The 144,179-nt window shown below is 33.6% G+C and overlaps 3 protein-coding genes and 1 long non-coding RNA gene across 4 annotated transcripts; 2 read left to right on the plus strand and 2 right to left on the minus strand.

Annotated features, from left to right (window-relative positions):
* The first annotated feature begins 4,376 nt into the window (after positions 1-4,376).
* On the plus strand, positions 4,377-17,968 carry LOC129910138 (inositol polyphosphate-4-phosphatase type I A). The gene is made up of 16 exons (XM_055987408.1): positions 4,377-4,580; positions 7,048-7,186; positions 8,314-8,472; positions 8,531-8,749; positions 12,293-12,609; positions 12,682-12,817; positions 12,881-12,975; positions 13,035-13,135; positions 13,187-13,356; positions 13,414-13,597; positions 15,277-15,574; positions 15,637-16,522; positions 16,584-16,777; positions 16,837-17,051; positions 17,115-17,672; positions 17,738-17,968. Exons 2-16 carry the CDS (start codon positions 7,072-7,074, stop codon positions 17,868-17,870), a joined length of 3,780 nt encoding a protein of 1,259 aa, XP_055843383.1. The 5' UTR covers positions 4,377-4,580; positions 7,048-7,071; the 3' UTR covers positions 17,871-17,968.
* Positions 17,969-19,048: 1,080 nt separating this feature from the next.
* On the minus strand, positions 19,049-42,916 carry LOC129910498 (dynein axonemal heavy chain 6). Its single transcript, XM_055987901.1, has 40 exons — positions 42,612-42,916; positions 42,399-42,550; positions 41,989-42,335; positions 39,772-39,879; positions 39,572-39,716; positions 39,317-39,500; positions 39,174-39,235; positions 39,008-39,112; positions 38,707-38,933; positions 38,469-38,643; positions 38,179-38,411; positions 37,929-38,095; positions 33,901-34,011; positions 33,538-33,837; positions 33,093-33,480; positions 32,764-33,040; positions 32,361-32,704; positions 31,960-32,233; positions 30,033-31,907; positions 29,819-29,968; positions 29,455-29,766; positions 27,126-27,248; positions 26,979-27,062; positions 26,192-26,906; positions 25,963-26,139; positions 25,637-25,906; positions 25,394-25,579; positions 24,988-25,337; positions 24,785-24,926; positions 24,381-24,722; positions 24,021-24,323; positions 23,599-23,957; positions 23,353-23,533; positions 22,938-23,288; positions 21,734-21,940; positions 21,479-21,669; positions 20,150-21,221; positions 19,621-20,091; positions 19,361-19,552; positions 19,049-19,298 (listed from the first exon to the last, which is right to left on the minus strand). The coding sequence occupies exons 1-40, from the start codon at positions 42,798-42,800 to the stop codon at positions 19,137-19,139; spliced, it is 12,003 nt and encodes a 4,000-aa protein (XP_055843876.1). The 5' UTR covers positions 42,801-42,916; the 3' UTR covers positions 19,049-19,136.
* Positions 42,917-48,378: 5,462 nt separating this feature from the next.
* Positions 48,379-65,477, plus strand: LOC129911903 (uncharacterized). Its single transcript, XR_008771711.1, has 3 exons — positions 48,379-48,624; positions 65,103-65,214; positions 65,359-65,477. It is a non-coding gene; the product is annotated as an uncharacterized LOC129911903 (long non-coding RNA).
* A 24,022-nt stretch (positions 65,478-89,499) lies between these two features.
* LOC129909524 (achaete-scute complex protein T8) lies at positions 89,500-91,048 on the minus strand. Its single transcript, XM_055986599.1, has one exon. The coding sequence runs from the start codon at positions 91,039-91,041 to the stop codon at positions 89,500-89,502; it is 1,542 nt and encodes a 513-aa protein (XP_055842574.1). The 5' UTR covers positions 91,042-91,048.
* Between the last annotated feature and the right edge of the window lie 53,131 nt (positions 91,049-144,179).

Genomic DNA, 144,179 nt, shown 5'->3' on the forward strand with positions numbered 1-144,179 from the left:
GTTTTGATCCGAAAATATCAACATTAGAAGAAAAAAAAAATATTTCGATAGCAAATATTTCAGCAACCAGACCTCGAAGAAACTTTTGATTTGCAGTTATGAATAGAGCTTAATGAGATCTTATTTTACATTAAAAGATACGCCTGTTCATTGTAAACTCGTATCTGTCAACAAAAATTTGTTTCGAGGTTTTGATCCGAAAATATCAACTTTAGAAGAAAAAAAATATTTCGATTGCTAATATTTCAGCAACCAGATCTCGAAGAAACTTTTGGTTTGCGTTATGAATAGAGCTTAAAGAGACCTTTCTTTTGATGTCTCAATCGATGGATTTGGAAGAAATTTTTGAAAATATATTTTTTTTAGGCAAGGGGTTAACCTTGATTTTTTCGCGAAAATTCGAAAAAAATAAATTCGTAATTTTTTAACGTACAAAGATAGACCTGGGGTCGTATCACCGCACACAATTACGATCATAAGTTAACGTTTTGACTATTTCTCTCTCTATTTAATCAAAACAAAAAGATAGAGACACATAGCAACCATACGATAACGAACGTATGCCGTAGTTCGACCCCTGTTCATTGTGAACTCGTATCTATCAACCAAAATTTGTTTCGAGGTTTTGATCCGAAAATATGAACTTTAGAAGAAAAAAAATATTTCGATTGCTAATATGTATTTCAGCAACCAGACCTCGAAGTAACTTTTGGTTTGCAGTTATGAATAGAACTTAAAGAGACCTTTCCTTTGATGTCTCAATCGATGGATTTGGAGGAAATTTTTGAAAATATATTTTTTTTAGGCAAGGGGTTAACCTTGATTTTTTCGCGAAAATTCGAAAAAAAATAAATTCGTAATTTTTTAACATACAAAGATATGCCTGTTCATTATGCACTCGTATCTGTCAACAAAAATTTGTTTCGAGGTTTTGATCCGAAAATATCAGCTTTAGAAGAAAAAAAAAATATTTCGATCGTAAATATGTATTTCAGCAACCAAACGTCCAAGAAACTTTTGGTGTTCAATACCGAATAGAGCTCAATAAAACTTCTTTTGATGACTCACTCAATGGATTTTGGGAAGCAGTTTTTGAAAATGTATATTTATTTTTTTAGTCCGAAAAAAATAGTTTTAAACTTTTGTGCCTAAATGCATATTCCTGTTCATTGTGAAATTACCTGCAAAGAAAACCTAGTTTAAAGACTTTGGTTTCAAGTTATCTGCCTTCGAAACAAAGGAAAATATATATTTTGATTCAAATAACGCAGCAACCATACCTCCAAGAAACCTCTTTGAAACTTTAAATAGAGCTTAAAAAGACATTTCTTTTGATGTCTCAAGCTTAGTACGCAGATCACGCTTAATTTAAGGCAACATTTTTTTTCTCTAGGGATATTCATGCAACGGTGTAAGCTCTTGGTAAACAAAGATTGATATTGCATTGGTATATATAAAAAAACGCGTTTTTACCTTTGAGGCCGTGTGTGAATTGCTTTAAAATGTGTGTTAAAATTTGTAGGTACTTTGCCTTAAATTTGACACTAGCGTGGAGAATAGAATGGGGTAAAATTTATCGAGCTGTGGAGCAGGTAAAAATGGATTTAAATTTGACGTTTCTCATAAATGAAAGAATTGAAATAAGAGATGAACACTCGAGAAAAAAAAAACGGAGACTCGCATGAAAACCATACAATTAATGTACGTTTGAGGTGAATAAAATAATTGTTTTTTTTTTTTTTATGATAACAGATATCAGTAGGGGTATTCACGATCCGATGCAACTGGTCTTGTATCATTGCAAAAGTGCAAAAGTGTAAAATCTTACAACACTACAACAGTGGCGTAGATAGCTTTTTGCTAAGGGGGGGGATAGATCTAGTTCGCAAATTTTTTTTTTTTAAGTTTTAATAATGCTTATTTGTATTGTTTTTATTCTCTTTAAATTGGAGAAAGTTCTTTCGGTAGTTGACGTAGAAACCAGCAGTGTAGCTAATATCTTTAATAAAATATAAATACCAGGACAACTTTTTTCGGTGCAGCTTTCGAGCGCTTTCAATGAGTTCATAGAGGAAGTATTTTTCCTTCTGATCAAATATCTTTTCTGAGTTTTTAATTCTTCACACAGAGAAAAATATGACCAGGACCACCTAAATACCAACAGATTTCCTTATTGAAATGTTTTATGAAGAAACCTTATTAATTGTTTATATTAATAGAGAGAGATTTCTTATTATTTTCATGTACAAAATCTTTCAAAATTTTTTGTAAAAATTTCATATTTTTTTCAACTTGGCTCTAGAGCAAAAATTGTGACCAATATTTCTATAGTAAGTTGGAATAGGTGATCCCGTACATGATCGTATTTTTTTTTTATTAAAAAAACAAAACCGACTTCCATGGATCAAAACTGGGTTTTATGGTTTTTCTAATGGTACTGAACAGGCAACAGCTTTTCAATACTTACAAAAAGAATTATCAAAATTGGTTCACTCGGCCCAAAGTTATGAGGTGACAAACACAAAAAAAAAAAGTACAGAAGAATTGAATAACTCCTCCTTTTTGGAAGTCGGTAAAACAATTAGGAAATCCCGATTGTTTAAATAATATTTCCTTCTTGGATGAAAACTATAAGGAAATCTTATTGTTTTTGTTCTATTTTATGTGGTCTAGTTTTTGGTAAAACTCAACAGTTTCATTAAATTTTTTAGCTGCTTTTACTATTTCAGACGAAGAATCCTTAGAAAGAACCGGAAACCCTTCTAGTGTGTTTTCATGGTTTGCACATTTTTCTCCAAGGCCCATTACATAGAAATCGAGAAAAAGATTGAAAATAGTAACACGAAAATATTCTTTACTGTACTTTGAACCGAAGGGTTCGAAAGATTCTTTTGTCGCTTCACTATTCTCTTATGTTTAACGCCTATATCAAGGATTTCAGCTAATTTTTCCCATATACAAAAAACTTTCGAAAATGAGTCGTCTTCTGCCCGTTGAATTTTTAGTTGATCCCTTAAATCTTTAGCGAGCTCAATTGCTTGGACCAAGTCTAAATTCACTCTTTGAAACACCGACTTAATGGCAACGAAAGTTGGTAAACCATATTTATAACCTTTAAGCTAATCAAGAACTCGAAATCCATAGCGTTTTTTTCAAAGTGCGCTTATTCAACTTATTTATTCATCACTGTTTATACTGCACAATTATCGATCCCAATGGGGGGGGATATATCCCCCTGATCCCCCCCCTATCTACGCCACTGCACTACAACAACAAAATATACGGATTAAAATTTTACAACAGTCTTGCACTTTTGCTATACCCTAGACCTATTGCAAAATAAAAATACAATAGAGTAAAATTATTTTTGACAGATGGCAGCTCACCGTCGCGTCGCCCATGATAAACAGTTTGTCTTTTTTATTCTGTTTATTATGGTTTTCGGTTTGTCGGTACTCATGTCCCGTAATTTAGTTCCTTTTGATGTAAAATAATTTGTGAAAATTAATTAACCCGAACAAAACAAAGAATTAAATTATAAAAAATGGAAAAAAAAGAAGAAGCAACAGTGGAGGAACAACCCTGTTAAAAAAAAACATCATGGATTTCATTCATGCTTCAATATTTACTATAGATAAGAAAAGGGGTGTTCACGATCTATTGTAAAAAAATAAAATTTTACATTTTTACTAGGCCTGTTGCACCAGATCGTGAATACCCCTAGTGTTAAGCCTTAACCAAATTGGCAATTTTTACAAAAGTAAAAATATATTCTTTCCCGCTACCGCTCTTATTTTTTTAGACCGAAAAAATAAGCTTTCTGCATAGTTGGCTTTAATTTTCCAGCCCAAAAAACTGTACAAATATGCGTTTGAAAATTTTCACTTTAAATCATTTTCACTTTTTGAGCCAATGTAGTTGGTTAAAAAATGTTTTAATGCAATTCAAATGCTTAAATGTGATGCCTTTTCAAACCAAACATAGAATTTGAATCGTGGAAGAAATTGTAACCTAAATATTAATGCAATTCACACACAAGAGTATTTCAAAACGTGACGTTCCAGTAAAATTTTTGATACGGACTCAGCACATAAAAATCCTTTAAAAAAGTATGGTTTGGTTTTAGCTCTAACTTTTGTTATTGCAAAGTAACAAACAAAATTAATAAGAATTATCGAAAAGTAGCAGTAACCCCATTCCTAATTTACTTCTTCCAAATAAATAAAAGCGAATCAAAGACAATTCATCTAGTCAAATGCAATGTAGGTACACCTTAAACATGGTTTCCACACTGCAGTTGATTTTTTTTTCACATCCCTGCATTCCTGCTCGAAAAAGTAAACAAAAAAAATCATCTGTCAAACAACTGTCACTACTGTCATCCAGTGTAAAAAACGATTTTCTGTCAACTTTTAAAAATTGGGAAGAAAAAATTTTGTAGTCGTTGTCATGTTTTTCCGCAGTTCGTTTTTGCTTTAAATTGCAATAAAAAATAAAGTTAATTATATTCAAAATTGTTTTATCTTCTTATCTTGTGTAAATAATTCAAAAATAAACAATTGAAAGCTAATGTAGAACCAGTAAGTTATGAATTTTAGATTGTGAAAAAAAACTGATTATGATCTTGATTATGATAGAATTTTATTACGATGCAGTAAAATTTAATGAAAAGAATAAAAATAGCATCTAAATAAGTTAACCAGACTTAAAGATGAACATCGGGTAAACCAGGAAAACAAAAAGTGTTCAATTGCGTGGCCAACCCTACTCGCCAACATTTCAAACAACACCCACCTTCAATCAATGTGGGAAAATTCTTCACCCACATTTACTCTTGTCTCTATCTTTTCCCTATGTTGATTTTATTGTAATTCTCTACTCTGGGCGGATGTGTGTTGCGTACACATTTCTTTTTCGTTGTATGATTTATTATTAAATCCAAATTGGGTGCATAACCATGTACCTACAAAAACAGAGGTTTATTGTTTTAACACCATATTTGCGGAAGAATAATGTTCCTACATACACCTATGTATTTTTTCATTTTTATTTCTCCAAGTTCACTCGAAAAAAATGCGTCAATTGAACGTAATAATGATTTTGATAATTCGTATAATTTTATAATTGTCGAGAACTTTTTTCTTTCAGTAAAGAATGTCTTATTATCGAAATGGCATCTTTACACAATCGTGTGTTTAAGAAGAATAATGCTTGAGTCGGAAGTTCTCATAATATTTTTATATTAGTTTAGCTGTTTAAGAACTTAAGAGCATATGGCAGTAGAAGAGTTTCTTCTATCAAGTTTTGGCTATATATTTTTGCGGAATCCAATTTTTCCTTCATTTAAAATATCCCACGAACTTTTTATCTTAAAAAATCCGTTTGTTACTGGCTTGTGTATGAAACAAGTTTTAGATCAGAATTCATAGTCGTTACTTGAATTAAGATTTTTCTCAACTCCAGTAAGTTGAGAAATATGTATTTCAAGAAATCGCTCAAGGGAATTGAAAATAGGGCTGTCACTTGAGACTTGAGTAATGAAAAATCTTTTCTTGAGGAAATTTTTTTCTCAAACTCGAACTCACTCACATAATAGCTGAGTTTTATTTTCCTCGTGATTCAGATCAGATCATTGTTTTTATTAGCTTTACAACAAAAGTAGGATTTTGTTTTGTTATTGTTTCGCAAATAAATTCGGAGTCCCGCTTTTTAGAATCCCGAAAAAAAAAGTTTTAAAATCCCGTCTTCTAAAATATCGATTTTTAAAATCCCGCTTGTTCAAAACCTCGACAAATTATAATCCCGGTTTTTAAAAACCCATCAAATCCCGACAATCCCAATATATTTAATATTTAAAATTACTTTGTAATGCTGTATATTCAAGTACTAAAGCCTGAGGTCGATCTTTCAAGATTGGTCCTGGTTAAGAGGTGGTTTTAGTGGTTAAGAATCCCACACTACTTGGTGTCGAATACTGCCAAGTGTCTTTTGAAGATTTCCTCCTGTCAAAAAAAAAAACTTTGTTTGCAACAATTTTGAATGATATTAAAGCTATCTCAATTCGGCTGCTTCTAGTGCTAATAAATATGTTCTGTCTTTACTACCAATAGTACTCGTAATTCCAAGTCTACGGGAAAAGTCCATCTTTTCTCAATTAGATCCGTTATGCAATATAACAGCTATTCTAAGTTAAGAGCCATTTTTTTTTGTATACAAAATACTCTTGAAAATCTTTTCAAGAGTTCTTCTTTGATACAGAAAGAAAGTGAAAAAAGAACTTTGTTATTATTTTAGAAATCAATTAAGCCATGCTAGTCAAATGCAATCTAGATAAATACAATTTCTGTTTATTAATAATAGTCTAAGAGCTGGGAGCAATTTTAATGGTACAATGGTACAATAAGTCTCAGTCATGGTCTGCCAGCACACATCGGCGCCTTTGCTGAGAAAAAGTGCATCAAAAGTAGAATTTTTCTGAAAATGTATTTAGTGAAGGTAACCACTTAAAATTTGTTGGATCCTGACGCCCTTATCTTCCTGATGACAAAAACACCCATGACAGGTGCTTTAACCGCGCCCAAACAATCGAAGACGAGCCCGAAAACGCGATCTTTTTCAAGAAAGAAAGGGCTTGGGGTTATTACTTGAAATTAGTCTCATCATGTTGTCCTTGACTCCCCGATTGCAAAAATACCAATAACACACATTTTACCTGCGCCCAAACTCAGGTCTAGAAAAAAAGAACACTATTCTTATAGAAACTGTTCCGATTTATGTTCAGACAAGTAGTCAAAAATAGGTTTTTTTTTAGTTGGCTAACGGTAATATTTCAAAAACGGAAGCAAATTAATTTTCTGACTTCGGATTCGATGTCAGCACACCGAAAACCTTCAGAAAAGTATATTTTTGTTTCGGCAACAAAAACAAAGTTTAATTTTGTTAACCAGTGTAATAAATCAGCTAGATTATTATAATATCAATTTTCAACTTAAATGCTTATTTTATTACTTTAATAACAAAATGTATTTTCTATGTTTTTTTTAATAGCTGTGGAAAAATACGGACAGAAATATGCGCTTTAATAAACAAGAACTAATTGAATTTGCCAGCAATCCAGATACACAATTTGAAAAGGAAGGTCTTTTATTTATTACCGAACAAGAGGGTTATTTATTTCGTACAAATGGTAAGGTTATTAAAATTCTTTATCAATATTAGCCGTGTTTTATTTATGTGTGTTACAATAACAAAACGAAATCCTGCTTTTGTTGTTAAGCTAATAAAAACAATCACCTGGGGTCGAACTACGGCATACGTGCGTTAACGTTTTGACTGTTGCTCTCTCTATTTAATCAGAAGAAAATGATAGAGACATAAAGCATACGTACGTATGCCGTAGTTCGACCGCTGATCTGGATCACCAAGAAAATAAAACAGCTATTGTTACATTAAAAAATATGAAAAACTTTTGGAAACAAGAATAAAAAGAATTCATATTTATTATATTTGCCGAACAGTACTCTTTAAATTTTTTTTATTTAATGAATACTGTATGGCTTTATTCTTGATTCCAAAAGTTTCTAATATTTTTTACGAAATTTACAACCATTTTAAAAATGCATACATTTTAACTGTACCTGTTTTTAAACTACTTAAATATGGAGTAGTACTAATAAAAAAGTGCACAATTGACTATTTACAAGTAATGTAATTTTTAATGCTTAAAAAAAAAGTCAAGGTAGATTGGATTTGAATCTAGTATCTAGGAGCGACAGTCCATCGATTTTTTTTTAAGTAAAACTCATTTATTTTTGTTTGAGTTTTTAATTCTACTTCCAAATTTTAATCTCGTTCTAATACAAATTGAGTGACGAAAACAATAAGCATACCAAAATTTTCGTCACAAAGTGTGGGTTTTGATTTTATTTATTTTAAAAATGTAGAGGTACATATTCTCAAGCCTCTATTTATCATGAAAACTATGTAGTTATGTACTCATTAGCGAAGAAATTAAAACACTTTTTTCATTGCTCTTGCATACAGCGGTTATCAATGAATGTCACCCTTTCCATAATTAGTTTAAATTTGCCGCTACACGTGAGCAAATGCAACACAGTAGGGAAGAACATATAAATACTGCTACATTGAACACTTAATAAAAAAACAGAATCCTACTCATAATTGAACAATAAAAGAACACATGCCAAGATTCATTGATGGGGCACTATAGGTGTCTGCTTAAAAAAAAATAAATTTAATCTGAAATTTATTTGTTTGTATTTTAACTTGAATCAATTTTTTATGTATTCACAGTAAATTATCTTCGATGGTGCAAATTCCGAGGAAATCTTCTTTTTTATTTGAAAGACGAAAATAGTTCATCTAAACCAGTTGGATTGATTGTTGTAGAAAACTGCAAACCTGTGATAAAACCAAATGAAGAAGAACCAGATGGTTATCCCATCTATTTAGGTAAGTTGCTTCCAGCACTAAAATCTTTTAAATACTAACATTTAAGTTTTAATTATAGAATTCGAAGGCAGCGAACCTCAGCGAATTGTAGCCAGAACCTACCAAGATCGCCTAGATTGGTATACATTACTACAAAACGCTGGTTGTGCCCAACTGAATCTCCGTATTGAAATTTTAACCAGTCAAATTGCGTATGCTAGTATGGGTAACCGCATCGAAAGGGGAACACCTGTGGTGGCAAAACCCCAAGAAGAAACTGCAACAAAAAAAGAAGAAGGTGATCTTATACAATTTTAATAATTTCCAATCCTCACATATGGTAGTTGACTGAAATTTAAGTAGATGGATAAATAGCTCATTAAGAATGTGATGTTTTGGTGCAAAGACATATAATAATGCCATGTGAATATTGGATTTGTTTTTGTTGTTTTTTTTGTTGTTGTTGTTAATTTACTGAAAATAAAACACTCGAAACATTTTTTTCAAACATTAACCCTTCAATCTAACATGTTTTATTTTTAATGTGGCTGTGGCAATAAAATTCATTCTATACTTCCTCATAACATTCATAATGAGTTACTAAAGTTCATAATTAATTTGTTTTCATAAGTTTTCCTTCAGCATATTTTTAATAAAAATAAAAAGTAGAAAGAAAAACCAAAAGGCTTTTTTGCTCCCAACGATATGCATGATTATTTTGCTCCTCTAGTTAAAAATATTTTTTAAATTAAAATAAACCTCAATTAAAATTATATTTTAAATATATTTGTAGCTATCCCCTTAAAATTGGTTTCAGTTTATCTAAACCTTTAGAAAAATCTCAGTCCAATATTTTTTTTACATAAAAGCATGAAAACAAACAAATCAAGTTTCTTAAATTGGATCAGCTAAACATTATCCAACTTGATATACAAATATTTTAATAGTATAGTTAATATTATAAGTTTTTTTCCGAAAGAGTAATATTGTCTTGTAATTCAGTATGTACATACTTAAAAATTTTAATACATCAAAAGTTTGTTTTGTGAAAAAATTGAACGTCTATAATGGTTATATCCAACTTTAACTGGAAGTCTTAGAACTAAATCTGCCTTTTGGGACTTTATTAAATTTATTATCTTGTATAGAATTCTCATGTTAAACTGATCGTTTTCATTATATTATTCTCATATAAATTACTAACTTTCAAGATTCAATCTTCATTTATTTTGCAAAAGATGTAAATTGATACTTACCAACAGCACCTTTAGCCTCATTCTTAGGCTGGATAAAACAAGGATTTATATTAATATTGTATTAAAAAAAAAGATATTTAGCCCTGATTTTTCAATCGTCAGTTAGACTATCAGCAAAATAAATGTCAATAAAAAAAAAAAATATTCCTAGGAATAAGCCCTAACTGAGGTTTATCTGACTATTGAAAAATTGGCCCTTAGGGTCTATCTAAATCAAATATGTACGTCCTTTTTTTATTTTGTACAGCACAATACGAAAAATTGGGTTTTGTTTACTGGATTTGAATGCAGGTACATGTCGTGACAGACCCTCACACTTAACATTGTTCTCTGTTTCGCGTCTTCATTGACTCAAATATTTTGCTTTTACATAATAATGCGGGATTACTTCTTTGTTGTATGCCCTTACAGAATCCCTTTCTCCATTCAAAAAGTAACAAATACAAATTACACGATACATAAGAAAAATAACAGAGTTCAAGGCTCTAACGAATGACCACTTGCATATGGAGCGATCCTCTTACCATTTAGCCACCACTTTGAAATAGGTACAATCTGCATAGCAAAAAGATTCATTCAGATTCATAGGTAAATGTTTAACAGAACACTACAATAGAGGAAATTGTGAAGGGGAAACTTTACAATTTTTTAAAGAAGCTTCACTTCAAAAAGCAAACAATGATATCAAGTGAGTTATCAAAAGTAAGTATGTATTACTATCGCAAGGGTAATTCAACAGTTGTGTACAGTGAATTCTCCCATAACCAGACACGTTACAAGGAATAAAGAAAAAATAAGTATATCTTTATAAGAAGAAACACAACACATATTTTGTATTAAATTGTATTTTACATGGAATTCATTTTATCAATGTAATAACCATACATTTTAATTAAAAAACCATAAAAATATCATGTAATGAATACAGAGATAAAAAATATATAATTGAATATCGGCCCTATTCTGCTATTCGATTCACGTGAAAGTCTAAAATAAGGGGCGTTAAAATGGGGGTTAAAATTAAACTTAAACAAATTGTTTTTCTTTAGAATTTTTAAAACGGACTGAAACAACAATTTGCTTTCGAATTTTATCGGTTTTTCAAAAACATGTTGACGTGGTAAAGAAAGGAAATCTTTCGATTCACGTGAATCGAAGAGCAGAATAGGTCTGTATATATTTGCTGTGTTTTATTTTCCTCGTGATCCAGATCAGATCATTGTATTTATTTGCGAAACAATAACAAAACAAAATCCTGCTTTTGTTGTAAAATAAAAACAATGATCTGATCTGGATCACGAGGAAAATAAAACACAGCTATTATTGTTTCTTTTTTGAGCCTGTTCATTTGATAACCGGACAAATTTCTCCGTGTGGTTTTATTCCCGTTTTTTGAAATCCATATTAGATTTGTCCGTAATGAGGAAGTACACTGTATATTTGTTTGGGGAGAGCATATTTTCTTATTTGCATCACTTTTGGGAATTTCCTTTTGTCAAGCAGGACTAAACTTCACACTTTCCTTGTTGTGGCTGAGTTGTATATTCTTTTAGTTTTGTAATGGGTGGTGCACATTCCTGCCCTATTTTTAAAATCTTCCATTGTCTCTAGAAAAAATTTCACTGTGTCATTGTGTTAAGAAATGAAACAGTCTGGTTCATAGTAGAAAATTTTTTTTATATAAATGGAGTGTGAATAAATTGGGCCTTAGGCGTTCCAAGTTAATTTTTGCTTAATTACAGCAGTTAAATGCTCAGTAATTTTCAATTAAAAGTGAAAAATAAATCCAGAGCAAATAATACTTTTCATTTAAGAAATGATTCCTTAATTTTTAACTGACCCCTAAAGTAAAAATTCACCAAATCATTTATCTTGGACAAATTTTATCATTTATCGCTCCTGTTGCTATAATATCCTTATCTTTATTTCTGGATTGAAAAATATGAATATTATAAAAGTTAAATGCAAAAAACATGACAGTGTTGAATGATTTGAAATAAATCAACAACACGACCCATAGTCACGCTGAGTATAAGCTGAGCAGTGTGATACCTAGGTGCTTGGGAATTACACAAAAAGTCTACTAGCTACGATTGATATTCTCTTAACATTTATTTTAATAATAACACTAATGGGGACTTTTCACGAGTCGATTATTGCCGTGCCGCTAAGCTTTTCGACTCGTGTGAACGTAAGTCGCAGGCGACTTAAGTGACAATCCCCATAGAAAAATCCTAGTCGACCGACATATCGTGCGTAAGCTTTACTATCCGCTCTATTATTCAGGTTTTCTTCCTTCGAAAAGATAAATTTTCAGATTTGTTACTTGCGAACAAGCGATAAAGGCAGGTACTGTAGGGCAAGTTTAGGATTTAAATAAATCGAACTCTACATAACTAATTAGATATGACATTATGATGATAGAGAATTTTTACATAAAAAGCTTTAATATTATAAGCAACTTTTGTCGTTAGACTAAGTACATACATACATGGGACTAGTCGTAGATTTTCTTTTTTGTCAAATTTAAAACAATGCATTAATTTTACCTAACAGTTATATATTTTTGTTTACCTTTATCTTAGATCTCATTGAAATTCCAATTTGCGAGTCAGCACTTTCTTGTGATACTTTACCTTCGGACGAAAACGGCCGTTATCCAAACGCTCTAATAACAGTTCAAATACGCAATGGCATCGATTGCTGTTGGCGACAGTATGCACGTACCGAAGTTGTTGAGAACACTTCAAATCCTCAGTTCCTGTGTACAGTATGCTTCCGATCTAGTGATTATTTGAATGCAGAATCTCTAATTCGGTTCACTTTGTATAATGTTATCGAAAAAGTTTCACAAACTTCAATTCCGCTTGGATTTGCTGAAATCAGTCTCGGAGTTATACAGGTTTGCATTTATATAATTTGTGTTCTCATTTGGAATTCTATTCAGACTTTCTTGTTTGTTTTTTTTTTCTAGGATGCAACAAGATTTCGAATACCTTTCAAATCTTCTAGTGGAGATGTGGGTTTTATTACAATTGCATCATGGGCTCCAGATCCTGAGGTACGCCCACCTCGATCACCAGCGAAAGTAACAGATCAGCATTTCAAAGGTTAATTATTAAAATCTTTAATAATAAGAATTTTGAGTGATATTTTCATTTTTTTAATTAAAGGTCATAGAAGATCACAGTCACTTCCATCAAAATTGGGTGTTAAGCTCTTCATTCCAAATCAAGAGAAAATATTTGAGGTTTTCACCAACCCAAGGGTGAGTAAATTTAAAATAAAACAGCGAAATAACTTAAACTGAATTCTATATTTTTACAGATTCATACATACCGATTACATTCGGGGCTGGGTGGTGATATAAGTGTTCAAGAAGTTTTGATGGAGAGTCGTTATTGCTTTTTAATTCCACAGCAATTATTGTAGATAGAGCTATTTTGTTACGAAAATATATACTAATAGACCCTTTGTAGATCAATATGGATCATGAGAGAAAAAGAACTTCTACAAGAAATATCAGGAATGGGTGAACTTGGGGGTGAATGGCGACGTCGACAAATTGAGTTGCTTGACAAGCATTTAAAACTATTGAAAGATTACTCACAAGCCAAGCAGGTATTGCAGCAAACTATGAAGGAAGACGGTAAGGGTAAATCGAAAATTCTGAAAGTACTTTAATTTATTTTGAATTTCAATTCAGGTCCTTACTTTAAGCAATCTTCAGCAAAAACAGACGATTCATTAGAATTTATCCCAGTTAACTTACATTTACAACGAATGTGGGCACATAATGATTCGCTTAATCGTAAAGGCGTTCTAGATGTGGTCACTGTTGGTGCTTTTACTCGGCATGCTGGCAAACAACGAACTGGGGGCTTGATTAAGTAAGTAATATCATTTGAAGGATGCAGGGGAAAAACGGCACATGGCCACATTTTGTCAAAAATAAACTAATGATGAGGTCTTGTAGTATTTACTGAGCACTATCTGATGGCATCCTTACTTTTATAAAACAAATTTAAGCCTTGCTGAAAAAATAAATAAATTGTGTGCTTTTAGTACTAAGTTGTATGGAAAACAAAATTTTAAAATGCGTTTTTCTCGAAAAGAGTTGGAATGGACTTGTGCTGTCTTTCCCCTGGACCCTTCAATTCTTTTCTTCTTATTTTCACAAACAGTTCCTTTCGCTTCGAAAATGCAACTTCTTCCCAATTAATTGCTCTACCAGTAACTAGTCCCAAGCCCAACATAAAGAATTTGTATATAAGAAGAAATTTTTCCTGAGATCTTAGACAATACGAGATTCGATTTTCAGATCATTTTTAAGCCTCATTTAATCAACATGAAATTTTAAAGGGTTTAATTATTAAATAAAAGAATCTAAACTTATCGGAACTAATCTAAACTAATTTGGAATTTCGATAAAACCGCAACATGAAACACGCTAATGACCACACACTTGCTCGTAACTATCCATTATTATTCTCAAATAACTTCCCCAACTTCCCCATTCGTTAGGTTAGGTAACGTAACCCACATTTGTTAGATCTTTAAATATCAAATCTCGTTGTCTATCGAACGCTTTTTCAATAACGATGTTTTTCAATCTGAATTGTATTAATAGTTGTCTTACTGGAAACAGTCAAATAACCGTTTTATTTTCTGCTGACGTCCATGATCTTTCATCCTACGATTTATGTTGTGTGACTTTCGTGACCAATCCACTTCCTGCCGATAAGTTTAAGTATGAAAATATTGCGCCATCTTAACTTTGTTCCTTCCATCTTTTTCATAAACTCAGAAATCACTTTTAATGACCAAATAGTTCCATGCAAAATTTTTCCAGTTTGGTGTGGTGAAATTTTTCGCAATTACATGCCTCGGTGCCATGGAGCAAGATTGGATAGTAAGAGACGCTTTAGTTGTTTGATATTGGGCTTTGCTGGCAAATTACCTTTTGAAACGTTTTAGCGGGTGGCAAGAGTAATCCTTCGTTTGATTTCAGCGCTGGTTTTGTCTGCTATTTTTAGCACGAAAATCGAATAATGAGAATTGTTTTTGGCCCTGGAAACGATTACGCTTAATAAAAACCGGATTTCCAAAACCTCTGTGAAACAAAAATTAAATTGTATTTAGATTTCAAGTAAAGGAAATTATGGTTCGTCGCTATCCCCGAGTCTGACCTAAAACTGCATTAATTTTTCATCCTCAGAACTTTACTATACCTCAACTAAACAAGTGTTTTTCAACTCACTTCAAATTTTTTGAGGCATATTTTGGCTCTGTGATAAGTTCGATGAAAAAACTTTTCACAATTTTATTTAAATGGTGATAAATTTATCACAATAGATTTCTTCAACAAACTTTTAACCCAAAGTTGGACTATCCCAATAAGCAATGGCTAGTGAAATATGTTTTCGAATTCATTTTTGAATGCAGAAACTACATAATTCCCTATTTTTCCTGAACTTTACAAGTCATTATTCCTTGATACTACCTTTTAATAAAATAATAGTGCTTTGCATAAAAAAAATTAGTTCAACCGTTAACAAAATCTTTGCAGACTTCTTCAACAAATTCGTGACTCTCCCTCTAAATTCGATGATAATGAGTGTAAAGTCCAAATTGCAAACGATGCCGTGCAAGCTGTAAAACAATTGCGACGAGAAATAGTTGAAATCATGTCTCAGCTCTTGTGTTTAGCCAAATCGAAAAATCCGAAAGGAATGATGCTTTTGTGTAATGAAATGATTTCCAAAACAAAAGCCCTCCTGAACATCTGGGAACCTCGGCTTGTTGAAGAAGCTTTTTCATTCATTGAACAACATCGTATAATTGAAGAACCCGACAACATGATGATGGTAAGCATATTCTTACATAAATAACGACTCAAACAACTTTCATAAAATAAAAATATTTTTAGCCAATGTCACCATTTAAAAAGATCACTCAACAGCTAAGTGCTCTTGATCTAAAATCTCCAGAATTGGAAGATTTTGCAACCCCTGTAGTTGCTCCACCTGACCTTTGGCCAAAAATACAACGAAACCCAACCACTTCTCGACAGTTTGGGTTCTCGAGTAATATGCGAATGAAATCTCCTTCTATGACCGATATCAATACAATATTTTCCATACAAAAATCTATGAAAATCTATAGCGATCAATTAAGTGCTAGAGAATTAGAGGCACAAGAAGCTACACATCAATCACTTCCAGCATCGGTGAATTTTGAGACCGATATGAATTTTCGAGATTGTCATTTCGATGATAGCCCAAAGGCAGGGCAAATCTTGGATGATATGCTTGTGGATTTTGGAGCTGGATGTTCTTATAACCAAAATTCAACATATAATTTTGATATCGAAAATCTGTTGCCACCTCCAAATTATTCTTCCATAATTGGTCAGAGTGTTGGATTTTTAGATACGAAAATGATGAGTACTAGTCCATCGGCCAACTACTATCGGCCAACTGAAGAACCAGAACCCCTAGATCTCACTCAATTAAATATTGAAGCTAGTGTTATGTGCCTAGTGAGCAAAATTAAATTTTTATGCGGGAGATGTGGGAGTCCTGCTATTCGTTTGCGACATCCAAAAGATGGGGCAGCAAAACGTGGAGGAATTTCAACACAAACACCTGATGTTGTGGCTAATCAAGATCAGTTTTCACCTCAAGAAAGCAATGCGATTGATGATGATGCAGCGGTGGGTACAGGTAATGACCTTGATTTAGAACTCGCTGAAAATTTAAAAGCAGAAGAAGAAGTTCAAGCGCGTTTGAAGAAAGGAAATAAATTCACTGATGGTAAGAATATTTTGTTGTGTTTGTGTTTGAAGAGGATAATTCATGTTTATTGCATTTTTAGGCTTAGATCTATCTATGACCACCGATTGGGTTTCAGAACTTCGGCCATCAATGCGAAAACTTCGACATGCTATGGATGGGTTGTTAAAAACTGCTAGACTAATGCATTCTGTTCAAAGATTGCAACAAGATATGAAACGAAATAGTGCCAATTTAGATATATTGTACCGAAGAGACGTATGTTTCTCTCAATCAGTAAGTTAAATTGATTCCATTTCAAAACTTTTTCATGTTGAACTTTTGAATATTTTAAGCTAACAGCTTTAATTAGTGCTCTTATGGCCAAACTTTGGGGAACAAATATCACCGAAAATTATATTAAAGTACTAACCGACTTAGGACCTGTTGCATATTTTGAGGGTTTGTTATCTCTTTACGGAGGTGAGACAGATATGTGGGGCGACATGTCAGTTGCCATCGAAGACCTTCTAACCGTTCGGTTTACTCTAGTCAGGAATAATATTCAAAGGTTCTGTTTTAAATGAGTTTTAAAAAATTCACACACAATTAAAAAATTTGTCATTTTATGTAGAGATTCTTCATCAGTGCCAATGCCACGTGTAAGTGGTGTCCGTAACGCTCTAAACGTATCGCTTCCAGTGCCTGAATCAGTATACTCCATTTTGCCAACTAGAGAAATGGTCACATTTAAGGTGACTCCAGTTTTCTTTAATATCGGCATCAACGAAAAAGCTACTTTAGCCGAAGCACTTGGTTACAATCGTGACCAACATCGCTCGAATTGGGATAATTTTGAGCGTTTAAAACAATATCACATCAGTTATCGCAAGTTAAACTTAACTACTCCTGATACTCCAACTAAAGCTGAACAACATTTACCCCCGCAAGCGGCAACGAATTTTCTATATTTAATGGAAGAACAATTGCGATCGAATGTTTCGAAAAATATGAAAATTCTACATTTGGCTGAAGATATCTGTCGATCAATGAATGGATTAAGATTTTCATCTTGCAAAAGTGCCAAAGATAGAACTGGAATGGCTGTGACTTTGGAACAGTGTCGGTTGTTGGTGCAAGAATTTCATTTGCCAGCTAAAAGTGTACCAAATGTTTTGAGTGCCATGCGAAGGTAAACCACATAAGATTCATATAAGACTGTTAGATGACATACATATATTTTTTATATTATTGCAGTGAGGGTACAAGAATGGATAACGTGAAGAAAAATATTGGAAAACGAAAGTATGCCTTCAATCTACCACAAGTTTATTCGTTGCCAGCGATGTATCGCCCACCGTTGGGTTCATATGGGAAAGCCCAAACGTAAAAACAAACGTTGAATATCTAATCATCGCCGTTAAGATCCATTAACTTAATCAAGTTTCAAAAAGTTAAATACACAACAAAAATAGAAAAAAAAGAAAACAGTCTGAGAGCACAATTAAATAGAAAAAAAATTGGAACTTTGTTGCAATACTTACAATAAGAAATTTAGTACTTAATTTAACTTGTTATGAAATTAATTATTTTATTTTGTTTTAAGTTAAAATCTGGGTGAAATTTTTATATTTTATGTTTTAACTTAGTTTTTAACTATTTTTTTTTCTATAAATTTTAATGTTAATTTTGTTAGTTTTAAGTTTTAATTTAACTGGTGCAAAATAGGAATCCAATTGCTAAATAAAATTAAAGTGATTTATTTAAAATAAGATTTTACAGTTCGAATAGAACAAAAAAAAAATTAATCATAAAACGTGCCAAATATAAAACCAAAATGTTATACATAGTTAAGTTTACTTAAAATTGTTCTCTATTATTTGTTTAATTTTTTTTTTTTTCAAATTAGTTATTAAGCCTAAACACACTGTTTCAATCACATGCAATTCAAAACTTAAATTTATTGAAAAAGTACTAATTACTTGAAATTTATGACGGCAGCGTACTTTTTCCAAAATTCAAACAAAAACCAGTGAGTAGAGAAAATATTATATATACAATTAAAATTATTTTATTTGTTTGTAAGAACGATTAAAATAAAACAATCATTTTAGAAATGAATTATTATAAGGTTCTTTAATTAGAAAGTTGTATATTTGTGTTTGCTTTCTCTCTGAACCCTGTTCTCTTGAATTCAAATTGTAATAATTTTTGTTTTAAGTTAAATTTTAGGACATGCTTTTAAAATATCAAAAAAGTGTCAAACCATGCAAGTTTTTTCAGGGTGCTGCTCTAATATAAAAGTTAGAAATTGTGTTTTATTAACATTTGGGACTGTTAATGAAAAAAAATTGATTGGAAAAATGATCAACTTTTATAGAATTTATCAATTTCTTGACTTATTATTTCTCTGTAAAACAGTGCAATTGAATTTAAAGAGCAAAATTCTGGTGTAATTCTTTTTGGTAGATTACTAAAGGGGGATTTCATAGCATTTTTTGTTCCCTGGAAATAATTTTCGGAATTCAAAAAAAAAAAAAAAAATTCTCAGAAGATTAACGTACAAAATTTTAAAATGTTATCTCAATTTTTTTCTACAAAAAAAAAATTGAATTTTTAATAATATAAATAACATCAAGTAAAAATAAAAATGAAATTATGAATCATTTTCAGATACCGCTGATACCAATGCTGTGCCACGTAGAATCCAAAAATCTGGTGGCTTCTTACTCTCCAATAAAATTGACAAAATGAAATTTGTCGAATGCCCAGTTGTAGATAGAACTCCTGAACGAGCTTGTGTTTTATAAAGTGGGGCCTGTCAATAAAATATATTGTACACTTATTATGGAAACAAAATATATACTCAATCAAAGTTACATCATAACGTTCACCAGAATCTAGTTTGATAACAGGAATGAAATGAACTGCCGGTAAACGAGAGTACAATTCGCCTTCCCGGGCATCACAAAGTCCTCCTTGTGTTTGCTCCCATCGAGCGGCTTCAATAAAAATTCCATGAGCAATGACTCCTACATCAGGTATCTTCAAATTTGCATACAAATCTTGGTCCTGTTTTTAAGAATTTGGTATAACAGAAAAATTCATATAATAATTTACTTAAAAATAACAAATTTTACCTCTTCTCCTTTCTGATGTTTTTCAAAGAAGTCTTGCTGCACCAGAACAGTATCCGTAATCGAAAAATCAATTTTCAAAACATCAATTGGTAAAAGATATTTCCGGGCATGTGTTTGAAGAATTCCTGTCAAAAACGATTGGGGGAAATATAAACCACTTAGCCAATACGAGCGTGGCGTGCCATTTTCGATCCAATCTTGCATAAAATCAATTCTTCGCTGAAAGTCAGCTATATAATTTGGCAGAGGTTTGATGGAAAGGAAACTTTTAGCAGTCCACATCTTTGGAACAAAGTTATTCAACAGCGACCAAAACACCTCCTCAAGTGCTTCCGACATAACTACCAATCCTTTAATAGCTTTGTTTAAATTATTTAAGCTATCGTGAACGATCTTCAAAAAAACGTTATAACGGTCAGATTCTTGAATTAGGACAGTGGTAAGGGAAGGAATTTGACCCTTATCGTCCAACTGAAAATATAGAATGTAGTAATAACGGGTTTTAGGGAAAATGGCTTCTCTAACTTACAACCGACAGCGTTGGATGCATATTTTCTCTAGAAATTTGCGTAACCAATACATCTTTTATTTTTTGAATAACTTCCAGACATGTTTCGTTGTCTGCAGACTGGCCTTCGTCGCCAGCGGCCTTTGGCTGTCCCAGCAATAGTGTCGATATAAAGAAATCGGTTTCTTTTGTTTGAAAAACAATATTGGCATTTTTATTCATTCCAAAAAGTTCGGGATCTTCTTCAGTTGGAAAAGTTTGTACATATTCCCGATATTCTTCAAGAGTTTTTCTTCTTGGATTCCGATAGAAGGGATTGCTGCTATATGTGTAATTGACATCAATGATAATTGGAGAAGAAAATGTCTTCAAAATAGTCCTCAAACAACGCAGATCCCAATAATCAGTAACTCTACCACCCCAAGTGATTTCACCGTTTATGTAAGCAATTGCTTCCCATGGTATATCTTCAGCTGCCATTTGTTTTCGATCAATGAATACGTCCAACGTTTTTATGCCACATTCTCGATCACTTTCATTAAACTCGTACATTATATTCCAACCAAGTGGACCGAATTTTCTTCTCTCCAAAATCACCGAGTGAAACATACAAATTCCAAAAACTAAAGCTCTCCATCTGGCGCCCAGAATGTGATGTTCGAAAAAGTCTCTCTGAAGATCAGCGAGTGCACCCAGAACATTGGCTTTGATACCTTTGGGTGGTTCATTTGTAAGTTTGACAGAGTTTTGAAGAACACTAATTGGAAAAGATCGCGTTGGCATAGATGAGAGAAATAGACGAAAATCTGAATGGGCTTTTGTCAAGCCCAAAGTTATACTTCGAACGATGTTTTCCATTTGTTGCATCCATGATGTTGCTAAATGGCAATTTTGTAGGAATACCCAATGGCCGGTTTTGAGGCTGCGCTCAATTAAACTCTCAGCTATTGGACCTTGGCCTTGACCTAACGATATGGAATAAAATTTGTCGGTGTATTGCATTTCTTCAGCAAATTTCAAAAATCCTGCCATTGGATCTGAACCACTTGAAAGGACGAAAACCAGTGGAGTGATATTCGATGTGTCTAGATACCTAGAGAAGACAAGGAAATAATGTTTTTTTCAAAAACTGAGAAAAGAATCTAATGAAAGAAGTAAAATTGAAATTATGATATGAACTTATAAAATGAGGTTGTGTTTGACCCTCACTGGGAGCTTAAAAACTAGATAACCAGTGTAATAGACTTCGAGAAAAGTATTTTTTTTTTAATTTGGTTTTTCAAAAACGATATTATTCTGAGTATATGTATGTATATCAAAAGATAATTATAATATAAGTGGCAAACTTACACATTTTTAAGTTGACTTCCCCCAGAAATGTCTACAAAATAGGACCCGATTGTTGAGCGCACATACGCACTTACACAAGAAGTGAATTTTTCTTTTCGGAAGGCCTTAACTAACATGAGTTTTTGAAAGTTTGATAGTTGTGCATTCCAATTAATGATACTTTTATTCTTGGATTTTCCAAAGTTAAAAACCTACAAATATTTAAATAACCTTGAATTAATTTGTACCTATTTAGGTCATATGTAAGGTAATAACCTCTTTAAACTCATCAATATTTATTGTGATCTTATTCTTCACATCTTCACAAAGTCCTTTGAATTCCGGAAAAGATTGATCCATAAAACAACATAGCGACCACTCTTGTGATGTCATAATAACAGAATCTGGTTTTGATTTCATATCGAAAGTTCCAATTATACCTCTGGTAAGGAAATTAAACTCTGATGAATGTAATCGTCCTTCCTAGAAATTTTGAACTCAGAGAAATGTCATAAAAATACAAATCAAAAATAACACAGCCACACAAAAAAAAAATAAAAGTTCTGACCTGGGGTTGCGACTAGGTTTTGCCCCATCATGTCAGGTTTTTGAGATAACCTCAAAAAATTTCACGAAAACAAAAAAATTTTTTCTCTGATCTGGATGTGCGAATATGTTAATAATATAGTTTTTGGATTGCTGAATCCAGATTTGAAGTCAATTTTGCCCTATCACGTCAGGTTTCTGAGATATCCTCAAAAAAAATGTCAAAACCAAAAAAACAAAATTTCTTATCTGGGGTTGCGTCTAGGTTTTTCATGTAGTTTTTGGGTTGCTGAAACCGAATCCGAAGTCTATTTTTGCGTATCACGTCAGGTTTTTGAGATATCCTCAAAAAATGTCAGATAAGAACTTTTTTTTTTTGAGCTTAGACATTTTTTGAGGATATTTCAAAAACCTGACGTGATACGCAAAAATAGACTTCGGATTCGGTTTCAGCGACAAAAACTATATGAAAAACTTAGTCGCAACCCCAGATAAGAACTTTTGTTTTTTTGGTTTTGACTTTTTTTTTTTAGGATATCTCAGAAACCTGACGTGATAGGGCGGAGTTGACTTCGAATCTGGATTCAGCAATCCAAAAACTATATGATTAACATATTCGCACATCCAGATCAGAGAAAATTTTTTTTTGTTTTCGTGACATTTTATGAGGTTATCTCGAAAACCTGACGTGATGGAGCAAAACGGACTTCGGATTCGGTTTCAGCGACCCAAAAACTATATGAAAAACCTAGTCGCAACCCCAGATCAGAGGTTTTATATTTTTTTTGTGTGGCTGTGTAACAGAAAGGCAGACATTTTTTCTATAATGTTCTGATAAGGAAAAAAATCTGTTCCAAAGTATTCTTTACCACTTGATTAAACAGCATTCAAACAAAAAAAAAAAAAATTTGATCAACTTAACCACTTACATTACCTGTTTTTCAATGGCGAGTGACAAAATAAAGCTGAAAATAATTTTGTGATTTTCAAATAAGCCCCGAGATACGTTTAAAAACATAGCCTTTAACTCTTCTTCCTTAAGTTGAGCAATACGCTCCTCAGTATCCATTGTTGGATGTTCTGCTTGAATAACATTGCAGAAAACCATTGAAAAATATTTCAAACTGTATTGGTACATTGGGTCGATTTCTGCCAACCCAGCAATTACAAAATATAGAATTGCCCCACGTGATGCTAAGCTTCGGTATCTTTCTCTTGTCGCTGTTATCATTTTTTCTGTTTCTTCAGTATCAATTAGTCGAGCAGCGATGATGAGAGATGTTTCCTTTATTAGAAATATCATTAATCTTGTAATGGTTTTGAAATAAGATTTTTGGTGAATATCATACCTTGGCGTCGTTAAGTGTTTCCACCAATTCTTCATCATCAAGAATATTACCTTTTGAATGGAAAAGAAGTTTCAAAACTTTATCTTCCAAGGCTAAAAGTTGCTGTTTGTCAGTATTTATTTTTACAATTAGATCATTTCGTTGAATTTCAAGTGCTGGCAGCTCAATAGCTACAATATCCCTATAGTTTTCAAAAACCAAGGTCAACTATTACAATAACAATTTTATAAAAATCCAAAAACTTACGCCAAAAGCTGATCTTCAAGTCCAGCTTCAGTGACCAGAAAATTGACTAAGGTTACATTGATACAAATTTCTGGCAAATAATGTGGATTTGATAACTTTGTTGTCATGTACAACTTGAAATTGTCATCATAATCGATAACAACTTCACCCAATTTCAAATAAACTCTTCCCTCCTGAATGAATGTTTCACGTTGTAGAATTGGTCGCAAAGCTGGATCAACTGTCTCATCAATATCTTCCAGTAATACAGGGAATCCTTGACGTATTGCATTTTCTAAGATTCTCAAAAAGTTTCCATCAGTCATTTTCAACACATACAAATTATTGCCTTTCTCGAGATTTCTTATCCAACGGTTAGCCTTTTTCATAGAGATAATTTGCTTGCTTAGATAGATTTTAAAATTAAAGTTGATGGGATTTACCTGTTCTTGTGGATCAATCATAAGTGGCCATCTTAATGCTCTCGTAGCATAGAGTCCATTCTCAACTGAAATTGTATCTCTTGGAAGCCCAGCCATGGTCCAAGATCGCATTTCATAAGCATCTCCAAGTGTTGCTAAAAGACTGAATTCAACACTGCTAGGAATCTCATATTTATGACACTCAGCAACCCAAATATCAGTTAAATTTCTTCGATAATCTGCTGAAAATGCCCCAAGATATGCAACGCAAGCTGATGATACAAGTACATCGCCGGGAACAGCCCAAAGTTCATTACTGAGAACCTACGAATGTAACAAAGTTAAAAACATTTTTTAAACATCAGTAGCTGAAAAACCAACTTCTACAGTTTCTTTCCAACGAATTTCTTCATCAGCTAAAGCTGAGGTTAATCGACCAGCTCTATTGATTCTTCCATAAGTTAGATCGACGCTATCTTGAATGATTTTAAACTCACGACTTTTCACTTCGATTGAATCTCTGAGAGTTTGAATCTTTGCCTCTACGTCAGCGAGTTCTTGCTGTTTGGTCCGCAAAACTTTCATTACTTCATTAAGTTCAGCTTCAGCAGACTTCTGACGTTTTATTTTAGGCTCAACAACTTTGTAGACCTTTGCAAATTTATCAATTGCAATTACCCATAAACTTACACCCTTAGCCACTTTAGATACTTTTTCAATTTTCTGTCAAAAGAAGATTGGAAGTTAAAAAGTTCGATGAAACTATACAAAACCTTAAACTTTACCGCAGGTACAAAATCCTTATGGTCAATATAATTTTTAACTTTTTTAAGAGTTGCTTCCGGGATGTGTTCCTTATCATAGTCCATTAAACGTTTTAAAAAGTTCACATCAGCCATAATAGACTTTGCAGAAGCCCATGTTGGTCTTTAATAGTTCAAGATTCAAATACTTTCTCACATAGTTATTAATCAATAATAATACTTACTTAGCTCCAAGTAAAATACAAACAGCTTCCATTACAAATTGTACTAGTTGAGGTGGAGTAGTAAATGCCTTTATTTCATTTATATCAGCTTTACTCAAACCCTTTAGGGCATTTTCAGCTTCTTGCAAAGCTGGCATTGCAATTTCTAAATCTTTCATAGCATCATCGGCTATAGTTCGACAAAGTTCAGCTTTTTCTTTAGCTACAGCTTCATCTTTGGCAACAGATTCTTTGACAGCATCTGAATTTTTCGTATCAATTTCGAGCTTAGCTAGAAGTTCTTTCATTTTTGTTGATTCTTCATCTAATTGAGGAACCATTACTTCGAGGTCTTTTTGCATTACAGCAATCTATAAAAGAGAAAGCTTAAAAAAAGAAAACGCTGGTTATTTTTTGTTCATCTTACAATTCTATTTGTCTCAAGAATCTTATTTAATCCATTTGAAATGCGTTTTCGTTTAGCAACAATTATGTCAGTGCGACTTTTGAGGATACTCTTGTAGAGCTTAAGCAATTCCAAATAGCTACTTGGTGTTGTGTAGTAGTGACGTTTCATTTCTTTATAAAACTGCACAGAAGCTTCTTCCACAGACTAGAAACAAAAATTTGCTCGAAACAGGTAGGATACTCAAAAAACTGCTATATTAACCTTATGCATAAAAACGCTAGTCTTAGCTAGACGCTCCCGGTCTTCTTGTTTTTCTGCAACATCTTGAAGCACACCAATGGCAACTGAGTAAAGTGCTTCAGCTGGCCAACTTGAAAACCAATCAATTGTAGTACAATTTACCAATGAAGGGAACATTCGACAACGTCTTCTGAATGCATCACCAACTGGACTCATTGAAATTACAACATGAAGATTATTCCTTACACGATTTATGAAAAACTTGTAAATATCATCTCTTGAACAACCTTGCTGCAATTAAGGAAGTGAAGAATTCATAAGTTATGAACTTGTTAATTTAAACTTACAGCTTTATTTGACTCGTTACAAGATTCACGGGAATCCAAAATAATTTTTTCATATTCATCACCTTCAAAAAGATTTGGCACTTCACCGGAATTCAAAATATTATTAATATCCTCTAGGAATTCCTCCTCAACAATTTGTGTATCGACAATTAGAAAAACAAGTGGAGTGTTTTCAACCTGAAATAGATTTTTCAAAAGACAATTTAACGTTCAAAATATATGAACTTACACCAGCTATTCTGTAAAGAGCTCTTAAATCTTCATGAAAAGCAACAATATCGTAATTTCGTCTTAGTTCAATTTGAAAACATTTGTATTCATTGACATGTGCTGCTAAACGAGTTAGAGATTGTTTTCCCATTCCTGCTACCCCCACTAAAAGTCCATTTCCACGATCAGCTCGTAAAAGACGAGCTAGTCGTACAGTATGTTCCAATGCATCTTGAAACATTATCAACTTCATGTCTTTACCAGTACTTGAATTATAATCATCCATAAAATCCATCAGTATACTTTCTAATTTTTCAAAATCTTTGATTTCTTCGTAAATTCTTTCGGCACGATTCTGACCGAAAATCATAAAATCACCAAATAATACAACTTCACCTTCAGCAACAACTTTTTTGTTGAAATGTTTTTCACACACTTCTGACATGAGTGTCTTGAAAGCATTTTCATCATCGCTATTGATTAAGCGATCAAAATAAACTCGCATATTTTCATGATAAAATAATCGCAGCATTTGCAAATCGGTGCTATAGTTCGAGCTATCCGATTGAAGAATACCTTGAACGCACTTGGATAAATCACGCAAGTTGAAAATGTAGTGGGATTTATCAGGAGTCGGGAGCATTTCTTCAGCTATTCGAGAATAGACTTCGACAAGTGCGTTGCAAAGTGGTATTGCAAGTGGGCGAATAGCTGCACAAAAATCATTTAGAAAGCTACAAGAATTACAAAACTATATGTTTTCTTTTCTTTTTAAGGAGTGAAAGATATTGAATATTTTTTAATACCCAGATAGAATCCCAGCAAATATTGTTGTTAGTGTGTCATTATTTGGCTTGGGAAGATTAAGCAACGCGAAATGGCGAACAAGTCTAAAAAAAAAAGAAATAGATAAATTCAATATGTATTGTTATAGTAAAGTGATGGATACAAACCTTGGGGTAAGTGGATTTCGACCACCACCAGGTGGAGCACATCCAACACCAAGAGCAACATCAATCACATCTTTCCAGTAAAGTTTTTCCCTATCGTAGAATCCTTTGCAATCCAAAAATTGTCTAAACGATAACAAACGGAAGTACAAATAATGAAATTAATTAGCAATTACGTATCTAACAACAGTTCTAACAACTGTTAAAACAAGCGCTGAGCTGTTAATATCTTAAGAACAACAAAAAAAATATTAATATTTGCATATTTATTTTTGCAAAATAAAGACAACTGCATGTAACTTCTGCTACATTTTTTCCGCATGCAAATGTATATTTTGTCTAAGAGAGCGATATTGATTAAATTATTATCATTCATTATTTATCATACTTATTCTTTACATAATGTTTGACAGTTATTAAGACTCGAATTTATAACTGAAAAAATAAAAATAATGTTTGCGAGATTAGAAAATAAAGGCCGAGTTAAAAAAAAGTTCGTTTCTCAGCTCTTTTGTTTGTATGACACTGTCCTTTATTCCCTCCTTTTCGTATTCGTAGCAAAATAATTTAAATTATTTAAATCTTTATTCTGAACGACTCAATATATGTATTTGTGAGCACTTTTAGGGATCTAAAAACAATCGTGATGAGAAAATAGTGCTAATTGAGCGAACCAATCCTTATTCTATGTTTCAAAGTTTCAGTTCAATAAAATTTACATCATTTCTTAGTCTATAAAGTTCCGTGGCTTTCTAACGTCACACCCGTTACATCTTATTTGAAGATATTCTTAGACAGCACAATAGTTAGAAAACTTTTAATATTAAAACAATGAAAATAAAATGCACGACTGGGTCGCACGAACTTGATCTTAGGGTAAAAGTTGCTAAAATGTTTAAGAATTTTTGAATAGAAATTTAGATAATGTATATACAAAAAAAAACAAAAAATTCGTTCTTCAAAGGTAAAAATCAACATCTGAAAGCAAATTGAGCTCCAAAACAAGTACGCAATTTAATTTCTTTTTTTAAGATGCATTTTTAGCAAAAAAATGTCAAAATCGTTATTTTTTTTTCTTTAATGATTTTTTTTCTTTTTTTTTAATTAAAAATTAAATTGGTATGCCATTTTGTAGGAAATACTAATTAACATCTAAAACTAAGATTTCAAAAAAAAAACTCAATGTCCCGTTTTCGAAAATTTGATTTTTCAAACAAAAATTTTCAAAATTTTTTTAAAAATCCAAAAATTATTTTTTTAATTTAATTTAATTTTAATTTATTTAGCAGTTTGGTTGAAAATCTGATTTGAAAAAATCGGTTCTATAGCAGGTACCGTTAATAATAATTTTCGAAAAAAAATTTCCACGAAAAGATACACCTTAAGGTCCAATTTATTCACACTCCATTACATTTAAAGTCGCCATTAAAAAAGGGAAATTTTAAAATTTGTATGCGATTTGACAGTTTTATAATTTTTAATGGAGCCTTTAAAAATAATGGAGAGTGAATAAATTGGGCCTAAATGCTTAAAAACTAACATTTGAATTTTTTTAACAAAATCGTTGGAGTCGTTTTTGAGAAATTTTGAGAGACAAACACACAGACGGACTTCCGTAACCGATTTTTTTTCATTATTATCGTAATGTCATGTCTGATTATCATCTCAACTTTTTTTACTTGCTCTATAGGGCAAGTATTGGTTTCGTGTCGAAAAAAAATTTGAGGTTTTAATCAAAACCAACATTACGATGATGGAGAACTCCGAAAAAGTGGGTCTCGCAATTCCGTCCGTTCTGTTCGTCTGTGCGTCCATGTGTACACATTTCCACAGCCGAAACGGCTAAACGGACTTTCTTCAAATTTGGTACAGATGATTTTTATGGAATTCTGAAAGTTGTTTTTTGTTTTTTTTTTATATCTCCCATACAAATTTTTCAATTAATACCAAATATCTCGAAAACGGCTCTAACGATTTTGATTAAACTTTGCAGACGTAATATTCAAAGCGAGTGCAATAAAACTGCATTTTTATTTTTTCCAAAAAAGTCAAATAATTTTTTTTTCACTTAACAAAGTTTTGCTCTAAATGTCTACTCTTCCCCAATATCAATTCAAGTACATGCGACCCTGTCGTGCATTTTATTTTTGGCACAACTTGTTACTACCTATGTATATCGCAAATAAAAATTAATATTCTAAGTCTAAATGTATTAAGATACTTAAATAGTAGTGAATAGTTAAATTAATAAGTGCAAAAATATACAACTGCCAAAACCCTTCCGTGGAATAACCTTTAAGAATATCCTAACATAATATTTACTTTAACTTACCTCAAAAGTTCAATTGGTGGCTGACTGCCGTAAGTATCAAGCTTAGGCATATTAACATCGTCAATAAATATTATCACACTTTTTCCAATCGGTGCACTTAATAAAGTCCTTTTTCGTTTCTCTAACTGTGCTTCTATCATTTCTTGTGTTCGAATGCTGCTTGTTTGTGCAGAAAAATTAAGTAAAACAGGTACGAAATTCCGTTTCGCTAGTTTTTTTAGAGTTGCCATTGCAAGCACAGTCTTACCAACTCCTGTGTCGCCAGTTATCATCACTGGAAATTTTCTTAGAAATAATAACTGGCAAATATATCTAAAAAAAAAGTTTTTTTTATTAAGCTGTGTTATATTGTTGCGATTATTACCCAAATTTTGTTGTATCAACAGTTGGAACTTGCATATCAAAATATTTATCTAATGGATTAAAATTAAAAGGTTCAAGAATTGTTTGCCACTTTTCCCATTGATTTTGTTCCAAATTGACACGATATTCCCAAATTGAGACCTCTGGTAATCTGTTGAATGTAAACAAAAGGCTTAATAAAAGTAAATAAAACTTTGATATGGATAAGATTATACTCTTTCAGAATTGTTTCTTCAGATAGAACTTCCCGCATTCGATTTTCAAAAACAGCTTGTGACTCTTCTCTAAAGTTAGATGCCACAGACCAAAGAGTTGACCAAACGAAAAGCTTAGTCAATAAGCTTTTAGCTATGTCAAGTTGCAAGGATGTTATTTTCAAAGTTTCTATCAAAGCAGTCAGAAGCTCACAACATAGAACAGTTTTCGAAGTAACCACTTGATGAATTGGAAAAGTTCCATGCTTAATGCTTATTTTTATGAATTTTTCGAAATAATTTTTGAACAGATTATGAATGAATTCTAATTGTTCAGGAGTTAAAAGTTTGGATATGGATCCATTTCTCCACGATTGTATTAGTGGTAAACAACCTAACTCCTCAGGATCGACATAAACCATGCCACATCTAGAAACAGTTGCAGGAGAAGCTTGTGCCAAGTCCTGTACTTCAAATACCATATGCACCCACGGGGTTAATTTTATTCTTTCAGAATTGGCCAAACAAAGCATTTTGTTATCATCCAAAACAGTGTTCATATTTTCGATCCATACAGCATCTACAGGTCCATCGCATACAATCCATTGATGAATTTCATCTTCGTTATTCACAGCAGTTCGGACTGCTAATCCAAGAAGTCCATCCTGCCATTCCATTGTTTTAAGATTCACATAACCATACAACTCATTCATCGAGACTGACTTTGGATTAAGTTTTTGAATAACAACTTCACGGAAATGAGGTCCTGAAACTTCATTTTTATACAAATATGTCAAAGCATATTCCAAAGCATGCAAAACAGTTGACTTTCCACCACCAGTTGGACCAACCAGCATAACACCCCATCGCACACACATGGTCTCATAAAGTTGAATGCATTTTCGTATTGTCGATGGAACCGGTTGAAGATTTTTCTCCTCCAATCCAACCACCATTCCTTGTTGTAATTCTGGATGTGATGAATCTGGAAGTTCAACACCAGGAAATAAATCCGAAAGAATTCCACGAAAGAGAAAAGCATCATCAGCCAAAAACTTGGGAATATTTGAATCTCGAAGAGCTGCTATCAATGTTATGTCTTCTCTTTGGCTTGGAGCTGATCTCTTCAAAGAACCAGCCATCACGAGAACACTTTTCACAGCACGCATACCAAAATCATAATGGTTTTGCTGGCTAAGCTGTTCACTGCATAATTTATACATTTGAACCATTTTGTGAGCTAAAACTTTGGGATCTTCAAAGCCTTCCGAGTAGAGAATAACTTCGGATATTAAGGCATAGTCCGGTACCATCATCGATATGGGACGAAATAAAGCTTTCAAGTTATCTGGGAGTTCTGTACGTCCAGCATAGCCAGGATTCATGGTTATATAAACCGAACAAGATTTGTTCAACTTAATCTCACGACCCTCGAAAATAAACCTTTTTACATTTGCAACTTTTGCATTTCGAATTGTAATCAATTGTTGAGCTATGACAGAAAGTACTTCAATATCGATACGATTGAATTCGTCAAAACAACACCAGGCTCCACATTGGGCTAAGCCCGAAAAGAATCGACCCATCATTTTGAAATCCAAACCCTCTGAGCAATTAAAGACCACACACTGTTTGGCAACAGCTTTTGCTAAATCTTTTGTCGTTTCAGTTTTTCCAGTTCCAGCTGGACCAGCTGGTGCACCACCCAAGTCCATTTGCAGGGCCCCCATTAAACACAAATAACATCGATCAGTTAAAGGTGTAAGTACTAATACTCCACCAGCCCCAAGGTATTCATAGTAATAGGGAATTTTCGCTGAAGCCATTTGTGATACCATGGTTTCGGTAGAATCCTGCCAGTAGAAACGTAGCATTTTTAACCAGTTAAAATCAGTCCTAGAAATGAAAAATATTTGAAATTTCTTAAAATACAGAGAAAAAAACATACGATTTGACAACGTTTTTTTCCAACAAATTGGTAACTGAATCTCTGGCATGAACATCTACCGTTATAAGAGCACAAAGAACTTTTCTTAGAAGATTTGTAATTTCTTTCCGTGTAATAGCTGCTAACGCAGATAAATTATCAAAACATTTCTTTTCGAATGCTTTCAGACTTTTAAGGATGTTGCCATTTTTTTCATCTGGTCCATCATATATTGCATGAATTTCAGCTGCCCATTGTTGTTGTGACACCGTTAGAACAACTTGATTTGGATGATCTTAAAGAATAATAAAGACAAATGTTTAACAATTTTGTTTTTGATTATATTTTGAGACATTTATTTTTAACAAATACAATTTTTACTGCTCTTTTGAGCAGTTTACCATTATCTTTACTAAACCTACCTTCAAACCATTTGTGTCGTTCTTTGACAGGATAGCACTGATAACCAAACTTCATATATCTTTTAACAGCCAAAAACATTGCTTCCTCAACCTTGCTCAGCCATTCTTCGACAGCACCGCGTGCTTTAAGTCCTTTTCCAAAAAGTAATTTTTCACCCTCAGGTGAGAGCATAGCAACAATGTCATTTGTAGCAATCATTTTGCCACCATCTCCACTTTCCTTTTGTCCAAATTCAAGTTTTGAAATAGCATCGAAACATTTTCTCAAATGTGGTTGAACAGCTTGAGGAACTCTGGTTTGTGCTAATATTTCAAGTAATTCGTCATTTGATAGAAAATAAAACCTTAAACAAGTTTTGATGAATCTAAGAACTTTTGAAAAATAATTTCACCAATTGTGTACCTTGGGAAAACAACCCTCTTGACTTCTAAATACGCTTCAAGACCTCTCGTTATGCTATCTAACATTCGATTGTGTTCCCTAAAAGTGTTGTAAGTATCAACATTTGTCATTACGGGAAGAGCTAGTGAAACCTTGAGAGCATTTCTCATAATTTCCTTAAAGCTTCGATCGACAATAGTGAACATTTTAGCCTCATTTGGTAATTGTCTTTGAATGTCAGGTGAAGCAAATATTGCTTCTAGATAAATCCACGATGTCTGACAGTTACTCCATTCCTCTAAAATTATGTTTTATAACATTTTTAAAACACTAGTTTTCAATAAATCTACCCATAGTTTCACCAAACTGTTCCATCATTGAAATCCATTCGTCTACTTTAGACTTAATTGGCCCCACATACTTTGATGCCGCTATTGTATTGATATTGACATTGGAATCATCTAGAACAACTTGCAACTCATCAGTCCCCATCAGAACAAAAACATCTTTTGAATCCCGATGTGGAACAATTAAAAGTTCAGTTTCTTTCCAAATGTTTTCAATATTTCTCAGCATATTTTCTAACTGAGCTTCACCAGTTGCTTGTGAGGAAATATCCATAAGTTGGTTGGAATTTTCTTCATCGAATGCATGAGCCGATTCGAAGGTGGAAATAAGTATATTCTCCTCGTGATAAATTCTGATTCCAAGTATATTTTCCATTTCAGTATAATGACGCTAGGAATAATGAGAAATAAATATTTTGAAAATCTTGCTTCAAAGATCTATACACACTGTTTTTAGATTGGGATTTCTTAAATAGCCCAGAACTGGAAGTTTTTCTCGAAATAGTTCAGCACTAGTTTTCAAACCTGGTACCAATTCATTTGGAGGTAAATACTTTTCGAATTGAATGCAACTTTTCAATATTTTCGCATTTAAGTTGCTCATATTCTCAACATTTAAATTTTGATAGCCTAATTTCTGCCAGAGTTCCAATGAAGTTTCCCATTCTTCTAAGCTGTTCCAGAGATTTTGTCGCATTCGAATTTCTTGAAATGCATGTTCCATTTCATCGTAACGTGTAACGTCGATCTAGCATTAAAAATCGCTTTAAAAAGAACACAAACTTTGAACTTATTTTTCTGAAAATATTACTTTGAAATCTTTTTGATATGAACGATATTCTTGTGCTTTTTCCTGGCATTCATTTAGACGTTCTAAAAGAGCACCAAGTTGAAGTTTGGTTTCATCAGGATCAGATTTTTTCTGTAAGTAAATTATAAGAAATATTTAAATTCAAATTTTTAAGTGTTTGTCGATGGACAAAAAGGTAGTCTTTCCCAGAGGAACACTATCTTTTTGAGGTAAAAAAAAATTGTATCTATTATCTCAAAACAAACTTTAAGACAAGAGCTTTCAGGATAAATTTAAAAATCTAATTCGAGATAACTATCAGGCATCCCTACTAACAATTTTGCTTCTATAATGCTTTACAGAAGCAACAATTGCATCTATAAAGCTTTATAGAACCAAAATTGTTTGTTGGGATGACATTACAGCGAAAGAGAATGCGAAAAAACGATAGGAAACAATTTTTTTTCTTAAAAACGGCTTAACATTTTTTTATTAAAAAAAAAAATATAATAATTTTCAACCGTTATTAATGTCTGACTTTTTTGTATTATTTTTTTTTTTTGAGGCCCATTACTAAAGACATATTTTTGTAATTTACTTTTTTACCTGCGATATACAGTGGGTAAAAAAAGTATTGGCAATTTTACTTTTTTTTAGATTTTATGCCATTGTAGCGGGTTTTTTTTCCAAAATGTATTAAAACCACAACTTCTGGGTGTATTTTTGTTTTCTTCGATTAAAAGGTTAAGAAGGGAATAAAAAAAAAACTGTAAAATATACCTCAAAAAAGTATTGGCAAAACTCATTAATCTTTGAATAAGAGCGCTTATTAAAGTACCGTAGGCTATTTCATACAAAAAAAAAGTTAATTAAAGTGCTTCGACCTATAATCAAGTTTTTCAGCCTTGGAAGATAAAAAAAAAAATGGAAATTTCGCGAAGTCTAAAGAGTTGAGTAGATGTGTTAAAACAAACCTATAACTCTCCACCAAGATGGTTTATCGTACAAAGAAATCGGTGGAAAGTTAAATATCAGTTTATTCCCGGTTCGAAGTATCATAACAAAACACGAAAACATCGGATCAACCGAATTTTTGAAAAGAAACTGGATGATATCGTTTTTTTGATAGTTAAAAACGTTAAAGTTGAACATTGATTCATCCAAAAATATAACGGATTCTCAAAACTCTCAGGATTTATTTAAATATTTTTTGGCAAAATCCAAACGTTTTTTTTCGGTTCACTTCCGAAATGAATGGCATTTTTCTAGCAGCCCTTCCGTAATATTTGTATTTGTGCTAAAGATTACGAATAGTCTGCATACTAAAATGTTAACCGATGGTGTTTTAGAACTCCACTGCCATTTTTGGGGCACTATTTTGAATTTTTTGGTTGCAGTTCTCTCAAAAATTAACGTTTTTAACTATCAAAAAAACGATATCATCCAGTTTCTTTTCAAAATTTCGGTTGATCCGATGTTTTCGTGTTTTGTTATGATACTTCGAACCAGGAATAAACTGATATTTAACTTTCCACCGATTTCTTTGTACGATAAACCATCTTGGTGGAGAGTTATAGGTTTGTTTTAACACATCTACTCAACTCTTTAGACTTCGCGAAATTTCCATTTTTTTTTTTATTTTCCAAGGCTGAAAAACTTGATTATAGGTCGAAGCACTTTAATTAACTTTTTTTTGTATGAAATAGCCTACGGTACTTTAATAAGGGCTCTTATTCAAAGATTAATGAGTTTTGCCAATACTTTTTTGAGGTATATTTTACAGTTTTTTTTTTTATTCCCTTCTTAACCTTTTAATCGAAGAAAACAAAAATACACCCAGAAGGTGTGGTTTTGTTCTGTTGTTTAGATAAAAATACATTTTGGAAAAAAACCCGTTACAATGGCATAAAATCTAAAAAAAAGTAAAATTGCCAATACTTTTTTTACCCACTGTAGGTACTATAGGGCAAGTTTAGGATTCGTAAAAAAATCGAAATCGAGATAACAATTTTAAGTGTTTAAGTATTTAATTTTACATGACATTACGATGATGGAGAATGCCAAAAAAGTGAATCCGGCAATTCTGTCTGTCTATCTGTATATACCTCGAGCTACAGCCTAAAGGGGAAATTGAAATTGTTTTATGACCAAAACTAAAGGTACCTGCCATAGGTATAACGGAAATAGAAAAGTTAATTTTTTTCAAAAACGGCTCTTAAGCTAGAACTATGTACATCGAAACACAAAGCCAAAAAAAGTATAAAAAGTAAACAAAAGTATAAATTAACAAAAACAATTTTATTGATCTGACATTTAAAAATATAAATTATTTGAAAAATTAGAAACTTTTTTGTACTTTTTTCACTTTGTGTTTCTATGTAGCTCAGGCTTAAAAATTTTGATTTAAATTTTTGTGTATAGTATTACACATAAGAGCCAACTTTTGAAATACAAAAATATTTTTTGGTACCGTTATTTACGGTACCTACCTGCCATAGAAGAGTTTTTTGTGTCTCTGAATATCTCGTACAAGATAAACCCGATTTCAATGAAAAGCGTTTAGGTAAAGGGAATTTTAAAATCTTAGAAAATTTTCAAAAACCACATTTTTGGATTTTTAAAAAATATTTCAATTTTTTTTTATCAATTTTTTTGAAAATGGGTTGGTGAAATATTTTGAAATTTCGTTTTTATGTGTAGATTTATTATTTCTTCAAAATGGCATACCAACTATTTTTTTTTTAAATTTTAGAAAATTTGTATGTATAAAAAATTATTTAAAAAAAAAACGGCTCTTACGATTTTCGAAAATTCCTTAAAAGTATCAAATTTTCCCTAGTTTTGTTCAATAAAAAGCTTTAACATTAGAGTAACTTTTACCATAAGAGCAAGCACGTGCGACCCCAATCGAGCATTTTATTTAATTTGAATTTCTTACGAATATAAATAAATAAAAAAAATACCTACATATTCTTTTATCAATTTTTTAAAAAGCTTCAATATTCAAAGATACTGCGTTTTTTTATTTCAAAATGTCGAAAATAATTCTTTTTCACTCTTGAACCGTCAATGTAATCAAGGCAAAATTGAAACATACCAAAATTCATTAAAAAAACCACAAATATCATTGGTTTTCGAAGAAAATGATAGACAGTTGTTTGAACTGTCTTGGATGAGTGTCAATCAAAGAATTATGTATAATGTGATAGTATTTGTATTTAAAATCAAATTTAATATATTGCCTAATTATTTATACGAATATGTATCTTTTGTTGGTGATGTACGACCTTTTGCACTCCGAAATGCTGGAGATTTCAGGTTACCAAGATATAGAAACTTCAAGACCACAAATATGGTTTTACATAGAGGTCTAGATATTTATAACAGCCTTCCTTATACTTTGAAAAATGAGCAAAATTTACAAAGATTTAAAAACAAATTAATTCCATATGTTAAAAATAGATTTATTTAAAATATGTTATATAAAATGATTGTAATGATTTTTTAAATGGCAAAATATTGCCAAATAAATATATATATAAAAAAAAAAAAAAAACAATCTTAAGGATAGCATAATTTTCTACAAATACTGATAAACAGTTTATAGAATTAGAGCCTTTTTGTTCAAAATGTGGCAATTTAAACTTGTCGAAAAAAAATTGGCTTCTGAGTTTTATGCCCTGAAAAAATATATGATTATGATTAGGAAATATAACATTGCTCAAAGTCCATGTCACTACCTATTAAAAAGTATTTAGCATTAACCATTTTAAAGAAAAAGAGGAAAACGTAAACAAAATTTGTTTTTTGTTTTATGGACCGTTTAAAATAAAATAATTTTAAATAAACATAGGTATTTAGGAACTTATGAATTGAACAAAAATTTTTTGTTTTAATCAAATCCAAAAAATATTTAAAATCATGCTGTTATGTTTTGAGTATTAATGTCTATGTCTAGTTGCTCGGTAATTTTGATTCCAGAGTAAAGGTTTGTACAAATTCAATATGCTAATTCATTAAAAAAGTTCTTTGGTGGATTCAAAACTCACGTCTAAAAATTTGAAATCTTGAACCTCTGCAGCTACGTCACGAATTTCCTCAAATATCATTTTTATATCCTCTTGAAGAATTGCATTTAATTGCTGAATAAATATTTCTTTTTCACCTTGTTTTTCCTGCAGTGTCTCCTTGCATGTCACAACAAGGTCTTCAGTATCTACAAATTTTAACAAATATTTCGTTGCAATAAAACTGAAAATCTCTGTTTTTAATCTTAGAATAAACAACTTTATCACTTACCCATATATTTTTCCTTTTCCTGTTGATCAATGAATATGTTAAAATCTTTAATGAGAATAAAACAATCATGGGCATAATCAACTTCTTTAAACAGAATCTCCAAATCTGCTTCTACATTTGTCAAATATCTTAAATGTGCTACCAATTCTGTAGTTGTGGTTGGAGCTGATGTAATTTTTGCAATAAACTCTTCAGCTTTAAGTTGAATTTTTTCAACTTCTGAGACGGCCAGTCTTAAAATATTTTATCATTTTTAATCTTAATTTCAAATCATTCCTGAAGTAACTTACTTGGGTAAATATATTGCTAGAACATTAAGAAGTCTCAAACATTCTGGTGTAATGGTATCCTTGAAACTACTTTGTGTAAGTTTAAGTAAACCAAGATTAACATGAGATAGTACACCATCGATTGCATGCATATTAGCATGGTAGCGTTCACAAAATGCTCGTAGGGCTTCAAGACCTAGTTTTTATTTAAAAAAAATAAAAAATCGGTTTTGGTATTGTAAAAAATTAATGCAAATACTTCTTTCATTTCTAATAACGCTTGCATCTGTTTTGGCATCAGTTTCATAGTTTAAACGAATCATTTCAAATCTCTCAGCATAAAGATAAACTTTTTCATATGCACTCCGTATAACAGAAAATATGAATTTTCGATTTTCTTGGAATTCTTTATCAATTCGAAATAGAAATGCCAAGTCTGGAGGTGGTTCTGCTAGGCGCTCTTCTTGTCTTCCCATAATTGATGGCCTTCAGGCAGAAATAAGAGTTAAATATTGTCATTTTAGAGAAAGAATAATTAAATAGATTGATATTTATTGTACTCAGTAAAAATTTTATAAGTTGCATCTTCAGTAAAACTTTTTATCTCCATAACAGAATCCAGTATCAAATTAGTCAATTGATGAAATATTGATTTCATTGCATCTCTTTAAAGAAAAGTTTAAAAAAATTTTAAATAATAGTCAATTAATATGATTTTAAACTTACTCCGATGGTTCAATATCCACACTTTCAGGTTTGAGCAAAAGTTCCGCCATGAAGAAAGGATTCTGTAAAATTAAGGAAGAATCATTTCTATTTTAGTTTTTAATTTTTTATAGTTTTAATTTAATTTTAAGTTCAAATCAAACCTGTGGGCTATAACTGGGTCGCTGGGCCTCAACTTCAATGCCAACTCCCAACTCAGATTTTAATTCTTCCACTGTTGGTCCTAATTCGTCATGTATCCTCAGAGCATTAGCAAGAGCTTCAAAACTATTTCGAGTAATTGTGTGCAATAATATGAGAACTATTCGATCACAATAGTTTAAAAAGCTGCAAGAGGAAAAACATAAAATTGTAAAAAAAAATATTTAAATACCTAACACTTAATAAAAATTCAATACTTGCAGAGAAGTTTGCAAAAACCTCTTTTTCTTGCACGGTCCATAAAACTCATTGCTTCGCGCATCTTTTTCACTGAAGGATAGAAGTCAATTTCATCGGTAGGAAAGAATCCTTTCGCTATAATTGCACCATGGCAAGCATCGTCTATTGGAATGTATAATTTTTTTTTAATTTGATTCATTTGTGTTTAATTACTCACAAATATATTTTCGAGCTTTATCACGAAAATATTTTAGGTTCATTTTCATTTCTTCGTATATTTTCATGTGAATTTCCATAAAATAAAAGGGTTGCCAGTCCTCAATAACTAAAATATAAAAAAATGAATTAATTGAGCAACAGTTAAATGCTTAATCTTGTGTGACATAAACAACTACATACAAATATATAAACTACATTTTATACAAAATAATTACGCATACACCACAGTGACCCAATTTCGTGAGTTGCTCATAGGCAAAATATACTATTAATGACATTTATTTTTTCGTATTTGCATTTAGAAAACTCTAAACTCATGTTTTTAAATTTGAATGGATAATGGTATTCAGGTTGAAAGACACAATTATTCCCATCAGTTCATTTCCACTTCATTTTTTGTCTTTAAAGAATACATTTTCTCAATTCAATCACTACCGTTTGCACTTTCTGCATAATATTGTGTTCTAAACTACAATTACGGAGAAACAAGTTGAAATGAAAAATAAAAAAAAAAAATTCTTGTTCACTTCTTAAACTCAAATAACATCGCATTGGAAAAGATTTATGAATAGTTCACAATTATTCATTTACTCCGAAAATGTGCTTTTCTACACAAATAAGTAATAAATAGTTGCATACTTATGGGAAGATAACATAGAATTTGGTTGTTATCTTTGCTTTTCTAATTAGACAACCATGAAATTGCGGCCTAGTTACATTAAAAAAATGAAGATGGCTTTACGAATAATGGCGAATTAAATAATAAAGAATTGCACATTAATAAAATTTGGTAAACAAGTATTGATTATTTTAACATTTTTTTGTGAATTAAGTAAACATCAAAAAGAACCCAGCAATGTAGTTATAGGTATAGTTGTACCGGGGAATTTTTTAATTAGAAATTTTGACAGCAAAAAAGACAATTATAGCAAATAACAAAACAATCACTGTGGTGTATACGTAACATATATTTCGATGGTTTCTCGTTTCTAAAAATGTTCGTTTTTATGAAAAGTTTGCTATGCCATATTTGTAAAATTCGGTAAAATATTGATTTTTGTGAATATTTTATATTTTTTCTTTCAAAAGTTCAAAAATATTATTAATGTTCTTCAAATAAAACCGGCACACATTTTGCATTTTTCTAAAAACTGGAAGGTGACTGGGCAAAACGGACTTGAAATTCGGATTCAGCGGGTCCACAAACATATAGAAAGATAGGTCTGGTTCCTGGTACATACAACTCTTTTTTTTTGTGTGCTGGCACTGTCGCTGCCATCCCCGGCACACAAAAAAAGTTTCATGTACCAGGAACCAGACCTATCTTTCTATATGTTTTTGGACCCACTGAATCCGAATTTCAAGTCCGTTTTGTCCAAACACCCGCCAGTTTTGAGAAAAATGCAAAAAAACTCCAAAAATTCATAAAAATTCCAGCAAAATACAATCACAACTCAAAACTGGACTTGAAATTCGAATTCAGCGTGCCCAAAAATATATAGAAAGATAGGTGTGCCGGTGTAATTTTCGAAAAAAAAAATTAGGTAATACCAAAAAATGAGCGATTCGTAAATTTAAAATAAAAGGAAAAATGGATCAGATCGCAGAAAATGCCTAAAAATGGAGTTGAGTTTTAACTTGAGTTTATAAGAGAAAAATGCTAAGAAAAATGACTAAAATTATAACAAAAATGAAGATTTCAACAAAAAAAAATTTTTTTAACTAGGTATTCAAATTATTATTTTTTTTTTTTTAAATTGTATTTTTTGAAAACGGACTAGAATTTTCTTGCAATTTTGTTTGCAAGTGTCGATTTTTATTAAATTTTAAATGGCAAACCAATTTCTTTTTTTCTGAAACATTTTCGAAAAATATTTTCTAAAAATTCTTATCTTTGTCAATTATGAATTTAAATTGCATGCTTAATTTGAAAAGATGTTTTTTTGTAATTTGAGTTTGAGTATTTTGAGTACAAATAAAATTAGTTAAAAATTATAGGTAAAATCAAATTAAAAATATTTTTAGTGAATTTTTACATAAAAGCTTAAGACCTAGTTTGTTCACAGTTGTAAACAACATTTTTCATATAAGCAAGTACGTGTGACCAAGTATAGTGCAATTTATTTCAAAATGGTGGATAAATAGGACTATTTAAATACCTAAGACTTTTCTGAAATTAAACACCGCAATCATAAAAAAAAAATAAAACTATTACCTTCAACATTAATAAAGTTTAAGTTTTGCATTTGATAAAAATCAGAACGCAATTGTAGAGCAGCCGAGGCCAAATGAGGAATAGCATAGAATAAATTTTCACTTAAATACGTATAAGCTTCATCGTATTTCCTCCATTTGAGAGTCTTCTCCCAGACTTTAAAGCCTTTCCACATTCTAAATTTTGCAAAAGATTTTATCTTAACAATGTGTATGTACATTTGAAACTCTCGCTGCCACTGATTCAACTCGGTGAAATAATTTTCGCCTTGACTCCAAAATGTAACTCCATGTCGGCTCATTGTATAATACTGACTTTTACTGGGAATATCTTTGAATTGGGTTTCTCTGGAAAAAAGTAGGCACCTTTAACATAAATGCACTTGAAATTTCAGTCTAAATATATCTTACGCTAAACTGTATGGAGTAAAATATTCACTATTTTTTGGTACCGTATATGTTAGGTATATGAACTCTTCACCTTTGAATTTTTTGATTTTGTTTTCAATGATAGAATTTAAATCAGGAATCTGAATGTTGCTTTCATCTTCAGTAACTTTAACCTAAGACAAATTCAATCAAAATCATAGTTCAAGGATTAAAAGGTTAATTATAACAACTTACACTTCTTTTATCATGAGTCAGGGACTCTTGTTGTTTTAGCTTAGATGACGCCGAATCAGAAGATTTCCGCTTGAAAACAACTGATTTTTTTCTTGATTCATGAAAAACCATATCTTTCATTCGATTTTGTATATTTTCGGAACTGTATTTACTTGATCCCCCAGAACTCAAAAAGTTGGTTTTTCTCATATTTAAAATAATCTCTCAATTGTCGAATTTATAATAAATATTTTTTTTCTTCAATTTTCTGTGTATGCTGGTATCTTTTATTTTCTTTTGTTTTGACAACTATAAACAGTTTCTGACTGGCAACACAAAGTTGTTTATTAGCAACACTAAACAACAAAAGGGGTAATTTGCCCTGCAATATTAGTTGTTGTTTCTTATCAGTGATTTTATTGGTTTTTTTTTTAAATTAACTCGTGTTATGTTTATGTATAAGAGTTTCAATCCTAATTTTTCCCTACTAAAGTCCGGGTCCTTTTTTAACTAGTTTGCAACTGTTTACTGACAACAGAATATCCTTACCCAGTCTTTAAGAAAATAATTTAAAAAAAATAATAACATCCTTACAAAAAGTCTGATCATTTTGAATTCATAACAGAATAACCCCTCACTACTGCCTAGACTTCGTTTTAAAATCCTTGAGATCAGAATCTTACTTCGAGTGAATTTTATCTAGGAGTACAAAAAGTGTCTAAAACAGGTCATATAAAGTTAAATCACACGACCTAACATTATATTAAATTACATTAAAATAGTCGTCTTCAATATAAACATCTGCATAAATTTATAATAGGTTACGTACATACACGCGACTCACACGCGACCTAGGATGAGAAAAAAAAATGACAGAAATCAAGACCCCCTTAAACAAAAAAATATATATGCAAACAAAAAAACTCACTACAATAATTGTCATAGATAAAAAATACAAAAAAAAAACACCCACTTCCGGTTTCACTGTCAAAACCATTTTGAAGTTCAGGTCCATATAAAATAAGGACCTATACCAATCGGTTTGTATACAAAGGATGGATCACATTGAAAGAAATCATAGGTACTTTTTCTTTCATTTGAGTTTATGTCCTTGAATAAGATTTTTAATACAGCGCAACGTACAAAACATAAAACACTTGTTAGAAAGGGTCCTCTATTTAAGGAAGCAAATAGAAAATTGAGAACAAAAATGAAGAGGAAACGTTTTTACTTTCAATAGACGTGCGCCGCCGCAGTATTTCGTGTATTTTTTTTTTTTTTTTTGTTTCTGTCTGATTGTGCGTTTTATTTTCATAGTTTGAAGTGGATCAAGGTTTAATGGACTTTACTATACAAAAATCTTAGATTTTGCGTGTCTCAAGATACGCTCTATTGTGCATGTTACGACAACTTAACGTTGGCGTTGTTGTTCTACGTTCCTATAAGAATGGTAGGCTTAGTTAAAAGAAATATGAGACACTTGTTCAAAAACTATTCAAAATTTTGAATTTACTCGTATTGTTCAACAAGAGAAATTTTATGTATCCGGAAGGATCGAGCCAAACACGTGGCTTTTAAGAAAAAAAAAAACCTAAAGACAGAATGCTGTACAAAAACAACAATTTTTAATTAATATTTAGCTGAATTTGTATGACAAGAAGTGATAAGAAAAGAAGTCATAAAACACATTTTGAGAAAACTAAAATATTAAAACATTTCACTACAGTCTGTGTCCTCAATCCAACAGAGAAGAAATGGGCTACATAACCATTTTCCTGATCACTTTCTAAAGAAAACGTTGGATAAGTCCCTGACAGTCCTACAGAGTTTTGTTTGTTTCAAATTTTTCGTTAGTGGATTATTCCAAAGTGCTATCCAGATAAAGCGATGAAACTTGTTTGGATTCCCTACCGAAGACGCATTGGTAAGGTCTAGTTAGTTTATCAGTAAACTGTTTGAGAAAACTAACCAAACAAAACACTTGCTAGAATCTCATAATGGATGCTCAAGATACTAAGCTTTTAATGGATTTTTTGTGAGTCGTATAAATGATAATGGTTTGTTCTAACTTGTAAACGATGAAATTTGAGTATGTAGTTCATCTTTGAAACAAAACGACGTTTCAACTTCAATTAATTTTTTCCCTCAGTGTATCTGGATTTACTGAGCTAATTTTACTGACTTAGGTCAAATTTCTTAATTCTCTATTATGTATGTATATGTAAAGTCCCCGCACAAAAATTATAAATCGGCCAACTCGCATTAAAATTTTCTCTTTTAAATGACAACTTTAAGTTTAATGAAGTGTGAATATGTTGGGTCTTATACCTTATAGAATTATGTAGGTACTTGCACTAGTGTGGTCCAAAAAATATTTTTTTCGATTTGCGGTCGGGCCACCCGCTAAATTTGTTCCACTTATCTATAAAATTAACTTTGTGAAATTTCAATTCGCTATCTTAGGCGCAAGAGGGTGCTAGTAACAGTTCAATTTTTAGGTTTTTTAGGTAGGTAAACTTGATTAAAAAAATTTTTTTTTAACTATTTTCCAAAATAATACAATTTTTCAATATCGATCAGGACCCTTTTCTATGTAAGATAGGAGACTGAAAATTCAACAGTATGATACCAATAGGATGTGGAACCAAACTAGGAGTGGCCCAACGTTTATTTAAAAATTTTATTTTCACATACAAGCGTGAACCACCTTAACTTGCACTTGTAGGAAACTGTCTTTTTAACCGTTCAATACAATTAAAGGTTTCAGCTACATAATAAATAAATGCAAGTATGCAAGTGTGCCCCAGGGCACCGTTATTTCTCCCACTCTCTTTCTCATTTTTATAATTTAGTCCATTTCAGAAACTTCTAATCCACTTAACTTGATTGTTGATGATAGTTTTCAAGTTTTTCATATTATACACGTTTCTTGGACTGAGTACAAAATCAAGCTGTAAAAATGATAGGTGATAAATCCATAACTGAAACAATTACGTCCCATGAGCATCAGCATAATGTCTCATGTCGCACGTTGTTCAATGTCGTAATTTTTTGAAGCTATGTTGTATGTTCCGATAAAATAGCTCGATGGATTCTTTCCCTCAAACAATTTAACCGTAGTACTCGCGCTGCAAGGAATGCTCATAAATTTACCTTCCAGTTCGCACAACTTGAATGTGGAAAGCGTTACCCGCTCTGTTTTTCCATCCAATTTTAAAACTCAGAACTTCAAAAAATAGGTATGTTCCTGAGTTATTTCTATATATTTTTCGGGTTTAGTTGTTTTTGTTTCAAAACACAAGATGTTGAAAAAACTATGAAAGGAGAATGGGCAAGTTTGTATGAAACGTGGACGTTAAGCGGCCAGGAATGAATTTGTTATTTTTTGATGTAATTAAGGTTTACATATATTGTGCAGAAGTTTTATCCCTGTGACGTATTTCAATAACGGATAAAATGCATTTTTGCATTTAACACTTTATATATGTCTCAATGTTATAACTCAATTGTGTATTTTAAGTGCAAAATATTATTTTCTGTCATTTTCCCTGAGTCTGAAGACCTTTATCTTGAATATCCAACCACTAGAACCCAAACTATAAGCATTTTAAAACAACAAATTCAAGCCTATTTTTAGAGTTTTGTTGTTCAATTTTTTGTTACTTTGAATTGTTTGAAAACATTCGAACCTGAAATGGTTGTCTTAAAAATCTTATATTATGAGTTCTATTGGTCGGATTTTCAAGATTAATGTCTTCATGCTCAGGGAAAATGACAGAGCATCATATTTTAAATTCCTTTTAAAAATATAAATCAGTTTTTCCTTCATACATTGAACAATGCATTAACAATACTAATACTGCATTATCTTGCATTCTTAACGCAATACAGCGAAACGTCCATAGTAAAAGTTTTTCCTGGGCTATAATTCTTTCATTTGATACCAATTTTATTGATGGCCGCTCAACGTCCAAAATGCCCATTCTCCTTTAGTTTTTAACTAGATAGAGGTCAGGGGTGTGAAAATCTAAAATCATAAAAAGATAAATGTAACTGGAATGTATCGAAATTTCGTTTTCATTATTCGCATTGAACTTAAAAAAAATAAATTCCATTCCATGTAGAAATAAACAACCTCTCAAGTTTATTTATCAGTAAATACAAAAATCCATTTACATTATTTGTTCCAAAAAAGTATGCCGAATTTTCGCTTCTGATAGTCTTACACAGTTCCGTTTATTTCATATACCTACCTATGTCCATTCAAAAATACCAGCACTTTACTTACTGTCCACCTTAATTCCATCAAATTAATATCCGACATTCATCTTACCATTGATTAACCATTATAGTTTCAATTATGGCACGTATTGATGCAGTAAGTGCACACGCATCTTATATCACCTCCGATCGATGAATATTAAATAAAAAAACCTCCAGCAAAGGATTAACCCCATCTAAGAAGAAGAGAGGCCTACGCTACTACAACTGCTTGTATAGATGACAACGCTTACGGTTGCTCTTCTGTTGTCGTTGTGTTGTGCCGGACAATAAGCAGCTTGAAGCATAATCCTGAATTTATGGTGGTAAATATTTTGACATCATCATCGCAAGCTCTGTGGTCTCTGAGATGGTGTGATCCGATAGTGTTATTACATTTACATAATACTTACGCGTTTCTCAACTATCTCACTACTACTTGTTGCTTGTAGATACCATAGCTCTTATGACAAAAGGAGTTGGGGATACAGAATAAAGCATCAGTAGATCCCAGAAGGAGGGCATTGAAGTAATTTGAGCTCGGTACTCATGAATAAGTAGTGTTGTCGATTTAATTTTTGTTCTTCTTTTTGGGTTCTATACTTATATGCAGAGACACTTTAGCATGAGCGGGCATACACTCATCATAAAGAGTTGAAACAGTAGCTCAAAGGATCATCTTAAGATCGTGTTCCTTTGATCTATGCTGATGTGCGTTGACAAGTTAAGTGGAAGTGCGACTAAAATCAATCAATCTCTCTTGACTCAACAAAGTCCTGAAAGTACAGCAATTGCGATTGAGTTCACACCCAGAACGGGGGAGTTAAACCTCTTTTACTGATAAAAAACGATCGTGTTGACAGTTCTAACTAATAACATGTTGCACCAGAAATGTCTGCATCCCTTTTTTTGTCGTTAACCAAATGTCAAGATATGGCTATTCCATGTGGAATTCTCTGTTATAAGGTAAGATATACGCCATATGTGTTTTTTAAGGATATTAGATTGTTATGAAAGGTTCTGTTCAGAAAATTATATGGAAATCAACTATATCGAGTGTGTTACTGTAATAAAATGTTTTCTCGTGTACCGCAAATGCAACAACATGGTATTATGAGTCTGCGAAGCATGAAATGAGAATTCTTTAAGACATATGGTATATTCTGGAATGAATGTATGGACAGAGAAAAACTTACTTAAGAAATAGAAAGAAAGTAAGGAAATTATAAAGAAACAATGTCATATTGTCCATATGGAAATGCATTGCATTAAATACAATTATGGAGAAACAAGAATAGAAATGACCCTTTTCATTTTAAATTGAAATATTTAATGATATCTATTCAAATCATCATGGGCTGTATTAGAATAATCAAGAGATATTCTTGCTAAACTCAACTTTTCGTCTTGGATTTCATTATCATACGCTCTTAAGAAAAATTGAGCAATTTTTGAAGAAACACTTTGAATCTACTTTAAATATCAATACAAAAAACAGCAATTAAAAAATATTAATTTTTGAAACAAAACAAGCAAAGAACAATTAATTTCTGTTTTAATAAATATTTGATGTTATTGGAAAAACCATAACAACTTTACAAAAACTAGGAATTCGTAAGACAAAACTTGAAATGAACAACACTGAAATGCAAGTTTGGCTTCAGGAGCTTAGCTTATGAAGGAGAAGTAGAAATTGAAGACAATCAACATTCCATAACTATAATCGTTAAAATCGCTTTCAGATTTCTAAAATAAGTGGTGAAACATTTTTTCGGTAAGTTATTGCGATTTTATTTTGAAAATTTTATTTAAGATTTTTTTAAATTCTTAAAGAAATTTTTATATTGTAGACTTAAAGCCTACAGAGTTAAAAAAATTCTGTGTTTTAAAATGTTGGTCATAAGTAAACCTTTGAGGAAACTTAACCTTAACCACATTCCAATTTTTTAGAGGTTTCATTCAGTGCATCGTAAAATAAATAAAAATAAAATGACGAATTCATGTTTTGCTAAATTTTGAGTCATTCCCCCTTATGGTGTAAGTGTATCAGTTCAGCTTCAGATATCGATTCAAAGGTCTTTCGCATACACTTATAACTTATAAATCTGGTTAGCTAAAATAAATGTTAAATTAAGGTTTAAAATATACTCTGCCAAAATGTAATGGGGTCTCATAGGCTTTTTAAATTTTTGTTTAAGTTAATTGGACAAGTTTAAGATGACCTAATGTACCTTCTATTAAGACTAAAATAGCTTCATTGGATACCGATAGACTAAGAAAGCGAGTGCCAGAATTGAGGGATTAACTTTTTTCACATTTATTCTAATATCATGTCTCATTGTTACTCGATATTTCTTCTATTAAAATCCTAAAGTCGATTTTATTATTATAATTACAAAAAAGAAACTATCATCACTTGTGCATTCGTAAGAATGGCAATGATTTTTTTTTAGTCAATCTATCAATCAAAATATTTTTGCTGAAGGTAGGATATATGGAAAAGAAAATATTTTAAATTAGTTTCGCTTTTTCACAGGTTTCTGTATTTTAGATAGTCATTTATCTTGCTGTCAATCACTTTGAGAAAATGTTCCCATAGTGAATGCTCATAGATAATTAAATTGTTCTTTCAATTCGCGTATCGTGTTGATGTTAGAGTTCTTGTTAATTGTGTTTTAAAATCCTTGATGCGTGAACTAACGTGAAAAGCGCGAATAAAATCATTTTCCTTAAATGATTACTTCCGTCAATGTTTTTATGCAGGTGTAAAAAAAGGAAATAACTAAACGTTCAAAGGCATTTGTTCTGATGATGCCCGTGATTGATAACAGTTTTTGTGTCAGGTTTATAAAAAGTGAAAGTTTAAGTGAAAATAAATTTTAGGACCTATATAGATATCTTTCTTTTGCTTAGTATTGAGAATGATGGGGAATACTTTGTCAATAACTGATCATGATCAAGTATTGATGCATCCTTCGACGGAAATTCGGTTTTTTCTTCCTTAGGTATATATTTTTTTAAATTTATTTTTTCGAAAAAGGTTTGGCGAATTTTAGCAAATAATATTAATTTGGCTTTGGAAAATTTTGAAAGTCTGTACCCAAATATTACCTGAATATTTAGAAATTCTTTTTTTTTTTCTTTGAAAATGATTTGAATGCCATTCTTCTTCAAATAAAGTCACAATATTTGATTTGTGTGCATCTATTCTTGCAGAAAATGAATTTCATTCAAATTCTTTGCCAATTCCATTGGAACCCAAGTTTAATATAAAATTCTTCAAGTCTCTTCGGACAAATTTTGAAAAACTTAGAAAAAATATCCTTTCTTTCTTTTCCTTTTTGGAAGAAACTACTTCATAACTGAAATAATAGTTGCATTCACTCATTGTGCGATGGTACTGGCTATGTATATAAGAGTTCTTATTCTTCGCATATATATTTTTGCAAAGTGAATTATGGCCTTTCACACCAGGATCCATGACAATAATGCAATATCCGTCTAACACTTTACAGCTCGATGAATTTAAGAATGGATAATGGCATTTTTGTTCTTCTGTCACTCACATCACACTATTCAAAGATACAAGATAATATAGTCTTCAAAAAAAAATTGTGCACTATTTGGGTGTTCCAATATCGAAGGATATCTATGACACTGATACACAATGATAACTATAAGAAAGTAATATACAAAGCTGTCGAAACACCATCATTGTTTACCAGCAGGAGATTATCAACTTTAACAATTGAACATCCAACACTCATGTGTGATTTGTAATTTTGCCTGAATGAGCACTTTATTCTTTTGAAAAAAATTATGCAAAAATATCTAGTCTTTTAAGAAAATAATTCTTACATTTATATTACATGTATCTTCTGAAGGATGAAATTTAAAGAAAATAGTCTTATGTGAATGTTTTGTTTGATTTTGCCGTCAAGAATATTTTTCGCACTTAATGGATATTTCGAGATTCGTGTCTGAGATAGAAATAAAAATATTTTTTTAAAGTTATACGTACGAATGTGCCGACAGTGAAATAGAAAATATTTTTTTTAAACGAAAGAAAAGAAATCGCATAATAATCCAACAGAGCCGTTTTATTTCTAAAAAAATCCTTGCTTTTCATTTTAAGAAGAATTTTTTGTGAATAATTCAACTCTAATGATAAGTTATCTGGATTGGAGAAGCTTACAAACTTAGTTTGCCACTTTATCGATAGAAATGTTGAAGATATTTTAGTTATTAGTTTTTGTTTTCAAATTTAAATATTTCTCTAAGAAGGTCAAAAGTAGCTCTTAAATGGTGAACAGTTCCAAAAAGAAATACCTACGGCAGAGAAAATAATTTTTTACTTCCAGAAACTTATCTGAAAGAAATAACATTATAAATACATTTGGAAAGGGCTTATCTTCAAAAAATAAAATTGAATTTAATTGAATTGAAAAAAAAAAATTGAGTTAGAATAAGGGAATTAAAAAGGGTAGGTACAACAACATGTAGCATAGAGTCGGACGGGGTGAGTGTTCTTTCGACTCTGAAGCACGATTCCAAGCGAAGTATAGAAGATTATAATACAGAGCTTTATCAAATTGCAAAGTTGCATATTTTGGCTACTCATTACAAATTAAAAATCATGTGTGCAATTAACACGTGGTAGAAGTGAAACCATAAAAAATCATTTTTCTTGCAAAAAAAAAAAATAAAATAGAAAAAATCTACCTATTTTTATTCTATCACCTTCAAATCCATGTTTTTTATATGACAACCTATATAAATATATAAAGAGCTAGAATTTTTTAAACTCGATGAAATTTCATCCAAAACCCAAAAAAAGAACATTTATTTTTATGTTCTCATGCTATTAAATCAATTTTTTTGTTTGACAACCTATACAAAATTTGATGTATAATGATGTATAAATCTTATTTCAAAGATGTCTACAAGAGAAGTTAGAATTTTTTAAAGTCAACCATGTCGAATTTCCAGACTGAGATTACGGTACTTCCTACACGGGTAGCTGGTCATCGCCAACTGATCTCCACAGGTGTTTTGAGGTATTTTTAAATTTTTTTCAACTTAAGATTGTGTAACTTGTACACAGAGAAAAACAGACCACATAAAATAGAACAAAAACAATAAGATTTATCTATGGTTTTCATCCAAGAAGGAAACCTTATTAAAACAATCGGGTTTTCCTTATTGTTTTAAAATCTGCAAAAAAATATAAAAAACGATGACCAGGCTGGGAATCGAACTGGAGACTTCAAATCATTAGTCGCCCACCTTACCACCTGAACCAACCTGCCATGAAAATATTGATCGCGATTTTTGTTCTAGTGCTAAGTTGCAAAAAAAAATCAACTTTTCAGTCAAATTTTAATAAGATTTTCTCTATAAAAATAATAACAAATCTCCTTAAAAAAACCTTATTAATCGTTGATTTTAATAAGATTTCCTTATGAAATGTATGGACGGTAAAACAATATGGCAATCTGTTAGTTTTTAGCGGGTCATATTTTTCTCTGTGTAGAGCACGTAACGTTATGTGTGATATATCAAATAAAAGGTTATGTTATCAGCATGCGTATTAAAGTTGAATCAAATTTGTATGTGCACTAGATCAAAAGATATAACGTGTGTTGGAAAAGAACATATTTTTACCGTTATCTCCGAATTTTGAATATGAAGTTAATTGAAATTATGTACAATTATAATTTATTTAATTACCTATCTACAGTACAAATTTCATTCATCTATCTATTAAAACAAAAAAGTTATAACAAGTTGAAGTTGTGTCGCGTTTTCGTTTCATCTTGTTTCAAATCACTACGATACTAAAGAAGTTTTCAAAAACTGTATTATTTTTTCATTTTAATTACATTATTAATGAAAAACCAAAAAGTCAAACTGCGCACCCTTGCCCCTACATAGGGTTAAGCCCAACTAACAATTTTACTTCCACAAGGGTCTAACGAAGCTGTTTCGATTTTAGAAATATTGCTTGTATACGACCATAGAGAAGCCCATCTGGCCCACCCGAGAAGCTTGATAGGCCTTAGAAGAGTCATATGCAAGTTGATTGGAGAGACTCATAACATGTCTTTAATGCCTTATAGAAACGAGCAACATTTGAAATTTGAAAATGTGTGTTATTGTTGCAGGCTTTTATTTTTATTTAGAAGCTCTGAGTAGACTTGTCGAAGGATTGTGAAAGTCTAAACGAGGTATATCCCAAATAGAATAAAGAAAAAAAAATATTTCTTTTTCATTTTATTTTTTTTTTGTACCTATTACATTTTATTTTTTCATTTTCTTCTTTGTTTTCGATCCAGACAAGTTTTGCTTCTGAAATTAAATTTCCAAACACAATTATATTGAGAAAACTTCTTACTTACTTGACGCATTTTGCTGGATTTGAACCACCTACATCCTGATTGATAGTCCGGTACCTTACCCATCGAGCTACTCAGGTATATAATAAAAGAGTTTCAAATTTGGACTAGTTGAAACCAGAGCTTCCTAAGGGCTTCGATTTAACTTCCTGATGAGTTGCACTATCTTAAAGAATATGGTGCCATTTGTGTTTTTTTTTTCAAAGTTATTATTTTTGGTTATTTTCTGTTTTTTTTTTTATCTTGTAAAAAATTATTTAATAAAGACTAAATAATATTATATACTCATTGTCAAACCATGTCATTTTTGAGAAGATAAAAGAGAATAACTTGTTACTCAAGAACAATTTTTTTCTGGAATATCTGAAAAATTCGGTTTTTTTTAGACTTTAGAGGTTTCACCCGGATGCCGTCAAGCCCCATTTTTCCGAAGCAGAAAAAAAATCGTTAATTTTTTTGGGATTTTGGCTTTTTTTTTTTAAATTAGAGAGTTAACTTTGTTTTGAACTTAGATAAAAAATCTTAAATGTCCATCACTACTTTATAGTTAAATAAGTGGAGAAGATTAAAATCTTGTTTTCCTTTCTTCTCCACTTACTTGAATATGAACTCCGAATTGGTCAGTAAACCATTTTTAATATCACTATTTTAAACCAACTACCGATATGAAAAGATTCACTTTTTCATTTATTTCTTTATAACAATGAATAAAAAAAACCAAAAATGGTCACCATAATGGCACTTATCCAAATATTTCTTATTCTCATGAGTTTGCCTGACAGTTTAAAAAATTTAGCTTGTACTCACTTTCACAGGGCTTCTAGAAATAAAATTAGGGAGCCTAACTTCGCTTAGGCAAACTTATAAAATTAAATGCTTTTTACAATGTTTTGCTTGTACTTAAAGGACTTCTACAAATATAAATAAATATCTCCTAACTTCGCTAAGGCAAACATATAAAACTAAAAGCTTTTCGCGCATGCGCCGGAAATAGAACTTCTTTTTTTCTCACACAGAGATGCAAAACATACAATTATGTAAGTCGTTATATTTGAAAGTGATATTAAACATAATTTTCAATCAAAAACAATGATTCAACAATTTTTTAATTCAAATATTAGAATGGAGTAACTATAACACATTTATTTTGTGGAATATTTGTTTAAAAAGGCAAAACCGTTTAACTGCGGTTTGTTTGAAATTCAACGTAATTTTTTTTTAAATGAATATCACGACTCATATACTATTGACATAATTTTGGTAATATAGAACTATAATAATAAATGCATTTAAGGCAATTGTATAAGTTGTAGGTACTTCTACCATACTAAAAAACCTACCTAATTTTTGAGTCTAATAATTTTAGAATTGGATTAAAAAAAATACATAGCATTCATAAAGATTTTGTAAGCAGTTCTAATACAATTTCTTTTGCAAAGCCATTTAAAAGAAGTCAGTTATTGGCTTTTATTTCTTGTGCTTCTACAATGGAATTTCATGTGGCCATATTGAAATTTAAACGAAATGTTTTCATTAATGCTTGTAGAAATTTTTAAATTCCTTTTGCACTAGGTTTCTAGGAAGCGGTTAACGAAAGTTAAGCCTCGGAAGTTTGAATTTTCGATTCACAAACTAAATATAAGCCCTGTAGAGATATTAGCTGCAAGAAATTAAAGATCCTAACCTTGTGGAAGTAAAATTGTTAGTTGGGAGTGTACATATTCTTGTAGGAAATTGAACGCTCTACAAAAAAAAACCTATACACTTTTTTTGTTTATCTATGTCTATCTGTTTAACAGATATTTGAGGTCCAAATATCGAGAAAATCTTTAAAAAATTGTTTTTTGTTCTTAATTTTGTAACAAATTGAAAAATTATAATAATCAAACGCGTAAGACATACCTATTCTTGTAGAAAACAGATTGCTCCACAAAAAAGGTATTGTTATTTTTTTTCATTAATCTAACCATTCTAAAGGTATTCGAGGTCAAAGTTAAAATAAATTTTAAAAACATTTTTTACTTTTAAAAATTTTCCAGATCACTGAAAATTTGTTATTTTCAAATTAGCAAGATTTATTCTTGTAGGAGCTTAAACGTTCTACATTTCCAAATACTTAATTATTGTCATTCGCGAGAAATTAACTATGCGTACACTTCCCCGCTGCGAACACTTACCCCGTCTGACTCTAGTGTACAATTTCTGAAGAAAAAGTTTAGAATTCAAAGTGGGGTCTCTGGTAGAATAAATCTCAACACAAAAAATGTTGTCTTGTGTTGAGATAAAATTAGTCAGTTTTTTTCTTCTATGCAAATATATTTTTTCGAATTTCTCGAAAAAATTCCTTCCCTTACCGAAAAAAATACATTTTAAAAAATTTTCTCCAAATCCAGTTTCTTGGAATTCTAGTAGCTGAATTGTTTTCAATCGAAATTTTTCTAAAGTTATACTTCTTTTCCGGCGTTTGTACAGACTGCAAATTTACTTTTTGTAAAGAATTTCATATGATCACAGCACCATCTATAACAGCTAGTTGCTAGTTGGTATACAAAATTTGAAGAAATTTTCATTAAATGCATTGGTAACTAAGAACCAACTTTCAGTTCTTCAAGCAACAAATTTAAGCTTTCGAATATTGAAATTCAAAATAATTAAAATATTTGTGACGTTATTTATCTCAACATGTGGTATGTGGAAAATATAAAGGTAAATAACGACGCAACAAAAAAACATTATTTCCATGCCAAAATCAGAACAAAACATAAAGTATAGATATGGTTCACATAAACGTGTATAGAAAAGAAACCAAGAGTTTGTACATTCCGCATTTCTTTACTTACAATATTTTGGCAAACCCAATTTTCGAAAACCCAATTAATCGTATTTTTCATTCCCCTAGTAGATTTATCGTCCTTAAAATAGGATTTCTCTAGGTGTCAGGTACGATGCTCATTTTTTCCTATTGAAAATCAAACTGCTTCACAAAAGATGTTTCCTTCTCATCGATAATTACGATAACTGTAACGAATAGTAGTTCTGTTGATGAAAAAATCCTTTCCCCCTTTCGCTGTACGAGAATTTTTTGTCTTTTGTTTGGCAAAAAAAAAGTGAAAGAATAAACCTTTTTTAACAAATTTTCCGATCGGGAATTTTGGTAATAGGTTTTGAGTAAAAATGAAAGGATTGCCATGTCCTTTCACCGGAAATGTGTATAGATTTCATAAGAATACAGCGACAAATTATTGTCGCTGTAAGCGAAATCGAACTTAAGCCAGTAGGTATTGTTATTATAGAGGTCCTACAGAAATATTCGTACAATATGTTTTGCTTTTGTGTGAAGTAAATTTTTATTAAAGAAACTGTCATTAAGCTGCAGAACCGGAAGGAGATATACTTTTGCCTTTGGATTTATTAAAACCGCGCTTACCTTCGTGTATGTTCGCATACACAACAGGGACTCCATGTGAATTCGTCTGAGACCTGAGAGGCAGTAATTTGGAGGCACTGTATAGAAATTTGTAAAAATGTCAGAGGAGGATTAGTTTCAGGTTCAATGGCACACATCTGTGTGTTCCTTTGCCAATGTCAATTTAACTCAAACTCATACTGTGCCTGCTACTGCGTTGTGCATGATGCTGATTTAGGAGTGTAGACTTTTCTTCACAATTAAGTATTGTTCTCGGTTCGCGTATAGCTCGAAGCGTTTTTTTTTTTTCGTTGCTTTCTAAAGGACATGAAAACCTGTAGAGCGGAAAGTGGAATAATGGTGTTGGCTGCTTATGTACCTACTATATACCTAAAAAATGTCAAGTTGAAAACAAGTACTTGAACATTGTGAACACATTATGTACACTTCATAAGTTTTGCATTATTGTGTAGGTAAATAACAACAATGGAGAAACATGCAAATAAGAAGGTCAAAGAAGTTTATATACATAAATGAATACTATGACATAGTTGGAAGAAGAAAAATTGAAGTCTACTCGCCACTAGTTACTTTGTTGTTTTCGATTAAATCAATGAATAATGTCCTTGCTTTTGACAGTTCAAGCATTCGATTTTTAAATTGTATGACATTAATTAGCTTCTTCAAGATATAGCTAAATTCTTATACATAAATGGGAAACTCAAATAATAGTAGATTAACTAAAGCAAATTATTAGGGAACCCGGCCGAACAGCTCTGATTTTGATGATCTTTTTTTTCAAACGTGTCGGTAATTTTAAATACTTTAAAGTGTTGCCGTATTGTTTTTAAAAATTAAAATTAATTTTTTTTTCGTACCATTTTTTTTTGCAAATTTCATAAAACAAATTATACCAAAATATTCTCTAGGTAATTTAAGGAAAAAAATATATGGGAGTAAAAGACAATCTTCCATCATTTAAGTGATAAATGCAATTTTCTCACAAACTGACTTCAAACACAAAAAAATATTTTGAACATAACGGCAAAACCTACAATATTTTGCATACACGTTTTTAAAAAGCCAGAATCTCATTTCTGTCTGTTAAATTTAAATCCACTAAATTAAATCAAGAGTTTTTGAAAAAATGGTCCTCAACTCAGAATTTTGAAAAAAAAAACCTTAAAAAAAATTTTTAAATGACTTTTTCAAACTTTTTCGTAGTAAAATATGAACTTATTTTAATTTTTCGTTTTTAAAAATCAGAGCTTTTCGGCAGTGGGGTGTTTCCTAAGAATTGAAGATGGGTATACTTATTTAGACATTTTATAAGACAACCCGCACCAGAATGTCGAATAATTAGTCTAAGATAAATGGTTTATCTTCAATAAAGGTAACGACTCTACGCAAAACTCGGTCTTTTTGAGTGAATTTTTGCTCAAAAACTTACTTTTGTGACTGAGTGTACATATATCGACAAGCGCGGCTTATGATCCCACCAGAATGTAAATACAAAGGCTGTTTGGTACTGAAAAATAGCTTTTACCGAAAGTATTTCAAAAGATCAGTGGCTCTGACTACTGACCCTCCACTTAAGCTTATTCTGTTTACACAAAATCACTTCATTTTAGTCAAATGCTCCCATTTTATATCAAAATGAATGTTTAACAGCAAACCACTAACACAAGCCGATATTTCACTGAACATTTTTTTTTTACTTTTTGTGTTAAATAAAGTGCCAAGAAGGTAAAATCTAGAACAATATGAACAGCTGATTGAAAACTAAACATAAATAATAGAAAAAAAAATTAAGATTGTCGAAAAATCCGTCTAAATTCGCTCTAATCCGTCCTTGGTTTTACTTTCGTTGCAATTTTACTGGAGTTTTTGAATGAAATCCATTTTTGTTTTCGAAATTTTTATATCGAATTCCTTAAAATGAATCGAATTTTAAGCGATTTTTGTAATAAACATTGTGAAGACTGAGCAATGTGAAGCCAGAACTGCGACCTCAAAATGTTTGAACCAAACTTGTCTAATTCGTTTGTCCACCATTTGTCCATGTTTGTCCACCCTTCAAAAAAAATTTAATTATTATTATTCTTGTTATTTATAGGTAGTTTGAAAAATCGCCTAAAACGCTCAAATCGTTTATCCGCTTTGAGTTCTATATACAACCAAATTTGATCATTTTTCAAATTTTCGTTTAGGAGATATTCAAAAAACAAACTTTGCACTGAACATTATTTTAAAAATACTACCAAAAATCATCGTTTGTCCACCTTTAGGAGATATTCAAAAAACAAATTTCAAAATACCCATAGAAAAATACGTATACACCACAGTGTACCTACTGAAAATTTCAAAGTCCCTAAAATCCCCAAAAATTACTTTTTTTCAATAATTCATATGGCAATCGTTTGACCACCTCGAGAAATGGATACAATCAAAAAATTATCGTTTATCCAACCTACGCTAACGGATAGGAAATATTTAACCCTCTACTGCATGAATTAATATTAGCGGACGAAAAAATTTTAAAATGCTTTACATGGGTTCATTGGGTTGTTTCAAAACGGTTTTCATTAAAAAAATTTGTTTAAATTAATTTGTTTAAGAAATTTGTTTATAAGAAAAATTTGGCTTCGTATGCATTAAGGGGTAAGAAATTTTACTAATTTAATTTATTCAGATTATGAAAAGAATACAATTAAAAATATCAAAATATAAATATTTATCATTTAAAAACAAAATAAAGTAAAATAAATACATTGCATTATAAAAGGTTAAGAATTAATTCAAATTTTGCTCATTTTAAGACAATGAACCGAGAAAAGCAATTTGTTTTTGTCCGTTATATATATTTTTTCTTGTTCAAATTCTTTCCACTGTCGAAGTAAGTCTTGCTCAAACATTTTCACCCACTCCCAGATCTTACAAAAGCTAAAAAGTAATAAAATGATTGAAAAATATTATAGGTGAGCCCCCCTCCCCCTACAGTTTTTATGGTTACGCCGCTGGAAATGGGGTTAACATGAGAAAAATGTCTCTAAAAGCGAAGGGGCTCCATTTCTGAAGTAAAACATAGCTTCCAAGCAAAATAACAATGTAAAGAAACAAAATTTTCCAACAAAAAAATTAAACAGATTGTGTAGATTTACAACCCCTTAATGCATACGAAGCCAAATATGGCTTCCGTACTTTTTACCCTCCCAAGAACAGGCCAATAATTTTTTTACAATAAAAATTGGTTCATAGCATACACTTTACTTTCCAAACAAACGCAGTAATTAACACTTAAAGTATGAATATATTCTACACTTTCGATTTCAATGTACACGACTGATCGACTCACCTGTGATCATAAAATACACCTTTATTTTGGGTCGGACACACGAAAAAAACTATCTCTATGGGTTTTCAGAAACACAAAGAAGAGTATTGTATTTAATCTTTACCATTTTTTTGTAACAGAAAAGAGAAAAGTGCGTACAAACAGACGAAACCATATTTGGCTTCGTATGCAGTAGAGGGTTAAAAAACAAATTTTATACTCAAAAATTCAAAGTCCCCTAAAATCCCCAAATTAACTTTTTCAAAAATTCAAATTTCTATATCGTTTGTTTACATATACCAAAAATCGTCGTTTGTCCACCGGACGTTAAGAAGATATTTAAAAAAAAAAACAAATTTTGTACTGAAATTTGTACTTTGAATTTTTCAGCACAAAATTTATTTCTTAAATATCTTCTAAACATAGGCCGGAAAAACGACGATTTTTGGTATATGTTAACCACTCGAGGTGGACAAACGACAGAAATTTGAATTCTTAAAAAAAAAGGAATGTTTGGGGATTTTAGGGGACTTTGAATTTTTCAGTCCAAAATTTTCTTTTCAAAATATCTTCTTAACGTACGGTGGACGAACGACGTTTTTTGGTATATGTAAACAACTCGATGTTCAAAAACGACAGAAATTTGAATTTTTGAAAAAGAGTAATTCATACTTAAAAAATGTTAAAATGATATTGTTTTTTTTTTTTGGGTAGTGTTAAATCGTTGAAAGATTTGTCTTTTGTACCAGAGGTTCGGGTCTCTATTCCTAACAAGCACAAAGCTGTTTTCTTATGACAAGTAAAATAACCGTCCGTAAACCGTCTAAACACAACCAATGTTTTTTTGTTTAACAAAAAATTACTGCTACTAATCTAAACTAACCTTAATAAAGCAATAAACTTACCTTCAACAACCCTTTCAAAATGACAAGAAAAAAAACCACACTAAATACCTATGTAGGAATGTTCCAAGGACCGCTATAGCATTCAGCAAATAATTGTAAGAGCTCACGTGATACTTCCATATACGCTACCTACAATACAACCAATATCTGCAAAGCACCTGGACTTAAATGATATGTCCTACATTTCAGCACGATTTTAATTTATCGATTCGGCATCACCCTTTCATCAAATTCAAATCCATCATAATGTCAATAAACCTCCTAAAAGATCATTATAGATAAACAATACACTGACAGAATAACGGTTCCATTTTCCATATTCGAATTTGATATGTTTTTTCTTCAAGGCCTCATCGTAGTTCCAAATTATTCAAACGCTTTATATTACCTTCTTTATAACTGTGATCTGGAAATAGGAACCATTTGAAAAGAATCGTAAAACGAGACTATCTGTCTAAATACAAAACTTGCAGAAATGAAAATAATCTAACTGTATGGGAGAAGAAAAAGATTGTGAAATATGAAATTACTATAAAATAGAAAACGAAACTAGGTTTGCATAATACGGGACTTGCATAAGAACATACAAAAAAATAAGGTTATGCAACCCAAAACTGTGTCTTCTCCTTTTATTTGATCCTTCATCATCTATCGAATTACCTGGCGCTGCCAATACCACCTATGTACACAACAAAAGAAGTAATTTTCTCAAGATGTACGGAAGGACGACAACATCAGACGCATCACTCTGTAATTACGGAATCTTTCATAATTTTTCGTCCCCTCTCTCAGTAGCAGTAGTGAGCGGCGGCATCGGCATGCGTTCGAAACGGCAGATGAACGGACACAATGTGCATTCGATTCGATAATAATTCAAGAACGCATTCCATGATCGATTCATGCATATGGATAGGATATCCTCTTGAATTTCAATCAACCGAATATACATATAAGGACAATGGATTTTTTTTCTCGATGTAAGGACAATGGATGGATTTGCATCATCATTTTAGAAGTTGTTGTATAGGAAAATAAATTTTCATCAGTTTTTTTCTCCTATCTCAAAAAATAATGTCCTGAAGAAAATGAGTTCTTTGTATAAAAAAACCTAAACAGGACCTTTTCTGATGAGATAAAAACATTTACCATCAGATCTGTTTTGATTTAAGATATTTTTTTCGCAAAAGGACTCATGGTAAAAAAATACACGAAATGAAAAGGATCTTCCAGTCCATTATACTCTCAAGAGAATGTCGACCATTTTCCCCAATATTCATTTTCATTTCAGTTCAGGACGTTTCGCTCATCTTTAAAATAAAAAATGTTGCTTCGTCCAGGTAGAATGAAGAATAAATAACGAAAAGAGATTCCTTTTAGTTCCAGAATCTTTGGAACCTTCTTCAAACACAAAAGTTCATAGAGTTCATTATCATTTTTCATATAAATTAGTTTGTGTTGTCCTGGGTCCTTTCGTAGGACGTTTTTTTTTTCTTGATCGAGTTGTTGTTGTTGATATTAAGGGTGCTTTATACTAAAATGCTTATATAGGACAAGAGGATGCACTTAGAGTTTCCCACGATTTGTAGAGAAGTTCTCACGTGAGGTTTTTCGGAATGACAACAAAAACAAGGGAAATATTAAAATGCATGGGGATCAGCAAAAACTGTCCTCTAGCGAAGTTTACCGTTTTTTTTTCTTCTTGAATAAATATGTATGTAGGTAGAAAAGGAAGAAACGTTGGGAATATTGTAATTTTTTCGGTATGTTTCTGACGTATGCATACTAGCGTATATGTTGATTGAGAAGAGTAACTGAAGATAAGATAGCTGGATCTTTTAAATGGAAGGGGACATAATTCACAGTTCCGTGGTGTCACGGGAATGGGCTATTGTGCCTTATGGCTACTGAATATAACACTTATTATGCTTTGTCATGCCATTAATAGTGTTTAGTCTTTTTTGTCGATGCTCTTCCTGTTCATTTGGAATTGAATTTGTGTGAAAAATAAACAAAACACGATCAAATTTTATTTTATGGGACGAAAAAAAAACTTTTCGTTCACTACCTTAAAAATTGAGTCTTTCCAAAGGCCATCATTAACGGCCACCTGACGTAATGCTTTGTTTACCCTAAACACAAATTAAGTTAAGTACCCTTCCTTCAATTAGATACACAGAGCAATAATTTATTTTCGATATACACACATCTGAAACAATAAAGTGTATTTACTTTGTATTGAAAAATAGTTTAAGTTATGCAATAATTATGCAGAAAACCTTCGGTACAGTTAAAAATAAAATTTAGCAAGGGTAATTTTTCAAATTAGCCCCATTTTTGTTTCTGGGCGTTATTTCCCAACATATTGGATCGTAATGTTTCAGAAAAAGTTATCAGCAAACCATATTAAATTTATTTACTAATTGTCTTCCTAAATCCTATAAAAATTCTCTATAAGGTTCAATAAATATCACCGGCACACAAAAAAAAATTGTCATGTACCAGGAACCAGACCTATCTTTCTACATGTTTTTAGGAACGCTGAATCCGAATTTTAAGTCCGTTTGGCCCGGTCACCCTCCAGTTTTGAGCTGTGACTGCATTTTGTTTCAAATTTTATGACTTTTTTGGAGTTTTTTTTTGCATTTTTCTCAAAACTGAAGGGTGTTCGGGCAAAAAATTCGAATTCAGCGGGTCCAAACACATAAAGAAAGATAGGTCTGGTTCCTGGTACATGAAACTTTTTTTTTGTGTGCCGGGGATGACAACATGTCGCGACAGTGCAAGCACACAAAAAAAAAATTTGTATGTACCAGGAACCAGACCTATCTTTCTATATGTATTTGGATCCGCTGAATCCGAATTTCAAGTCCGTTTTGCTCGGTCTCCCCCCAGTTTTGAGAAAAATGTAAAAAAGACCCCAAAAAAAGCAAAAAATTTCCTTTTTTGAGTTTTTTGCATTTTATTCAAAACTGGAGGGTGACAGGGCCAAACGGACTTTAAATTCGGATTCAGCGTGCCCAAAAACATATAGAAAGATAGGTAAGGTTCCTGGTACATGACACTTTTTTTTTGTATGCCGGTGTAATTAATAAATCAAATTGTTTTGAGACTCATTTTCAAATTTTATAGTTATGAGTTTTTTGTGATTCCCAAGAAGTGAAATCTAAGTTTTTTAAGGTCTAAAATGAACGGTATACCTAGAAACTTGACATATGTGGTGTCCAAAACGGAAAAGGTTTTTTTTCTCAAATACGCTAACAATTTTGATATAAAAAATACATTTAATGTACCTATCTAGTTTTATTTTTGACTTACCTTGAAAAAAAAAATGTTTTTGGATTGGACATTTTTTTTTAACACGATTTTTGAAAACTGTACCTAAGTTAAATTTTTTTAAACTTTGGTTTTATTTTTTATTTAAATTTGAAACTTTTTATAAAAAAAATTTTGTTTCTAAAAATTCGTTGCTATAAAGACACAACAGGACGATCCTAAAAATTAAGAGTTAAAAACTAATTTTACCTCGTCAAAAACTATTGTGTTTTTAAATACAAAACAGCTGTTTGAAACATCCTCGGGGAACAATTTTAAATTTTCCGTCTGTAAAGATGTTTCTCTTTGTTTGGGGTGATATTTCTCTAACTAAAATAAAGTTTATTATGAAAAAGAAAAATCTGAGTCTTATGTATTTAATTTTTCCAAAAAAAATTCAAAACAAGTTGGGGCTTAATTTCACTAGGGCGTAATTTCATTATGAAAAATATCCCAGTTTGAGGCCTGATTTGTTATTTCATTTTTTTATTTGGGACTTTAATTCCTTTGGCTTAATTTCGCGAAGCTAAATAAATCAATACGTACCATTTTGCTATCTAAGAGGACAAGCAGAAGCTTTTCCAGGTAAGCTAGTAAAATAAACACCATTTTGAAAAAAAAAAAAAAAATAGCATAACATTTCTTAAGAATGTCTTTAAATGAACCAGTAAATATTATTTACGTAGCTTATAATAGCAAGATCCCAAAATTGAGGTACTTCTCATTGATAATTTATAAACCAACATTCAAATACATTTCTCGTATAAATTATTTTAAATTTCTTACAAAAAGGCGGGCTCAAGTCAACCCAGAAATCAGATCTAATACGATGCCTTAATAGTCTGAATGGTTATTATATTTCAACGATCCCTATTTTTTAAAATTAGTTTTTTTTCATAGGTAGGCATCTAGCCGTCCAAAACCCTTAGATCTATCATAATAGTACGGTAACATACCAACAAAACAAGTTCCCAAGGATCAGGATAAAAAATTGGAACAATATGCATTGAAGGTAGGTACATATATCTACAAGGAAATGATATACATTTATGCATATAAATGTTGAATTAAATCATTCAACAAAAAACCACATTAATTTTCATTTAAAATTTAAATAAGAACTCGCCATGGGAATAATTTGTACTGGTACTTTCAGAAATTAAAAATGTCACTTTTACTTGAATAAAATAAAAACCAACGTCAACATTGGACCAGTTCCAGAAGATCGATAAATAGGTGTGACTGTGACTAAATTAGCTTCATGTATAGCGTATAGGTGATATTTTATTTTTTACTTTATTAAAGAAATACAATTTTTATTATAATAAAAATAAAATTGTGATTTAATTTTTAAAAATTAGCACCCAAAAAAAAAACATAACCAGTATTTTGTCTGTTTACTAAAAAGTGCTGCTTTTTTTTGTTTTTTGAGTAAAAGACATTAGTCATACAAAAAATTCTATTAAGGTGGGAACTATACACATATACACCTAAGTGTATATGTGTATAATAAGTTGAAGTTGCCCAGTTAAATTTTCTGACGGCAACTGCGAGAGCCCTGTAAGTTTGAGAATTTTCGCAAGATTTCAAAAGTTCCTAATTATAAAAACTCTCAAAAATCTCCTTAAAAGAGGTTAAAAAAACCGAATAAGACTCCCAACTCATGTTTCATTATATTTTCATTACTATAACTCAAGTTTCTGTAAAAAAAATTCAACTACCAAAAACAACCACTTTTTAGAAGGTTTATGAGGAAGTATTTAATTTGAATTCGACTTTTTCAACACTTCTGTCAATTTCTAACAAGTTGCAGTAGATTTTTTATCTAAATAATTTAAGCTGTAAATTGAATGTGATTGAATAAGTTAAGCAGTGGCGTAACTAACCCTTTGGGGGCCCTGTATCCACATTTCTTGGAGGCCCCCTTCATCTGCTAGACTTGGATACAGCCTTAAGCCTTAACAACATTGCATTGGTTCGAAAAGTGAAAATTTGCAAACGCATTTTTGTATAGTTTTCCGGACTGTTTTGCACAAAATTTGAAGTAACCCAGACCGAAATGCAATGCTGAAACCTCGGATTTTCAGCTGCATTAGTTTTCTACAAAATCGGGAATGTAAGCGATTCATTTCGGTCTAGGTTACTCCAAAGTCTGAAAAAAAAAATTTTTAATTTTGCAAAACGCTAAAATCCTTGTTTAATTTAACCCATCGAAATATTTTAACGTTGACTTTAAAGTAAGATTCTGGATTTGAAATTCTTATTTAATTACTTCTGTTAACTCATCAAAAGAGCGCTTCGTTATGTTCCTGCTTTTATTTCTGAAAACATGTCTCACTTCCATGAGACATGTCTCATGAGAAATTTCTAATGAGAAATGTCTCATGATAAATGTCTCATGAGAAATGTCTCGAATGAAATGTCTCGAGAGAAATGTCTCTAGATAAATGTCTCTAGATAAATGTCGCTAGATAAATGTCTCTAGATAAATGTCTCTAGATAATAGTCGCTAGATAAATGTCGCTAGATAAATGTCTCGAGATAAATGTCTCTAGATAAATGTCGATAGATAAATGTGGATTGATAAATGTGGATAGATAAATGTGGATAGATAAATGTGGATAGATAAATGTCGATAGATAAATGTGGATTGATAAATGTGGATTGATAAATGTCGATAGATAAATGTGGATAGATAAATGTGGATCGATAAATGTCGATAGATAAATGTGGATAGATAAATGTCGATAGATAAATGTCGATAGATAAATGTCGATAGATAAATGTGGATTGATAAATGTGGATCGATAAATGTCGATAGATAAATGTGGATAGATAAATGTCGATAGATAAATGTGGATTGATAAATGTGGATAGATAAATGTGGATAGATAAATGTCGATAGATAAATGTGGATTGATAAATGTGGACTGATAAATGTCGATAGATAATTTTTTTTACCCTTTTTCAAAATCCCGAGATATAGGCGTTGGAAGTTGGGGGTGCGAAAAAGCTTCTGGGAGCTGAACGCTTTGACCTAGAGACATGGGAGTGGTGCCATATGAAAGCTTATATTCTCAGCTACCCGATATAAACGTCGATAGATAAATGTCTCAAGATAAATGCGGATAAATAAATGTGGATTGATAAATGTGGATAGATAAATGTCGATAGATAAATGTCGATAGATAAATGTGGATAGATAAATGTGGATAGATAAATGTGGATTGATAAATGTGGATTGATAAATGTCGATAGATAAATGTGGATCGATAAATGTCGATAGATAAATGTCGATAGATAAATGTGGATTGATAAATGTGGATCGATAAATGTCGATAGATAAATGTCGATAGATAAATGTCGATAGATAAATGTCGATAGATAAATGTCGATAGATAAATGTCGATAGATAAATGTGGATTGATAAATGTGGATCGATAAATGTCGATAGATAAATGTGGATAGATAAATGTGGATAGATAAATGTGGATTGATAAATGTCGATAGATAAATGTGGATTGATAAATGTGGATAGATAAATGTCGATAGATAAATGTCGATAGATAAATGTCGATAGATAAATGTCGATAGATAAATGTGGATAGATAAATGTCTCAAGATAAATGTGGATTGATAAATGCGGATAAATAAATGTGGATTGATAAATGTGGATAGATAAATGTCGATAGATAAATGTCGATAGATAAATGTGGATAGATAAATGTGGATAGATAAATGTCGATAGATAAATGTGGATAGATAAATGTGGATAGATAAATGTGGATTGATAAATGTCGATAGATAAATGTGGATAGATAAATGTGGATTGATAAATGTCGATAGATAAATGTGGATAGATAAATGTCGATAGATAAATGCCGCTAGATAAATGTCGCTAGATAATTGTCTCTAGATAAATGTCGATAGATAAATGTCGATAGATAGTGGTATAATCGGGTTTTTGGATTTTTTTCAAAATTCCGAGAAAATCCAGTTTGAAAGTTCGGGTAAATTGTTTTTTTTTCGAAAAATCCCCGAACCTTTGAACGCTCCTGGAAGCTAAGCCGCTTGAGAGAAATTTTTGGCAGTGATGCCAAATGGTAGCTTGTGTCATGGGATTACGCTTTGCACATTGTTAGATTTTTAAAAAGCTCATCTTCCATGTTAAACCGCCAAATCATGCCTATTTTTTCAGCATCGGGCTTAAATTTTTTTTTAACCTTTAAGTTCTCCCAGTTTGAGAACCCGTGGACCTACAGTGATGGGAGTTGTACCCAAATGTAGGTTAGAGTCCCCGTTACCTTTGGGTATCAAAAACATTTTTTTACCCTTTTTCAAAATCCCAAGATATAGGCGTTGAGTTGAACGCTTTGACCTAGAGACATGGGAGTGGTGCCATATGGAAGCTTATATTCTCAGCTACCCGATATAAATGTCGATAGATAAATGTCTCAAGATAAATGTGGATTGATAAATGCGGATAAATAAATGTGGATTGATAAATGTGGATAGATAAATGTCGATAGATAAATGTCGATAGATAAATGTGGATAGATAAATGTGGATAGATAAATGTGATAGATAAATGTGGATAGATAAATGTGGATAGATAAATGTGGATTGATAAATGTGGATTGATAAATGTGGATAGATAAATGTGGATTGATAAATGTGGATTGATAAATGTCGATAGATAAATGTGGATAGATAAATGTGGATAAATAAATGTGGATTGATAAATGTGGATAGATAAATGTCGATAAATAAATGTCGATAGATAAATGTCGATAGATAAATGTGGATAGATAAATGTGGATAGATAAATGTGGATTGATAAATGTGGATAGATTAATGTGGATAGATAAATGTGGATAGATAAATGTCGATAGATAAATGTGGATAGATAAATGTGGATTGATAAATGCGGATAAATAAATGTGGATTGATAAATGTCGATAGATAAATGTTGATAGATAGTGGTATAATCGGGTTTTTGGATTTTTTTCAAAATTCCGAGAAAATACAGTTTGAAAGTTCGGGTAAATTGTTTTTTTCGAAAAATCCACGAACCTTTGAACGCTCCTGGAAGCTAAGCCGCTTGAGAGAAATTTTTGGCAGTGATGCCAAATGGTAGCTTGTGTCATGGGATTACGCTTTGCACATTGTTAGATTTTTAAAAAGCTCATCTTCCATGTTAAACCGCCAAATCATGCCTATTTCAGCATCGGGCTTAACTTTTTTTTAACCTTTAAGTTCTCCCAGTTTGAGAACCCGTGGACCTACAGTGATGGGAGTTGTACCCAAATGTAGGTTAGAGTCCCCGTTACCTTTGGGTATCAAAAAAATTTTTTTACTTTTTTCAAAATCCCGAGATATAGGCGTTGGAATTTGGGGGTGCGAAAAAGCTTGTGGATTGATAAATGTGGATAAATAAATGTGGATTCATAGATGTGGATAGATAAATGTCGATAGAAAAATGGCGATAGATAAATGTGGATTGATAAATGTGGATTGATAAATGTGGATAGATAAATGTGGATACCTTTGGGTATCAAAAACATTTTTTTACCCTTTTTCAAAATCCCAAGATATAGGCGTTGAGTTGAACGCTTTGACCTAGAGACATGGGAGTGGTGCCATATGGAAGCTTATATTCTCAGCTACCCGATATAAATGTCGATAGATAAATGTCTCAAGATAAATGTGGATTGATAAATGCGGATAAATAAATGTGGATTGATAAATGTAGATAGATAAATGTCGATAGATAAATGTGGATAGATAAATGTCGATAGATAAATGTGGATAGATAAATGTGGATAGATAAATGTGGATTGATAAATGTCGATAGATATATGTCGATAGATAAATGTGGATAGATTAATGTGGATAGATAAATGTGGATAGATAAATGTCGATAGATAAATGTGGATTGATAAATGTGGATTGGTAAATGTGGATAGATAAATGTGGATAGATAAATGTCGATAGATAAATGTGGATAGATAAATGTGGATTGATAAATGTGGATTGATAAATGTGGATAGATAGTGGTATAATCGGGTTTTTGGATTTTTTTCAAAATTCCGAGAAAATACAGTTTGAAAGTTCGGGTAAATTGTTTTTTTTTCGAAAAATCCCCGAACCTTTGAACGCTCCTGGAAGCTAAGCCGCTTGAGAGAAATTTTTGGCAGTGATGCCAAATGGTAGCTTGTGTCATGGGATTACGCTTTGCACATTGTTAGATTTTTATAAAGCTCATCTTCCATGTTAAACCGCCAAATCATGCCTATTTTTTCAGCATCGGGCTTAACTTTTTTTTAACCTTTAATTTCTCCCAGTTTGAGAACCCGTGGACCTACAGTGATGGGAGTTGTACCCAAATGTAGGTTAGAGTCCCCGTTACCTTTGGGTATCAAAAAAATTTTTTTACCCTTTTTCAAAATCGCGAGATATAGGCGTTGGAAGTTGGGGGTGCGAAAAAGCTTCTGGGATCTGGATTGATAAATGTGGATAGATAGTGGTATAATCGGGTTTTTGGATTTTTTTCAAAATTCCGAGAAAATACAGTTTGAAAGTTCGGGTAAATTGTTTTTTTTTCGAAAAATCCCCGAACCTTTGAACATCCTGGAAGCTAAGCCGCTTGAGAGAAATTTTTGGCAGTGATGCCAAATGGTAGCTTGTGTCATGGGATTACGCTTTGCACATTGTTAGATTTTTAAAAAGCTCATCTTCCATGTTAAACCGCCAAATCATGCCTATTTTTTAAGCATCGGGCTTAACTTTTTTTTTAACCTTGAAGTTCTCCCAGTTTGAGAACCCGTGGGCCTACAGTGATGGGAGTTGTACCCAAATGTAGGTTAGAGTCCCCGTTACCTTTGGGTATCAAAAAATTTTTTTTACCCTTTTTGAAAATCCCGAGATATAGGCGTTGGAAGTTGGGGGTGCGAAAAAGCTTGTGGATTGATAAATGTGGATAAATAAATGTGGATTGATAAATGTGGATAGATAAATGTCGATAGATAAATGTCGATAGATAAATGTGGATAGATAAATATGGATAGATAAATGTGGATTGATAAATGTGGATAGATAAATGTGGATTGATAAATGTCGATAGATAAATGTGGATTGATAAATGTGGATAGATAAATGTCGATAGATAAATGTCGATAGATAAATGTCGATAGATAAATGTCGATAGATAAATGTGGATAGATAAATGTCTCAAGATAAATGTGGATTGATAAATGCGGATAAATAAATGTGGAATGATAAATGTGGATAGATAAATGTCGATAGATAAATGTGGATAGATAAATGTGGATAGATAAATGTGGATTGATAAATGTCGATAGATAAATGTGGATAGATAAATGTGGATTGATAAATGTCGATAGATAAATGTGGATAGATAAATGTGGATAGATAAATGTGGATAGATAAATGTCGATAGATAAATGTGGATAGATAAATGTGGATAGATAAATGTGGATTGATAAATGTCGATAGATAATTGTCTCTAGATAAATGTCGATAGATAGTGGTATAATCGGGTTTTTGGATTTTTTTCAAAATTCCGAGAAAATCCAGTTTGAAAGTTCGGGTAAATTGTTTTTTTTTTTCGAAAAATCCCCGAACCTTTGAACGCTCCTGGAAGCTAAGCCGCTTGAGAGAAATTTTTGGCAGTGATGCCAAATGGTAGCTTGTGTCATGGGATTACGCTTTGTACATTGTTAGATTTTTAAAAAGCTCATCTTCCATGTTAAACCGCCAAATCATGCCTATTTTTTCAGCATCGGGCTTAAATTTTTTTTTAACCTTTAAGTTCTCCCAGTTTGAGAACCCGTGGACCTACAGTGATGGGAGTTGTACCCAAATGTAGGTTAGAGTCCCCGTTACCTTTGGGTATCAAAAACATTTTTTTACCCTTTTTCAAAATCCCAAGATATAGGCGTTGAGTTGAACGCTTTGACCTAGAGACATGGGAGTGGTGCCATATGGAAGCTTATATTCTCAGCTACCCGATATAAATGTCGATAGATAAATGTGGATTGATAAATGCGGATAAATAAATGTTAATTGATAAATGTGGATAGATAAATGTCGATAGATAAATGTCGATAGATAAATGTCGATAGATAAATGTGGATAGATAAATGTGGATAGATAAATGTCGATAGATAAATGTGGATAGATAAATGTGGATAGATAAATGTGGATTGATAAATGTGGATTGATAAATGTGGATAGATAAATGTGGATTGATAAATGTGGATTGATAAATGTCGATAGATAAATGTGGATAGATAAATGTGGATAAATAAATGTGGATTGATAAATGTGGATAGATAAATGTCGATGGATAAATGTCGATAGATAAATGTCGATAGATAAATGTGGATAGATAAATGTGGATAAATAAATGTGGATTGATAAATGTGGATTGATAAATGTGGATAGATTAATGTGGATAGATAAATGTGGATAGATAAATGTGGATAGATAAATGTGGATAGATAAATGTGGATTGATAAATGTGGATTGATAAATGTGGATAGATAAATGTGGATTGATAAATGTGGATTGATAAATGTCGATAGATAAATGTGGATAGATAAATGTGGATAAATAAATGTGGATTGATAAATGTGGATTGATAAATGTGGATAGATTAATGTGGATAGATAAATGTGGATAGATAAATGTCGATAGATAAATGTGGATAGATAAATGTGGATAGATAAATGTGGATTGATAAATGCGGATAAATAAATGTGGATTGATAAATGTCGATAGATAAATGTCGATAGATAGTGGTATAATCGGGTTTTTGGATTTTTTTCAAAATTCCGAGAAAATACAGTTTGAAAGTTCGGGTAAATTGTTTTTTTCGAAAAATCCCCGAACCTTTGAACGCTCCTGGAAGCTAAGCCGCTTGAGAGAAATTTTTGGCAGTGATGCCAAATGGTAGCTTGTGTCATGGGATTACGCTTTGCACATTGTTAGATTTTTAAAAAGCTCATCTTCCATGTTAAACCGCCAAATCATGCCTATTTCAGCATCGGGCTTAACTTTTTTTTAACCTTTAAGTTCTCCCAGTTTGAGAACCCGTGGACCTACAGTGATGGGAGTTGTACCCAAATGTAGGTTAGAGTCCCCGTTACCTTTGGGTATTAAAAAAATTTGTTTACCCTTTTTCAAAATCCCGAGATATAGGCGTTGGAATTTGGGGGTGCGAAAAAGCTTGTGGATTGATAAATGTGGATAAATAAATGTGGATTGATAGATGTGGATAGATAAATGTCGATAGATATATGTCGATAGATAAATGTGGATAGATTAATGTGGATAGATAAATGTGGATAGATAAATGTCGATAGATAAATGTGGATTGATAAATGTGGATTGATAAATGTGGATAGATAAATGTGGATAGATAAATGTCGATAGATAAATGTGGATAGATAAATGTGGATTGATAAATGTGGATTGATAAATGTGGTATAATCGGGTTTTTGGATTTTTTTCAAAATTCCGAGAAAATACAGTTTGAAAGTTCGGGTAAATTGTTTTTTTTCGAAAAATCCCCGAACCTTTGAACGCTCCTGGAAGCTAAGCCGGTTGAGAGAAATTTTTGGCAGTGATGCCAAATGGTAGCTTGTGTCATGGGATTACGCTTTGCACATTGTTAGATTTTTAAAAAGCTCATCTTCCATGTTAAACCGCCAAATCATGCCTATTTTTTCAGCATCGGGCTTAACTTTTTTTTAACCTTTAATTTCTCCCAGTTTGAGAACCCGTGGACCTACAGTGATGGGAGTTGTACCCAAATGTAGGTTAGAGTCCCCGTTACCTTTGGGTATCAAAAAAAATTTTTTACCCTTTTTCAAAATCGCGAGATATAGGCGTTGGAAGTTGGGGGTGCGAAAAAGCTTCTGGGATCTGGATTGATAAATGTGGATAGATAGTGGTATAATCGGGTTTTTGGATTTTTTTCAAAATTCCGAGAAAATACAGTTTGAAAGTTCGGGTAAATTGTTTTTTTTCGAAAAATCCCCGAACCTTTGAACGCTCCTGGAAGCTAAGCCGCTTGAGAGAAATTTTTGGCAGTGATGCTAAATGGTAGCTTGTGTCATGGGATTACGCTTTGCACATTGTTAGATTTTTAAAAAGCTCATCTTCCATGTTAAACCGCCAAATCATGCCTATTTTTTCAGCATCGGGCTTAACTTTTTTTTTAACCTTGAAGTTCTCCCAGTTTGAGAACCCGTGGGCCTACAGTGATGGGAGTTGTACCCAAATGTAGGTTAGAGTCCCCGTTACCTTTGGGTATCAAAAAATTTTTTTTACCCTTTTTGAAAATCCCGAGATATAGGCGTTGGAAGTTGGGGGTGCGAAAAAGCTTGTGGATTGATAAATGTGGATAAATAAATGTGGATTGATAAATGTGGATAGATAAATGTCGATAGATAAATGTCGATAGATAAATGTGGATAGATAAATGTGGATAGATAAATGTGGATTGATAAATGTGGATAGATAAATGTGGATACCTTTGGGTATCAAAAAATTTGTTTTACCCTTTTTCAAAATCCCAAGATATAGGCGTTGAGTTGAACGCTTTGACCTAGAGACATGGAAGTGGTGCCATATGGAAGCTTATATTCTCAGCTACCCGATATAAATGTCGATAGATAAATGTCTCAAGATAAATGTGGATTGATAAATGCGGATAAATAAATGTGGATTGACAAAATGTGGATAGATAAATGTCGATAGATAAATGTCGATAGATAAATGTGGATAGATAAATGTGGATTGAAAAATGTCGATAGATATATGTCGATAGATAAATGTGGATAGATTAATGTGGATAGATAAATGTGGATAGATAAATGTCGATAGATAAATGTGGATAGATAAATGTGGATAGATAAATGTCGATAGATAAATGTGGATTGATAAATGTGGATTGATAAATGTGGATAGATAAATGTGGATAGATAAATGTCGATAGATAAATGTGGATAGATAAATGTGGATAGATAAATGTGGATAGATAAATGTCGATAGATAAATGTGGATAGATAAATGTGGATTGATAAATGTGGATTGATAAATGTCGCGAGATAAATGTGGATAGATAAATGTCGATATATAAATGTCGCTAGATAAATGTCGCTAGATAATTGTCTCTAGATAAATGTCGATAGATAAATGTCGATAGATAGTGGTATAATCGGGTTTTTGGATTTTTTTCAAAATTCCGAGAAAATCCAGTTTGAAAGTTCGGGTAAATTGTTTTTTTCGAAAAATCCCCGAACCTTTGAACGCTCCTGAAAGCTAAACCGCTTGAGAGAAATTTTTGGCAGTGATGCCAAATGGTAGCTTGTGTCATGGGATTACGCTTTGCACATTGTTAGATTTTTAAAAAGCTCATCTTCCATGTTAAACCGCCAAATCATGCCTATTTTTTCAGCATCGGGCTTAACTTTTTTTAACCTTTAAGTTCTCCCAGTTTGAGAACCCGTGGACCTACAGTGATGGGAGTTGTACCCAAATGTAGGTTAGAGTCCCCGTTACCTTTGGGTATCAAAACATTTTTTTTACCCTTTTCTCGGGATTTTGACCGAGATATAGGCGTTGGAAGTTGGGGGTGCGAAAAAGCTTGTGGATTGATAAATGTGGATAAATAAATGTGGATTGATAAATGTGGATTGATAAATGTGGATAGATAAATGTCGATAGATAAATGTGGATAGATAAATGTGGATAGATAAATGTGGATTGATAAATGTGGATTGATAAATGTGGATAGATAAATGTCGATAGATAAATGTGGATAGATAAATGTGGATAGATAAATGTGGATAGATAAATGTGGATTGATAAATGTGGATAGATAAATGTGGATAGATAAATGTGGATTGATAAATGTGGATAGATAAATGTGAATAAATAAATGTAGATTGATAAATGTGGATTGATAAATGTGGATAGATAAATGTGGATAGATAAATAAGGATTGATAAATGTGGATTGATAAATGTGGATAGATAAATGTGGATAGATAAATGTGAATAAATAAATGTGGATTGATAAATGTGAATAAATAAATGTGGATTGATAAATGTCGATAGATAAATGTGGATAGATAAATGTGGATAGATAAATGTCGATAGATAAATGTGGATTGATAAATGTGGATTGATAAATGTGGATAGATAAATGTGGATAGATAAATGTCGATAGATAAATGTGGATAGATAAATGTGGATTGATAAATGTGGATAGATAAATGTGGATAGATAAATGTGGATTGATAAATTTGGATAGATAAATGTCGTTAGATAAATGTGGGTCGATAAATGTGGATAGATAAATGTGGATAGATAAATGTGGATAGATAAATGTCGCTAGATAAATGTGGATTGATAAATGTGGATTGATAAATGTGGATAGATAAATGTGGATAGATAAATGTCGATAGATAAATGTCGATAGATAAATGTCGATAGATAAATGTCGATAAATAAATGTGGATAGATAAATGTGGATAGATAAATGTCGCTAGATAAATGTGGATTGATAAATATCGATAGATAAATGTGGATAGATAAATGTGGATAGATAGTCGCTAGATAAATGTGGATTGATAAATGTGGATAGATAAATGTGGATAGATAAATGTCGATAGATAAATGTGGATTGATACATGTGGATAGATAAATGTGGATTGATAAATGTGGAAAGATAAATGTGGATAGATAAATGTGAATAAATAAATGTGGATTGATTAATGTGGATTGATAAATGTGGATAGATAAATGTGGATAGATAAATGTGGATAGATAAATGTCGATAGATAAATGTCGATAGATAAGTGTGGATAGATAAGTGTGGATAGATAAATGTGGATTGATAAATGTGGATAGATAAATGTCGATAGATAAATGTGGATAGATAAATGTCGATAGATAAATGTCGCTAGATAAATGTGGATTGATAAATGTGGATAGATAAATGTCGATAGATAAATGTCGATAGATAAATGTGGATTGATAAATGTGGATAGATAAATGTGGATTGATAAATGTGGAAAGATAAATGTGGATAGATAAATGTGAATAAATAAATGTGGATTGATAAATGTGGATTGATAAATGTGGATAGATAAATGTGGATAGATAAATGTGGATAGATAAATGTCGATAAATAAATGTCGATAGATAAGTGTGGATAGATAAGTGTGGATAGATAAATGTGGATTGATAAATGTGGATAGATAAATGTCGATAGATAAATGTGGATAGATAAATGTGGATAGATAAATGTCGCTAGATAAATGTGGATTGATAAATGTGGATAGATAAATGTCGATAGATAAATGTGGATTGATAAATGTGGATTGATAAATGTGGATTGATAAATGTGGATAGATAAATGTCGATAGATAAATGTGGATAGATAAATGTGGATAGATAAATGTCGATAGATAAATGTGGATAGATAAATGTGGATTGATAAATGTCGATAGATAAATGTCGATAGATAAATGTCGATAGATAAATGTGGATAGATAAATGTGGATAGATAAATGTGGATAGATAAATGTGGATAGATAAATGTCGCTAGATAAATGTGGATTGATAAATGTGGATAGATAAATGTGGATTGATAAATGTGGATAGATAAATGTGGATAGATAAATGTGAATAAATAAATGTGGATTGATAAATGTGGATTGATAAATGTGGATAGATAAATGTCGATAGATAAATGTCGATAGATAAATGTGGATAGATAAATGTGGATAGATAAATGTGGATAGATGAATGTGGATGGATAAATGTCGATAGATAAATGTGGATAGATAAATGTGGATAGATAAATGTGGATAGATAAATATCGATAGATAAATGTGGATAGATAAATGTGGATTGATAAATGTCGATAGATAAATGTGGATAGATAAATGTCGATAGATAAATGCCGCTAGATAAATGTCGCTAGATAATTGTCTCTAGATAAATGTCGATAGATAAATGTCGATAGATAGTGGTATAATCGGGTTTTTGGATTTTTTTCAAAATTCCGAGAAAATCCAGTTTGAAAGTTTGGGTAAATTGTTTTTTTCGAAAAATCCCCGAACCTTTGAACTCTCCTGGAAGCTAAACCGCTTGAGAGAAATTTTTGGCAGTGATGCCAAATGGTAGCTTGTGTCATGGGATTACGCTTTGCACATTGTTAGATTTTTATAAAGCTCATCTTCCATGTTAAACCGCCAAATCATGCCTATTTTTTCAGCATCGGGCTTAACTTTTTTTTAACCTTTAAGTTCTCCCAGTTTGAGAACCCGTGGACCTACAGTGATGGGAGTTGTACCCAAATGTAGGTTAGAGTCCCCGTTACCTTTGGGTATCAAAAAAATTTGTTTACCCTTTTTCAAAATCCCGAGATATAGGCGTTGGAAGTTGGGGGTGCGAAAAAGCTTCTGGGATCTGGATTGATAAATGTGGATAGATAAATGTGGATTGATAAATGTGGATAGATAAATGTCGATAGATAAATGTGGATAGATAAATGTGGATAGATAAATGTCGCTAGATAAATGTGGATTGATAAATGGGGATAGATAAATGTGGATAGATAAATGTCGATAGATAAATGTGGATAGATAAACGTGGATTGATAAATGTGGATAGATAAATGTCGACAGATAAATGTGGATTGATAAATGTGGATTGATAAATGTGGATAGATAAATGTGGATTGATAAATAATGTGGATTGATAAATGTGGATAGATAAATGTCGATAGATAAATGTAGATAGATAAATGTCGCTAGATAAATGTGGATTGATAAATGTGGATAGATAAATGTCGCTAGATAAATGTGGATTGATAAATGTGGATAGATAAATGTCGATAGATAAATGTCGATAGATAAATGTCGATAGATAAAATGTGGATTGATAAATGTGGATTGATAAATGTCGATAGATAAATGTCGATAGATAAATGTGGATAGATAAATGTGGATAGATAAATGTGGATAGATAAATGTGGATTGATAAATGTGGATAGCTAAATGTGGATAGATAAATGTGGATAGATAAATGTCGATAGATAAATGTGGATAGATAAATGTGGATAGATAAATGTCGCTAGATAAATGTGGATTGATAAATGTGGATCGATAAATGTGGATAGATAAATGTCGATAGATAGTGGTATAATCGGGTTTTTGGAAAATTCCGAGAAAATCCAGTTTGAAAGTTCGGGTAAATTGTTTTTTTCGAAAAATCCCCGAACCTTTGAACGCTCCTGGAAGCTAAACCGCTTGAGAGAAACTTTTGGCAGTGATGCCAAATGGTAGCTTGTGTCATGGGATTACGCTTTGCACATTGTTAGATTTTTATAAAGCTCATCTTCCATGTTAAACCGCCAAATCATGCCTATTTTTTCAGCATCGGGCTTAACTTTTTTTTAACCTTTAAGTTCTCCCAGTTTGAGAACCCGTGGACCTACAGTGATGGGAGTTGTACCCAAATGTAGGTTAGAGTCCCCGTTACCTTTGGGTATCAAAAAATTTTTTTTACCCTTTTTGAAAATCCCGAGATATAGGCGTTGGAAGTTGGGGGTGCGAAAAAGCTTCTGGGATCTGGATTGATAAATGTGGATAGATAAATGTGGATTGATAAATGTGGATAGATAAATGTCGATAGATAGTGGTATAATCGGGTTTTTGGAAAATTCCGAGAAAATCCAGTTTGAAAGTTCGGGTAAATTGTTTTTTTCGAAAAATCCCCGAACCTTTGAACGCTCCTGGAAGCTAAGCCGCTTGAGAGAAATTTTTGGCAGTGATGCCAAATGGTAGCTTGTGTCATGGGCTTACGTTTTGCACATTGTAAGATTTTTATAAAGCTCATCTTCCATGTTAAACCGCCAAATCATGCCTATTTTTTCAGCATCGGGCTTAACTTTTTGTTTAACCTTTAAGTTCTCCCAGTTTGGGAACCCGTGGACCTACAGTGATGGGAGTTGTACCCAAATGTAGGTTAGAGTCCCCGTTACCTTTGGGTATCAAAAAAATGTTTTTACCCTTTTTCAAAATCCCGAGATATAGGCGTTGGAAGTTGGGGGTGCGAAAAAGCTTGTGGATTGATAAATGTGGATAAATAAATGTGGATTGATAAATGTGGATAGATAAATGTGGATTGATAAATGTGGATAGATAAATGTGGATAGATAAATGTGGATAGATAAATGTGGATTGATAAATGTGGATAGATAAATGTGGATAGATAAATGTGAATAAAGAAATGTGGATTGATAAATGTGGATAGATAAATGTGGATAGATAAATGTGGATAGATGAATGTGGATGGATAAATGTCGATAGATAAATGTGGATAGATAAATGTGGATAGATAAATGTGGATGGATAAATGTCGATAGATAAATGTGGATAGATAAATGTGGATAGATAAATGTGGATAGATAAATATCGATAGATAAATGTGGATAGATAAATGTGGATTGATAAATGTCGATAGATAAATGTGGATAGATAAATGTCGATAGATAAATGCCGCTAGATAAATGTCGCTAGATAATTGTCTCTAGATAAATGTCGATAGATAAATGTCGATAGATAGTGGTATAATCGGGTTTTTGGATTTTTTTTCAAAATTCCGAGAAAATCCAGTTTGAAAGTTTGGGTAAATTGTTTTTTTCGAAAAATCCCCGAACCTTTGAACTCTCCTGGAAGCTAAACCGCTTGAGAGAAATTTTTTGGCAGTGATGCCAAATGGTAGCTTGTGTCATGGGATTACGCTTTGCACATTGTTAGATTTTTATAAAGCTCATCTTCCATGTTAAACCGCCAAATCATGCCTATTTTTTCAGCATCGGGCTTAACTTTTTTTTAACCTTTAAGTTCTCCCAGTTTGAGAACCCGTGGACCTACAGTGATGGGAGTTGTACCCAAATGTAGGTTAGAGTCCCCGTTACCTTTGGGTATCAAAAAAATTTTTTTACCCTTTTTCAAAATCCCGAGATATAGGCGTTGGAAGTTGGGGGTGCGAAAAAGCTTCTGGGATCTGGATTGATAAATGTGGATAGATAAATGTGGATTGATAAATGTGGATAGATAAATGTCGATAGATAAATGTGGATAGATAAATGTGGATAGATAAATGTCGCTAGATAAATGTGGATTAATAAATGTGGATAGATAAATGTGGATAGATAAATGTCGATAGATAAATGTGGATAGATAAACGTGGATTGATAAATGTGGATAGATAAATGTCGACAGATAAATGTGGATTGATAAATGTGGATTGATAAATGTGGATAGATAAATGTGGATTGATAAATAATGTGGATTGATAAATGTGGATAGATAAATGTCGATAGATAAATGTAGATAGATAAATGTAGATAGATAAATGTCGCTAGATAAATGTGGATTGATAAATGTGGATAGATAAATGTCGCTAGATAAATGTGGATTGATAAATGTGGATAGATAAATGTCGATAGATAAATGTCGATAGATAAAATGTGGATTGATAAATGTGGATTGATAAATGTCGATAGATAAATGTCGATAGATAAATGTGGATAGATAAATGTGGATTGATAAATGTGGATAGATAAATGTGGATAGATAAATGTGGATAGATAAATGTGGATAGATAAATGTGGATAGATAAATGTCGATAGATAAATGTGGATAGATAAATGTGGATAGATAAATGTCGCTAGATAAATGTGGATTGATAAATGTGGATAGATAAATGTCGATAGATAAATGTAGATAGATAAATGTCGCTAGATAAATGTGGATTTATAAATGTGGATAGATAAATGTCGCTAGATAAATGTGGATTGATAAATGTGGATAGATAAATGTCGATAGATAAATGTCGATAGATAAATGTCGATAGATAAAATGTGGATTGATAAATGTGGATTGATAAATGTCGATAGATAAATGTCGATAGATAAATGTGGATAGATAAATGTGGATAGATAAATGTGGATAGATAAATGTCGCTAGATAAATGTGGATTGATAAATGTGGATAGATAAATGTGGATAGATAAATGTGGATAGATAAATGTGGATAGATAAATGTGGATAGATAAATGTTGATAGATAAATGTGGATAGATAAATGTGGATTGATAAATGTGGATAGATAAATGTCGATAGATAAATGTGGATAGATAAATGTGGATTGATAAATGTGGATAGATAAATGTGGATTGATAAATGTGGAAAGATAAATGTGGATAGATAAATGTGAATAAATAAATGTGGATTGATAAATGTGGATAGATAAATGTGGATAGATAAATGTGGATAGATAAATGTCGATAGGTAAATGTCGCTAGATAAATGTGGATTGATAAATGTGGATAGATAAATGTGGATAGATAAATGTGGATAGATAAATGTCGATAGATAAATGTGGATAGATAAATGTGGATAGATAAATGTCGCTAGATAAATGTGGATTGATAAATGTGGATTGATAAATGTGGATTGATAAATGTGGATTGTTAAATGTGGATAGATAAATGTCGATAGATAAATGTGGATAGATAAATGTGGATTGATAAATGTCGATAGATAAATGTGGATAGATAAATGTCGATAGATAAATGTCGCTAGATAAATGTCGCTAGATAATTGTCTCTAGATTAAAGTCGATAGATAAATGTCGATAGATAGTGGTATAATCGGGTTTTTGGAAAATTCCGAGAAAATCCAGTTTGAAAGTTCGGGTAAATTGTTTTTTTCGAAAAATCCCCGAACCTTTGAACGCTCCTGGAAGCTAAACCGCTTGAGAGAAACTTTTGGCAGTGATGCCAAATGGTAGCTTGTGTCATGGGATTACGCTTTGCACATTGTTAGATTTTTAAAAAGCTCATCTTCTATGTTAAACCGCCAAATCATGCCTATTTTTTCAGCAGCGGGCTTAACTTTTTGTTTAACCTTTAAGTTCTCCCAGTTTGGGAACCCGTGGACCTACAGTGATGGGAGTTGTACCCAAATGTAGGTTAGAGTCCCCGTTACCTTTGGGTATCAAAAAAATTTTTTTACCCTTTTTCAAAATCCCGAGATATAGGCGTTGGAAGTTGGGGGTGCGAAAAAGCTTGTGGATTGATAAATGTGGATAAATAAATGTGGATTGATAAATGTGGATAGATAAATGTCGATAGATAAATGTGGATAGATAAATGTGGATAGATAAATGTGGATTGATAAATGTGGATAGATAAATGTGGATAGATAAATGTGAATAAATGAATTGATTGATAAATGTGGATTGATAAATGTGGATAGATAAATGTCGATAGATAAATGTGGATAGATAAATGTGGATAGATAAATGTGGATTGATAAATGTGGATAGATAAATGTCGATAGATAAATGTGGATAGATAAATGTGGATAGATAAATGTGGATAGATAAATGTCGATAGATAAATGTCGATAGATAAATGTCGATAGATAAATGTGGATAGATAAATGTCTCAAGATAAATGTGGATTGATAAATGCGGATAAATAAATGTGGATTGATAAATGTGGATAGATAAATGTCGATAGATAAATGTGGATAGATAAATGTGGATAGATAAATGTGGATTGATAAATGTCGATAGATAAATGTGGATAGATAAATGTGGATTGATAAATGTCGATAGATAAATGTGGATAGATAAATGTCGATAGATAAATGCCGCTAGATAAATGTCGCTAGATAATTGTCTCTAGATAAATGTCGATAGATAAATATCGATAGATAGTGGTATAATCGGGTTTTTGGATTTTTTTCAAAATTCCGAGAAAATCCAGTTTGAAAGTTCAGGTAAATTGTTTTTTTCGAAAAATCCCCGAACCTTTGAACGCTCCTGGAAGCTAAACCGCTTGAGAGAAATTTTTATCAGTGATGCCAAATGGTAGCTTGTGTCATGGGATTACGCTTTGCACATTGTTAGATTTTTAAAAAGCTCATCTTCCATGTTAAACCGCCAAATCATGCCTATTTTTTCAGCATCGGGCTTAACTTTTTTTTAACCTTTAAGTTCTCCCAGTTTGAGAACCCGTGGACCTACAGTGATGGGAGTTGTACCCAAATGTAGGTTAGAGTCCCCGTTACCTTTGGGTATCAAAAACATTTTTTTACCCTTTTTCAAAATCCCGAGATATAGGCGTTGGAAGTTGGGGGTGCGAAAAAGCTTCTGGGATCTGGATTGATAAATGTGGATAGATAAATGTGGATAGATAAATGTGGATAGATAAATGTGGATAGATAAATGTCGATAGATAAATGTAGATAGATAAATGTCGCTAGATAAATTTGGATTGATAAATGTCGATAGATAAATGTGGAAAGATAAAGGTGGATAGATAAATGTCGCTAGATAAATATGGATTGATAAATGTGGATAGATAAATGTGGATAGATAAATGTCGATAGATAAATGTGGATAGATAAATGTAGATTAATAAATGTGGATAGATAAATGTCGATAGATAAATGTGGATTGATAAATGTGGATTGATAAATGTGGATAGATAAATGTGGATTGATAAATAATGTGGATTGATAAATGTGGATAGATAAATGTCGATAGATAAATGTAGATAGATAAATGTCGCTAGATAAATTTGGATTGATAAATGTTGATAGATAAATGTGGAAAGATAAAGGTGGATAGATAAATGTCGATAGATAAATGTGGATAGATAAATGTGGATTGATAAATGTGGATAGATAAATGTGGATAGATAAATGTCGATAGATAAATGTGGATTGATAAATGTGGATTGATAAATGTCGATAGATAAATGTCGATAGATAAATGTGGATAGATAAATGTGGATAGATAAACGTGGATAGATAAATGTCGCTAGATAAATGTGGATTGATAAATGTGGATAGATAAATGTGGATAGATAAATGTCGATAGATAAATGTGCATAGATAAATGTGGATAGATAAATTTCGATAGATAAATGTCGATAGATAAGTGTGGATAGATAAGTGTGGATAGATAAATGTGGATTGATAAATGTGGATAGATAAATGTCGATAGATAAATGTGGATAGATAAATGTGGATAGATAAATGTGGATAGATAAATGTCTCAAGATAAATGTGGATTGATAAATGCGGATAAATAAATGTGGATAGATAAATGTGGATAGATAAATGTCTCAAGATAAATGTGGATTGATAAATGCGGATAAATAAATGTGGATTGATAAATGTGGAAAGATTAATGTGGATAGATAAATGTGAATAAATAAATGTGGATTGATAAATGTGGATAGATAAATGTGGATAGATAAATGTGGATAGATAAATTTCGATAGATAAATGTCGATAGATAAGTGTGGATAGATAAGTGTGGATAGATAAATGTGGATTGATAAATGTGGATAGATAAATGTCGATAGATAAATGTGGATAGATAAATGTGGATAGATAAATGTGGATAGATAAATGTCTCAAGATAAATGTGGATTGATAAATGCGGATAAATAAATGTGGATAGATAAATGTGGATAGATAAATGTGGATAGATAAATGTCGATAGATAAATGTGGATAGATAAATGTGGATAGATAAATGTGGATTGATAAATGTGGATAGATAAATGTGGATTGATAAATGTGGAAAGATTAATGTGGATAGATAAATGTGAATAAATAAATGTGGATTGATAAATGTGGATAGATAAATGTGGATAGATAAATGTGGATAGATAAATTTCGATAGATAAATGTCGATAGATAAGTGTGGATAGATAAGTGTGGATAGATAAATGTGGATTGATAAATGTGGATAGATAAATGTCGATAGATAAATGTGGATAGATAAATGTGGATAGATAAATGTGGATAGATAAATGTCTCAAGATAAATGTGGATTGATAAATGCGGATAAATAAATGTGGATAGATAAATGTCTCAAGATAAATGTGGATTGATAAATGCGGATAAATAAATGTGGATTGATAAATGTGGATAGATAAATGTCGATAAATAAATGTCGATAGATAAATGTGGATAGATAAATGTGGATAGATAAATGTCGATAGATAAATGTGGATAGATAAATGTGGATAGATAAATGTGGATTGATAAATGTGGATAGATAAATGTGGATAGATAAATGTGGATTGATAAATGTCGATAGATAAATGTGGATAGATAAATGTCGATAGATAAATGCCGCTAGATAAATGTCGCTAGATAATTGTCTCTAGATAAATGTCGATAGATAGTGGTATAATCGGGTTTTTGGATTTTTTTCAAAATTCCGAGAAAATCCAGTTTGAAAGTTCGTGTAAATTGTTTTTTTCGAAAAATCCCCGAACCTTTGAACTCTCCTGGAAGCTAAACCGCTTGAGAGAAATTTTTGGCAGTGATGCCAAATGGTAGCTTGTGTCATGGGATTACGCTTTGCACATTGTTAGATTTTTAAAAAGCTCATCTTCCGTGTTAAACCGCCAAATCATGCCTATTTTTTCAGCATCGGGCTTAAATTTTTTTTAACCTTTAAGTTCTCCCAGTTTGAGATCCCGTGGACCTACAGTGATGGGAGTTGTACCCAAATGTAGGTTAGAGTCCCCGTTACCTTTGGGTATCAAAAACATTTTTTTACCCTTTTTCAAAATCCCGAGATATAGGCGTTGGAAGTTGGGGGTGCGAAAAAGCTTCTGGGATCTGGATTGATAAATGTGGATAGATAAATCTGGATTGATAAATGTGGATAGATAAATGTGGATAGATAAATGTGGATAGGTAAATGTCGATAGATAAATGTCGATAGATAAATGTCGGTAGATAAATGTGGATTGATAAATGTGGATTGATAAATGTGGATTGATAAATGTCGATTAATTAATGTCTCTATATAAATGTCTCTAGATAAATGTCGCTAGATAAATGTCGCTAGATAAATGTCACTAGATAAATGTCTCTAGATAAATGTCGCCAGATAAATGTCTCAAGAGAAATTTCTCGAAAGAAGTGTCTCGGGAGAAATGTCTCGAGAGAAATGTCTCGAGAGAAATGTCTCATGATAAATGTCTCGAGAGAAATGTCTCATGATAAATGTCTCGAGAGAAATGTCTCGAGAGAAATGTCTTGAGAGAAATGTCTGGAGAGGAATGTTTCGAGAGAAATATCTCGAGAGAAATGTCATGAGACATTTCTCATGAGAAATGTCTGGAGAGAAATGTCTCGAGAGAAATGTCTCGAAAGAAGTGTCTCGGGAGAAATGTCTCGAGAGAAATGTCTCGAGAGAAATGTCTCATGATAAATGTCTCGAGAGAAATGTCTCGAGAGAAATGTCTTGAGAGAAATGTCTGGAGAGGAATGTTTCGAGAGAAATATCTCGAGAGAAATGTCATGAGACATTTCTCATGAGAAATGTCATGAGACATTTCTCATGAGAAATTTCTCGTTGGACATTTCTCATGAAAAATTTCTCATGAGAAATGTCTCATGAGAAATGGCTCATGAGTTATGAGACATATCCCATGTCTAATGAGACATTTCTCATGAGACATGTCTCATGAGGCATATCCCATGAGACATGTCTCATGAGACAGATCCCATGAGACATGTCCCAAGAGTTACACTTACCGGTGCCAGGAGCTGACTGTCGATGTTATTTCGTCGACGACCTCAGCCTAACTGAATATTGTGATTGGTGTGTGGCCCTATTTATAGCAAAATATGATCCTCCCGCAGAAATGTTTAATTCTATTTCCTTTTTTGTTTAGTAGTAGGTATACTCCGCCCCTGGGTGTGGTGTTTTAAGTTTTTTTTTTTTTCTTGATAGACAAAGTCAGATTGGTAGGGTTTTCAGACCCATCCTTTGCTAGTTTTGTGTGGCATGATTCTGGAGGGTGGACCCTAAGGAACTTTTTTATTTATATTTTTTTTATTTATTAGCCTACTTCCGATACGATAATCGGAAGTAGGCTAAAATTGATTTGGGTTAATTCGACCCCCGAATACCCCTCCTCTTTTAATCAAGTTTTATTTGAGGTTTATAGATTTATGTGAATTTTTTTATAAACGTCTTGTGCTCTGGTCTCATGGGGGCCCCTATAATTCGGGGGCCCTGTTACATTGATACAGCTGATACAGCACCAGCTACGCCTCTGAAGTTAAGTTAAAATTGCAATCTAGATCACACTGCTAGCGATAAATGGAACGTGAGCTTGAGTCATGCTTATTTATTATGTCAAAAAATCAGCCAGCAAACCTCCAAGAAACTTTTTTTTTTCAGTTCAGCTGAAAAAGACGTTTCTGTTGACGTCTCACTTGATTAAGAGAAAAAAATTGGTTTGCTCTGTGGCCCTGGCAGCGCGGCGTGCGCCTCTGGGCTAAAATGCAGTTCTTGATAAAATTATATTAAAATCAGGACGGCAAAATTGTTGCAAAAATGTCTCTTAAATTTTTTTGAAGCTAAACAATTTTAAAAATAAATTAAAAAACAAGTCTTGGGTATCAATTCTCGATCTGTGAAACTGTGAAGTGATAAGTTTTATCACGTCTTTATACTAAATTCGATTCTAAAATTAAAAAAAAAAAACTTCAAAAATGCCATAAAAAATTAAAACAAAATTAAAAAATTTTTCATATGAAAACTGAAATGATGAAGTTACTATGTATCACTACAGTTTCACAGGTGACAGATCGGGAATCGACCCTCTGGTGTCCTGTTGCTTGAAATACTTTTTAAGTCAAAACAAACTACTATAACATTGTTTTCCAAATTATTATCCTTTTTTGTTCTAATACCTACATCTCTATTCCTAAAAGCTCCAAAATATTTCATTTAAAAATAATCAAAAAAGAAACCATTTTTAAATAAACTTCTTTTATTCACTGGAAGAAACATGTACATAAAACTTAAAACTAGGATCATAAATAAAAGATAAAACTAAAAATTGTTAGTTTATTTTTTTACTTAAAAAAAAAAAAACTTTTTTTAATCTTAATAAATAATTGTCTTCGGTTTGTTTTGCTTCATTTCTTGTTTTTATATATACAAATTCATTTGATATAAAATATTTAATTTTTTTAATTTTTAATGATAAAATTTAATAATTTAAGCGTTTTTTTTTATATTTAAAATAATCATAAAAATAACTATATAATAATTTCAATTTAACTTATTCATAACTCCTCAACAAAATGGTTTTTTTTTTTTTTTATTCAAAAATAAACTATTCACATAACAGTCTACAAAATATGTCCACCATCAGACTTGGGTGTGTTAGCCTCCCACCAATCAATGGCATCCATCATACTTTCATCCGAGAGCGCAGCTGTAGATGTATCTAGAACAACATCGTTAAGCTCCTTCTTCAAATAGACAACATTATCGTACAAACTGTGTTCCTCATTACTATTTTCACCTGGTGAAGATGACGAAATGGCTATGTAATTACCGTGGCTAGCACTCTCCATATCATGGGGTGACAAATTTCCCAGTAAATGTTGTTGGTAAACAATATCTGAAGGTTCTATCTTGACGTGTGCCGCCAAGCGATTATCATGCGGCTGTTGTTGTTGCTGCTGATGATGTTGATTGTGGGGGGCATCGTGCATCGTCTGATATTGGGGAGGCATCATGCAGAGGTCATTGGTGGCACGCGACATAGTTTGTTGTACTAAAACACCACCGGTCGCAGGTGATAACACACTCGACGTTGACGATAGGGGCGAACACATCGACGAAGTCGTTGAGGTAGGTGCCACCGTCATTTCGGATGGGGTCGATGCAGGTGCAACTGCAGCCATCATGGAAACCTGAATATCCTCGCTCGTTAGGTCATCATTAGTGGGATAACAATTAGTGTCGATTAAGGGAACGAAATTCTCTTCGTTGCCAAAGATATCAGGGGTCAATAATTGATAGGTATTTGTTCCTGGAATTCGAATGTATTGCAGTCCATTTAGAGTGGTAATGTTGGGCAAACTTTCAGTCATTTGTGAGAAATCGAGATCCTGTTCTTGGTCCAAATCGGTGGCTCCATTGCTGTCATCGTAGTTGTCAAAGTTATCGTTCATTGGTGAGTTTGATCCGAATTCATCCTTTATATTGGCAAAGCATCCATCATCAGCAGAAAGTGGCGATACAGGAGGTATTTCGTAGCCGAGAAGTTTTTCTAAACCACGGATGTATTCCACGGCCATTCGAAGGGTCTCGACTTTACTAAGCTTCTTCGATGCTCCTTTCGTAACCGATGCACCTCCAACAGGTTCGAAAGCCTTTGCAATCTCTTCTGGAATATGCTGACGGAGAGCGGCAAAACCGTTGTTAACTTGCTTCACACGATTTCGTTCACGAGCATTGCGGCGAGCCACTGCTTGAGGAGCTGGTAATCCTTTTCGTCCTGGAGTTCCTAGCGTCAACTCATCGCCACCCGATTTTCCCGCCTTTTGTTCAGCACTTTTCGTTGCAATTTTCATCTTTTTCGCTGGAGGTTGCTTCCCTCCACTCTGACTTTGTGGAAGGACATTCTCACAATTGGACGTATTCAACGGAATTAGCTTTTGTTTTTTTCTCATTATAACGGCACCACTGTTATTCACACTGCCTATCATTCCAAAATCTTTGATTTTCTTCACAATCGAATTGCTATTGATCACAAGTTTATTGCTCGAATTGTCACTTAAGATTCCCGCGTTGTTATTCGTGGTAATTGTAATTTTATTAAAGGTATTTTTGAGCTTTAAATTTGGCGGCATACCATAAGACATAATGCCAATTGTTGCCATTGCCGTTATTATCCGCAGGATTTTCGATCGAAAAACTTACGTCACACTGTTCCAATCTTTAATTTTTTTTAAATTTCTAGTGAAAATTTAAACTAAAAATAAAACACAACAACTTAACCGAATACCGTCCCGTTATAGATTGGGAAAATTCTTTTACTATCTCTAATTTTGTGTCCTGTCTGAAGGACAGCTGCTTGATATCTGTGTCGCGTGCCGCCCGATGTCTTTCACTGTAATGTTTCATGGGGCGACGACGAGCGGTAATGTGGAGAAACAAGACACAAAAAAAACAACAGGCAATAAACTGAAAAAGGTGCAGTTAACGATCAAACATGCATACACTCACATAACACTGATGATATGTATATAAATGGGAAGGACGAAAACGACATGGCGCAACGTATGCACACACAAGGCAAAAAGGATATAAAATTCATCATCCCCTATATTCATATCTACCTATATCGTTCGTAGTGTGTACTAAACCGAAAAGTAAGCAATGAAGTTCATGGCTGTTTGGGCTCAGTCAACCACCACCCCATTGTCAGAATGAAACGGTTTTGTTTTGTTCGGTTCATATTGGTAACGATGTATTGGTTTGATATGATTGCTGTTCCTGTTGCCGTTGCGCCCTTGCGGTGGGAAATCTAACATCTGATCGCACACATATTCACATATACATACAAAAAAGTAGGGGTTGACTGAATTCATTTATTTTTGTTTTTATATTTTTTGATGAAGATCAACGGCTCTTTCAAAGAAAATAGGGTATGGAATCGTGTGTTTGGTAGTTGTATGCTTACCAACATTGTAGGCATGTTCAAAAAAAAAATAAAATAATTTTTTTTAGCAGAGGACTCTACATTTTGGTTTACCAATTCAAAGTTGAAAACAAATACATAGGTACGTTTTTAATCTCAATATTAGTCATGCTTTCGTGTCAGTAAAAGTAGAAGAAAGAACTTAAAATGGAGTTAACAAAAACTTCAAGATTTTTTCTTCAAACAAAACTGATTCGGGGTTCTAAGATGAAATTGGTCAGAATATAAGTAACAATCAAACATGTTAATCACATTACAAAGGTATAGACTACGAATTACAGTACTCACTCAAAGCAAATTTTTTTCCCAAAAAAGTTCAAAAGCCAATCTTATTTACTAGTTTTTTTTTTGTATGGATGTTCCATAGTTTCAAATTATTCCAAAGTCAATTCAAAATGAAGATGTGATTTCCAGTAAGTTTTTGTTGTTAGAATCTGTATTAATTTTGTACTGACTATACACTGAGGGAAAAAATAAATTTAAGTTGAAACGTCGTTGTTTCAAAGATGAACTACTTTGATTTATGTGACTTTAAGATACGAAACCATCAAAAATTAACCTTTTTTCCACGTTGATTTTAAAATGTTCATCTTCAACGCAAAATCATTCCGAATAATAGTTAAATTAATGTGGTTTTCATTGATTTTACGTTGTTTTATGCGGGCTTTTCCCTCAGTGTACTTTGAAGTCTCACGGAAACATGATTTAAGGGGACAACAATTCTTCTGATTCTTCCTCAAACATCATATTTAAAGTTTTCTTCACGTAGATATCCTTATAGACTGATACCAAAGATCGGCTTATGCTGAACAAGGAATAGCCTTAGCTAACAATTGATTTAGAGAGAATTAGCATCGAATAAAAAACACTCCATCCCTCGCTTCATGGCATAATGCACATAGTATTAAAAAAATATTTTCATCTCAGTAGGAAACTATCACAATCCCACTAAAAATAAAATTGTTTAATAACTCGTAAACAAAAATTAATTTCATAATCTTTATCTGAAAATGTTTATTTTTGACATGCTGAAATCAGTTTTAGTGCTCTTGTGAATTCAAGAAAACATGATAATAACAAGAAAAAAATCATTCAAAAAATCAAATTGGATTTCCAACTTCGTTTATAAGAAGTATAAAACATACAACACATTACCCTATGAACAAGGTAAAGAAAATATAGGAAGTATTTTTTTGTGTGACTTTCTGTCTGGATATTGAATAATACCAGAGGACAATACTTATGACTATGAGTCCGTGTTTTTTTTTTTTTTTTAAGTAGATCGAATGAATGAATGCATACATGAAAAAGTATATGTACCTAAATTCATAATTATGTACATAAGAAGTAGCTATCTATACCAAAAAAGTAAGTTCACGAATCCTAGGTATTTTCATTGTGCCTGTTAAGGTTTTTTTTTTTTTTTTAAACTGGAATGAGGCACTAGGAATGTTATAATTCTATGTATTTATCTACTACATAGGTATTTGAAAGGGGTGTAGAAAACTGGATTATTTATAAAAAAAATATAATTTATCATAGGTATTCAAAACTCACAAAATGTAATAGGTACCTAAAAAGATAAACCATGGTAAAATAAAAAACTTTTCACTGATTTGACTATACCTATAATTTAATGTATACTATACCTACATCCAACATTTATGTAGGTCTAATACTCTAATGTAACTATAATTTTATTTGGTCCTTATTTAATCTATTTCCTTTAATTTTAAATAAAGGCTTATAAGTAATATTTAGGTAGGTTATATTTTTTTTAAACAAAATGTAAACAAAATTGATGTTTAGTACCTATGTTATTTTGTGGAGAATAAAACAAAATCATGTTCTTTCAGTTGGTACCATTATTTACAAATAATACTTCCAATTTTAATCTAAGATACATTATATGTTTTGAGTATAAAATATGTTTCCCTTCGAGTATAACCGCTTTATATCTATATCCCTTCCTATATAAATTTAAGGAATAGAGCTTTAAGTTTTCTCAGGCCTTATTTTTATTTTATTTTAAAATTTTTGGAAATAAATAAAAGTAAGAAAAAAAGCATTACCGAAAAGTGTTGGAAATGACGAAAAAAAAAATACGGTAAAAGTTTCAGCGCTTAATATTAACAAAGTACCGCCGCATCGCAAATTCCTATTTCCCATATGATTTACATGGGAAAGATTGTGTTTTTGAGTTTGGAATTTTATAACTTTTGTATGGTTCATCAAAAAGGCCAGATTTAATCATTTTCTTGTATAAAATTGAACGCTCTACAAAAGTGCATTTATAAAATGAATGAAATTAATGAAAAAATGAATAATTCGAATTTATTGAAGAAATCTAATATGATAGGGTAAGGTGGTACAAGAGTGCGCATTTTAGACAAAACATTAGACAAAAATTAGAAAAAAAAGAGCTAAAAAACTTAAACTTAACTAGCACCTCTGTTTACAAACACATTTGCATGAAATTTTGACAGCAGATCAAACTCATTTAGATTTTTCCAAAATAAAAAATCGCTTTGCGCACTCTTATCAACCGCGCACTCTTATACCATCCTACACTAGTATTAGGGGTTTGAGGGTTATATAAAAGGATCTGTGAAACCAAAACACAATATACACTTAGGAGCAAAAAAATGGAATCAAACTGGGTTTTGTAAAAACGATAATTGAACAGGATTTAGTTGACACACATGAATGTTAATGGTACCATTGAAAAGCTTGAAATTAAAGCTTTAAGTAAATGAACTTAAAAATCTGTACACTTTATAAAGATCCCATCAACATAAATGAATTATGTGAGGAAAAAAGACTGAAATTAAAACAGAGTGTACCTCCTCTGGAAAATTTAACATTAAAAAGTGCAATTTACTGACAAATAACGCTAGTACTATCGTAAGGAAAAAAAGACTGCAATTTGAAACAGACAGTATCTTGAAAATTAACATTTAAACAAAAATTAAGTGCAATTTATTGGAAGATAGCGCTAATACTATCGTATGCATTTTTATATTTTTCCCAACAATTCAAAGTAAAAAATTCAAGCTTTAAAATGAGACCATGAGACTTTAAAGAAAAAATATTTTATCCATTGCAATTTTTGTTTTTAATATAAGAATTTATTTGATTCCGTTTTTTTGCTCCTAAGTGTATAATACAAATATTCGAAAAGTTTGACAAATTTTTTGAAAAACCTAATAGTTTCGTCAAAAAATTGAACAAAAATGAAGAAAAAATTACTTTTCATATTTTAAAGTTGAATAACTTAGAAACGGGGCAGATTATCAGAAAAATTAATAGAGCTTTTTTGTAGAGCGTTCATCTTTATACAAGAAAATGATAAAATCGAGCCTTTTTTGATGAACCGATAAAAAGTTATAAAATTCCAAACTCAAAAACAAAATCTTTCCCATGTAAATCATATGGGAAATAGAAATTTGGGATGCGGCGGTACTAAATGTTAATATTAAGGACTGAAACTCTTACAGTATTTTTTTTTTTGTCATTTCCAACAATATTTTCGGTAATGCTTTGAACAAAAAACAAATTTTTTTTTGAATCAGTCTAAACTACATACTTTAAATATTAGGTGTCTAGATTTAGTTTAATCAAAATCGTTAAATCTATTTCCAGGAAAATTATAATAACTTGAAAATGCTTTCTGTTTTAATTGAGCTAGGTGCTAGGTTATGTAAAAAGCAAAAAAAGAAAATAAGTCTATTTTCAAAATAAGTCAAGTGAACATATTTGTTTATGTCCCGCTTAAATAAATGAATACATATTATTGTTGGTGTTATGAAAGTCTAAGTTAATTTTTAAACAACTTCTTAATTAATTTGAGTTAACGCAGAAAGGTAGGTATGCCAAGATTTCAAAAAAATCTCAACATTTTTTCTTAAAAGTACAAAAAATAATTTTTGGAAAATCATGTTATTGATATATAAAACTATATAAAACTACATAAAGTTTTTGCATGCCAAAAATTGGTATCAAGTGATTTAGCGAAATACAATTTTGTACATATTTAATTTCCCTCCACCCATCATAGAACTTTTCTTGCATATGTTACAGACATTTGTCCTGAGAGGTTCAGAAGACCTGAGTTGATATAAAACCAGGTCTGGGTGCTACTCTGCTCTTTGACTTGATGATGAAGAAAGACCAAAAGTAAAAGCGCCATTCCAGAACAACACAAAAAAATATCTTACGGAATTTGTTGACTTCAATTTTTGATATAATTTAAAATTTTGCCCAACAAAAGTCAAATAGTCCCCTTTCTTCCAGTTTTACAAACAAGGGTTATATTGTACACACCAAAATGAAAGGTTTTATATTTCAAATTTTTCACAAAACATAACTCTTTCAATTTTTAATTCATTCTGGGTGGAGCATTTCTGTCATATGTCAGCCGCAGTCACCAAGATCAATGGGACAGGTTTTTTTTACATACCTATTTCTTAGTCCCTCAAGGCAAATAATAAATTTGAAAAAAAAAAAAAAAAAAAAATGATAATAATATACACATAACCCTTTATAGTGTTTGAAATTCTTCGAACAAATATGGTGTAGAGAAAAAAACTATTTTGCATTCAATTATGGTGGAACTTCTTAAAAAAATCTCTCCTGCTGACGACGTATTCAAAAGGACTCATGCAAAGTGCAAATAATAATAGTTAATAAGGTTTGTTGAGGAGGCATAGTATAGGGTCCCCTTCTTTAAAACTTCATTTAATAGTACACATTAAAATATACATGTTTGTATGTAAGTGTGTGTAAAAATTTAAGGGTTGAATAATATGACGCACAATGGCTGTTGTAGCTGTAATAGTGCTACCCACCAACATACATTTTGAACGACAGGAACTTGTTCGATCAATGTCACTGACATATTACAGGGGTGGAATACAAATCAAAAATCAGCGATCACTTTTACGATGACGACGCAATCACTATTTCAATGCGGGTTTATTTTTTTGTGTAACTAAACAATAGGCAAAGCAAGATCGAGTGATTTTTTTCGGGTTGATGTTAGAATTATTTTTGTTGAAATATTTCACCCATTCATTCAGTGCGCATAAATTAACATGAAGGAGTCACGAGAGTTATTACACAGACGTTTGTGTTGGTATTGTTGACTGACGATAGGGAGCACTCCCTCGAATAAGTCAACATCAAGTGCCCTAAAGTTGGGTTTCTGTAAGAAAAGATCAGATTAATTTAATGAGAGGGTGAATTTGACTTAAAAGCATATTCAAACAGAAAATAATGACTCGATCCTATACCTATTGAAAAATTGTAGCAGCTGACTTTTTTGAATACCTTGTTTTGTAGGAGTGCTTTTGTTTGTTGAAATGCATTTGTAGTTTTGAGAAATAAATAACGTAAGTCTAAACACACTTTTTCAGCAGTATACTTCTCCTCTTACAGATTCACCTATTGAAATTCCATATGGCACCTTCAAAGTTCAAATACGTCCTTTAAAGAACTACCTATAACTTCTGAAGAACTATAAATTTTTGGACTTGATAATCTCACGATATTATGAGGTTTTCAAGTAAGAAGTTATCCAAGATATATCAAATGGCAGTGGACTTGGTCTAGATGATTGCAGCTATAGAATAATATAAGTCATTAATGATGGAAAGTCACCGTGTCTGATTAGGCGTAAACTCTTAATGGATTTTTTTTCCAATTCTTCGTCAAAGGATACAAATTTATGCAACTGTTGGTGTTATATTTTATGACCCTCATTAAATTTGAAAAAAAATTTAAATCTTCATATTCTATTACACATTTGACATTTTTTTTAGTGATTTATTAATTCCTGAACAAATTCCACAAGCTATGTTATATTTCTTTTAGTTCAGCAATGACTCAGTCCTTCGTTAAGTGCACATCCTGTTTTTCCAAAGCAAAAGAAAATAATATTAAATCTGAGAATGTGGCACCTACATGAAAAAGAAAAACAAACTCGATCCATATGTGCAACACTTGCTATGAAGTAAGAACTCCATATTCGTTACTAATCAATCGATGAGAAAACGTGTCATATAATCGTGTCCCTATAGAGGACTCCAAAAAAAAAAAACATCATGTACACCACATGTAGGCGTTTGTTTCATTCATACATAAATCTGAAAATCAAAACTTACATTTTTAATACGCTTGACGAAATACACTAGTGCTAGATAATAATTGAAAATATTTTCCGCGCCATATGCGACCATAATTCACTCAACCATGATAGTAGAAAGGAAGGACCAACGGAATATAATATACTGCTAGCACTACTGAGTTTTCCACTTCGGAAGAGGATTGAATTTGAATCTGAAAAATTCAAGTGGTTTTGTTTTCTTTTATTAGGAACTACGAGTATATAGACTAGGTAAATTTTGACATATGAGCACTGTTTGTTTAAGTGGATACACTTACCGTTTCTACCACTTGAAATGTGCTAATGTTGGAACGGGATAAGAATTCAGTTTACCTATGATTTTATAGGACATTGAATTTATAAGTGCATAGGTATATTTTGGAAAAATTAGTTGATAAAAGACTTTCAGTTCAGTGTGCATTTAAACAAAATTTTTAATTACAGATTTTTCTGATTTCATTTTGTAAATAATATTAACTCTATAAAACCATTTTCTAAGACTAAAAAATTAAAAACAAAGGATTTAATATTAAGAATATCACAGTCGCCAAACTATTACTACATGTAAGTAAAATGGTCATATTTTTATCTATTTCCTTTTCGTTTGAAAAAAAAAACTAACCAAACATATCTAAGCTTGAGCCAGAACCACTGATCTCTATGATACATTGGATAGTTGGTTCATACAAAATGTTTAAGTCGAAGTTCGCTATTATTTGTATAAAATGAAAAAGAGAGAAAGAATACAACGATACTCTAATTTTTTTTTTGAGAGTCGATTTTTTGGCTATATTAAATTTGCCTAAAACAAAATAAAAACCACTATCCATTGTATTATTAGGAAATTAAATAAATAAATATAGAAGTGACATTGAGAAAAAAAATCCGCTATATTACCTCACGGGTTTGTATATTCGATAGCCAAAAAATCCCTGAAAGGGACTTTTTTGCTACTAAGTAACCAAAACTGTAATATAAAATTCTATTTATATTTTGCTTGGAGATATTTGTTTTGTTTTGTGTTGAATTAGTTTTTTTTTTACTCTTTATTTCTGGAATGTTTTTAAAATAAATAGAATTTGAGAAGCTGAAGAATTTTAAAATGTTTGGATTTTTATTTCAAAGGATTTTATTTTTAGATTTATTTATTAACAGTGACTACAAAGGGGTGGAATATTTTATTTATTTAATGAGTGCAAGTGTTTAATTAATATTGATTTGGATGTGTTAAAACCAAGGCCAATGTTTTAACTGAAATTATTTGCACGTTGCCAATGTACACTGTGGCGTATACGTGCTTTTTTTTTAAATTAATTTATTGGGTTTTATTTAAACTGGATGTGAAACTGTGAAGGAAGAGAAGACGGTCAATAAAAGTAGAAATTTTTTGTTCATGTTATCTGGGGAAATGACACGAGAATGATCGAGAACTAAACGACCGCGACCACGACCGCGACCACTCTAAAAAATTGTGTGCTAATGTGAGGTACGTGTAAATTTTGATTTTTTTTAAATTTTTTTTTATGTAAAATTGCATGCCAGGGTAAGTAATAAAATTAAACTACAGTCGACTCCCTCTAACTCCCTCCATCGAACTTGCACGTTACTCGAAAATCGGTTCGAGTTAGAGGGAAATTCAAGTTAGAGGAATTTATTTAATATATTTTTTCTTTCTATTATTCATTAAAAATGGTTAAAAAGTTCGACTTAGAGGGAAATTCGACATAGAGGGAGTACGACTTAGTGGGAGTTGACTGTATTTCGTTTACTTGTTTAAACGTATACAAGAACTGTGGAAATACAGCTTTGTTCCTATTTATACAATTCATTACGGTTACTTATTTGTTTATTAAAAGAAGATTCAAATATTAGCGAACAACACTGTTAAAAATCGACCCATTTTCAAAAAATTAAAAAAAAATAAAAAAACCAAAAAAAAAATCGACATTTTCAAAAAAATTAAATTTTTCACAAAAATCAAAAACGGGTTTTCGAAAATTCAAAATTTAATGTAACTGTCTTTTACAAGTAGAGAGAGCGAGAAAGCGGTTTAAGGTTTAAAAAATACAGTTAAACTACTTAAATCGGCTGAAAATTGGCAAGTTTTAGAAGAACATATGTATATATGTATATTGACATTTTTTAGATACACAATTTCGTAATGAATCTAGGACCAAGTATTTTTTTAGTGTTAAACAATGTAATAATAGTTCCGAAAATTTAAATTATTATCTATTTCAAAATCGGGGCCTTATTTGTTAAAGTACTTTGCTTTTGTTTAATCAAAATAATTAATTAATCATAACAATTATTGTTAAAGTCGTTTTCGAAAAAAAGTATAATTTTCCTAATTGGCCATATGACAAGTGACGTCGAAAAAAAATCAATGTCCCCTATAGTGAATCACCAAAAACTACCAAGTTTGAACCAAATCGCCTTACTGAATCTTATTTTTACTTGCTCTATAGGTACTATAGGACAAGTATAGGATTAAATTTTTTTGTTTGATTTATATTTCATTTTGTGTGTGTGGATGTCAACAAGTCGATACGATCTATTTTTGTTTGATATTTTTTCCCCTTATGTTAGCAAAATTTCCTTTTTATAAATACTTTTTTGAAAAACAAATTATCTAAAACAAGCTCCATTCCCTTTGGGGATTTGCTTAATAGGTACAAAGGTACATCTATGATTGCCGACAACAATAAAATTTGTGTCTCCATCATAGCGCTTTCCAATCTTTTGCGTTCCCTTTAACTGACTAGAATCAATTCTATAAAAGATCTGTTGCTTTAATTACAATTTTCTTTAAAAAAAAATCCATTTGTTGAACGAATCATTTTGTCTTTTTCCACGTATTCTTTCTGGTATTTCTAGTACCAGTATATTATCAGGGAATGTTCACCCTTTAAAAACTGTTGAAAATATTAAAACATCCCTTTTTTTAATTTTTTGTAATTTTTTAGTATTTAAGTAGATGCAACCAGTCATCATTCTTTATTCGAAGGTACATTCAGAATGTGATTTAAAAGTCCTTCAATTTTATTATTTCATTTTGCTATTAAAAGTACATGTCTTCAACTATAGATTCGCCACTTCATTATAAAAGTTTAGCATTTTCTTTATATGCGCTTTGTTTTCGCAATATAAATTTCAAGGACTAAACAATAATTAAGTGAAGGGACATAGCCATACATCTACAATAGTCTTTATTTACCGAACTATATAAGGTACAATAGGATTCCCCTAGGACAAATTTTGATTTGTTATTCCAGGGTTAACACCGTCGACATTTCGTGGGATATCAGAGTTAGGAAGAGCATTCGTGTAGTATCGTACCGAGATCAAATTCAAATTCCAAAAAAGGATGAGCTTTGATTTAATCAGCTAAGCAAATGGAAAGCAGGGTGAAACCAAAAAGTATTCGACCCCTACGGTAAAAATACAAAAAATTCGTCCCTCGTGTTCCTTTATAGTTTTAATACGAAATAATAATAGAAAGGACTATAAAGAATTTTTGGAAAAAATAAATCCGTCATCATTCCGTTGGAATGCCATCACAGTGTGTGTGAAGGAATTAAAGTAGTTGTAGACCATGGTACAACCGAAAAGACTGATATATGCGATGTGTATTGTCATGGCAGGAGCAGATGTTTTTCAGAACACAACCCCAGGACACTTTTTTTTTTTAAAGGGCAACTCAATTCGCGCGCGTTTTCCATTTATTCAATTCTATATCGAAATTTTTGATTTTGGTGCGCTCGTCGTCGTTGTTGGTCGTAGAGGTATTGGGTTTTGGTACGTGTTTCGGGCGCAAGAGGACCACTTTGAGACCTTAACTCAATTCGTTTTGTTAAGTGCGTCTCTTGGAGGATTAATTCATGTGAAGTCCTTTTTTTCATCTTAAATTTTATGTTTTTCATTTCGTTGCTGGTTGTTGTTGGTTGAATTGAAATTATTGAAGTTGTCGGAGGTATAGGAAGGTAGATATGTAGATAGGAGGGTAAATTGACGACATTACTTTGTTGTTGTTTTTTAGTATTTATATGTATATAGTAGGGGAGAATTGAATCTATTGTGTTTTTCATTCGATCTCACCTTCATGTGTGCCGGTTGTTCACCTACCTCTCTCTTTTTATGTTGGTGTGAGAAGGCTGGTACTATAAGAATGTGCTCAGATGCCATTTCTTTCGATAAGGCGATAGGAGATTTTCATTAGTGCTGGCATTGCATTCAAATAGTTGATTGTATTGTTTGAAGACTCATGCCACGCTTACCACACGCGTCTTGATAAGGGTTTGGAAAATATCAGGGGAAAAGCGGAAGAATTTTATGAGAGGGAAATACAGTATAGGAATGAATGAATATACCCAAGGCAGGTGAGAGAAATTTAAGATTCTATACAATTTTTATTTTAATCAAGTCTTTGCAAAGATAGGCAAAATGTTTTACAATCTATTTCATCTCCTTTTATGGTATGGCTTCCAATTGATTCTTCGTTTCGTTTCTTGTGTAAAGTCGACACCTGGAAAAACTGTTGCCAAAAGATAGATTTTCTTTGACAAAATGTTTGGTTTATGAAAGTTTTTATAAATTCAACTGACCAAATATGCGGGAAGGCAACAGTTAAATGGTCTTGAACTTAAGTTTTTCGTATCGTGGAAGACTACAAAATTTTCGATTTTGATTTTTTTACATACTTGTAGTTAGGGAGCCTACGTTAAAATTTATTTGCTGAAGGAGGGTGTAGGTTTCAATCGCACCAGATAAAATTTGGTAGGTATATGAAAATTACATCATCAACCACGCTATGTTTTCCTAGAGATTGTGAGTTAATGAGTCGAAACCGTTCTTGGGACTGGGTCAAGTTTGAATTGTCTTCAGGCAAAACGAAGGAATCTTTCTTCAATTCTATTTATGTGGACTTGGTGGTAAGGAGACCAGGCTTGTCTAAAATATTCAAGATTTAATAAAGCTTTTTACGGCCTTGAGTCCAAACAAAAATTTTGGCGTTTCGACCCGGTGCACACTGGTCGATTCAGTACATCGTAGCTGGTCAAAAGTCGAAAAAAAAGTTGTTGTCAACATAAAAAATACCGTTAGGCCGAAAGTAAATATTCTTAAACAACAAAAATAATTTTTTGATGCAGTTATTTTATTCATGGGAAGCATCTCAATGTAATCATTCATGATTTGCTCACTCTCTATTTTAACGTCCACGAGTTAACAAGTGTTTACAAAGTGATAGTTTCAGAGGCGTAGCTGGTGCTGTATCAGCTGTATCAATGTAACAGGGCCCCCGAATTATAGGGGCCCCCATGAGACCAGAGCACAAGACGTTTATAAAAAAATTCACATAAATCTATAAACCTCAAATAAACCTTGATTAATAGAGGAGGGGTATTGGGGGGTCGAATTAACAGAAATCAATTTTAGCCTACTTCCGATTATCATATCGGAAGTAGGCTAATAAATAAAAAAAATATAAATAAAAAAGTTCTGGAGGGTCCACCCTCCAGAATCATGCCATACAAAACTAGTAAAGGATGGGTCTGAAAACCCTACCAATCTGACTTTGTCTATCAAGAAAAAAAAAAAAAACTTAAAACACCACACCCAGGGGCGGAGTGTACCTACTACTAAACAAAAAAGGAAATAGAATTAAACATTTCTGCGGGAGGATCATATTTTGCTATAAATAGGGCCACACACCACTCACAATATTCAGTTTGGCTGCGGTCGTCAACGAAATAACATCGACAGTCAGCTCCTGGCACCGGTAAGTGTGACTCTTGGGACATGTCTCATGGGATATGATTCATGAGACATGTCTCACGGGATATGTCTCATTAGACATGGGATATGTCTCATATCTCATAAGCCATTTCTCATGAGACATTTCTCATGACATTTATCTAGCGACATTTATCTAGCGACATTTATCAATCCACATTTATCTATCCACATTTATCTATCCACATTTATCAATCCACATTTATCTATCCACATTTATATATTCACATTTATCTATCGACATAATAATAAAAAAATAAAAGATTATTGTTTAACTGTTTTTTCTCAAGTGAAGCACATAATTACCCTACTAACAATTTTGCTTCTATAATGCTTTACAGGAGCAACAATTGCATCTGTAAAGCTTTATAGAACCAAAATTGTTTGTCGGGTAGTTTGCCAAACAACATGGATTATTTAAAATTTTTGCTTTTATTATTCCCAATTTAATTTAAAACTTAATGAAATGCATACATTTTTTGCTACAAAATCTCAGTTTGAAAGAAGGTTAATTTTCAATTTTGTAGGTGTAGGTATTTAAAATTGTACGAAATAATTTTTTGTATAAAGCTTAGGAATAGGTAAACTTAAATTCCTCTAAAAAAAATTGTTTGCTCGCTTACGCTCGTAATTTATGTATATGATATAACAGATTTTTCACACTTTTAAACACTTTGTTAAGGGCTTAGAACATTTCTGTTTTCCGCCACCAATTTTTTGATCTTCTGAAAAATTATTAAAAAGGACCATTTTATTCAGTGGAATTTTCGAATTTTAGCTGTTCCATATTTGAACACATTTTGCCACAAAAAAGTGAATAATTTATGTATTTATTAGTTATTAAAAAATAATATTAAATTATTGTTAAGTATATAAGTATCTAACAGAGGAAAGCAAACATCAACAGAAACAATTACCATTAGTCTATATAACTGAATTGAAAAACTTCCAACTAGACCATGGATAAACACAAACAATAGGTCGGAAAACGAAAAATATGTATAGTCCCACAACTTTATTAGTTATCTTCCTGTATTAAGCAAGGCAGAGAAAGCCCCTTGATTTTTCCGGTCTCTTCTTCTTCAGGTCAAAAGCCAAAATGAATCACCAATTAAAAGAAGCAATAAGTCCTAAATATTCCTAAAATTACATTTTGATGCAAATAATGTCGCCCCTATACGTAAGCTATCGCTTCGGTTAGGCCGAAGATAGAAATCACAACCGTTTTTATAATAGAAATACAAGTGATTTTAAAAACAATAGTTCAAAGAAAGAAACAAATCCCTTCTTCCTACTGATAAATTTTAAAAAATACAATAGTCGGAAAAAGTATTTTGACAAAATGAACAGTTTTCTTACTGATGAGAATAATCTGTTACGGTTAAACATAAAATAAGGAAGTTCACGGTTATTTAATAGGTATATTATGGTGAATCTCATGATGGTCAATGGCAATCATATAATTGGTATTATGCTCCGAGGCTGCATTTTTTGTATAAAAAGTACTAATTTTTGAGGGAAAAAAGTATTTTGACAAACGTTCTTTTTCAACGTTGGTAAGGTAAGGTAATGCATTTTACGTGCTTCAAGCACGTATAAAACTGACAGATTTGTTAAGGCTCCGATATGTAAAAAATTGGGCAAAACGGCGGAACTCAACATTGAAATTAGTGCATCTTCTGTTGCAAGTCATAATTTCGGTGTGTCTGTTAAAAAAACTGTGGAGAACTGAATTTATAGCGGGAAACTAAAAATTACCAAATATGAAAACACAAAAATATAATTAAAGGTACTATTCAAAATTTACCACAAATGGACAAAAAATGCACTACAAAAAAAATAGACGCATTTTGAAGAATTCACTTTGACTCCAAAAAGTCTGGATTTGAAAATGTCATTCTCTCATCAAAAACTTTGTTAGCAAAAGTACCCTTTGCATTGAGCTCGAAAAAGACAATTTTGCCGTATTTATGGGAAGATAATACAGTAACCTCATCAAACAAAAATTGAATTCTCAAAGCAAACTTTTTGGCCAGTTTCATTTGTGAAACAATTTTTGTTGATTTTATGTACTATTTTACGTGTACTATTAGATTAATAATTTCTGCAAAATTTCATACCAAATTTATTTAAAATAGTTTTTTTCGAGAAATGTTTATAGTCATTATTGACTATTTCAAAATAGATAGGTACTCCAAAATTATTTTCCTAGGGGCCCCGCAAATTTATCCTCGCACACTGCTCATTTTGGTCTAGCGCCGCCTCTGACAAAATAATTACTTGAGCAACAAAAAAGACATAAAAATAAACACAAACATTTATGAGCGTGGTACACTGGTTTTTAAGACAGTTTTTAATCTATTTTTATTAAAGTTTAAATCAAAAAGGTTTGAATTTAAATTTAGAAGTTTACACATGCGTGTTAAAGGTTCATGCAAGCCATAATTTGTTCGGTGTGGTGGAATATTCATTAAATCCAAGCATCGGAGGCTATAAGCACCCCCTCGATAGTTAAAACCAACAGAATTAAGTAAATTTGGTGCATCAATTACGCCTGTGATTAACTGGTGAATGAAGATTATGTCATTGTTAACCCTTCTTTGAGCCAAAGTTTGAATCTGAAGGAGATTAATTCGATGTTCATAAGGAGGAAGATTATAAGGATCAGACCATGGCAGTCCTTTTAAGGCGAAACGAATGAAATTACGTTGTACTGATTCCAGTCTTACATTATGGGTCTCGTAAAAAGGAGTCCAGACTTGCGATGCGTACTCAAGGTGGGGGCGTACTAAACAATTGTAGACTGAAAGAGTCACATAAGGATCTTGAAATTCTTTTGACCAACGCTTCACAAAACCTAGCATAGAGAAGGCCTTGTTTACGATGACGTTGATATGGTCGGAAAAATCAAGGTTATAACTAAAATTAACCCCTAGGTCTTTAAAGCTCTGAACACGCTGTAATTTGTGTTGGGATATTTTATATTCATACAAACTAGGAGCACGTTTTTTCGAAAAAGTCATTGTCTGACATTTTATTGGATTCAAAACTAAGCTATTCTTACTACACCATATAGAAAAATGATTAATGTCCTCTTGCAGAAGCCTCCGATCATTAACCGATTTGATACTTTTATAAATTTTCATGTCATCTGCAAAAATGAGAATTTCGCTATGGTGAATACATAATGGGGCATCATTTATAGCTAGAATAAAAAGAAGAGGTCCTAAATGACTTCCTTGCGGAACACCTGATTTTGCGATGAACGATTTTGAGAGAGCGTCTCTGAACTTCACTTGATAAGATCTATTTTCAAGATAAGAAGAAATCCAATTAACGAAGCCTAAAGGGAAACCTAGAGTTTTTAATTTAAATTTGATAATGCCATGGGAGAGTTGGTCAAAAGCCTTAGAATAGTCCGTATAGATACAGTCAAGTTCCTGCCCACTTTCTAACGTATTTGAGCACTTATGTAAAAAAGTAAGCAAGTTTGTAACCGTCGATCGTTTTTGCATAAAGCCATGCTGTTGAATGCATATAATTCTTTTACAGTGGAACGCCAAGCTATCGCAAACAACTTGCTCAAAAAGCTTTGGAATACAAGACAGCTTAGATATGGGTCTGTAATTAACTATATTGGATTTATCTCCTTTTTTAAAAACAGGAGTAATAAACGCTTGTTTCCAAATGCTAGGAAATTTACCTAACTTGAGAGATAATTCAAAAATAAGTTTAAGTGGAAGAGATAAAATTGACTTACAATTTTTCAAAACTGCTGCAGGAATACCGTCTGGTCCGACAGAATAATCTTCATGTAGTAATGAAAGAAAATGGGATACTTTACAAGTATCATTTTGAATATTGTTAAATGTAACTTGTGGGCAATTTTCTAAATAACGGAAGTAATCTACATCTACATTGGCGGGTATGTCAATAAAAGATTGACAGAAGTTAGTCGCAAAAGCATCGCAAATATCTGAAGTACTCTTTAAGATGTTGTTTTTATAACTGAAATTAACTGATTTTTTTTTCATATTAACAAATTTCCATTATACCACTATCGGGTAGCTGAGAATATAAGCTTTCATATGGCAACACTCCCATGTCTCTAGGTCAAAGCGTTCAGCTCCCAGAAGCTTTTTCGCACCCCCAACTTCCAACGCCTATATCTCGGGATTTTAAAAAAAGGGTAAAAAAATTTTTTTGATACCCAAAGGTAACGGGGACTCTAACCTACATTTGGGTACAACTCCCATCACTGTAGGTCCACGGGTTCTCAAACTGGGAGAACTTAAAGGTTAAACAAAAAGTTAAGCCCGATGCTGAAAAAATAGGCATGATTTGGCGGTTTAACATGGAAGATGAGCTTTTTAAAAATCTAACAATGTGCAAAGCGTAAGCCCATGACACAAGCTGCCATTTGGCATCACTGCCAAAAATTTCTCTCAAGCGGTTTAGCTTCCAGGAGCGTTCAAAGGTTCGGGGCTTTTTCGAAAAAAAACAATTTACCCGAACTTTCAAACTGGATTTTCTCGGAATTTTGAAGAAAATCCAAAAACCCGAATATACCACTATCTATCGACATTTATCTATCGACATTTATATAGTGACATTTATCTATCCACATTTATCTATCCACATTTATTTATCCACATTTATCTATCCACATTTATCAATCCACATTTATCTATCCATATTTATCTATCGACATTTATCTATCCACATTTATCTATCCACATTTATCTATCCACATTTATCTATCCACATTTATCTATCCACATTTATCAATCCACATTTATCTATCCACATTTATCAATCCACATTTATCAATCCACATTTATCTATCCACATTTATCTATCCACATTTATATATTCACATTTATCTATCGACATTTGTCTATCCACATTTATCTAGCGACATTTATATATCACCATTTATCTATCGACATTTATCTATCGACATTTATCTATCCACATTTATCAATCCACATTTATCTATCCACATTTATCTATCGACATTTATCTATCCACATTTATCAATCCACATTTATCTATCCACATTTATCAATCCACATTTATCTATCCACATTTATCAATCCACATTTATCAATCCACATTTATCTATCCACATTTATCTATCCACATTTATCAATCCACATTTATCTATCGACATTTATCTATCCACATTTATCTATCCACATTTATCAATCCAGCTCCCAGAAGCTTTTTTGCACCCCCAACTTCCAACGCCTATATCTCGGGATTTTGAAAAAGGGTAAAAAAATTTTGTTGATACCCAAAGGTAACGGGGACTCTAACCTACATTTGGGTACAACTCCCATCACTGTAGGTCCACGGGTGCTCAAACTGGGAGAACATAAAAGTTAAAAAAAAAGTTAAGCCCGATGCTGAAAAAATAGGCATGATTTGGCAGTTTAACATGGAAGATGAGCTTTTTAAAAATCTAACAATGTGCAAAGCGTAAGCCCATGACACAAGCTGCCATTTGGCATCACTGCCAAAAATTTCTCTCAAGCGGTTTAGCTTCCAGGAGCGTTCAAAGGTTCGGGCCTTTTTCGAAAAAAACAATTTACCCGAACTTTCAAACTGGATTTTCTCGGAATTTTGAAAAAAATCCAAAAATCCCGAATATACCACTATCTATCGACATTTATCTAGCGACATTTATCTATCCACATTTATCAATCCACATTTATCTATCCACATTTATCTATCAACATTTATCTATCCACATTTTTCAATCCACATTTATTTATCCACATTTATCATCCACAAGCTTTTTCGCACCCCCAACTTCCAACGCCTATATCTCGGGATTTTGAAAAAGGGTAAAAACATTTTTTTGATACCCAAAGGTAACGGGGACTCTAACCTACATTTGGATACAACTCCCATCACTGTAGGTCCACGGGTTCCCAAACTGGGAGAACTTAAAGGTTAAACAAAAAGTTAAGCCCGATGCTGAAAAAATAGGCATGATTTGGCGGTTTAACATGGAAGATGAGCTTTATAAAAATCTAACAATGTGCAAAACGTAAGCCCATGACACAAGTTACCATTTGGCATCACTGCCAAAAATTTCTCTCAAGCGGCTTAGCTTCCAGGAGCGTTCAAAGGTTCGGGGCTTTTTCGAAAAAAACAATTTACCCGAACTTTCAAACTGGATTTTCTCGGAATTTTGAAAAAAATCCAAAAACCCGAATATACCACTATCTATCGACATTTATCTATCGACATTTATATAGTGACATTTATCTATCCACATTTATCTATCCACATTTATTTATCCACATTTATCTATCCACATTTATCAATCCACATTTATCTATCCACATTTATCTATCCACATTTATCTATCCACATTTATCTATCCACATTTATCTATCCACATTTATCTATCGACATTTATCTATCCACATTTATCAATCCACATTTATCAATCCACATTTATCTATCCACATTTATCTATCCACATTTATCTATCCACATTTATCTATCGACATTTATCTATCGACATTTATCAATCCACATTTATCTATCCACATTTATCTATCCACATTTATCTATCCACATTTATCTATCCACATTTATCTATCCACATTTATCTATCGACATTTATCTATCCACATTTATCAATCCACATTTATCAATCCACATTTATCTATCCACATTTATCTATCCACATTTATCTATCGACATTTATCTATCGACATTTATCAATCCACATTTATCAATCCACATTTATCTATCCACATTTATCTATCCACATTTATCTATCCACATTTATCTATCGACATTTATCTATCGACATTTATCTATCGACATTTATCAATCCACATTTATCTATCCACATTTATCTATCCACATTTATCTATCCACATTTATCTATCCACATTTATCAATCCACATTTATCTATCCACATTTATCTATCCACATTTATCTATCCACATTTATCTATCCACATTTATCTATCGACATTTATCTATCCACATTTATCAATCCACATTTATCAATCCACATTTATCTATCCACATTTATCTATCCACATTTATCTATCCACATTTATCTATCGACATTTATCTATCGACATTTATCAATCCACATTTATCTATCCACATTTATCTATCCACATTTATCTATCCACATTTATCTATCCACATTTATCAATCCACATTTATCTATCCACATTTATCTATCCACATTTATCTATCCACATTTATCTATCGACATTTATCTATCCACATTTATCAATCCACATTTATCAATCCACATTTATCTATCCACATTTATCTATCCACATTTATCTATCCACATTTATCTATCGACATTTATCTATCGACATTTATCAATCCACATTTATCTATCCACATTTATCTATCCACATTTATCTATCCACATTTATCTATCCACATTTATCTATCGACATTTATCTATCGACATTTATCAATCCACATTTATCTATCCACATTTATCTATCCACATTTATCTATCCACATTTATCTATCCACATTCATCTATTCACATTTATCTATCCACATTTATCTATCCACATTTATCTATCCACATTTATCTATCCACATTTATCAATCCACATTTATCAATCCACATTTATCTATCCACATTTATCTATCCACATTTATCTATCCACATTTATCTATCGACATTTATCTATCCACATTTATCAATCCACATTTATCAATCCACATTTATCTATCCACATTTATCTATCCACATTTATCTATCCACATTTATCTATCGACATTTATCTATCGACATTTATCAATCCACATTTATCTATCCACATTTATCTATCCACATTTATCTATCCACATTTATCTATCCACATTTATCTATCGACATTTATCTATCGACATTTATCTATCGACATTTATCAATCCACATTTATCTATCCACATTTATCTATCCACATTTATCTATCCACATTTATCTATCCACATTCATCTATTCACATTTATCTATCCACATTTATCTATCCACATTTATCTCTCGAGACATTTCTCTCGAGACATTTCTCTCGAGATATTTCTCTCGAGATATTTCTCTCGAGACATTTCTCTCGAGACATTTCTCACGAGACATTTATCATTAGACATTTCTCATGAGACATTTATCATGAGACCTTTATCATGAGACATTTATCATGAGACATTTACCATGAGACGTGTCTCATGAGACATGGCCCATGAGACATTTCTCTGGAGACATTTCTCTCGAGACATTTCTCTCGAGATATTTCTGTCGAGACATTTCTCTCGAGACATTTCTCACGAGACATTTATCATTAGACATTTCTCATGAGACATTTCTCACGAGACATTTATCATGAGACATTTATCTAGCGACATTTATCTATCCACATTTATCTATTTTTTCGAAAAAAACAATTTACCCGAACTTTCAAACTGGATTTTCTCGGTATTTTGAAAAAAATCCAAAAACCCGAATATACCACTATCTATCGACATTTATCTATCGACATTTATCTAGCGACATTTATCAATCCACATTTATCTATCCACATTTATCTATCCACATTTATCAATCCACATTTATCTATCCACATTTATCTATCCACATTCATCTATTCACATATATCTATCGACATTTATCTATCGACATTTATCTATCCACATTTATCAATCCACATTTATCTATCCACATTTATCTATCCACATTTATCTATCCACATTTATCTATCGACATTTATCTATCGACATTTATCTATCCACATTTATCAATCCACATTTATCTATCCACATTTATCTATCCACATTTATCTATCCACATTTATCTATCGACATTTATCTATCGACATTTATCTATCGACATTTATCAATCCACATTTATCTATCCACATTTATCTATCCACATTTATCTATCCACATTTATCTATCCACATTCATCTATTCACATTTATCTATCCACATTTATCTATCCACATTTATCTCTCGAGACATTTCTCTCGAGACATTTCTCTCGAGATATTTCTCTCGAGATATTTCTCTCGAGACATTTCTCTCGAGACATTTCTCACGAGACATTTATCATTAGACATTTCTCATGAGACATTTATCATGAGACCTTTATCATGAGACATTTATCATGAGACATTTACCATGAGACGTGTCTCATGAGACATGGCCCATGAGACATTTCTCTGGAGACATTTCTCTCGAGACATTTCTCTCGAGATATTTCTGTCGAGACATTTCTCTCGAGACATTTCTCACGAGACATTTATCATTAGACATTTCTCATGAGACATTTCTCACGAGACATTTATCATGAGACATTTATCTAGCGACATTTATCTATCCACATTTATCTATCCACATTTATCAATCCACATTTATCAATCCACATTTATCTATCCATATTTATCTATCCACATTTATCTATCCACATTTATCTATCGACATTTATCTATCGACATTTATCTATCCACATTTATCTATCCACATTTATCTATCCACATTTATCTATCGACATTTATCTATCGACATTTATCTATCCACATTTATCAATCCACATTTATCTATCGACATTTATCTATCCACATTTATCTATCCACATTTATCTATCCACATTCATCTATTCACATTTATCTATCCACATTTATCTATCCACATTTATCTCTCGAGACATTTCTCTCGAGACATTTCTCTCGAGATATTTCTCTCGAGACATTTCTCTCGAGACATTTCTCACGAGACATTTATCATTAGACATTTCTCATGAGACATTTCTCACGAGACATTTATCATGAGACATTTATCTAGCGACATTTATCTATCCACATTTATCTATCCACATTTATCAATCCACATTTATCAATCCACAATTATCTATCCATATTTATCTATCCACATTTATCTATCCACATTTATCTATCGACATTTATCTATCGACATTTATCTATCCACATTTATCAATCCACATTTATCTATCCACATTTATCTATCCACATTTATCTATCCACATTTATCTATCGACATTTATCTATCGACATTTATCTATCCACATTTATCAATCCACATTTATCTATCCACATTTATCTATCCACATTTATCTATCCACATTTATCTATCGACATTTATCTATCGACATTTATCTATCGACATTTATCAATCCACATTTATCTATCCACATTTATCTATCCACATTTATCTATCCACATTTATCTATCCACATTCATCTATTCACATTTATCTATCCACATTTATCTATCCACATTTATCTCTCGAGACATTTCTCTCGAGACATTTCTCTCGAGATATTTCTCTCGAGATATTTCTCTCGAGACATTTCTCTCGAGACATTTCTCACGAGACATTTATCATTAGACATTTCTCATGAGACATTTATCATGAGACCTTTATCATGAGACATTTATCATGAGACATTTACCATGAGACGTGTCTCATGAGACATGGCCCATGAGACATTTCTCTGGAGACATTTCTCTCGAGACATTTCTCTCGAGATATTTCTGTCGAGACATTTCTCTCGAGACATTTCTCACGAGACATTTATCATTAGACATTTCTCATGAGACATTTCTCACGAGACATTTATCATGAGACATTTATCTAGCGACATTTATCTATCCACATTTATCTATCCACATTTATCAATCCACATTTATCAATCCACATTTATCTATCCATATTTATCTATCCACATTTATCTATCCACATTTATCTATCGACATTTATCTATCGACATTTATCTATCCACATTTATCTATCCACATTTATCTATCCACATTTATCTATCGACATTTATCTATCGACATTTATCTATCCACATTTATCAATCCACATTTATCTATCCACATTTATCTATCCACATTTATCTATCCACATTTATCTATCCACATTCATCTATTCACATTTATCTATCCACATTTATCTATCCACATTTATCTCTCGAGACATTTCTCTCGAGACATTTCTCTCGAGATATTTCTCTCGAGACATTTCTCTCGAGACATTTCTATCGAGACATTTCTCACGAGACATTTATCATTAGACATTTCTCATGAGACATTTATCATGAGACCTTTATCACGAGACATTTATCATGAGACATTTACCATGAGACGTGTCTCATGAGACATGGCCCATGAGACATTTCTCTGGAGACATTGCTCTCGAGACATTTCTCTCGAGACATTTCCCACGAGACATTTATCATGAGACATTTCTCATGAGAAATTCATCATGAGACCTTTATCATGAGACATTTCTCATTAGAAATTTCGAGACATGTCTCATGGAAGTGAGACATGTTTTCAGAAATAAAAGCAGGAACATAACGAAGTGCTCTTTTGATGAGTTGACAGAAGTAATTAAATAAGAAATTCAAATCCGGAATCTTACTATAAAATCAACGTTTACATTATTTCGATGGGTTAAATTTAACAAGGATTTTAGCGTTTTGCAAAATTTTATTTTTTTTTTTTGCAGATTTTGAAGTAACCTAGACCGAAATGAATCGCTTACATTCCCGATTTTGTAGAAAACTAATCCAGCTGCAAATCCGAGGTTTCAGCATTGCATTTCGGTCTGGGTTACTTCAAATTTTGTGCAAAACAGTCCGGAAAACTATACAAAAATGCGTTTGCAAATTTTCACTTTTCGAACCAATGTAATGTTGTTAAGGCTTAAGGCTGTATCCAAGTCTAGCAGATGAAGGGGGCCTCCAAGAAAATGTGGATACAGGGCCCCCAAAGAGCTAGTTACGCCACTGGATAGTTTATGATAAAGGTGAGTAATTGAGTTGAACAAAAAAATGTCAGAAAATTCTAGTGGTACGCATTTTTAAATTCAATTTGGTTTTTTGTAAAAAAAAAGTCGAATTCTATTTCTATTAACTGAATGTTGTAAGGCATTTTTTTGATAGTTTTCAGATATTTGTTTTTTACTTCTTGGACGATTAAAAAAAAGTGCCGAAGAGTGCCATCGTGAATTTTTTTTATTTTGTAGTTTGAATCATTACCTTTAATTTGATGCTAAAATTAAGTGCCGAAAACCCCCGTCTTCGTCTTTTTCATGTACCAATTCGCTCTTTTTAAGGTGACCATTTTTATTACGGAAGGACATTGTTCAAGATTGTCTAGCTTGAAAGGTTATAATTATTATCTCTTTTCAAAATTAAAATAAATCAAATTTACAAATGCTCTATGTAAAAAGATATTAGGTGTCAAAAAAAAGACCATCTTTTTACCGTTATCTCAAAAATGTGACTATGAAAAAGATTGAAATTGCACAAATATAGTCCTGGCTTTTATTTATATTTCCTGTTAATTTGATTAATATATCTATCAAAACGAAAAAGATATAAATAAAAAACGGTCAGAAGGGCTCGAAAACGGTCAAAAATTTGGGAAAAAGAAATATTTTTTCCCATTAAAGATATCTCGGGCAGTAAAAAAGACATCAGAAAGATTTAAACAGGCATTGAAAGATGGAAAACAGTTCTTATAGAAACCGTTACTAAATATGTTCAAACAATTTTCCTTATGTAAAAGAATAAGGTCCGAAGTACGCAAAAAAAACGTTTTTTAGCATCTTCTAACGGTAATATTTCAAAAACGGGAGCTGATTAATTTTTTTTAACTTCGGATTCGAGTTCAGGACACCGAAAACCTTCAGAAAAGTGTATTTTAGTTTCGGCAACCAAACCCTTGTTAACCAGTGTAATAGTTTAAGCTGTACATTGATAACACCGGCACACAAAAAAAAAAAAGTGTCATGTACCAGGAACTAGACCTATCTTTCTATATGTTTTTGGACCCGCTGAATCCGAATTTCAAGTCCGTTTTGCCCGCTCACCCTCCAGTTTTGAGAAAAATGTAAAAAATACCCCAAAAAAGGCAAAAAACTTCCTTTTTTTTAGTTTTTTGCATTTTACTCAAAACTGGAGGGTGACAGGGCCAAACGGACTTGAAATTCGGATTCAGCGTGCCAAAAAACATATAGAAACATAAGTCTGGTTCCTGGTACATAACACTTTTTTTATTTTGTGTGCCGGTGTAATGAACATAACAGCTAAGGTGAAAAAACTGCTAACAGGCACGGGAAGAACGGGAGATTAGGGTTCATCGATTTGTAAGACGTTCTCACTTTAAAAATAATATTCCAAGCCATAAAAGAATTAAGTCCACCTAGTGACTCAAAATCGACCACTGTGCGGTGGAGCTCACTTCAGCTCATCAGTTGACTTATCGTGAGACATCTTTTCAATACGCAAGTTTTGCACATATTCAGCTCAACTAACATAGATTTTGTAACAAAAACCTAATGTGACAAGGTGTCTCACGATAAGTCAACTGATGAGCTGAAGTGAACTCCACCGGGTCGAAACGCCAAAATTTTTGTTTGGACTCAAGGCCGTAAAAAGGTATATTAAGTCAATAATAAATTTAACAAGTCCAATTAAATATAATGCTTATTCTTCTACTTTACTGATTTCAGTAGTATATAGAATTTGTATTATAATACCAATCTTCTTCTTCTTTATAAAATATTCAAGTAAAAGCCTCATACAAGTGGTATAAGGTGATTTCGTTAGTTAAGGATCAGAAATCTCCAGCGCTAGTGCTTGACGAAACCTAAGGTAGAATATTAGCCCTGGATACTATATTTCCATAGTGGGATCTGAAGTTAAGTTCACTATCACAAATAACACCCAAATCCTTAACCCTTTGTGTGCTAACCTTTTTAAGGCAGTAGAATTTTGCATAAGTTGTCGCTCAAAAGTGGGCGACACGGCAGCCAAAAGCTTCATGGTTGTTACTCTTGAAACTATACATTCACAGTCGTATTTATTAGATTTTTGTCAACTTATATCTACACTGTTTAACTTTTTTCAAATTGTTGGAAATATGCTTTATTTAATAAAAATAATTATCACATTATTCGCGGTTAAGACAACCTAATCTTGTGTATAAGTTTGACAGCTATAAGACAACAATTAACAATTAACATTTTCCAAATTTAAACAGTTTTATAAAGTTATACAACGTTAATAAATACGTCAATACATAAAACAAACTACTTAGCCAATGATAAAGTTTGCACAGGGCGCTCGCTTGAGTTGGACCGGTCCTGATTACATCTTAACTGTCTCTTTTTGTAACTGAATTCTTTTAACAGTGGAATTTTTCTTTTTTAGTTTTGGACTTTTAGAAACCCTGTTTTGATGTTTGTTTTTTTATTTGATTTAAATTTATATCTTTAGGACTTTAATCTCTTGGACAGTTTGTTATATGTTAATTAAATATTTAAATATTTAAATGTGCTTTTTGCTCCTGATTTTGTGGACAATCGCCCAGCTTGCTAGATCGGACCCTAGCGATGAGAAACCATATGAAAGTGGTCATTTCCCATCGGTGGGTTAACTCATGGTTGAATTGAACCTCGAAAAAAAATTTTCCTTGTGTTTCCAAAAATGGAAAATGCCATTTTTTAAGAAAAATCTTTTGAATATATTTCTTTAAAATATAAATCTTAAAATGAATCCCCTCATTTCCAATATTTTGTTTAGTTGAAAATTATTATGCCACCCAAATATTTAATAGATCATTTTAAAAAATTATTCAAGTGAAAATCGTTTTTAACACACTCATGTGATAAAAGTAAAAAATAAAATTGACCTTCAACAAAAATGAAGCCACTTATGAAATAAATTCACCTTTTATTAGTTTCCATTAGATTAAATTTATTATTTTCTACTCCACTCATAAATCGATTTAATCTTCATCCTAGCTCTAAAAAACCATTTCAAATATAATGGAAGGATCTTTTTTACAAATATATTTTTTTGCAAAGAGAACCATTCGAAAACAATTAGCAATGAGGTCACCGAAAAGAATCCTTAGAATTTTCGAAATCATTAAAAAATTGGCAAACCATTTTTTTTTTTAGAAATTATTGCACAAAGCCACCAATTTACTCTCAAAACCGCACCATTCAATTCAAGATCACTTGAAATAACAAAAGCAATATGTACCAATTATAAGTATGTAGGTCTACCAATATGAAATCAACTGATGAACTTTCCCAGAATGTTCGTTCAGTCATTATTCTTTGTACTAAAAAAAAAGGATTCAAGAGAGTCTAGAAAATATATAAGAGCTGAGAGCTCCATTTATATGAAAGGACGAAAATAAATCACATCACTGAATAAGATTTTTCTTTCATTTTTGATATGTTTGTCTTCAAGGATTACAAACCCACAAGACACATGTTGGAAGAAAAAAGAATGATGACAGACAGGCAAACACGCACAAAAAGGACACCCCTTTTTTTCATCTAATGGGTGATCACGTCTAAGAGAGATTTTATCAGGAAAAACAGGATACCATCCATTTATTTTTCTAGAAACATGTTTTTGAATCCTTGAATGGAATGAAAAAAAATTATATTTGCAATCCTTGCGATGTTTTTAAAAGGCAATTCCTCCTAATCCCCGATTGGAGGATTGAATCGGTTCACGTAATATTATCACTCCTCTACCTACTCTTCTCTACCCATATCGAGATGATCAGTCATCAACACAGTAGAAAAGGGTTCGCATAAATTCCATTGTATGAAGGCAAAAAATACTAAACCCATTCCTTGAATATGTAGCTTACGTGCTAGAAGTTCAGCGGACATTTTTATTTCCTATTTTGTAATCCTTGTTACCCAATTTTTCTATCTTCAATCTTTGCAGATCATTTCTAGGTAGAAAAATTCCAGTAAATCACAAACACGTAAAAAAAGATTCTTTAATCTCCTTAAATTTAAAATATTGCACGGACGTTTATCTTGAGACTTCTTTTTTATTTTTTGTGTGTTTTGCAAAATTCTTGTTAACTTTACTTTCCATTTTTTGTATTTTCCAAGACATTCTTTAAAAAAGGTGTTGTTTGGATTGCCATCCATTCTTCTGGTTGCATGTTCTTGTGGTCAGAATAAACATTGAGATATGTGAACAATGGCGAAAAAGGACGAAAACGATCAAGAATCAATTTATTTGCGCAATACAATTTTTTGCTTCAAGAAAAAATTACAAAAAAAAAAAAACGATTCAATGAAGTCTATTATAAAGATTGGAAGAAATTAAACATCCTTTTTCCATCAACAGGGATACAAAAACGGACTATATGCATGAGCTCCTTAGGGTATTCGATCTATTGAAATGCTTATAGGAAAAAGTAAACATAAATAATTCTGTTAACAATATCAGTTGATTTTTCTCTGACAGGATCCCAATGGATCTTCTTGTGCTAATATTATCCTTGCATCTCACAAACAATAGCACAGTATGTGGGTTTTATAAAATTTAATTCTGGAAGCGCAGGATGAAAATACACTTAATTTAATTTTTTAACCTTGTTAGTAAAAAGAAGTAGAAAAAACACAATGTCTGGATGGTACAAACAATGGAGCATCTATCCTACAAGTGTAAACATTGAGAGTAAAGAATATTATTTTTTTTTTTTTTTGGTTCAAAGAAAATGCATCTACAAAATTCCATCAGGACATAAAATTTCTTCTTTGGATATAAAGAGGAGTGAGAAACTATTGCGCATTCTCTGATGAATAACTAACACGAAATATAAAGAGAACTTCTTGTTTGCTATAGGACACAATGTTGGATAAACAAACTGGACAATGTTATTGAATTACACGCCTTTCAATGAATGAATTCAATATTTCACAAAATTTTGAATGGGCTACTGATCAAAGGCTAAACAATGATCATTTTTATTGTTGTTTACTTTGATTGTTGTCTTCGAACCAGTTCGTGTTACAAAAGCATATTTGACAATAAATCAAATAACTTTCAGATTGTTCTGAAAACTAGTGAAAACTATAAGAAAAGTGATGTACAATACATATGATTCAAGCATTGCAGATATTTATTTATATAAAAAATACCAATATTAAAAATGTTGGCATAAAACATATTTGATTTCTAACAGTTAGGACTCAGATTGCAATTTAATATAAAATATCCGAGGATGGGTGACTTTAATAAAAAACTTAAACTTAAAACCTTAAAAAATTCAAAACTTCGGTCCCCAGAAAGGAAAAAACTAACTTTTTTCAAAGAAATTTTGTATTTAAGCTCTCCGTCAACATTATTGAAAAATCTAAAGAAATAAAATGTCAGCTCTCAAATTTAATTAAATATTTTTTTTTATTGATGCATGTTTTAAAGCTCTTTCATATAAAATTCTCACATAGCGTTGTTAAAAGTGTGACATTCGTGAACGTTTTGATAGAACTGAGTTTGCGTTTGTGTCTTTTCGACGTTTTAAAAACATTCAGTTGTTATAAGCAATTTGTTTTAATATGGGAAAAAACTAAGCACCGATTTACTAGAATAACATACTTTATTTGTATGCATCACCAAATTTGTTTTGAGACATGGTTGATAGTTTTTCAACTAAATATTTTCACTTACCTGTTTAGAAAGTTTGAAGCTCAGCTCTTTTGTTTACGGATGCTTAACATATATGAAAACGTCAAATTGGAATTGCTTCTTCATTTTAGATTTTGCTCAAAATGTGTGAGGATGTTCTCCAGGACTCTATTGAAGTACATCCATGGCGATTTAATTTTAAATTGAGTCCGTTACCCGCATCCGAACTTTTTTTTTACACTTCAGATTCTTTGATGTAGTAGTTAGAGCAAGTTGTATACTACAGTCAGAAGGTTCATCATGAGCGCTTGTAGAACAAAAACAATAAAATAATTTCCAAACGCACAATATACAATTAATATTAGTTAAAAATGGTATACTAATATAAATATAATTTTAAAAATCTATAGTTAAAGCATTAACTGACAATCACGTCTGTAGAGCACTGGTTCGAAACAAAGTTTTTTATTTCATCTTGCTCAATTATAAATGTCAATAATATTTGGAAAATAGAAAATTAATTTATAATGAAATAGTCTTAAAAGAGAAAAAATCCCTATTTAAAGCTAAGCTAGTATAAATTAAAAAAAAAATGATATTTTCTATTGATTTTTTTCTATAAAAATGTTTTTTTTTTTTTTTTTTCAAAAATTCAAAACTTTGAGCTTAAAATGTCTGCATAAACAGTATTTTTAAGGTTTATTTTGAATTTTGTTTGAAGTTCCACCATGGATCTAATTCTTTATAGTTCTAGATAAAATTCTCAAAGATTGAGCAAAATCTAAAATGTTGCAGCAAAGATTTTTTCTCTTTTTAGACGATTTCATGTGGAATGGCTCTATATAGCTAATGGGTGAGTGAAATTCACCCATTAAAATTATTTTATTGTAAAAATTTGGTATTGTTTTTTTTTAATTTGTTAAACATTTTTATTCTAAGATATGAATTGTTTCATCAATTTTGATAAATTAATTTTCTTAAAAAAACTAATAATTAATTTAAGACAAAAACAACCAAAAAGTTAGATACGAGTACATAGAAAGTTTGCTTTGGTATGTAGTTGTCATTTTTATAGAAATACTCATTTGAGTATACACAACTACAAATATTTTTTTTTTCAAAAAAAAAAAAAAACCATGACAAAAAACCCAATATCCTTAAATAGTTCAAAGAGACTGTTGTTGACAAATAACAGCCCTTATCTAGATCGCAGTGATGCACTTGTTTAGTCAACGGGATATTTTTACATTAAAGTGTACCGGTCTGAGTTGACGGCAGCGATTCATTTCTTGTTGTTTTATTTTATTAAAGCGGTAAAACACAAAAGGGACGAAGGATAGTACAAACAATACAATATTAGTTTGCCTTCAAACACTAACGAGCCTTTTGTTTTTAGGTATTGGCATTATAAATTTCCCTTCTCATTCTCAGTTGCAGTAAGGTTGGTTTAGGTAGGCAAAAATAAATCACCAAATAAAAAGGAAGTTAGTTTCGTACATGAGTATTTACCTTCCTGAGGAAGTTCCCATAAAATATTCTGAATTACGGACATATGATGTGGAAAGATTTCGCTTAATCGATTTGAAGAGGAAATATATTTATTTGTCAATCTGTTAATAGTAAAGGGATTTCCGCTAAATTTCCCAGGATATTCTTTTTTTTTTTGTTAAATAGTTAGAATTTAATGACACTTTAAAACTATATATTTAGCAATCAGAAAGGTAATCAAATCTCGAGTGTGTATATAAAAAAAGGACATCTGAACACCACATGGCACCTGCTTGTTGTATCTTTACTTTTTAAAGACCCGTGTTAACTACTACTGCAAGTGTTTGTAAGAGTTTTTCTTTTCTGTTTTGTCTGGCGCCAGTAAAATAAGCAAAAAATATTCATGCGACAGTTTAATGAGAAACATGCTGCAGAGTTGCATGTTCTTCTTAGTACGAGTACAAGTGCGGTTGATAAGGAATAGTTAAGGACAACATACCGAGATAGATAACATAGGGATAAGATTCTTGACTCCTAAGCATTAGGTATGCATGGTTTGCACAGCATGGATGATGAAAAACAATATTGCTGTGGAGTGTTTATATTGAGCAATTACAACGGTAGCACTTTCAAGGATTTGTTATAGTTTCGTAGTAGAACAACCTGTCGTCGGTATTTTTCTTTATTGATAAATCATAGTCAAAAAGATAAGTTAGTGACAAATTGATAAGCAATGGAATGGCTGCCGCAATATAATATGGAACAGTTGCACTGAAATGCATTTGTTTGATAAAGTATTTTCCAAGAATAAGAAAAAAAAAATTGTTTTAGTTATAATGGACAATTTGGTCGATTCTCTGTAAACAAACTCTCTTAAAATGACTTAAAAGAAAAAAATTATTCTCTTCAGAAAATTAGATATTAGAAATACCTACATCATTTCTTACAAATGAAAAATAATTATGCACTATTTAAAAATGTGCTTTTGATTCAAATTTAAACTTAAAACTTGCAAAAATTTATTCAAAAAGAACAAGTAAAGAGCAAATAAAAGCAATTTTTTGGTTTTACGTATAGAAAATGCCTCTAATTCCGCTTCTTTAAGTTTAACACAGTTTTATAAAAGTGTAACGTATCTTTAAACTGAAGACTAACGTTTAAATTTGTCCCTTCTTAGAATTGAGTCATAAAGTTTAATATAATTAACTGCGGATTATTTTACTGCCAAACAAAAAAAATAAAAAAATGTTCTGGCATGCGCACACTCAAAATAAAATTAATTTTATAGCACTAAGCCAAACTTAGCGACGACCCAGCGAACTCAAGGTATGAGCATTCGCACTGCTATTAAAATTGATACAATTAGGTCCGTTCAACTAAAACTGCCCATTATATTCCAACATTGTATGGAATTTAATGAATTTATTGCTCTTAAAACTAACGATGCCAATAAAAAGAACCCATCCTGGAAATAATCCACCTTATTTGGCAAAACGGCAGCATTTTTACTATACACGAAGATGCCTATACAAGAAATCATGAATGGCGGCACTGACACAGCGGCATCAGAAGAGCCCTCTGCATCACTAAGATTTTTTAAATTGTGGCTCACCTCATTTGTTTTTGTAGCAGGAACGTTTGAGAATTGCAAAAAGGTCCACCACACAACTCATTCTTATATAAGCTCTTATCAAATAACCTGACATATTGAAGCCCACAGCAAATGGTAGATTGATGGCCTGTGGCGGCGAGCCATCGCGGCCGCATTGTGACAATTACGACCACCCATCATGAGGTCCCTTATAAAGTTATTCACTATATATAGCCTACTATCTGTATAGAGTAACCCTGTTACATGGCTTGCGACACTGCACGAAGGATCGAAAGAGCAGCGAAAATTAAGCACTTAAACGCGACCGATCGAAGAATTTGTTATTTTGAATTATCTAAGTTATGTGCGTATACTTTAGTTGTCTTTCGCTTCAAAAAGTTACTTCATTTCGAATAATGAACTTTAATCATTATATTATTTGTTCAATGACTTGATCAAGGAAAAGGAATACTCTACTAAAACGAATACTCTACTAAAGAAAATTACATTGAGTAGAGTACCATTGTTAGAAGACACTTTATGAATTTGAAATAGAAAAGAATGGCTATTAGCCGTGTTTTTTTTTTGTAACTCAGTAAAATTTTGTAGGGAAACAACAAAAAATCATGGCTAAGGATAAACAAAAGTTTTTCTATTTGTTGGTTTACTGAGAATTTTCTCTCTTCTAAACTAAGGTATATGTACCTACATTTTTGACTCTTCAATAACACTGGTCTGCAAGGAAATCCTCCTTTAAATAAGACTATACTTTTCTAAAGGATTTTTGTATGCTGATTCCGAAGTCAGAATTGACCTAGCATGTCACGTTTTTTAGATATTCCCGTTAGATAATCTCAAAAACCCATTTTTTTTTGCTGTTTTCGAAGAAATATTTTGGCATAATGCAATCTTTTTCAATTAAAATTGTTACGGTTTATGAAAGAAATTATTTTTTCTTTAAAATTCAGTTACTACTTCACAATATCTCTTTTCTTCTCCGAGATATCTAAATTAAAGTAAGTTTAGTAGGTTTGACATATCTTACCATAAAGAAACTGATCTCTAAAAATTAAGATATCTTTCTCCCTAGAACAAAAGTATACTTTTATAATGGAATATAGTGTGCTGATTTTGAATCCGAATTCAAAAAATTTCGGTCAGCTCTGGTTTTTGAGATATAGTAGTTTTTTTGAGATTTTCAAAAAAAAAAAAAAATTGATTTTCTGATACTTTAATGCGAATATCTCAAAATCCTGAAGTGATAGAATTTTTGACTTCGGATTCTAACTCAGCACATCAAAAACTATAAGAAAAGTATACTTTTGTTTCTAAGAGAAACAAATCTGAAGCTTTACAAGGCAGTTTATGATCGAATGGTTTATTACAAATAAGATATTTCTAAATAGAAAAATAGTAGGTTTATAAAATTACAAAACATGTAAAAATTTTGTTTAATGTATTTTATTATAGTTTTCTTTACATATTTGACTTTTTAAATATAATGGGAGTTGATTTTACATTTTCCTTAACTAAAGTGTTTTTGTTCGATATTTTTGCTTTTTTTGTCAATCAGTATTTTAAAATATGAGTAAACATTAATGAAAAAGGACATATTAAATGTCAATCGATAGGTCATATTATGAGGAATAAGTAATCCAAATTTGAGCTCAATGCGACAAAAAGTTTTAATTTTATACAAGTTCACATGAATCTTTTTTTAGAAACTACCCAAATTTTTCAAAAAATCATTTTTACAAAAATGGTACCTGGTAGAATTTTTCTGAAACCAGATTTAGATACAGGAAAGTCTAATTTTTCATAATATCAAGAAGTTATTTGAAGGAGAAAAAAAAATTAAATTTTGCAGAGCAGTGTAATAAAGGATTATTAATACTAAATAAAAGTAATCGTTTTTTGTTGTTTACAGCATACATATGCTTACTATGCTATGAAAATGAATATTCAAAAATGTTTTTTCAGTATTATCGTGTCAAAAACACCACAACTAAGAAATATGAATAGCAAAATATTATTTTCCAAAATAATAAATAGCAAAAATAATGTGTTAGTCTTATTTTACATGTAAGTAACATACACTTCCTATGACCACCAAAAAAAGTCGGACAACTGGGAAAATAAGTTTTTATAGAACAATAATGTATGATACTTCTTCTAAGCCAAAAAACAAAACACTTTCTTGATTACCATTTTTTATATCTTTTTTAAAAAATTATGACCATATATAAAAACAATTTTTGCAAAAAAAAAAAAATTTAAATTTCAGTTCATTTTTCGATAGAAAAAAGATTAAAAGTATTATATTTGACTAACTTTTTGTACTAATCTAGTAACTAGGCGTTATTATCTTTCAGCTAAGCCATCGAAACCTAAAAAATTATTCAATGGACTATTTTTTACGAATTTTTAAAGATATGTTACATGAGAGTAACGCTGGTAACGAAAGGGTTAAGGGTATCAATAAGTAGATACATATCAGATCTAATTATTTTCAGACTAAATTCGCAGGCTTTTTTCACACCTCAAAATTGATTCTCCAGAAGGCAAAATTTGTTTTTCCTTCGCATTTGGAGTAAGAGTTTTTAACACTTTTACTTTGAACAATGCAATAAAACAAAAAATAATAAATAAAATAAACATTTAAAATTGCCACTTTTCAATATAATATTTCATTTTTGAAAAACCATCCTTTGAAACTTCGTCACAAGTTTTTCTCTCTTTTTAATGTTTGTTTAAAAAATTCCATTCGATATTAAAATAACGGCAGCATGTCCTTTCATATGTACATATGTTTCTCCCAGATCAAAAATTTTTACAGTGATACCTTTACTTTTAGGAGTAGGTACCATTCCTTTTAAAAGACATTTTTCAAGAAGCAAAATGTTGATGCAATTTGTTAGATACAAGTAAATACTACAACTCCTCAAACCAGAATTCACGCTTTATTCGTAAACAATGTTAGTCATGAAAATAACACGGCGAAAATTTAAGTTATTTTTACTCTCTTGCAAAATTTGGTAAAATGAAGTTAAACGTCACCGACGATATGTCAAAGCTAAATTTTTGAGGTTAATCACACAGATTCGATTTTAAGTTTGTACTCTCACTCTCACTCTCGATGTCGAAAATCGTTGTTTTCAAAAGAGCCAATCTCTAAACAACAAAGCCCTCTTAATTCAACCATGTTATTTTCAATATTTTCGAGTTCGGGTATCAGCTCTTTTGTTTCAAGTATTAACAAATTTTAAGTAATCAACGATATTTAGTTGCACTGATTAGTTATAAGTAAAAATAACAAAATTTTGTAGTTAAGCAAAAGGTTGAAGTTAAATAGGCCTAAGAGTTCTGGTCCCATTTGAATTATGTGATATTAACTTTGTTTTTATCCATGATAGTTCATTACTTCTTCCGATTTTTCAGTGGGCGCTAATATGATAAAAAATGAGTCTTTTATATTGAGAAAAAAAAATCGGTTTGTAAAATCGGTTACCAAACGATAATACATAGTACATGATAAGGTCATAAAAAAACAAGTGCTTGTTTTCTTAGTGCTTTAAATAAAAAAAATTATTTAAAAATCAATTTTTATAGTAAAGAAAATAATTAAGTAAAACAAAGTATTGTGCTGTCTTTGAATCGAACCTTGGAACTCTGTCGCAAAAGACAAATCATTTAACGACTTAAGACTCTGGACAACACATATATACCTAACAATTTATACCACAGTGCTAACGGGAAGTGGAACATCACCATGAGTCACACTTTTTCGTGCACGCCAGCCATTGTTCATCGATTTATAAGGCGTTATCACGTCAAAGTAAAACCCTAAAAAGATGTATTTTTGATTATATTGTGTTCGAGAGTCGAAGCAAAAAACATTGTATATTTACTAAGCAATTTTATTTCTTTTGGTTCAGAAAAATCAACTTTCGTCAAGAGCTAGTAACAAGGAAGTGTAGTAGGTAAAACAAAAAAAATACTGATACACTAAATTACGCAAACATCCCATCCTAACACAAAATCGAGTATCATATCGATATTAAGATCTTTTTATTGAATGTATATTAGAAAACACAAATATTTATCAATTTATATCAGAAATCAGCGCCGTCAACAAATCATTTCAATAAAAATGTCCTTTAGTGAGAAAAACAAGTGTAATAAAATCTCATGATGTTTGCTGAAAACATTTCAAAACATGTCGAATTCTAACAATTTATTGCATACCAAAAACCAGCCTACATTTTATAACTTGATTTATTATGTGTTCAAGTAGGATTGTTCTTTCGAAAGAATCAGATCAGTAGATCAATACTTTAACGTTAAAAAATCAATCTTAAATTAAGCAACAATCTATTGACACAAATGACAGGCGTACTAACAAAAAAATCTTATCATTTAGTGTCATCACATGACATAAATACAGTCTTGGATACATTAAAAAAGAAAAAAAGTCAAAAGTAGCTATCCTTTACAAAAGACCCCTACTGCGGTAGGTGGTGCAACAGAAGTGTTGTCAACTCATTTTAGTAAATGTTCAAATTTATGATCAATGTATCACATTTTTCCTATAACATTCCAAAAAAAAAAAAAAAAACAAATTAAAAAGAAAAAGGATAAAAAAAGGATTTTTATATCGAAGGATGATATTCAACAGTCTTATATAATGTAATAAATAATCAACATGACTATAAATGTCTCCCATCTGAAATCCATGTTTCAATTTGTTTCTTTACCTGCCTGAATGGATAGCACGATACACGACAAAAAAAAAATAATGAAAGAAAGAACAAAACATGACCAAAATTAGTAGCGAAGACTTCCATGGGCTAATTAACAATCAGATTCTCTTGTAAATAACCAATGCAGCCACCACGGGAGATCCTTTTTATAGCGACCTTTCTCTTATATTCATCAAAAAATCTTTCCTCGTATAATTTTTTATTAAATTTTTTGTTACATTCCTTTCATTTTTTTTTTATTTCGATAATAACCTTTTTTTTTATCCTCGAGCTACTGATGGTGGGCCGATGAAAGTTAAAGATGACTAATACTCATTGTAGTAATGGAAAAGGTGTATATTTTGCTATGTCATACTTTTGGTCCTTCTGTTTTTTCTAACAAGGATGCCGAAAAGAAAAATAAAACTGATAGTCTCGCTGATAGCTATCCTTAAAATGTATAGTGATATTATAGTCTAAAAGTGGTAGCTGCGAAGAAATTAGTTTTATACGAACGCAAGTAACATTTTTGCTGATAGTTAATACTTCAATTATTGGTTTTTCTTGTTAGGATGATGAGAAATGAGCATCCGTTGAATGTTTACCTTTTAAAGAGACCGCACAGACACGGTGGCAAAAACAAAAATCAAAAACAGAATGGTTCTTTTAACTCAGCATCATTAAACCGTGCGCCAACACCAGCTAATGGCTTCCTTCTAATCAATTGAGTAATCACTTTCATGTGTGGTATTTTTTTTTAACCATAAAAAACACTTTCACCCAGAAGTAGTAAGGGGAACAAAGATGTTTGAGAGAATTTTTTGAACCTACTTAATAGAAAAAAATTGTTGAATCTGTTTTGCAAAATTGCATGTTTACAAACAAAAAGAAGAAATGCCGTTTTTGAGAATCAATTCATAAAGAAATTATATTTTAATTACCACTGTTGTTAGCAAAAAATATCAAAATCTATGTTGTTAATAATTTCGGCTTGGTTATGAGTAGTTCTATGAGAAGTCAGATATGAGCAGATTAACAACTTCCGCAAAAGAATTGATCTGGAAAAAGAATACAAAATAAAATATTACACACATTAAAAAAGTGCAAAAAAAAAAAAAATATATCCTTTTTCCGGTCTGGTTTTGATCTACTTTATTTCAAGATTTAAAATCAATGTAGGATACAAATTTACGCAACTATATACAATAATAAAAAACCTTCGTTGTCTGCATTACATGTATCGAAGTTCTCCATTCACTTCCCGTTAACATCAATCTCTTTCTCAGTTTGCCAGAAAAACTTTACAACAACAATAACAACAATAATTTTCCCGACGGTTTTTTTCTCATGTGCTTCACTTATCCTGAAGTAACCTCGTCAGAACCAAGTCTGTTTCAAGTCTAAGGGCAAAAAAAGAAGAAATTTATATGATAAACTGCAAACCAAACAACATGGCCCGCAGGACAATTATGATATTTCATTGCAAAGTATATGGGATGTGGAGTATTATTAGCAATAGGCAGTGGAAGATGCTCTGCTTCTTCTTCAATTTTTCTCAAAAGGTTCTTTTGTATTTAGAAATATGTATTTGGCTATAGAAAAGGGTCAGTGGAACGAAAACAAAATCTAAAGAAACAACGAGATCATCATCAACTTGTTGGCTCAGGTTTGAGAGTGCAAATGAAGCCCTTAAGGCAATGGCGGCGATGTACTTTTTCCAAAAACGAAGATAATTTATAGTTGGTTTGGAGGAAAGTAACTTTTTGTTTTTGGGGTTCCCAAGTTTAGTGGCAGAATAAAATTGTTCCTTCTCGCAAATGGATCACATGAGTATCGAGTTTCTACATCAGTTTTTTTGTTTTACTGTTTGATTTTATGTTTGTTCTTGTCAGTGAATGCTTTAAAAGTGTCACGTCGTATGCGGCATACGTAATATTTTTTTTTGTTTATTGTTGGGTGCAATATTCTTTTTAATGAAAGAATAAACAAACACTTTTTATTTGTTTATAAAATGATGAATGAAATTTAAGGAAATGTGTGGGAATTTGTAAACAAGCATTTTGATGGTCTGACACCTATTTGGGTTCATGAACCTATCAGTATTAGAAACTTTAGTTGAGAACACCGAGGAGTAAATAAATAGTCCTCGGGAATATCTTCGAAAGCATAATATGCATTTTTTAATTAAATTAAGTATTAGTATCCATCCATACCAGAGTTCTCATCAGATATGTATCAGATATGTTTGGTGTAAATGAGATATAATACATTCAAATGAGACTGTCCCGAGCATGTCCTGAATATGTCCCGAGCATGCCCCACCAATTCCCGAGCATGTAATGAGCATGTCCCGAAGATGTCCCGAAGATGTCCCGAGCATTTCCCGAGCATGTCCCGAGAATGTCCCGAGCATGTCCCGAGCATGTCCCGAAGATGTCCCGAACATGTCCCGAAGATGTCCGGAAGATGTCCCGAAGATGTCCCGAAGATGTCCCGAGTATGTCCCGAGTATGTCCTGAGTATGTCCCGAGCACGTCCTGAAGATGTCCCGAGGATGTCCCGAAGATGTCCCGAAGATGTCAGGAGTATGTCCCGAGCATGTCCCGAGCATGTTTTGAGCATGTCCCAAGCATGTCCCGAGCATTTCCAAAGCATGTCCCGAGCATGTCCGGAAGATGTCTCGAAGATGTACCAAGCATGTCCCGAGCATGTCCCGAGCATGTCCCGAGAATGTCCCGAGCATGTCCCGAGCATGTCCCGAAGATGTCCCGAACATGTCCCGAAGATGTCCCGAAGATGTCCCGAAGATGTCCCGAGTATGTCCCGAGTATGTCCTGAGTATGTCCCGAGCACGTCCTGAAGATGTCCCGAGGATGTCCCAAAGATGTCCCGAAGATGTCCCGAATATGTCCCGAAGATGTCCCGAGCATGTCCCAAAGATGTCCCGAAGATGTCCCGAAGATGTCAGGAGTATGTCCCGAGCATGTTCTGAGCAGGTCCCGAGCATGTCCCGAGCATTTCCTGAGCATGTCCCGAAGCTGTCCCGAAGATGTCCCGAAGATGTCCCGAAGTTGTCCTGAAGTTCTCCAGAAGACGTCCCGAAGATGTCCCGAAGATGTCCCGAGCATGTCCCGAAGATGTCCCGAAGATGTCCCGAGCATGTCCCGAAGATGTCCCGAGCATGTCCCGAAGATGTCCCGAGCATGTCCCGAAGATGTCTCGAAGATGTCCCCAGTATGTCCCGAGCATGTAACGAAGATGTCCCGAAGATGACCCGACGATGTCCCGAAGATGTCCCGAGCATGTCCCGAAGATGTCCCGAAGATGTCCGGAAGATGTCCCGAAGATGTCCCGAGCATGTCCCGAAGATGTCCCGAGCATGTCCCGAAGATGTTAGGTTAGGTAATATGGGCTGACAGTTGATTTTGTTACCGTCACACTTAGATCAATGTAGATCCCTTGTGATACCCTGAAGTATTGTAACTTCATGAAAAAGTGTTAACCTATGAATGCTATGGTTGTTCAAGCCATTTGGAGGACTTGACAAAGTTCAGTAGGCTATTGCCTGAGAGTTCCGATAGTTCTTCTAATTCATTGAAGAAGTAGTTTCCTAAGAATTTTTTCCTAGTGCGACAGAGTGCTGGGCAGTGACAGAGGAAGTGAACAGTGTTTTCCTGTTCGTCCTCATTACCGCAGCCTCTGCATAGATCATCCGTACTAAGCCCCATTTTCTTTTTGTGGTATCCTAGTAGATTATGTCCCGTTAAGACGCCTATTAGGGATCTTAAGGAAGGTTTACTAAGTAGTAAGATCTTATTTGATTTTTTCTCGTCGAAGTTCGGCCATAGTTTCCTGGTGTGACCGCAGGTTTCTAGGAGGTTCCATCTTTCATTAGTTTTTTGTGAAATATTGTTGGCGATATTTCGCTTTATTTCACATTGTGGGATTCTGATGCTATGGTCTATGAGAGAGGGATCAAGAACTGAGCCCTCCCTTGCAAGCTCATCCGCTTTTTCGTTGCCGAACACATCACTGTGGCCGGGAACCCAGCAGAGTCTTACATTATGCTGCGTACCAAGAACCCTAAGCTCTTCGCGACAGCAAGAAACAAGCTTTGACTTGATTAAGGTGGCAGAAATTGCTTTTATTGCCGCTTGGCTATCAATGAAAAAGGTGATGTCAGCAGGTGATATCGCCATCATGGATATTTGTTTAGCAGCATTTTTCACTGCCAATATCTCGGCTTGGAAGACACTGCTGTGATCGGGGAGCCTGAAAGAACTGGCAAGGTTGAGGTTTTCTGAGTAAAAACCTGCACCAACCCCAGTGTTCATTTTCGAACCATCAGTAAAGATGGCGATAGTCGACTCATTTGAGAAAGGTATACTGTTTTCCCAATCTTGTCTGTTAGGGAAACTGACATTAAAAGACTTGTTGAAGTCTAAGTAAGGGGTCATGTAATCTGTACTTACGTTGTTGCCAACGTAGTTCGAAAGGATCGTAGTATGGCCATTTTGACTAGTATTCCAAATGTTGGTTTGACTGAGTCGTAGGGCGCTGTTTGCCGCTAATTCTTTTACAAATAGATCTAAGGGAGTGAGATTAAGGATTGCTTCCAAGCCTGCGGTTGGAGTGGACCTCATCACCCCCGTAGTACTAATGCATGCTGTTCTTTGTACTTTGGTTAGGGTCTTCAAGTTCGTGGATTTCTCCAGAGCTTGCCACCAGACTAAGCTGCCATAGGTCAGAATGGGTCTGACAATGGCGGTATACATCCACATGATTATTTTGGGATTTGGTCCCCAGTTTCTGCCAAGAATTCTATTACATGAGTAAAGTGCAAACGTGGCTTTCTTGTATCTTTCTTGAATGTTTGGACCCCAGTTAAGTTTCTTATCCAAGATCACTCCAAGATATTTCGCTTTATCCGAAATCTTAAGTGGGGTGCCATCAATTTTTGGCACTGCAAAAGGAGGAATTTTCCTTCTGTTTGTGAAAAGTACCAGTTCTGTTTTTAGGGGGTTTACTTTAAGACCGCATCTCCTGGTCCAGTTACTGACCTTGGATAATGCGTTTTCTAATTGTTCGCTTACAGTGGTTAGGTATTTACCTGTCGCTAGAAGAGCTAGATCGTCTGCGTAGGCTATAACCTTAACACCGCTATAATTTAGTTTGATGAGATGTCCCGAGCATGTCCCGAAGATGTCCCGAAGATGTCCCGAGCATGTCCCGAAGATGTCATGAAGATATCCCGTAGATGTCCCGAAGATGTCCCGAAGATGTCCCGAACATGTCCCAAAGATGTCCAGAAGATGTCCCGAGCATGTCCCGAAGATGTCCCGAGCATGTCCCGAAGATGTCCCGAGCATCTTCCGAAGATGTCCCGAGCATGTCCCGAAGATGTCTCGAAGATGTCCCGAGTATGTCCCGAGCATGTCCCGAAGATGTCCCGAAGATTTCCCGAGTATGTCCCGAGCGGGAAACCTACACTATCTCCAAAAAATAAATTCTCAATCGGAAATTTTTGACCCCATGGACAAAATCTCCATGGGGAAAGGCATCCAGTGGACAAAATCTCCAATAAATAATTTTTCTCCCATTTTTTCCAAATCCCCAAAAGTCTCCAATTAGCAAAAACAAAACCGTAATAGAATGATAAAAAAAACACTGTAAGTCAAAGTAAAATCAGAACTAAACACGACAATTTTAAAATCATAAAGGTTCTTCTTTTAAAACGGAATAGAACAAATAAATTGTGTAAAGAACCGTGACTTGAACCTTCCTTGTTTGACCTACCATTCGTGTGCCTTAACAATGATTCTAATATACTGGAAGGATACAGCGAGTTTAACTAAGCATAATCTTTTGAGGCAAGTTATCACAGCATACAATTAAATATGAGTAAAAATAGGTCTTCCCAAAATGAAAATGCGCAAGTTGTGTATCAAGCAATCAAATCGCGCGCGTGATTTGATTGCTTGATACACAACTTGCGCATCTCAAATTTTGGGATTTTCCGAGCGAAAGATTTTTTTTTTTTGAGATTTTTTCCTGGAGATTTTGTCTATGCCCAGGTTTGTCTTGGGGATTGTGGCTTTGGGGATTTTCTCTTTGGGACTATGGGTTTTGGTCATTCATCACCAACACGTCCCGAGCATGTCCCGAGTATGTCCCGAGCATGTCCCGAAGATGTACCGAAGATGTCCCGAAGATGTCACGAGCATGTCCCGAAGATGTCCCGAACATGTCCCGAACATGTCCCGAAGATATCCCGAGCATGTCCCGAGCATGTCCCGAAGATGTCCCGAAGATGACCCGAAGATGTCCCGAAGATGTCCCGAGCATGTCCCGAAGATGTCCCGAAGATGTCCTGAGCATGTCCCGAAGATGTCCCGAAGATGTCCGGAAGATGTCCCGAAGATGACCCGAAGATGTCCCGAAGATGTCCCGAGCATGTCCCGAAGATGTCCCGAAGATGTCCCAAGCATGTCCCGAAGATGTCCCGAGCATGTCCCGCAGATGTCCCGCGAATGTCCCTAAGATGTCCCGAAGATGTCCCGAAGATGTCCCGAAGATGTCCCGAAGATGTCCTGAGCATGTCCCGAAGATGTCCCGAAGATGTCCCGAGCATGTCCCGAAGATGTCCCGAAGATGTCCCGAAGATGTCCCGAAGATGTCCCGAGCATGTCCCGAACATGTCCCGAAGATGTCCCGACCATGTCCCGAAGATGCCCCGAGCATGTCCCGAGCATGTCAAGAAGATGTCCCGAGCATGTCCCGAGCATGTCCAGAAGATGTCCCGAAGATGTCCCGAAGTTTTCCCGAAGATGTCCCGAAGATGACCCGAAGATGTCCCGAAAATGTCCCGAGCATGTCCCGAAAATGTCCCGAAGATGTCCCGAAGATGTCCCGAAGATGTCCCGAAGATGTCCCGAAGATGTCCCGAAGATGTCCCGAAGATGTCCCGAGCATGTCCCGAGCATGTCCCGAAGATGTCCCGAACATGTCCAGAACATGTGCCGAAGATGTCCCGAAGACGTCCCGAAGTTTTCCCGAAGTTTTCCCGAAGATGTCCCGAAGAAGTCCCGAAGATGTCCCGAACATGTCCCGAAGATGTCCCGAACATGTCCCGAAGATGTCCCGAAGATATCCCGAAGATGTCCCGAAGATGTCCCGAAGATGACCCGAAGATGTCCCGAAGATGTCCCGAGCATGTCCCGAAGATGTCCCGAAGATGTCCTGAGCATGTCCCGAAGATGTCCCGAAGATGTCCGGAAGATGTCCCGAAGATGTCCCGAAGATGACCCGAAGATGTCCCAAAGATGTCCCGAAGATGTCCCGAAGATATCCCGAACATGTCCCGAACATATCCCGAAGATGTCCCGACCATGTCCCGAAGATGTCCCGAAGATGTCTCGAGCATGTCCCGAACATGTCTAGAGTATGTCCCGAAGATGTCCCGAACATGTCCCGAACATGTCCCGAACATGTCCCGAACATGTCCCGAAGATGTCCCGTAGATATCCCGAGCATGTCCCGAGGATGTCCCGAGCATGTCAAGAAGATGTCCCGAGCATGTCCCGAAGATGTCCCGAAGATGTCCCGAACATGTCCCGAAGATATCCCGAGCATGTCCCGAGCATGTCCCGAAGATGTCCCGAAGATGACCCGAAGATGTCCCGAAGATGTCCCGAGCATGTCCCGAAGATGTCCCGAAGATGTCCTGAGCATGTCCCGAAGATGTCCCGAAGATGTCCGGAAGATGTCCCGAAGATGACCCGAAGATGTCCCGAAGATGTCCCGAGCATGTCCCGAAGATGTCCCGAAGATGTCCCGAGCATGTCCCGAAGATGTCCCGAGCATGTCCCGAAGATGTCCCGCGAATGTCCCGAAGATGTCCCGAAGATGTCCCGAAGATGTCCCGGAGATGTCCCGAAGATGTCCCGAAGATGACCCGAAGATGTCCCAAAGATGTCCCGAAGATGTCCCGAAGATATCCCGAACATGTCCCGAACATATCCCGAAGATGTCCCGACCATGTCCCGAAGATGTCCCGAAGATGTCTCGAGCATGTCCCGAACATGTCTAGAGTATGTCCCGAAGATGTCCCGAGCATGTCCCGAAGATGTCCCGAACATGTCCCGAACATGTCCCGAACATGTCCCGAACATGTCCCGAAGATGTCCCGTAGATATCCCGAGCATGTCCCGAGGATGTCCCGAGCATGTCAAGAAGATGTCCCGAGCATGTCCCGAAGATGTCCCGAAGATGTCCCGAAGATGACCCGAAGATGTCCCGAAGATGTCCTGAGCATGACCCGAAGATGTCCCGAAGATGTCCTGAGCATGTCCCGAAGATGTCCCGAGCATGTCCCGAAGATGTCCCGAGCATGTCCCGCAGATGTCCCGAGCATGTCCCGAAGATGTCCCGAAGATGTCCCAAGCATGTCCTGAAGATGTCCCGAAGATGTCCCGAGCATGTCCCGAAGATGTCCCGAGCATGTCCCGAAGATGTCCCGAAGATGTCCCGAAGATGTCCCGAAGATGTCCCGAAGATGTCCCGAAGATGTCCCGAAGATGTCCCGAAGATGTCCCGAAGATGTCCCGAAGATGTCCCGAGCATGTCCCGAAGATGTCCTGAAGATGTCCCGAAGATGTCCCGAGCATGTCCCGAAGATGTCCCGAAGATGTCCCGAAGATGTCCCGAAGATGTCCCGAGCATGTCCCGAAGATGTCCCGAACATGTCCCGAAGATGTCCCGAGCATGTCCCGAAGATGTCCCGAGCATGTCCCGAGCATGTCCCGCAGATGTCCCGAAGATGTCCCGAAGATGTCCCGAAGATGTCCCGAGCATGTCCCGAAGATGTCCCGAACATGTCCCGAAGATGTCCCGAGCATGTCCCGAAGATGTCCCGAAGATGTCCCGAAGATGTCCCGAAGATGTCCCGAAGATGTCCCGAAGATGTCCCGAAGATGTCCCGAAGATGTCCCGAAGATGTCCCGAAGATGTCCCGAAGATGTCCCGAAGATGTCCCGAAGATGTCCCGAGCATGTCCCGAAGATGTCCCGAAGATGTCCCGAAGATGTCCCGAGCATGTCCCGAAGATGTCCCGAAGATGTCCCGAAGATGTCCCGAAGATGTCCCGAGCATGTCCCGAAGATGTCCCGAACATGTCCCGAAGATGTCCCGAAGATGACCCGAAGATGTCCCAAAGATGTCCCGAAGATGTCCCGAAGATATCCCGAACATGTCCCGAACATATCCCGAAGATGTCCCGACCATGTCCCGAAGATGTCCCGAAGATGTCTCGAGCATGTCCCGAACATGTCTAGAGTATGTCCCGAAGATGTCCCGAACATGTCCCGAACATGTCCCGAACATGTCCCGAACATGTCCCGAAGATGTCCCGTAGATATCCCGAGCATGTCCCGAGGATGTCCCGAGCATGTCAAGAAGATGTCCCGAGCATGTCCCGAAGATGTCCCGAAGATGTCCCGAACATGTCCCGAAGATATCCCGAGCATGTCCCGAGCATGTCCCGAAGATGTCCCGAAGATGACCCGAAGATGTCCCGAAGATGTCCCGAGCATGTCCCGAAGATGTCCCGAAGATGTCCTGAGCATGTCCCGAAGATGTCCCGAAGATGTCCGGAAGATGTCCCGAAGATGACCCGAAGATGTCCCGAAGATGTCCCGAGCATGTCCCGAAGATGTCCCGAAGATGTCCCGAGCATGTCCCGAAGATGTCCCGAGCATGTCCCGAAGATGTCCCGCGAATGTCCCGAAGATGTCCCGAAGATGTCCCGAAGATGTCCCGGAGATGTCCCGAAGATGTCCCGAAGATGACCCGAAGATGTCCCAAAGATGTCCCGAAGATGTCCCGAAGATATCCCGAACATGTCCCGAACATATCCCGAAGATGTCCCGACCATGTCCCGACCATGTCCCGAAGATGTCCCGAAGATGTCTCGAGCATGTCCCGAACATGTCTAGAGTATGTCCCGAAGATGTCCCGAGCATGTCCCGAAGATGTCCCGAAGATGTCCCGAACATGTCCCGAACATGTCCCGAACATGTCCCGAAGATGTCCCGTAGATATCCCGAGCATGTCCCGAGGATGTCCCGAGCATGTCAAGAAGATGTCCCGAGCATGTCCCGAAGATGTCCCGAAGATGTCCCGAAGATGACCCGAAGATGTCCCGAAGATGTCCTGAGCATGACCCGAAGATGTCCCGAAGATGTCCTGAGCATGTCCCGAAGATGTCCCGAGCATGTCCCGAAGATGTCCCGAGCATGTCCCGCAGATGTCCCGAGCATGTCCCGAAGATGTCCCGAAGATGTCCCGAGCATGTCCTGAAGATGTCCCGAAGATGTCCCGAGCATGTCCCGAAGATGTCCCGAGCATGTCCCGAAGATGTCCCGAAGATGTCCCGAAGATGTCCCGAAGATATCCCGAAGATGTCCCGAAGATGTCCCGAAGATGTCCCGAAGATGTCCCGAAGATGTCCCGAAGATGTCCCGAGCATGTCCCGAAGATGTCCCGAAGATGTCCCGAAGATGTCCCGAGCATGTCCCGAAGATGTCCCGAAGATGTCCCGAAGATGTCCCGAAGATGTCCCGAGCATGTCCCGAAGATGTCCCGAACATGTCCCGAAGATGTCCCGAGCATGTCCCGAAGATGTCCCGAGCATGTCCCGAGCATGTCCCGCAGATGTCCCGAAGATGTCCCGAAGATGTCCCGAAGATGTCCCGAGCATGTCCCGAAGATGTCCCGAACATGTCCCGAAGATGTCCCGAGCATGTCCCGAAGATGTCCCGAAGATGTCCCGAAGATGTCCCGAAGATGTCCCGAAGATGTCCCGAAGATGTCCCGAAGATGTCCCGAAGATGTCCCGAAGATGTCCCGAAGATGTCCCGAAGATGTCCCGAAGATGTCCCGAAGATGTCCCGAAGATGTCCCGAGCATGTCCCGAAGATGTCCCGAAGATGTCCCGAGCATGTCCCGAAGATGTCCCGAAGATGTCCCGAAGATGTCCCGAAGATGTCCCGAGCATGTCCCGAAGATGTCCCGAACATGTCCCGAAGATGTCCCGAGCATGTCCCGAAGATGTCCCGAGCATGTCCCAAGCATGTCCCGCAGATGTCCCGAAGATGTCCCGAAGATGTCCCGAAGATGTCCCGAGCATGTCCCGAAGATGTCCCGAACATGTCCCGAAGATGTCCCGAGCATGTCCCGAAGATGTCCCGAAGATGTCCCGGAGATGTCCCGAAGATGTCCCGAGCATGTCCCGAAGATGTCCCGAACATGTCCCGAAGATGTCCCGAGCATGTCCCGAAGATGTCCCGAAGATTTCCCGAAGATGTGACGAGCATGTCCCGAAGATGTCCCGAAGATGTCTCGAACATGTCCCGAAGATGTCCCGAGCATGTCCCGAAGATGTCCCGAGCATGTCCCAAGCATGTCCCGAACATGTCCCGAAGATGTCCCGTAGATATCCCGAGCATGTCCCGAGGATGTCCCGAGCATGTCCCGAGCATGTCCCGAAGATGTCCCGAAGATGTCTCGAACATGTCCCGAAGATGTCCCGAGCATGTCCCGAAGATGTCCCGAGCATGTCCCAAGCATGTCCCGAACATGTCCCGAAGATGTCCCGTAGATATCCCGAGCATGTCCCGAGGATGTCCCGAGCATGTCCCGAAGATGTCCCGAAGATTTCCCGAAGATGTCCCGAGCATGTCCCGAAGATGTCCCGAGCATGTCCCGAAGATGTCCCGAAGATGTCTCGAACATGTCCCGAAGATGTCCCGAGCATGTCCCGAAGATGTCCCGAGCATGTCCCAAGCATGTCCAGAACATGTCCCGAAGATGTCCCGTAGATATCCCGAGCATGTCCCGAGGATGTCCCGAGCATGTCCCGAAGATGTCCCGAGCATGTCCCGAAGATGTCCCGAACATGTCCCGAAGATGTCCCGAGCATGTCCCGAAGATGTCCCGAAGATGTCCCGAAGATGTCCCGAAGATGACCCGAAGATGTCCCGAAGATGTCCTGAGCATGACCCGAAGATGTCCCGAAGATGTCCCGAGCATGTCCCGAAGATGTCCCGAGCATGTCCCGAAGATGTCCCGAGCATGTCCCGAAGATGTCCCGAGCATGTCCCGAAGATGTCCCGAAGATGTCCCGAAGATGTCCCGAAGATGTCCCGAGCATGTCCCTAAGATGTCCCGAGCATGTCCCGCAGATGTCCCGAGCATGTCCCGAAGATGTCCCTAAGATGTACCGAAGATGTCCCGAAGATGTCCCGAGCATGTCCCGAAGATGTCCCGAAGATGTCCCGAGGATGTCCCGAAGATGTCCCGAAGATGTACCGAAGATGTCCCGAAGATGTCCCGAGCATGTGCCGAAGATGTCCCGAAGATGTCCCGAAGATGTCCCGAGCATGTCCCGAAGATGTCCCGAAGATGTCCCGAAGATGTCCCGAAGATGTCCCGAAGATGTCCCGAAGATGTCCCGAGCATGTCCCGAAGATGTCCCGAAGATGTCCCGAAGATGTCCCGAAGATGTCAGGAGTATGTCCTGAGCATGTCCCGAGCATGTTCTGAGCATGTCCCGAGCATGTCCCGAAGATGTCCCGAGCATGTCCCGAAGATTTCCCGAAGATGTCCCGAAGATGTCCCGAGCATGTCCCGAAGATGTCCCGAAGATGTCCCGAAGATGTCCCGAGCATGTCCCAAGCATGTCCCGAAGATGTCCCGAAGATGTCCCGCAGATGTCCCGAAGATGTCCCGAAGATGTCCCGAAGATGTCCCGAGCATGTCCCGAAGATGTCCCGAAGATGTCCCGAGCATGTCCCGAAGATTTCCCGAAGATGTCCCGAGCATGTCCCGAGCATGTCCCGAAGATGTCCCGAAGATGTCCCGAAGATGTCCCGAGCATGTCCCGAGCATGTCCCGAAGATGTCCCGAAGATGTCCCGAGCATATCCCGAGCTTGTCCCGAAGATGTCCCGAAGATGTCCCGAAGATGTCCCGAGCATGTCCCGAAGATGTCCCGAGCAAGTCCCGAGCATGTCCCGAAGATTTCCCGAAGATGTCCCGAAGCTGTCCCGAGCATGTCCCGAGCATGTCCCGAAGATGTCTCGAAGATGTCCCGAGCATGTCCCGAAGATGTCCCGAAGATGTCCCGAGCATGTCCCGAGCATGTCCCGAAGATGTCCCGAAGATGTCCCGAAGATGTCCCGAAGATGTCCCGAAGATGTCCCGAAGATGTCCCGAAGATGTCCCGAAGATGTCCCGAGCATGTCCCTAAGATGTCCCGAGCATGTCCCGCAGATGTCGTGAGCATGTCCCGAAGATGTACCTAAGATGTACCGAAGATGTCCCGAGCATGTCCCGAGCATGTCCCGAAGATGTCCCGAAGATGTCCCGAAGATGTCCCGAATATGTCCCAAGATGACACGAAGATGTCCCGAAGATGTCCAGAGCATGTCCCGAAGATGTCCCGAAGATGTCCCGAAGATGTCCCAAGCATGTCCCGAAGATGTCCCGAAGATGTCCCGCAGATGTCCCGAAGATGTCCCGAAGATGTCCCGAGCATGTTCTGAGCATGTCCAGAGCATGTCCCGAAGATGTCCCGAGCATGTCCCGAGCTTGTCCCGCAGATGTCCCGAAGATGTCCCGAAGATGTCCCGAGCATGTCCCGAAGATGTCCCGAAGATGTCCCGAAGATGTCCCGAGCATGTCCCAAGCATGTCCCGAAGATGTCCCGAAGATGTCCCGCAGATGTCCCGAAGATGTCCCGAAGATGTCCCGAAGATGTCCCGAGCATGTCCCGAAGATGTCCCGAAGATGTCCCGAGCATGTCCCGAAGATTTCCCGAAGATGTCCCGAGCATGTCCCGAGCATGTCCCGAAGATGTCCCGAAGATGTCCCGAAGATGTCCCGAGCATGTCCCGAGCATGTCCCGAAGATGTCCCGAAGATGTCCCGAGCATATCCCGAGCTTGTCCCGAAGATGTCCCGAAGATGTCCCGAAGATGTCCCGAGCATGTCCCGAAGATGTCCCGAGCAAGTCCCGAGCATGTCCCGAAGATTTCCCGAAGATGTCCCGAAGCTGTCCCGAGCATGTCCCGAGCATGTCCCGAAGATGTCTCGAAGATGTCCCGAGCATGTCCCGAAGATGTCCCGAAGATGTCCCGAGCATGTCCCGAGCATGTCCCGAAGATGTCCCGAAGATGTCCCGAAGATGTCCCGAAGATGTCCCGAAGATGTCCCGAAGATGTCCCGAAGATGTCCCGAGCATGTCCCTAAGATGTCCCGAGCATGTCCCGCAGATGTCGTGAGCATGTCCCGAAGATGTACCTAAGATGTACCGAAGATGTCCCGAGCATGTCCCGAGCATGTCCCGAAGATGTCCCGAAGATGTCCCGAAGATGTCCCGAATATGTCCCAAGATGACACGAAGATGTCCCGAAGATGTCCAGAGCATGTCCCGAAGATGTCCCGAAGATGTCCCGAAGATGTCCCGAGCATGTCCCGAGCATGTCCCGAAGATGTCCCGAAGATGTCCCGAAGATGTCCCGAGCATGTCCCGAGCATGTCCCGAGTTTGTCCCGAAGATGTCCCGAAGATGTCCCGAGCATGTCCCGAAGATGTCCCGAAGATGTCCCGAAGATATCATGAAGATGTCCCGAAGATGTCCCGAGCATGTCCCGTAGATGTCCCGAAGATGTCCCGAAGATGTCCCGAAGATGTCAGGAGTATGTCCTGAGCATGTCCCGAGCATGTTCTGAGCATGTCCAGAGCATGTCCCGAAGATGTCCCGAGCATGTCCCGAGCTTGTCCCGAAGATGTCCCGAAGATGTCCCGAAGATGTCCCGAGCATGTCCCGAAGATGTCCCGAGTATGTCCCGAGCATGTCCCGAAGATTTCCCGAAGATGTCCCGAAGCTGTCCCGAGCATGTCCCGAGCATGTCCCGAAGATGTCTTGAAGATGTCCCGAGCATGTCCCGAAGATGTCCCGAAGATGTCCCGAGCATGTCCCGAGCATGTCCCGAAGATGTCCCGAAGATGTCCCGAACATGTCCC

This window comes from Episyrphus balteatus, chromosome 2 (assembly GCF_945859705.1).
Source record: "Episyrphus balteatus chromosome 2, idEpiBalt1.1, whole genome shotgun sequence".
Classification (NCBI taxonomy): domain Eukaryota; kingdom Metazoa; phylum Arthropoda; class Insecta; order Diptera; family Syrphidae; genus Episyrphus; species Episyrphus balteatus.

Coding starts and splice junctions, on each gene's coding strand:
- LOC129910498 (XM_055987901.1), bottom strand. CDS start 42,800: ATGAGAAAAACCAACTTTTTGAGTTCTGGGGGATCAAGTAAATACAGT. Junction 39,501..39,571: donor TTTTGCAAACTTCTCTGCAA/GTATTGAATTTT, acceptor TTCCTCTTGCAG/CTTTTTAAACTATTGTGATC. Junction 38,934..39,007: donor ACTTATAAAATTTTTACTGA/GTACAATAAATA, acceptor TTCTGCCTGAAG/GCCATCAATTATGGGAAGAC.
- LOC129910138 (XM_055987408.1), top strand. CDS start 7,072: ATGCGCTTTAATAAACAAGAACTAATTGAATTTGCCAGCAATCCAGAT. Junction 12,610..12,681: donor TCAGTCTCGGAGTTATACAG/GTTTGCATTTAT, acceptor TTTTTTTTCTAG/GATGCAACAAGATTTCGAAT. Junction 13,598..15,276: donor CGAACTGGGGGCTTGATTAA/GTAAGTAATATC, acceptor AAATCTTTGCAG/ACTTCTTCAACAAATTCGTG.
- LOC129909524 (XM_055986599.1), bottom strand. CDS start 91,041: ATGGCAACAATTGGCATTATGTCTTATGGTATGCCGCCAAATTTAAAG.